This window comes from Halichoerus grypus, chromosome 4, assembly GCF_964656455.1.
Source record: "Halichoerus grypus chromosome 4, mHalGry1.hap1.1, whole genome shotgun sequence".
Taxonomy (NCBI): Eukaryota; Metazoa; Chordata; class Mammalia; order Carnivora; family Phocidae; genus Halichoerus; species Halichoerus grypus.
The window spans coordinates 71,891,778-72,010,924 of NC_135715.1; the positions used below are offsets into that span (position 1 = coordinate 71,891,778).

Below are 119,147 nucleotides of genomic sequence, written 5' to 3' on the forward strand. Positions count from 1 at the left end.
CTAACTTCTTAAATCTTCTAGTAGAGGCACATTAGCTCACTCAGTATAAAGCTCATTCGTAGTTGCCAGTTAAACTAAAACAATGTGGATTTTTTTAAAGAAATACTTGTTGGAGTCTGTAGAATTTATAAATAATGTTTGGTATATCTGCCATAGATATTTTCCAAAGATATTAATGCAACACTAACAGAAAATGCATCAGGCTTACAAATATCGATTTCAACCAAAGTATTCTTCTACATGATTTCAGTTCTCAAATTGGCATCCCCAGAAAATAACTGATAGAAATATAAGAATTAGGGACAAAAAACGTGTTTGGCTTAATATGTGGCAACACTTCCAACCTGAGAAAACAGTTATTTGTTTGTGGAGAAAGACTGCCTGACTTGAGAAGCTATTTTGAGTAATTTCAAACAGCATAGTACAAAATAATTAATTCTGGATGATTTGAGATTACTTCTCTGCTGGCATTTAACAGAGGTAGTGTTCATATTAGGTTTTTAGATTAATACTCTGCAGTAATAGTCTGGTGAAGTGTGGAAATTTAACTTCCCTATTAAGTGCTCATTATTTGCTTCTGCTGTTTTGTAATTTCTTGTAATCCATGGCTCTATACTCCATGCTTTTTCCATTGTGCTTCTGTAAAGCATTTAAAATCACTATATCAATATTAGCCTATTTCTGGACAAATTTATTTCCCTTATTATGGTCTTTATAGAAGCTAATACACCATGTTGGCTTTTCATTTCTGAGGGTGGGTCAAAGTGCCCAAAGTCAATCAATATCAACCTGTCATTAATACTGGCTTAGCCCTAATCACATACACCACTGACTTACCTTTAATGACTGTGTGTACACAATGTGTGGTTTGGTTACCGGCTATAGGGCAGCCATCTAGGCATACAGGAGCCTCATCAGCCAAAGAGCAATGTCCCCTCCTCAAAACCTAATCCCAGCTGCCTTTAGGCCACAGGGTTCTCTCCAGCTCAGTTTCACCTTAGAAGTTGCTCAAGGTCACTAAATGAGAAAAATACGCAGCCAAGAATACTATATCCAGCTAGGCTGTTATTGAAAATTGAAGGAGAGATAAAAAGCTTCCAGGACAAACAAAAACTAAAGGAATTTGCAAACATCAAACCAGCCCTACAAGAAATCTTGAAAGGGGTCCTCTAAGCAGAGAGAGAGCCTAAAAGCAACATAGACCAGAAAGGAACACAGACAATATGCAGAAACAGTCACCTTGCAGGCAATACAATGGCATTAAATTCCTATCTTTCAATAGTCACCCTGAATGTAAATGGGCTAAATGCCCCAATCAAAAGACACAGGCTATCAGATTGGATTAAAAAACAAGACCCATCGATATGCTGTCTGCAAGAGACTCATTTTAGAACCAAAGACACCCCCAGATTGAAAGTCAGAGGGTGGAAAACCATTTACCATGCTAATGGACACCAAAAGAAAGCTGGGGTGGCAATCCTTATATCAGACAAATTAGATTTTAAACCAAAGGCTGTAATAAGAGATGAGGAAGGACACTATATCCTACTTAAAGGGTCTATCCAACAAGAAGATATAACAATTGTAAATATCTATGCCCCTAACATGGGAGCAGCCAATTATATAAGGCAATTAATAACAAAAGCAAAGAAATACATCGACAACAATAGTGGGGGATTTTAACACCCCCCTCACTGAAATGGACAGATCGTCTAAGCAAAAGATCAACAAGGAAATAAAGACTTTAAATGACACACTGGACCTAATGGACTTCACAGACATATTCAGAACATTCCATCCCAAAGCAATGGAATACACATTCTTCTCTAGTGCCCATGGAACATTCTCCAGAATAGATCACATCCTAGGTCATAAATCAGGTCTCAACCGGTACCAAAAGATTGGGATCATTCCCTGCCTATTTTCAGACCACAATGCTTTGAAATTAGAACTCAATCACAAGAGGAAAGTCAGAAAGAACTCAAATACATGGAGGCTAAAGAGCATCCTACTGAAGAATGAATGCGTCAACCAGGAAATTAAAGAAGAATTAAAAAAATTCATGGAAACCAATGAAAATGAAAACACAAGTATTCAAAATCTTTGGGATGCAGCAAAGGCAGTCCTCAGAGGAAAGTATATAGCAATACAAGCCTTTCTCAAAACAAGAAAGGTCTCAAGTACACAACCTAACCCTACACCTAAAGGAGCTGGAGAAAGAACAGCAAATAAAGCCTAAACCCAGCAGGAGAAGAGAAATAATAAAGATCAGAGCAGAAATCAATGAAATAGAAACTAAAAGAACAGTAGAACAGATCAACGAAACTAGAAGCTGCTTCTTTGAAAGAATTAACAAGATTGATAAACCCCTGGCCAGACTTATCAAAAAGAAAAGAGAAATGACCCAAATCAACAAAATCATGAATGAAAGAGGAGAGATCACAACTTACACCAAAGAAATACAAACAATTATAAGAACATATTATGAGCAACTCTATGCCAGCAAATTCGATAACCTGGAAGAAATAGATGCATTCCTAGAGATGTATCAACTACCAAAACTGAACCAGGAAGAAACAGAAAGAAAACCTGAACAGACCTATAACCACTAAGGAAATTGAAGCAGTCATCAAAAATCTCCCAACAAACAAAAGCCCAGGGCCAGATGGCTTCCCAGGGGAATTCTACCAAACATTTAAAGAAGAATTAATACCTATTCTTCTGAAACTGTTCCAAAAAATAGAAATGGAAGGACAACTTCCAAACTCATTTTATGAGGCCACCATTACCTTGATCCCAAAACCAGACAAAGACCCCATCAAAAAGGAGAATTACAGACCAATATCCCTGATGAACATGGATGCAAAAATTCTCACCAAAATACTAGCCAGTAGGATCTAACAGGACATTAAAAGGATTATTCACCACGACCAAGTGGGATTTATCCCTGGGCTGCAAGGTTGGTTCAACATCCGCAAATCAACGTGATACAATACATTAACAAAAGAAAGAACAAGAATCATATGATCCTCTCAACAGATGCAGAAAAAGCATTCGACAAAGTACAGCATCCTTTCTTGATCAAAACTCTTCAGAGTATAGGGATAGAGGGTACATACCTCAATATCATAAAAGCCATCTATGAAAAACCTACAGCGAATATCATTCTCAATGGGGAAAAACGGAGAGCTTTCCCCCTAAGGTCAGGAACGCGGCAGGGATGTCCACTATCACCACTGCTATTCAACATAGTATTAGAAGTCCTAGCCACAGCAATCAGACAACAAAAAGAAATCAAAGGCATCCAAATCGGCAAAGAAGAAGTCAAACTCTCACTCTTTGCAGATGATATGATACTTTATGTGGAAAACCCAAAAGACTCCACCCCAAAACTGCTAGAACTCATACAGGAATTCAGTCAAGTGGCAGGATATAAAATCAATGCACAAAAGTCAGTGGCATTCCTATACACCAACAACAAGACAGAAGAAAGAGAAATTAAGGGGTCGATCCCATTTACAATTGCACCCAAAACCATAAGATACCTAGGAATAAATCTAACCAAAGAGGCAAAGGATCTGTACTCAGAAAACTATAAAATACTCATGAAAGAAATTGAGGAAGACACAAAGAAATGGAAAAACGTTCCATGCTCATGGATTGGAAGAACAAATATTGTGAAGATGGCAATGCTACCTAGAGCAATCTACACATTCAATGCAATCCCCATCAAAATACCATCCACTTTTTTCAAAGAAATGGAACAAATAATCCTAAAATTTGTATGGAACAAGAAAGACCCCGCATAGCCAGAGGAATGTTGAAAAAGAAAAGCAAAGCTGGCGGCATCACAATTCCGGACTTCCAGCTCTATTACAAAGCTGTCATCATCAAGACAGTATGGTACTGGCACAAAAACAGACACACAGATCAATGGAACAGAATAGAGAGCCCAGAAATGGACCCTCAACTCTATGGTCAACTGATCTTTGACAAAGCAGAAAAGAATGTCCAATGGAAAAAAGACAGTCTCTTCAACAAATGGTGTTGGGAAAATTGGACAGCCACATGCAGAAGAATGAAACTGGACCATTTCCTTACACCACACACAAAAATAGACTCCAAATGGTTGAAAGACCTCAATGTGAGACAGGAGTCCATCAAAATCCTAAAGGAGAACACTGGCAGCAACCTCTTTGACCTCAGCCGCAGCAACTTCTTCCTAGAAACATCGCCAAAGGCAAGGGAAGTAAGGGCAAAAATGAACTATTGGGACTTCATCAAGATAAAAAGCTTTTGCAAAGCAAAGGAAACAGTCCACAAAACCAAAAGACAACCGACAGAATGGGAGAAAATATTTGCAAATGACATATCAGATAAAGGGCTAGTATCCAAAATCTATAAAGAACTCATCAAACTCAACACCCAAAGAACAAAGAATCCAGTCAAGAAATGGGCAGAAGACATGAACAGACATTTTTCCAAAGAAGACATCCAAATGGCCAACAGACACATGAAAAAGTGCTCAATATCACTCGGCATCAGGGAAATCCAAATCAAAACCTCAATGAGATACCACCTCACACCAGTCAGAATGGCTAAAATTAACAAGTCAGGAAACGACAGATGTTGGTGGGGATGCAGAGAAAGGGGAACCCTCCTACACTGTTGGTGGGAATGCAAGCTGGTGCAGCCACTCTGGAAAACAGTATGGAGATTCCTCAAAAAGTTGAAAATAGAGCTACCATACGATCCAGCAATTGCACTACTGGGTATTTACCCCAAAGATACAAATGTAGGGATCCAAAGGGGTACGTGCACCCCGATGTTTATAGCAGCAATGTCCACAATAGCCAAAATGTGGAAAGAGCCAAGACGTCCATCGACAGATGAATGGGGATAAAGAAGATGTGGTATACAATGGAATATTATGCAGCCATCAAAAGGAATGAGATCTTGCCATTTGCAACGACGTGGATGGAACTGGAGGGTATTATGCTGAGCGAAATAAGTCAAACAGAGAAAGACATGTATCATATGACCTCACTGATACGAGGAATTCTTAATCTCAGGAAACAAACTGAGGGTTGCTGGAGCAGGGGGTGGGGTGGGAGGGATGGGGTGACTGGGTGATAGACACTGGGGAGGGTATGTGCTCTGGTAAGCGCTGTGAATTGTGCAAGACTGTTGAATCTCAGATCTGTACCTCTGAAACAAATAATGTAATATATGTTAAGAAAAAAAAAAAAGAAGGTAGCAGGAGGGGAAGAATGAAGGGGGGGAAATCGGAGGGGTAGACGAACCATGAGAGACGATGGACTCTGAAAAACGAACTGAGGATTCTAGAGGGGAGGGGAGTGGGAGGATGGGTTAGCCTGGTGATGGGTATTGAGGAGGGCACGTTCTGCATGGAGCGCTGGGTGTTATGCACAATGAATCATGGAACACTACATCTAAAACTAATGATGTAATGTATGGGGATTAACATAACAATAAAAACATTAAAAAAAAAAAAAAAAAGAAGTTGCTCAAGGTTCTCAGCATTTCCAGATTCCCTAAGAAAGAGTAGTGTGGTTCCCACTGTCAACATCCTTATTCAGTGCAGTTCTGTTTATTCCTAGGGGACTGCAGGGAACCTAGGCAGAAATGCGACTTTCCTGCTGGCCCCCTTCCTACAACAAGCCAATGGGAACCATCAATGAAGACAAACAACCTCCCTCCAACTCCCAGTTCATGTAATGGTGTAGACTGGATTCCACGTCCCTGAGAGGCCCTCAGCTGCAACCAGTCCCAAGCCACCACACCACCCAGAGTCCCCAGAGCAACACCCCCACTCGCCTGACACAGCCTCAGGGTGCTGCAGATAAGTGTCCAAGGGTAGGCCCGAGACACCACCACAACATAATTACAGAGGTGCGTGCTCTTGGGGGGAGGCACTGGCCATCAGCATTAGAGTCCCCCACAACTGCCTGCAGCACCAGACCTCCCTGCTCCTCCCACATGCCGGTGGAGCTCTGCTCTGAGGGCCCTACACTACCTGTTGCCCAATGAGCAAAATGCTCCTCCCCAGATAGCCATATGGCTCATTCTTCCATCTCCTTTAGGGCTCCACTGAACGTCCCCTCTCGGACACGCCTTCCCTGACCATCCTCCTTGGCACAGCAATTCCCTGCCCTATAGTCCTTCTAGGATTTACTTTTCTCTGTAGCGCTATCCCTACCTGATATACTGAGTATTTATTTGAATTTACCCATTACCCTGTAAGTTCCTCGGGGGCACGGTTCTCGTCTGTTTTGTTCACTGCTCTTTAGTACCTGTACCTACAACAGCACGAGGCACACACACACTCTAGAGCACGTGCTGGGTGCTGTTACGGAGAAACAAAACTGGACACTAAGGGCAGTAAAGACAGATTTTATTCAGTATATACTGCAAAAGGGGAAAGAAACTTCAGCACAGAACTGAGCTTTCCTTCCATCCATGTAGAGGTGACTGAGTGTTTTACAAGAATGGAGGAATAAGGAGGGGGAATAAGCAGCATATATAAGCAGAGTCAAGGAGGGGGATAGGGTGGTTGCTCAGTGTCAAGGCAATTAGGCCGTCTGTGCCTGCTCACTGGCACTTGTCCAAGTCAGGCTCCTACAGAGACTGGGAGGCAGAGGCCCTGTCCTCCCTAATGATTACAATTCAAAGGAATGGCTTTCAGGTCTTTGAGAAAGACAGTCCTGAGTTGTAGGAGATACACCTACATCTCGAAGGGGCAGAGAAAGGATTATGATTGTGTTTTTCTAATAAATACTCAATGAAAGGGAAGTCAGGGGCCCACAATAAAGTGTTGGCTGGTACAAAGGGTAAATTCTTTTGGCAGCCTTGGGCTTTTTCAAACAACAACTCAAGGGGGGCTGGGTCATCCCAGGGACATGTCTTAGGCTGCCAGAAGCCTGTTAGAGTTTTTCAAGTGTCTTAGTGTGTGAATTGGGGTGGAGTTGGGGGTGGGGGAAGAGTGCGCTAAAAGTTGCAGTTCTTACAGACCAAGGCTGGTGTCAAGAGGAGTCCTCGAAGGAGCCTCACTAAAGTTTGGTCAAGGAGAGAGTCTTTGTGCAGGGGAGTGGAGAATGGATGGATGGGGTATAAGAATTGGTGGGAAAGGGATCAAGATGATAAGATCTGAAGGCATCTGAATTCAGATAGGAAGTAGAAATCACGTCAGAGAAAAAGAGACAATCCTCCCCTCTTCTCAACAAGTCCCTTTCAAACATTCTGGCGGTGGACACAATCAGGCTGCTAATGGGGCAAGTCAAACACTTCATGCGAGTCCCTCCTGACATGCACTTGCTTCCCAGGGAATATTTTCCAGCCCTGAGTTTGCTCACCGTTTAAAATTCATATTAGAGATGGATGCTAAGGAGTTTACAATCATATCTCCTAATGTTGCCGATGTTATCTGTTCCTATTAACTTTTTATTAATGAAGCCTCTTTTGGTAGTTAATTTCTTCCTTCCCCCTTGGCAGCCCGCCTCTGAAATATGGAAAGGCTTTAACCCACTTTCCTCCCTTCCCCTCCCCCGTCTCAGCTTTTCTCCACCTCCAACTCACACCCAGACCCAAAAAAGCCCTGTTTGTGCAAAATCAACAAAGCAAAGAGTTGGTTCTCCAGATAACCAGCTGATTTCAGTAGCCCTAGGGAGCGTGCACTTTGCTCTTTTTCAGCAGGTCAACTACAACATTGGCCAGATTTCAGTTTTTGTCTTTTTATAAGACTGTAGATGTTAAAATAAGAAAAAGCATTTTTATAAGTTAACTTAACATCTCACATAATTGAGAGCCAGAACAGATTCCGAGTTTGCAGAGCATTACATTTATATGATGGGAGATGCGGGGGGGGGGGGTGGGGGAGAGTGTCATCCTTATTTAAAAAGAATCCAAAATGCAAATATAAAATTAGGTATGACCATGTGAACACACTACTTGCTAGTGGCCTTCCCAGGGGGCTCAGAAGAAGCCTTCGTGAGGGGCCCTGAAGCTTAAGATTCATTAGCTTCCCAGTAAATCCACCTCTGCTGGGAGAAATAAAAGACTACGGCGGTTTATACGGCAGCATTAAAATCTCTAGAAAACCGCTAAGCATAACAGCATTCTATTACATCAGTCCTCTAGATGCTATTCTTATCTCTCTTTCACAAACCTCCATCCCTGCCGTTCCCACTAATTTGGCAACAGCAATTCATTATAAAAGTACATGTGCTGGGCTGGGGTTGTGCATCCTTCCCCTATTTGGGCTCTAACCATCTAGTACTGTGTCAATTATGTAATAGCCAAAACAGGGAGTTTAACAGAGTACAAAAAGCATAGTCGTCGTTCTTACATAAGCCTTCATAAACCATCCATAAGAGCTGAATATCTGGAATTACATAAGATAGAAAACACTGAGTCAGCAGCCAGGTTTATTTCCAACCTTGAAAACAATGAAAAGCTTTTTGCACTTCATTTACTAGTCTACATTAAGTTTTTAATTAGATTTTTTAATAAGACTTGATTATCTTTTCGTGCACACAGAAGGAATAACCAGACACTACTCCTCAACTTCACTCTTACCTCGGCGCAAAGAAATGTCCCACTTAGGACTTCTCTATGTACTTTACAGGGAATTATGGGTCCCTGATAAACAACAACGATTTCTGCAGGCTTAAAAAAAATCATCGAGGAAGATCTTTGGATACAACACAAAAGTGTACACGCTGTAATTCTTCGACACATCTTTCCAATACCATTTTTCTCTCCCCCAATTTTCAACCACTTATTTTAACTTACCTTACACCCCTGTAGCCACACATTGGGCTACAAAGTGACTAACAGAAACAGTGCTATCCCCGGGGTCTCTGTGCAGCCCTGGCTGCACGTAAGAATCACCAAGAGAGATTTTAACATTACATATGCCTCAGCATCACCCCAAGCCATGATATATAAATTGAAAACAGAAAGGAATACCGAGGTGGGGGCACAAGAGGGGGTGCCTACACGTCAGAATTTCTGATGTTTTCTACTTTTATCTTCTTCTTACCTGAAAAAAAATAACCATAAATACGAGTAGCGGTTTTATTGAGGGCAGGGATCTTTAATAACTGATAGCTCATAATTACTAAGTTTCCATCAGATATAAAAAGAAAATCAGGGGCGCCTGGGTGGCTCAGTTGGTTGGGCGACTGCCTTCGGCTCAGGTCATGATCCTGGAGTCCTGGGATCGAGTCCCACATCGGGCTCCCTGCTCAGCGGGGAGTCTGCTTCTCCCTCTGACCCTCCCCCCTCTCATGCTCTCTGTATCTCATTCTCTCTCTCAAATAAATAAATAAAATCTTTAAAAAAAAAAAAAAAAAAAAGATATAAAAAGAAAATCATTCAATAGTTTGAAAGCCATAAAGGATATCTATGGGATCTTTTTTTATCTCTATCAATCAGTAGTCAAAAATTTCCACCAAGTTTCTTAATAGCCTTTACAGAATCTATTTTATTTTTTAATGTTTTGCAATTCTAATAAGTTCAGAGAAAGGGCCCTATATTATCTTAAAGGGTACCTCAAGCTAAGACCATGCTTCTCTTCAAATAAACTTTTGGTCTGAAAATACAGTTCTGACTTACCTTCAACCATTCTCCTCAGATACTCTTGTAATCACTTTTATAACTTTACCAATGAGCAAATATTTCTTAAAGCACTTATATAACAGAGAGTACAGGCGCCTTTGGTACCCTGCCAAGAGTACTTCTTTCCATGTTTGTATTTAAAATAGAATGGTAGTAACATCACTTGTGTGCCTGAAATTCCTTCTGTACACAGGCTCAGAATGAAAAAAAAAATGGATGTAGCAAACCGTTTCACTGCTTTACCATCATAAAGCTCAAAGGAAATAACACATTCCTACTAAATTAAGACGAAGACACAGAACAAATTATCCAAAGCTGGGGCGGGGGGGGGGGGGCGGGTGGAAGGATTCGACTCAACTAACCTACCACCCCTCCCGAAACAGAAGATGTTTAACCTAGCAGCAGCGAAGGCGCCAAATGAGCTGCAAAACCTCAGCCCAAGCAGGTGATGTGGGCAGGAAAGACTAAGTGCTATGATGACAGAAAAGCCAAATAAATACTTCGCTGCCCTGAGCCCGGCGGCAGTGACTCCCTAACTCCGTGCACCTGCCTGCGAGCGGGTTCCAGAAGGCAGGCTGCGGAACCCAGCCCGGCCCTGCTGGACCGCGCAGAAGAGGATTCGCTCACCTGGGTGGGAAAGAGCCAAGAAAGAGGTCCAAGAAGCCACCACTGCCCTCAGTGAGACTCTCATCCCGGACCAGGTTCCGACACGCTTCCTCTTCCTCTTCCTCCTCCTCCTTCAGCTCGAGTTTTCTATTTACCGACAGGTCTGGACTCTGCTGACCCGCCACGGAGGTCCGCAAAGGGGGGGCCCGACAAACTTGCCAAGAGAAGCCAGCGGAGGCGGCGCAGCCAGAGACGCCTCCGCACCTGCGGCGCTCTCCCCCGCGCCGTCACCTCGCCGCCCACGCCCGCCGCCGCGCCCGCAGCGCCCGCTCGGCGCCCCCGCACTCACCTCGCGCAGGCACCGCCCAGGCCGCCGCCCCCGCTCCGGGCCACCGGCGCCCGCGGCCGGGGCCCGCCGACAGCACGCCCGGGCGCGCCCCTGCTCGGCCGCCGCGGCCGCCGCTCCTCCGGCCGCCTCGCCCGGACAAAGACGAGCGGCGGGGCGCGCGGCGGCGAAGCCCGAGCGTCGGAGGGCGCCGCGCAACCCGGGCGCCTCGCTCGCGAGGTACGGTCGGCGGTGACAGCCGCCGGGCGGCGAGCGGGCCCGCACGGGAGGGCGGCGCGGGGCGGCAGAGGCGCGCACCCCCTCCCGGCCACCCTGAGACGCACACGCCGGGCCCGGGCACCTCCTCCCGGCCCGGCGCCCCGCAGACCGCAGCCGCGCCGCCGGGGAGCCGCAGCGCCCTCTGCCGGTCGCGGGGCCTCCGTGCGCGCGCCGTCCCGCTCCAGCTCCCGGCAGGCCCGTGGGCCCCGCACGGATGGTGGCCCCGCTGCGCCACCGGCGGTCCCCGGGGAAGGAAGGAATAAGACTGAGGGGCGGGGGCTGCCGGGGAGGGGGCTTCGAAGAGCGGGATCTGCTGTTTTTCTCTTAGGACGGAAGAGGGAGCGGCTTCGAATTCTGTGCAGCAGGAGGAATTTGGGGTCAGCAGTGGGAAAAACTTGGAGGGCAGTAGGATTCCTGATTCGCGAGAAGCCCAAAGTTCATCTTTGGAAATGGCTGCAAAAAAGGCAGGCGTTTCCTTCTAGAATCAGGTTTTCTGTGCCTAACACCGTTCGTAGGGTTCTAGAGAACTTGACCGCTCTTATGAATAAACACATTGACTTTTCACATTGACCCCTCCAGTCCTACCTGAAATGCTTCCAGTTTCCCTAAGTAATGCACCTAGAAGGTTAGAAAAGGCAATCGAGATCAGAGAACTCCCTCCGGTTCAACCGCAGTGGAATAAACGCTTACCAATATGAAAATGAAACGGTGATGCTGGCCTTGTACTATTGAGGTGCTAAGAGGGTGTCTTTTTCCAACTACCATGTTAAGCAGTGTTTTATACAAGTTAACTTCTTAAACAAGCTGAACTACTCGGTGAAGGGAAATCATGAACTAGCACCTTTTCTCCACACTGTCTTTTGAAATCATTCTATCAGATCTCCCTTCCCCTCTGGAAGAATCTAAGACAGTCACCATAGCTTTTCTTGCCACTGTTAGGTGTTAATAAACAGACTGATTCTCCAGTGTTAAAAAGTCCAGTCCAACCCAAATCAAAACTTAGTCTCACTCCACTTAAACCTTCCCCATTCCCCTCCCAGCAACCACCAGTTGGGTATGACCCAAACTGAGAAGCCTGCGTTGGGAAGGGAAACATCTTCTTTGTTCTACATCCTTCCAGCCAGCTCTGTGAAGGCTGGTTCCGCCAGGACAGCAAGGTGGGGAAACTCTCCAGGTCAGTTTCTGCTCTGGTCGTCCACCTCACACAGATCTTCTGTGGGATCACCATGCTCTGGCAGGCTGACCTAGCTAGCTAGCTTCCGCCATGCCCATGCTGACCCACAGAAAGCACCTGGCATTTTTGCCCACCAAGCTAGAAGTGCAGATCACTGCCACTGCAGTGTCTTTCTCTGGTCATAGTCTCTGATGAGTGTCTCTCCTTGAAGCTTCTAATGTAGGATGCAAGGAGTCATCTCTAGGTTCAGGCATGTTCCCAACCCCCAAGTGAAACATACCAATTTCTCCAAGTAGTTCTCCAGAAGCATGCCTTTCTTTGCATCAAGTGGCTGAGTACTCCCCCCACCACCACCTCACAGCACCCTGTAATTCTCATTGCCAACCTTCACCCTGGATCACTGTCCCCTTTCCTTAAATTTGGGCTGAAAACAGCAAAACCTATATTCAGTAACTCCTACAAGGATGGTCCAATGCTTCCATTTAAAATGTGGAGGGCGCCTGGGAGGCTCAGTCGGTTAAGCATCTGCCTTCAGCTCAGGTCATGATCCCAGGGTCCTGGAATTGAGCCCCGTGTGGGGCTCCCTGCTCAGCAGGGAGTCTGCTTCTCCCTCTCCCTCTGCCCCTCCCCCCATTTGTGAGTTTTCTGTCTTATTTTCTCTCTCTCTCAAATACATTTTTTTTTTAAATCTTTAAAATGTGGAGAGATCTCTCTGTCAGCCATGGAGGCGTGACACTCATATCTTCAGAGTCTAGCGGACAGCCTCCTGCTATTACACCTTCCGATCTACCACAGCGCTCACACCAAGGTCATACATCCCGCTGCATGGCTGGGCGTGGTGGCTGCACCAGCACCGGGCCATTTCTGCCTGATGGAGGACTGATCTACTGCGCAGCCTCTGTTCCAGAACTCCCCCTCCCCCTGCCAAGGCTCTCTCAGGACAGCACTACACTCTGAAGCCCCTCACACCTGTCTCCCCCCCTTGTCTCTCTCCTGCATCTCCTGCAGCAGTCTGAAGGCTGTCCTCACTTATATGCCAACCTCCTCCTCCCTCCTGCACCACCCTGGACAGGGGTTTCCTCAACAGCTCTTTGACTTCTAATCCTTCTTGGCACCTGTTCCTCACAGGTCCCAAACTGGGACAGGATGGGAGGGTAAGGGAGCTCTCTGGAATCTCTTTCATGAGGTCTCCCAGAATTCCTAAAAATGGAACAATATGCATGTGCAGGCTGGTACAAGCAGGCTCCAGCAGACCACGCTGTATGTGGTCCAGAGTTCTACCCTCATGACCTAATCACCTCCCACGGGCTCCACTTCCAAATACGATTACATTGGGGGTGAAGTTTTAACACATGAATTGGGGGGGACATGAACATTCAGACCACAGTAACCGGTTTGCCATACAGCAGAACATTATCAGGGTTCAGTGCCTGTGAAAAGGGAAGGGAACCAGGATTGGACAAAGAGAGTAATCAGATTGCGACTAAAGCCCAGCAAAGCCTCCATCAAACCCTGGGGGAGCTCTGGAGCACATACAGAGTGCGTGAGCCTGCTTGTACCAGCTCACGGGCTCAAACTGTTCCATTTCCAGGAATTCTGTGAACCAGTTGTTACAGCCATTATTAAAGATTAAATTATAGGGGCGCCTGTGTGGCTCAGTTGGTTAAGCCTCTGACTCTTAATTTCAGCTCAGGTCATGATCTCAGCATCCTGAGATCGAGCCCCGCAGCAGGCTCTGTGCTGAGCATGGAGCCTGCTTAGGATTCTCTCTCTCCTTCTCCCTCTGTTCCTCCCCACCCTGCCCTCTCTCTCCCTCTCTCTCAAAAAAAAAAAAAAGAAAAAGAAAAATTAAATTATATAAACTTACAAGGGCGCCTGGGTGGCTGAGTCAGTTAAGTGTCCACCTCTTGATTTCAGCTCAGGTCATGATCTCAGGGTTGCAAGATGGAGTCCCACATCATACGTCGTGCTCAGTGGGAATTCCGCTTGTCCCTCTCCCTCTCCTGCCCCCCACCCCCGCTCATGCTCTCTATCTCTAAAGTAAATAAATAAAATCTTTTTTTAAGAAAGATAAAATTATATAAACTTAAAATTTTATATATACTATATTAAAAACAAAGTTAATAAATGCTCATCACTTCCATGACTTTGCCACACGTATACATGTTCTTGAGTTTATTTACAGCTAGCATATCTGTAGGGTAGCAGTGCTATATGATAGTGTGCTATTGGGGATCTCTTTCCAACTCCCACATTTAGTGGTATCCCTTTGGAAGCTTGAAATCATCGAGGGTGACATTCACACCACAGAAATGGGCAAACAAATCAGGGTTTCCCACCTACCCTTGAGAAGCCAAACGTTAAACATTTAAGAGCACACCACTGCGTAAAGGACATGGTCAGAGTTGTCCCAGAGTAGGCTAAATGGCCAGACTTTCATGTCCCCACCTGTCTCAGTCACTGAAGAAGGTGTGCTCTTGGGCCAGAGGGCTCTCTGCAGGCGCTGAGGGAGCCAGCCAGAGGCAGCCGCTCACAGCCTCCCCAGCCACTGAGGCCCTTCGTGGAAGGCGAGCCGGGGCCACCCATCTCTGTAGCCTCCACAACTGACATAAGGTCAGTTAGCGTATTTTCTTACTAATTTTGAATACTTGCTACTTCCGTAGTTGTGTCCGTTTTGTTTCCAATATTGTGTAGATGTGCCTTTTTTTCTTAGTTCATTCTGCCTAAGGTCGGTCTCCATTTTGTCTTTTTCAAGACACCTTTTGACTTGGTTGATTCTACTGTATTTTACTTAAAAATTTTAAGTTCTGCTCTGATTATTATTATTTCCTCTCCTCTGTGCTCTTTGGGTTTATTCTATTGCTCTTTTCCTAACTTCTCAAGCTGAAAGCTTAGCTCATTGATATTTTCAGTCTTTCTTTTTTCAGATACATTGCCCACACATTTTTACCTGTCGTGCTTCTGATCAGGACCATTAAGTCGTTAAGTTCTTAATTTCCATTTGGATTACTTTCTTGACCCATGAGTTTTTGAGAAGTGTCGTTTTACTTTCCAAATATATGAAGCTTTTCTAGATAACTTTTTTCCTATTCATTTCTAATTTATTTGCATTGTGCCCAGAAAACATGTCCTCTTTGATACCAACTCTTGAAATTGATGTAGACCTAATGTGTAACCTTTCCATAAATACTCGATGTTCTTCAGAAGAATGCATATCTTCTAATTTTTAGGTTCAGGGTTCTATGTATGTTCACTGGGTCAAGCTTTTAAATTTTGGGTCCAAATATTTTATATCTTTTCCAATATTTCGTCTCCAAGAGCTCTCAGTCATTGAAGGGGAGTATTAAAATCCCCCACTATGATGCTGAGTTTGTCCATTTCCCTTTACAATCCCATCAGCTGCGGCTTTATGTATGCTGAAGCTACGTTATTAGAGGCAAATAAGTTTCAAAACATTAGACAGCCCTAGTAAATCATACATTTTAACAGTATATAGTGATTCTCTTTCTCCCTAATACTTTTTACCTTAAAATATATTTTCTTCTGATATAAACATTCTTCTGATATAAATATTGCTATAGAAGATTCCTCTGGGTTAATAATAGCCATATATCTTTTTCGGTGTTTTAACCTTTCTGTGTTGTCTTGGGTGTGTTCCCTATAAATTTGCAATTTCTGGTTATTTCTAGTCAATCTGACAACATCTGTCTTTTCAGAAATTGCAAATTATTATGCAATTATATCATTACTTATATAGTTGAAACTATTTCTGCCAAGAATCTGTGCTTTTCATTGATCTTGATTTTTTTTTTTTTTTTGCATCTTCTTTTTTCTGCCTCCCTTAGATTGATTGAGGGAAATTTTTCATTGTTTTATATTTCCTGTTATAGAAGTCATACACTCTATTTTTTTTCTTGTAACACATATAGATAACTGGAAATTCTAACTTTTTACATCTCTGTGCTTCTCCTGAACAATAAAGGACTTTTGAGCACTTAAACTCCATTTATTCCCTGCCCATATGATACCATGCAATATTTCAGTGGATTTTTTTACAATGCAGATTAGACAGTGTTGTTATTATTTTATAGTCAGTGTTTGCTAACCAGTCCTTCTCGAATCTCAAATCTTCCTTCTGGGATCAATTTCCTTCTTTCTGGAGTACATCATCAAGAATTCCTTTGTGAATGCTTATTGGCAATAAACACTTCGCAGTCTGGTTTCCAACAGACATCTTTATCTCATTTCCATCCTTGCACAGTTATTATTCACACCTACAATTCTAGGTTAACAGTTACTTTCTCTCCGGGTTTCTGTTGCTGCTATGGTGAAGCCAGCTACCACCCCAGTTGTTACTCCTTTGAACATGACCTCTCTCCTCTCCCTCTACTTTTAACACCTTCTCATTGTCTTTGTTGTTCTGCAGTTTGCTTCTTTATGTCTAGGTGTGGCTTTTGTTGTTTTCTCTTGTTTGTGGTTTACTGTATCTCCTGCATGTAAGAATTTTGTCTTTTACCAATTTTGGAAAATTCTGCAATACTATCTTCTAATATTGATTTGTCCCTATTCTGTCCTTCTGGAATTCCAATTGAATGCATGTTATACTTTCTTATTCTAGTGTCTCTTAGTCTGTTCTTCTTACTACCCATTTCTTTTCCTCTCTGCTCTCTCCTCTCAATCCTTTATAATTCCTTCACACCTCTACTCCAGCTCAGCAGTTTCTCATCAGTAGTGTCTGTTTACTAGTTTCATTCTTTAAACTTTTCTTAATATTCTCTTTGGTTCTTTTTCATTTCTTAATGTTTCTGTTTTTATTTCTTCAAATTCTAGTCAGTTCTTTTTCAAACGTGTGTGTCTATTTTTATAATCTTTTATTCTTTTCTCATATTTTCAATTCTCTGCTTATTTTTAGTAAACCTATTAAGAACACTTCAATATTTTTTACATTTGATTATTCTAATACCTGAAGCCCTCAGGGGTCTATAATATTATTTGCTTTTTCTGTTCACTCTCACTGACTGTGGGTGATTTCCTCCTATATTTGATAATTTTTTATTTAGAAATTGTATTTGGTTTCCTTCTGGATTTCTTTTATTGATGAGTGGGTCTTTTTACAATGAGGAAGCCCTTAGAGGCTTTATGCAGAGGTCTTAGTTCCAACATCTCCTGTCTGAACAAAACCTAACCTACCACTTCCAAAGGAGTCCAAACCCTAGTTTGCGGGCAGCCTACTCATTTGCTTACCATTGAGTACTTGCTTACCATTCTGGCTTTGGTCTGTCTTCTTCCCTTAGTCCCTGGTCTAGTTCTCTTATGCTCCTATGAGCTTAACTGTGCACTAAATTAGGTTATTATGGCCCAGGTTCTCCTAAATGCAAGACACAAGGGTCTTATGTGCAGGTAGTTTATTTGGGAGGTGATCCCAGGGGACAGCAACAAAGAGACCAAGGAAGGAAGAAAACCAACATTAAAGCCCATTATTAAACAACATAAATAATAACAAAATTGCTCATAGAACAGATTGTGGTTGCCAGGGGTGGGGGGTGGGGGGGTGGGGGAAATGGGAAAAACGGATCAAAAGGTACAAACTTCCAGTCATAAAATAAATAAGTCCTGGGCATGTAGTGTACAGCATGATGACTACAGTCAATAATACTGTGTTGTATATTTGAAAGCTGCTAAGAGAGTAGATCTTATAAGTTCTCATCACAAGAAAAATAAGTTGTGTAACTACGTGTGGTGATGAATGTATAATAACTAGATTTATTGTGGTGATCATTTCACAATATATACAAATATTGAATTTTAAAAGATTCATTATAGAGTTAGTCACTGCTCCAGAGGACTTACGCTCAATCTTTCTGGGTTCTTATAAAATGCATCTGAGCTATGTCTCATGGTACCACTCATCGCTCTCATGCTTTCCATTAAGTCCAGTCGATCACAGCATTCCCTTCATGGTGGTGGCCGGCAGTGATCTCTATGAAGATTTAAGACAAGTCAGTTAGTAGAACAAACTACGGTCTCTTCTGTTGCACCTGTTTCCTAGAAGGTCACCGATAATTAGCATCTTCCTCCTCTAATTCCCATTCCAGAGTTTCTTTACTTCTGCTAGGACTTTGACCAGGCTAGGTTGCTTACATGATAGGGTAACCCTGACTTTCCTCCCTAAGGGGCCTGACCCTTAGTTGCTTTGCCCATGTGAAGCCATGACTGCTAGAGTTGCCCCACTTGTTGTTACTGCTGGGCATGAATGCACCAAAAGATGCCCAGGGAATCCCCTGCATCCCAGGCATACTCCCTTGTGCCCGCACTGGGCAGCAATAGTTCTAGCTCCTTGTGATAACCATAATCAGCGTCTCCTGCCAGAACAATAACTCCTTCCCTTACCTGCTGGTCTATTGCCATGAGAATCTCAAAGTGACAAGATGATAGTTGTAGCTTCAAGTTCAGTGGCACCATTGCAGTGAATCAGGACCTCAAATCCCTCCAGGAAGCACAAATGATGAGTGGGTCACTGAAAGTGTTGGTAAGAGGGTCTAGTTCTACTTCTACCACATGGTTCCTGGACTGATGCACTCTGGCTATTGATCACGCAGTACCACCCATAAACCAATCACTTAGCACATGTACCGCTGTGAAAAACTACAAAATGAATGTATGTGTGAGTGTGTGTGAGTGTGAGTGTGTGTGTGTGTGAGTGTGTGTGTGTGTGTGTGTGTGTGTAAGCTATTTTTCTGTTCAGGCTGAGCTGAGAGCTGACTTTGGAAACCAGCCTGGGGGCAGCAGAAGGATGGTGTAAGTGGATCTTGAGGAGTCCAGCATAATTCTGTGAGGCATTTGCCCTAGGTGAAATTTTTACTGGCAATCAAGCAAGCAGAAACTTCTGTCCTCTAGCAAGAGGGAGAGGCTGCTTCTGCCAGTCCAGATGGTTCCAGGAAGTCTGGAGATTCAAAAGACTCAATCTTGCCCATGCAAATATCTCTATCTTAGATCCCAGACCCCACTTGTTTCACAACAGGGTCCGACCTGACATGAGAGACCAGTTGAGCCTATGCCTTCAGTCTCCTCTGTCGCTCTGCCACAATCCTCATAATTATTTTTGTTCCAAACTGCTAAGCACTAAACTTACCACATTTCCCATTCTTGTCCACTGCAGGTCAGAATCCTACTTATTTTGATGCTACTGCATGCCAAAATTGTCATTCTCAATTTAGACTAGCAATGGCGCCCTTATTGCTCTCTGATGAAATAGTGGCCCAGCCCAAATTCCATCCTAAGGATCTGCTCACTTCTAGAATTGCACAGAATCCCCTGAAAGCAAAGCCTGGAGAGGGGGTGGGAGGGAAACTTGTGTCCAGGGAGTTTATTGGGCAAGTGGGGTCCTAAGAATCAGTTATATGGAGAACTGCCAAACACGAAAGGAGAGAAAACTAATAATGAATGCATTACTGAGTTGGCCGCTGCTAAAGGTGAATGGTATTAGATCTTGCCAGGTCTTTCTAAAGAACCTTTTATGGAATGCATCTCAGAAATGTTCTCCTGGAAGAAGAAAGGGAGACTATTTATTTGTTGGCTTTCATTTCCTTTTGGCCAAAGGTGGTCCCATGAGTTTTAACTCACCTGCTCTTCCAGAGTGCACATGTGTGAGAGATGCGATGTTCCTATAGGTACCCCAGGCCATGATGCAAGATGTTCCTTCAGGGAGGAAAACAAGAGATGCCCAAGGCAGAATCAAGGTGAGGTGGTATCTGGTTATATAGAAGTAAAGCTGGCCTAAGCCTCGTGAAACTGGTTGCTGCAATAGCAGGAGCAAATGGTGAGACCAAGAGGATCCAGGAGGTCTACAAGCAGATATTAATTCTATATTTCACAGCAGTTTTAAATATCTGAGCCAGTCCTACCATATATCTGGAAGGGAAACAATCAAACGGGTCTCTGTGAATGCGCCTATCAGGGGGACTAAAGAATTCCCACAGTGTGATGGGAAAAGCACGGAATGTGTCAAAAATCAGAAGGTGTTGTATCCAGTCCGACGCTGGCTATACAACCTAAGCAGGTTACTTAGATTCTGGGAGCCATCTAAAAAGGGGAATAATAACAAATGCATAATCCCCCTTATAGCACAGGAATCAAAGAGATTATGAATATAAAAGCATTTTATACTTTGCAAAGTGCCGTAACAATATAATTTATGATGAGTGTAAATATTAAGGCTTATTCTTGGTGGCCCAGCTGATCTCAGCACCCATCCCCCAAAACCATAACTGTGCTGAGTCCTGGATTTTTGATAAGAAGAAAATGACATAGGATAAATGCTTGAGAGAAGGAAAGAAAAAATAATAAACCAGCTATGATGGTATTCTTTAAAACGAAGCAGATGCATTGCAGTGGTGTGCTCTGTCACGTAAAATGTAACCAGGGGCCAGGATGTGGAAAATTTGGAACCTTGTGCTCTGCTGGTGAGAATGTAAAATGGGGCAGTTGCTCTAGAAAACAGTACGGCAGTTCCTCAAAAAAAAAAAAAAAATAGAATTACCACATGATCATATGATTTAGCAATTCTATTTCCAGGTATATACCCAAAGAGTTGAAAGCAGGGACTGAAAGAGGTATTTGTACACCCTTGTTCATGGCAACAATATTCAAAATAACAAAAAGGTAGAAAGCCCCAAGTATGAATTGACAAATGAATAAACAAAATGTAGTACATACATATAATAGAATATTATTCAGGACTTTAAAAGGAAGGAAATTCTGACACATGCTATAGCATGGAAAAACCTGGAAAATGTTGTAAGTGAAATAAATTAGCCACAAAAGGACAAATACTGTATGGTTCCACCTATAGGAGGTACCTAGAGTAGTCAGATTCATAGGGACAGAGAGTAGAATGGTAGTGGCACCTTCTCTTCTTGTGTTTTCCCCCAAAGTCTGTTTGTCCTCCAATCTGACACTGCTCAAATGATACAAATGGGACAAAAATAATAATTTCTGTCCCTAGACCCAAGATAAATTCCCCCAGGCAATTATATTTGGAATGGCTAAAACAGCAGTAAAATAAGAATGGCTGCAATCCTCTTAATGCTATTTGAATTTCTAATACCTTATGAGTCTCTTGAGAATCTGGAGAGAATAAGCAACTTCATGATCTTGAGTACTCCTCTCCAAAAACATATCATTCCATTTTCGTGGGTGTTCTTTAACATCCTCCAATAAGATCTTATGATATTCTGAATATGGATCTCGAACATCTTTTGTTAGGGCTATTCCTCATGTGGCAGGTTGCCAATCGCCTCCAAAAAATTGCATCCTCCTCCTCATGGGCATAGAGCTGTCCAACAATTCTATTCATTCCAGGAGTAATGGTGCAGCTTCCAGGTAGCTCCTACTTAAGGAAACATTGCTTACCCCAGACTCAGCTTTTCCTCACATTGTATTGACCACAACACTTGATGTGGGAGTGGCCCAGCTTTGATCATTCAGGTGAGTACAAGGCTCTCTGGAAGGACCTGGCAACAAGGTGGAAGGACTGTAGATCTCTAGGTGACCTGTTGAATTAGAGCTGTCCCACCAGCCTAGACAAGCTGCACTTAAAAACCTCTCTCATTTAAGCCATGCTATTTGGGGGTATTTATTATGGTGTGCTATCTTTCTTATACACTGTTAGATTCTGTTTAGAATATTTTATTTAGGATTTTTTACATCTATGCTTAAAAATGAGAATGAACTGTAATTTCCCTTCATTCTAGTGTTCTTTTCTTGTTTTGATGCCATAAAATGCATTAAGAATGTTTCCACTCTTCCCATCCTCTGAAAGAATTTACATCAGATGGAATGATCTGTTTCTGGAAATTTAGTTGAACTCATCTATAAAACCATCTGACTCTCATGTTGCTCTTGTTGGGAAGAATTTTTACTATTGAGTAATTTGATTTCTTTAATATTTTCCTTGTTAATAAGTAATAAGTGCTATTTCAATGCAGTTTTAATTTCCATTTTTTATGTTACTGAAGAGGTTGATCATCTTCCCCTATTTTATTAATTGCAGGTTTCCTATTTTGTGGCTTACCAGTTTATTTCCTTTTCCCATTGTGATCATTTAGCTTAATTTTACTTTCCCTTTCACTGTGGGTAGAATACCATTCCTTACCCCAATGATGTTGTACTTGGCCATATGACTTGCTTTGCCCAACACAGTGTTAGCGGACAAGACATAAGCAAGAGGCTTTATGGCTCAGTTGAAAGAGTATGCAACTCCTGATCTCAGGATCATGAGTTTGAACCCCATGTTGGGTGTAGAGATTACAAAAAAATTAAATAAATAAACTTTCAAAAAATAAAAAAAAATTAAAGACAGGGAGAAACATAAAACTAAAAAGGGGGCTTGGTGTTAATAAAGACAGAAGATTTAAAAAAAAATAAGGACTCAACTTCAAAAGGTTTTAACTGTGCTTGCTCAGATTGGCTGATAATCTTGCACTTTTGTCATCACCATCAGAACCAGCCCTGGGAAATCATTGGTCTTAGAGTGATGACAGACACTTGGAATAGACTTGTACCCAAACTGCATCCTGGAGCTGAGCCCCATGAACTTACACCCTGAAGCAGAGTCACCCAGCCCAGTCCAACCTAAACCAGTCAAACCAGAGTCTGACTTATGCTCGTAGACTTATGTGAGAATAAATGCTATCATTAGCCACTGAGTTTTAAGGGGATTTGTTATGCACTGTTATTGCAGTAACAGCTGACTAACACATCTATTTATTGAGGTGTTAGAGAATGTCTTATCAATTTTTTGTAATTATTACCTTACATAATCTTTATATACAATTATAATTAATATTATACAATCACTAGTTTATTGCTGTAACTATTCCCCCTGTGTTTGTCTAGTATTTTGATGGTGTTTCTTTATTTTACAAAAGGAAACTCTCATTTTTAATTAAATTTTTCCATTTTTTCCTCTGCTAACTTATACTACTTTTGAACCTAAACAGTCTTTCCCAATTCCAAGATTTAATAATCAATTCCACTTTCTGTTTTTCTAAAACTTAAAAGATATGTAGTTCTGTAATCCATGAGTGAGGTATATTAATCATTCCTAGATCCTCTTATTTTTTTTCCTGAGTTCAATGTAATGTAATGTATCTGGGAGCCCTAAAATTAATCCTATTTCTAGTTGGAAAAAAATGTTTAAATTGAAAACTCATTAAGATTATATAATAGTCACCCTTTTAGCTAACATGTTTGTTTTTGCTTTAAATTTTTAATCAAATTAGCATACCAATTTAATGACTCCAATTACTCTGTGTTTAACCAAGCTGAAATTAAGCTTTCATTTGCTGTTCAGTCCCTCTAGACAATTTAAATTCACCACAATGTTCTAATAATCCACATCTCTGTTCCTTACTAACCAAAATAATTTAATGTCTTCCCCCCAAATTTCTGCTAGTTCCAGTTCCTGGCTTATCTTCGGATCCTCTTGTTTGTCCAAGTTGGAATGGAAGGATGCACATTTCATTGTTCGAAAGACCAGAAAAATGTTGTGTGAATAGCACTGCCATATTGAAGGTATCCTGGCGTGAGTGGATGCCTGTCCCTCAGTGATTCTGATTCTCCCAGGTAGGAATTGGTGCCCTTCTCTCTGTAATCCCATAGCAGCATGTTTGTAGGACTTACATTGCAGTGTATTTTCGTTTCCATGTTTATTCATCCCATTTGACTGTGAGTCCTCCATTGGCAGTTACTCACTGCTAGTTTTTCTAGCTCCTCTCTTGGTATGTGGCTCATAGAAGATGCTCAGTAAATGTTGGTTGATCGATCAATAGACTAGAAGGTTGCCCTGAGGGACACTAGCGGCGTGACAGTGGGCTGCCTATTTGGTTAGCTTCTTTTCTCTTTCCTTTCTCAGTTAGGCCATGACCAAGATTTAATTCATTCAAAATCTTGTACCAGGTCATTCTTTTGTATCTTTCACTCTAGGTAGTTTCTGGAGGGCGCAAATACCACCACCTAAGAGATGGGAAAGTGGGAATAAAATACATTATCCCCAGTTTCTAAACTAAGTTATTCCAGCAATGCGATAAGAAAGAGCATCGAACTGGGGCTAAGGGGACTCAGGGTCTAAGTCCAGTTCTTCTCCTGAACACCCAGCTTAGGGCAGGTCACTTCATTCCTCGGGTCTATAATTTTGCCATCTCTAACTTGTAACGTGCCATCGCATTACACAATCTGTTACATCCTTACTAGTAGTTCTCTGAAAAACTAATCAGGATTAGAGTCATTTCTTAGGGAGTCACATTGCATAGCAGAAGACACGGGGCTTTGGAGTTAGATAGCTCTGGCACGGACCCCAGATTGTCAGTTACTAGGTTGACAGTCTTGAGTAAGTTCTTTAACCCCAGTGAAGCTCAGTGTTCTGTGGGAAGTAGAATACCCCTCTTGCAAAGTGACTGTGAAATTTAAATGAGAGAAGTCAGACGAAGTTTGCGCCACAGTGCAATGTGGAGGAGTCTAGATGGGGCCCTCAGTTGTGTTGATGACATCCGGCCTTACACACAGGACACAGAGGGTGACCACCGTGCACTTATGCTCCACATACATCTCTCCCTCTCTCTCTCTCTCTCTCTCACACACACACATACACACAGAGTAAAATAGCTGAAGACAACAGGGGTCCACCAATTTTAACAGTGATCTTTCTTATGGTTTTGGTACCATCATTGCCAAAAAGAGAGTCTATCTTAGAAGCGGTGACTTAATGGCTAAATATTAAATTCTTGATGTATTGCAAACATTAAAGAAATATTCCCTAGGTAATTCTCCCTATGTCCAATGGAATGAAAAATTGCCAGATATGCAGAACTTGGAAATTGGAGTGATTAGGTTCTTTAAATTCTGAACAAAGGTACTATTAATGTGTAGGTCCATTCCAACAATTTTTTTAATTGTAAGGAATATTTCATACACAGTAAGTAATATTACATGATGGCACAATAAAATAGAATCACCCACTGTTCAAAATGTGATTTCTGCTGTACTTTACATCTCACACCCGGATACTAAGGTTTTGTGATAGCTGTTTTTCAAACAAAACTCACCCACCTATAAGGTAGTTCACTGGGCAATTGACTAAAACCCGCAACAGGCTTCAAAAGCCCAGAGGGAGAACATCAATGATTATTTTAACTATTGTTTCGAAGGGGTTTTTAATTTCTTGATTTAGAAGCGTTTTCTTCACAGATTTTGAGGTAGAGCTAATGCCTAGTTTGCCCAGCAGAGGGCAACAGGACACACAGGAACGCAGCAAGATGTTTACTGGGTTTTAAAACAAGGTCCTAGCATAGGGGGATGACACTCTGTTCCTGACCGAGAAGCGCACTAGGGGCCACTGCAAAATGAAAATAGGGATCCTTTGTTCAAAGACCAGGAAGAAAGCTTTTCCTTTCTTCTGCAGTCTCTCTACCTGTCCTCTTGTGTTTTTTTATTTAATATCAGCTCCCTCAGGCCCAGGGATACTGAGACCCTCCTCACCCCCACCTGTGACAGGCAGAGGGTGCAGCCTGGCCCCTACCGGCCCCTACCACCAGGCTAGGGCCCAGATGAGGGTCGCTGGGTGACCCACACCCAACCTAGAGTGGCAAGAGGCAGGACCGCTCCCAGCCCCCGGCGCAGGTACCACTGGCCCATGGACTTCACTCAAAGACCACAAACACAAACATAAAACTATTTAGCATTTCAAGAAGACTAGCACGGGTCCTGGTCACATACCTGTCTGGGGCACTGTCTACTCTCTGGGTCCAGCCAACGCTAACAACCTAGGGACCCCTAAATCTAGACTGTGCTGTTACCTGTGTGCTTTCCAGCAAAGGGGCAACAGCTCCCCCATGATCCTTCCACCATCAGAACAGAAACCGCCACTAATGCCCAATCTTTTTGCCTCCTCATTCCAGCCACATTGGTCTCCTTGATCTTTCTTGAAAACCCTAGCTTCCTCTCCCCTCGGGACCTTTGTCCTTAACTTCCACCCCCCACCACCCCCCATGGACTGCTCTTGCCCCAGACTGGGGACACCCTCCCCGCTTCATTCAGAACTCAGTTCAGATGTCACCTTATCAGGGAAGCCTTCCCCAGCTAAAAGAGCAACCCCCCTCCCCAGGTGGGTCTGATCTCTTAACCAACTTTATTTTTCCTCAGAGCACTATCACCAACACCTGATGTATTATATATTGTCTGACTAGAATTCCCCAGGAGCAGGATTTTTGTGGGGATTTTGGTCCATGACTGTGTCTCCAGCTGCCAGCATGGGTAAACAGTCAAATATTGAAATGAGAATAAATGTCTTGACAACCCCCTGTCTGGTGGCAGCAATGCCCACTGATGAGATGAAAGTAAAAACCAAACAGCAACCTGGGCAGGTCCTGCGGGATGTACCTGTCAGATCAGCAGATGGGATGGGAAAGAAGATCCCTTTACCTGTATGCAGATTTGCTCTGAAAGAATGCCGACTTTGCGTTGTACCTTTGTATTTTCCCATCGCCAAATCTGTGACATCTTTATGACACCCTTGGAGAGTAACTGCTTCATTCCATTTACAGGTGAAATAAATATGGCCCACAGAAGTAAAGAATCTTACCTAAAGTCACACAACTCCTAGTGGCAGAGCCAAATCTAGAAGACCAGAACCCAAGACTCTTGACTTTTATTCTTGGGCTCTTTTCCAACATCAAGCTGTTCTGAACATGTTCCCAACCTGAACTTGTCATTCTATCCCAGGGTCAGGAGGCTAGACCTACTGCCCCTAGGAACTCTACTTACAGCCCAAAGCACCTTGGGGATCTGACTCAGCTTGTTTGCAGAAAGTGGTCAGCTTGGCCTTGGATTCAGTTCAGGGTCAACATATCAACAATTCTTTATTAATAAGCCCAAGCATATGATGTTTCTAAGCAACTGCAAATCGAATGTCAAGAGAAAATACAGGGGAGTGCATTATGTGTTGTGAAATATTGCAATAGACAGGCATAGTCTAGATTTTGTGATTCTAAGTGTTTGCTTCCTAAATGATCACTGATCTCTGGCCGCTGGGGAGGTCATTGTCTGGCCCTGAGCGGGGACTTGTTCCAGCCCCATATACTTCAGCTAATTAACCACAACTACATTTCACATGAGGGTTCCCTTTGTGGTGAACTTTAATATTCAGCAGGAGAACAGACACTCTTTATTCCTTTAACTGTGTTTTCCTAATTAAATTGCAAATAGTAATTGCTTCTTATTCTTGAAGGAAGATCTTAGATTTCATTATTGAGTTCCTATGCTCACACTTTATCTTAACTATTTTTAAAACCTTGGCACAACTAAGTAACCAAATAGACCTTAGACCACAGACATATTTTGGATAAATATAAAATTTCCTGTTTGACAATAATCCTCACAATATGGTTATCTAATAGTGTTTGATGTATAATTATTATAAAAGGGACAAGAATAATACACTTCAGTGTAACGAGACAAAACGAAACGTACTGTACCCTTACCTATAAACCGCTGTTTTTTGTTTCCTAATCTTTAAAATGGAAGAAATTTCATCTACTCTTCTCTACTTAAAAAAAAGATGATGAAGATTAATTTAACACTCTTGGAATAAACAAAAATATCATAGAATAAATTCTGGCAAGTAAAGGTACCATATTAATATTATTATTTACAATGTAGCTCTCTCATAAGAGATGATGAGATTTGTAGAATGTAGAATTTTAAAACTGGAGGAGCCCCCAGAGGTGATCTGGCTCAAATTCATTTTATAGAAGGATAAACAAAAGTTCAGGGATAGCAGATTATATGTATTTTAAAGTTTTCCTTTGATAGACTAAGATTTTTTGTTTTATTGATTTTTTTTTTTTTTACATCTCAGGTTTTTATTTCAATTCTAGTTAATGTATAGTGTAATTTAGTTTCAGGTGTAAGATTTAGTGATTCATCACTTACAAGCAAAGCACAGTGCTCATCCTGCCAAGTGCCCTCCTTAATGCCCACCCCCATCTAGCCCATCCCCCACCCAACTCCCTCCATCAACCCTGTTTGTTCTCTATAGTTAAGAGTCTCTTATGGTTTGCCTCCCTTTCTTTCTTTTTTTTTTTTTTCACTTTCTTCTATGTTCATCTGTTTTGTTTCTTACATTCCACATATGAGTAAAATCAGACAGTATTTGTCTTTCTCTGATTGACTTATAGTGTGGTATATATATATATATATATATACCACAACTTCTTTATCCATTCATCAGTCGATGGACACGTGGGCTCTTTCCATAGTTTGGCTATTGTTGATAGTACCGCTATAAACATCGGAGTGCTTATGCCCCTTCAAATCAATATTTTTGTATCCTTTGGGTAAATATCTAGTAGTACAATTGCTGGGTCATAGGGTAATTATATGTCTAACTTTTGAGAACCCTCCATACTGTTTTCCAGAGTGGCTGCACCAGTTTTCATTCCCAACAGATTAAGATTTTATAATAAAGTATCATTAAAGAGGGAATGAACCTTGCTATTTAACTCATTTAGAACACATCACAAGGATGAGACAACTAACATCTCTTTTAGGGGCTCGAGACTATTACAGCAGCTTCTTTAATTATTCTTCATAGACCAGGCTTTCTAGATCCTTTGCCATCCTGATTGCCCTTGATACATTTTTAATTGTCAGTACCCTTCTCAAAATCCTAAATCCTCAGTCCCATTTTCACCCCATAGGGACTGTGGGGTTGGCAAACCCTTGACACCTAGGTGGATCTAACAATGCAAACCAAAAGCACATCCATTTTTGGAACCCCTGCATGAGCTAAAACCCCTAGGCCTCACCTAGGTAACCTGCTTTACAACCAGGCACATCTGTTCTTCTTGTCTGCTTGGTACCCATCTCTCCCACTTCTGCAACAGCACCCCAGTTTTCCTTGGGGGAGTTACCACTCTCCTCATTGGAGAGAACCCTGGAGAGACTGTCAATCCAGGTGGCCAGCCCTCCCCTGGCCAAGACGTGGGCATGTGACTCAAGCTGGACCGGCCAGCCACCTTCTCTCTGGCATTTTGACCCAGAACGAGACACCAGCAGGAGCTGATTGAGTTGAGTGGGGATGCGGGAAAGACACTTCTAGTTTCCTAGATCCTCCAAGTGATTCTGTTTGGGAGCTCCCAAACCTTGGTTCTTCAGCCTTTTCTTCTATTCTATGAGTAGCCCCATGTGTACCCGGTAAAATCCTTCTTTTGCCTTTGGTGAAAACAAAGTCGATTTCTGTTGCAATGAACCAAAATTTCTACCTGGTACACCTGGCCTCCGGGCTACTTTCTGCTTTGTTTCCCTGTGTGTTTTCTGCCCTTCATCCTCTTCTATCAGAGAAGGGATTGTGTCTGCCCTGCTCATTGCTGGAGCTCCAGAACCGAGAATTGTGTCCATAACATGGGACGCTCTCAAGAAATAGATGTTGGATGCATGACTGATACACAATTCCCTAAATAATCCAGTTGTCAAATCCAAGTATCTTGGGATGAGAAACCAAAGAAACAGGATTTTTTTCAGATAGTTTTTTTCTTTATAAACATGAATTCATAAAAGAAAGGGGGGAAAGAGTATTTAAGGGTCTGTAAGAGAGTACTTAAGAGCTGGTCCTCACCAACTAAATGCAAGTCCTGTTTTCTGCCAAGTTAGCCTCAGATCTGAGCGGCTGGGCAAAGGGTGGAGCAGACCTTGGGACTGAGTGGATGGTTCAGCTCATTGTGCCTTGGAGGAACTGGGCCCTGAGGGGGGCTGCAGCTGTTGTGGCCACAGGCCCCGCCCCTCCCATCCCCATAAGCCAGGGTGAAAGTGGCTCAGCAGAAATAATCCATATAGAAATGGCTTTGCATTTCTGAACTTGCTTTGTAACCCATGGTGATTTTACTATGGGCCTAGAGCCAGTCTTGTTTAAAATGAATGAGAAGAAACAGTAAGAAAGGAAAGGATTGTGGTGACCGGTGTTTGCAGACGAAGATAATTAGATAAATACGGAAGATACAGGCACAGTAAGGAGATGCTCACAGACTTCCTGCCTGCTGATATGATACACACAAAATGGGAATTGGTAGTGCATTGGAGGCCTTTAAAGGATTATAGAGAGGATATAGAGTAAAGCCCTATATTAAAGAAAAAGGGTCAATGGGCTCTTACATCTCGCAGAGGCCTTACCAGACATGCCCATTGATAATGGCCAATGTGAAGTGAATATCTGTTGTGCCCCAGACTTGGACTACGCTGGGTAATTTGCATGCATTTTCTTATGTGTCTGCACAATCTTCTGGGATGGATACTACCACAATCTCCCATTTTGCAAGTTGTGAAAGTGGAGTTTAGAGAGGTGCTCAAGGCCACACAGCTAGAAAGATTTTAACTGGATAGCAAGAGATGCTAGTCTGGAGAAAGGGATAAAGGAGAGAGGCTAGTGAGTCCATATATCAGCCCACATTATGGGTGTGAAGGAGAAGTTTCTGGAAAAGATTAGGCAAGGAGAAAACCAGCGTGGAGTCTAACCGGATTCAAACTGCCCAGCTTTAGTGGGGCCATGGATGTGTCCTGAGCCCTCCCAAGGGGCGGCTGCTGCTCATTTACCACCCCATTCCCTCTCTGTCGGTTGCTTCCAAACCATTCCCCATCCACCCTCAACCAATAACACCTGCCATCCCTCTGTAGTGGATTAATCTAAGAAACTGCCATGATTTCTATGGGTATTTCACTAAAAAAGAACAAGAAGTGTTTATTTCAACCTGTTCTCAGAAAGCAATCATGCCTCTGAGTCTTGGAAACTTGACTTTACTCTTGACCCAGAGAAGCAAGAACAGGTCTTTGGAGGAGCCCTAAGTTTTAAGGAAGAGGGGCATGACCCCTCCAGCCCCATGAAGAGCTAGATCCTCTAAAGAGAGAGTCTCAAAATGCTGTCCCCTAGAAAAAATCATTATTTTGACCCTTTCAGTAGTTCCAGAAGGTCAAATGTATTTTCATAATAATATGATGTTCTTTGTCTTTTTCACTTTCATGCTCTCAACATTGTACATGGAGCTGTCCAGAGGCTACCTTATGTGTGATATCACAACAGATCAAATGCAGAAGCAGACGTGAGAATCCAGATATTAACGTGATTTACAAAAATGTAAAAAAAAAAAAAAAGTATTCTTCTTATTAAGCTTTTATGCTTTGGAAAATATTAATTTTACACAAAACAACTGTGACTTATTTCCATGTATAATGGGCTTATTAATATTTTTAATAAATTAATAAAAATTTTGAAACTTTCTCAGTTTTAATTTCTGGCATAGTAAATATTGATCACTATAACCTCCACAAACAAAAGCTCTTTGGAGTGCTCCATAACCTGTAAAGCAGATGTGATGAATTCCAGGAGGGTAGGAAGGCTGAGCCCTGCTTCCACATGTCCTGGATATGGCTGGACCTACATCAAGGTGAGTGGATGTCTGTGGAGGCTGGAGACTAAATCCACAAGGCTCAGGATCACCAGGGAGGGTCTGCTGTGGTTGAACAGCCACCAGTGGACAGGCCCACTGGGCACCATGGGCACCACTCTAGCCCACCTGAGTAGCACAGCTAGGTTGGACATCCACATTGTGCAATCACAATGTGGAATATAATGGCAGCCAGTATCCTACACCCTGAGACCATGTAAACCTTGGAATTCTGTTAAAGAACTCAGTACAGGAGGGTATGATGAGCCCCAATAATTACCAACATCGACTATGCCACCAACCAGGAAGTGGGGACTTGGAGCCAGATTTGATTTGTCATAAAACAAAAAAGCCACGTTTTGTGTACCTGAACATCATGAAACAAATTCTTATCTACTGCACACTTTCTTTCCACATTGCTGTTATCTTCCAAACTTCCTGTCTTGCTTCATCATTTATTGAAGACTCCACAATCTGGCTCAGTCTTCCTTTCTGTTTCTAGGCTGAAGAAATGAAACATCTTTGAGAAGGACCATAAAAACCTATGTCTTTTAGTGCCTTGACCTCCTATCAGCAGCAAGCTTCTCCTCGGTGGCCCATCCACTCCCTCCCTCAGCCATGACCTGGACCTACCCGTCCCCTGGAATCCTAGCTCCAGCATCCATGTTATGACCACACCCTCATTCTCCCAGCTGGATCACCCAGTTACTTCCTCCTCGGCATCAGTTCTTCCCCTTTGTCCAGCCCTCTAGCACCTTCACCCTTCTCCCTCACCCCTATCTACCTCTCCTGTGAACACTCCCTACCTAGCTTAGACCCAACATTTCACCCTGTCAAACATCTCTTGGCATTCTCAACAGGCTCACCTCATCGTCCCTCCATCACACCTACCTGATAAAAACCAAGCCCTGGATGACTCCAACTATTGGCCTTCTTCATGCTTTTAAGCACCAAGGAAGAAAACCACACAACCTTACAGATTATACTAGAAAAATTCACAGTATCTGACCCAAACAAGGCTCACAGCCTTTCCAGCCAGTTCTGCCAAGTTGCTTTAGTGGATTCTCCTCTCATCTTCCACACTGGCTACTTCAAGCCCCCTCCTCTTTCCTCAAACCACTAACTCTACCACTGTCCTCTTCACTCTTGGGTGATGACCTGGCCTCTCACTTTTCAGAAAAAATAAAAGATACTAGAAAAGAATCTCATAAACTTTCTGCACCACTCCCACAGACTTAGTTCCAATCATATCCACCTATTTTCTTCAGTTATAGTAGAGAAGATCTTCTATTGTTTGAAATCCCATCTCTTCTTTCCTCACAGACACAACTCCATCAGTCACCCCCTCTCTGTGCTACATCTTCAGCCTCTACCTCCACCAACACATAAATCTCCTCAGTATCTGAAAATAAAGAGAAAGGAAACCTCTCCTAAGCCACACCTTCCTCCAGCCATTTTACCGTCTTTCTCTTTGTCACTTGTCTGTACTCCTCCTCCTTTATACTATACTCTTCAGTAAATCATAATCTGGCTGAAAGCCAACAGATGCCTATATCAATTACAAGTCTTTACGTTCAAGTAAGAGAAACCTAACTGCCTTAGGCAGACAAGGAATCATTAAGAAAGAAATAGAGCAGGAATCATCAGGATCTTGGATGACCAGGGTCAGAAGAAATGCAGAAACCAGGACAGCCCTAGGGGTTTGGTAGTAACAACTATTCAACAGCCTGGTCAGAGCCCCACTTTTGAAGTGAATGAACTTTGGACGCATTTCCCATTCTTGTACCTCTGCTTTAAGATCCCAAGTCCCAGGAGACTACACAGAATGCACACAATGGTGAAGGAAGTTCTCTAAAAGGAAATGAAGGTGTTATAATAAAAATAAGGGTGAAAGGATACTGGGTGGCAAAAACAAAAAACAAATGTCCACTACAACTATTTTCGAGATTTTTTAGTTGACATCTTTGCAGTAGTGAACACCGCTTGTTCATGGTTAGGAAACTCAAATGTGAGTTCCATGAGGACAGTATCTCCAGAATCTTGGACCGGACTTACTATATAGAATGCACTTAATAACTATTTGTTGAACGTTGACCACTCATCCTCTTGAAATCCTTTCTCCCTTGGCTTCCATGATATCATGCTTTCCTGATTTTTCTCTGAGTTAGTCTCCTAGGACTGATGTGACAAATTACAACAAACCAGGTGACTTTAAACAACAGAGATTTATTCTCTCACAGTCTAGAAGCCAAAAATCTGAAATTGAGGTGTCAGCAGGGCCATGCTCCCTCTGGGCTCTAGGGGAGAATTTTTCCTGGCCTCTTCCAGCTTCTGGTGGCTCCAGGCATTCCTTGGCTTGTGGCCACATCACTCCCCTCTCTGCCCCCATCTTCACATCATCTTCTCTGCATGTATATAATCTCCTTCTGCCTCTTTCTTATAAAGACACTTGCAATGGCATTTTGCACTCATGCAGAAAATCCAGAATAATCTCCTCAGCTCAATATTCTTAACACCCTCCTACCTCTCTGGCCATTCCTCAGCCTTGTATGCAAGCTCCTTTGCCTGAACCTGAAATTTTGGTTCTCCCAAGAATTCTGTTGAGCCCCATTTTTTCTCATTCCACACATTCTTTCTGGTAAATCTCATCCCCCCCCCCAAGATCTCGATTACCAACTACACATTGATGATTTTTAAATCAATATTCTTAGATCAGAAATTTTTCCTGAAAACTAAACCTATATAGCCAACTATTAGAAAATTCTGCTTAAAAGAGAGAGCCTAAAAGCAACATAGACCAGAAAGGAACACAGACAATATACGGTAACAGTCACCTTACAGTCAATACAATAGCACTAAATTCATCTTTCAATAGTTACCCTGAATATAAATGGGCTAAATGCCCCAATCAAAAGACACAGGCTATCAGATTGGATTAAAAAACAAGACCCATCGATATGCTGTCTGCAAGAGACTCATTTTAGACCCAAAGACACCCCCAGATTGAAAGTCAGAGGGTGGAAAACCATTTACCATGCTAATGGACACCAAAAGAAAGCTGGGGTGGCAATCCTTATATCAGACAAATTAGATTTTAAACCAAAGACTGTAATAACAGATGAGGAAGGACACTATATCCTACTTAAAGGGTCTATCCAACAAGAAGATCTAGCAATTGTAAATATCTATGGCCCTAACATGGGAGCAACCACTTATAGAAGCCAATTAATAACAAAAGCAAAGAAACACATTGACAACAATACAATAATAGTGGGGGACTTTAACACCCCCCTCACTGAAATGGACAGATCATCTAAGCAAAAGATCAACAAGGAAATAAAGACTTTAAATGACACACTGGACCTAATGGACTTCACAGATATATTCAGAACTTTCCATCCCAAAGCAACGGAATACACATTCTTCTCTAGTGCCCATGGAACATTCTCCAGAATTGATCACATCCTAGGTCATAAATCAGGTCTCAACCAGTACCAAAAGATTGGGATCATTCCCTGTCTATTTTCAGACCACAATGCTTTAAAATTAGAACTCAACCACAAGAGGAAAGTCAGAAAGAACTCAAATACATGGAGGCTAAAGAGCATCCTGCTAAAGAATGAATGGGTCAACCAGGAAATTAAAGAAGAATTAAAAAAATTCATGGAAACCAATGAAAATGAAAACACAAGTATTCAAAATCTTTGGGATGCAGCAAAGGCAGTCCTAAGAGGAAAGTATATAGCAATACAAGCCTTTCTCAAGAAACAAGAAAGGTCTCAAATACATAACCTAACTCTACACCTAAAGGAGCTAGAGAAAAAACAGCAAATAAAGCCTAAACCCAGCAGGAGAAGAGAAGTAATAAAGATCAGAGCAGAAATCAATGAAATAGAAACCAAAAGAACACTAGAACAGATCAACGAAACTAGGAGCTGCTTCTTTGAAAGAATTAACAAGATTGATAAACCCCTGGCCAGACTTATCAAAAAGAAAAGAGAAATGACCCAAATCAACAAAATCATGAATGAAAGAGGAGAGATCACAACCAACACCAAAGAAATACAAACAATTATAAGAACATATTATGAGCAACTCTATGCCAGCAAATTAGATAACCTGGAAGAAATGGATGCATTCCTAGAGATGTATCAACTACCAAAACTGAACCAGGAAGAAATAGAAAGAAAACCTGAACAGACCTATAACCACTAAGGAAATTGAAGCAGTCATCAAAAATCTCCCAACAAACAAAAGCCCAGGGCCAGATGGCTTCCCAGGGGAATTCTACCAAACATTTAAAGAAGAATTAATACCTATTCTTCTGAAACTGTTCCAAAAAATAGAAATGGAAGGAAAACTTCCCAACTCGTTTTATGAGGCCACCACTACCTTGATCCCCAAACCAGACAAAGACCCCATCAAAAAGGAGAATTACAGACCAATATCCTTGATGAACATGGATGCAAAAATTCTCACCAAAATACTAGCCAGTAGGATCCAACAGGACATTAAAAGGATTATTCACCACAACCAAGTGGGATTTATCCCTGGGCTGCAAGGTTGGTTCAACATCCGCAAATCAATCAATGTGATACAATACATTAACAAAAGAAAGAACAAGAATCATATGATCCTCTCAATAGATGCAGAAAAAGCATTTGACAAATTACAGCATCCTTTCTTGATCAAAACTCTTCAGAGTATAGGGATAGAGGGTACATACCTCAATATCATAAAAGCCATCTATGAAAAACCTATAGCGACTATCATTCTCAATGGGGAAAAACTGAGAGCTTTCCCCCTAAGGTCAGGAACGCGGCAGGGATGTTCACTATCACCACTGCTATTCAACATAGTATTAGAAGTCCTAGCCACAGCAATCAGACAACAAAAAGAAATAAAAGGCATCCAAATCAGCAAAGAAGAAGTCAAACTCTCACTGTTTGCAGATGATATGATACTTTATGTGGAAAACCCAAAAGACTCCACCCCAAAACTGCTAGAACTCATACAGGAATTCAGTAAGTGGCAGGACATAAAATCAATGCACAGAAATCAGTGCCATTCCTATACACCAACAACAAGACAGAAGAAAGAGAAATTAAGGAGTCGATCCCATTTACAATTGCACCCAAAACCATAAGATACCTAGGAATAAATCTAACCAATGAGGCAAAGGATCTGTACTCAGAAAACTATAAAATACTCATGAAAGAAATTGAGGAAGACACAAAGAAATGGAAAAACGTTCCATGCTCATGGATTGGAAGAACAAATATTGTGAAGATGTCAATGCTACCTAGAGCAATCTACACGTTCAATGCAATCCCCATCAAAATACCATCCACTTTTTTCAAAGAAATGGAACAAATAATCCTAAAATTTGTATGGAACCAGAAAAGACCCCGCATAGCCAGAGGAATGTTGAAAAAGAAAAGCAAAGCTGGCGGCATCACAATTCCGGACTTCCAGCTCTATTACAAAGCTGTCATCATCAAGACAGTATGGTACTGGCACAAAAACAGACACATAGATCAATGGAACAGAATAGAGAGCCCAGAAATGGACCCTCAACTCTATGGTCAACTAATCTTTGACAAAGCAGAAAAGAATGTCCAATGGAAAAAAGACAGTCTCTTCAACAAATGGTGTTGGGAAAATTGGACAGCCACATGCAGAAGAATGAAACTGGACCATTTCCTTACACCACACACAAAAATAAACTCAAAATGGTTGAAAGACCTCAATGTGAGACAGGAGTCCATCAAAATCCTAACAGAGAACACAGGCAGCAACCTCTTCGACCTCAGCCGCAGCAACTTCTTCCTAGAAACATCGCCAAAGGCAAGGGAAGTAAGGGCAAAAATGAACTATTGGGACTTCATCAAGATAAAAAGCTTTTGTACAGCAAAAGAAACAGTCAACAAAACCAAAAGACAACCAACACAATGGGAGAAGATATTTGCAAATGACATATCAGATAAAGGGCTAGTATCCAAAATCTATAAAGAACTTATCAAACTCAACACCCAAAGAACAAATGATCCAATCAAGAAATGGGCAGAAGACATGAACAGACATTTTTCCAAAGAAGACATCCAAATGGCCAACAGACACATGCAAAAGTGCTCAACATCACTCGGCATCAAGGAAATCCAAATCAAAACCTCAATGAGATACCACCTCACACCAGTCAGAGTGGCTAAAATTAACAAGTCAGGAAACAACAGATGTTGGCGGGGATGCAGAGAAAGGGGAACCCTCCTACACTGTTGGTGGGAATGCAAGCTGGTGCAACCACTCTGGAAAACAGTATGGAGATTCCTCAAAAAGTTGAAAACAGAGCTACCATATGATCCAGCAATTGCACTACTGGGTATTTACCCCAAAGATACAAATGTAGGGATCCGAAGGAGTACGTGCACCCCAATGTTTATAGCAGCAATATCCATAATAGCCAAACTGTGGAAAGAGCCAAGATATCCATTGATAGATGAATGGATAAAGAAGATGTGGTATGTATGTAAATGGAATATTATGCAGCCATCAAAAGGAATGAGATCTTGCCATTTGCAACGATGTGGATGGAACTGGAGGGTGTTATACTGAGCGAAATAAGTCAATCAGAGAAAGACATGTATCATATGACCTCACTGATATGAGGAATTCTTAATCTCAGGAAACAAACTGAGGGTTGCTGGAGTGGGGGGTGGGGTGGGAGGGATGGGGTGACTGGGTGATAGACACTGGGGAGGGTATGTGCTCTGGTAAGCGCTGTGAATTGTGCAAGACTGTTGAATCACAGATCTGTACCTCTGAAACAAATAATGCAATATATGTTAAGAAAAAAAAAAGAAGAAGATAGCAGGAGGGGAAGAATGAAGGGGGGGAAATCAGAGGGGGAGATGAACCATGAGAGACAATGGACTCTGAAAAACAAACTGAGGGTTCTAGAGGGGAGGGGTGGGAGGATGGGTTAGCCTGGTGATGGGTATTGAGGAGGGCACATTCTGCATGGAGCACTGGGTGTTATGCACAAACAATGAATCATGGAACACTACCTCAAAAACCAATGATGTAATGTATGGTGATTAACACAACAATAAAAAAATTTAAAAAAAAAAGAAATTCTGCTTAGCTCTTGGATGTCTCATGGAAACCCCAAATATAAACACCCAAAAATGAGCCCATTGTCTTCCCCCCAAATCTATCCTGCTCCTGTGTGCCTGTGTCAGTTGATGGGACCAGTTACCAGTTACTTAAGCTTTGATGTCTCCCTCACCTTCAAATCTCTCATACAGTCAGTCCTAACTCTTAGTAATTGCACCTATAAAATATCTTTCCAATCTGTCCAGATTCCACACTACCATCTTCATTCAGGACAACCTCCTACCAATCTCTCTGGTTCTAGTCTTAGCCTATTCCAACTAATTCTCTCACTACGGCCAGAATGATCTTTCCAAACCAACAGTCTGATCTATTACTCCCCTTGCTTAAAAGCTTTCAGTGATCTCCCAGGGCAGACTGTATTTTCCAAATATGTCTATAATATCTTCCATCCCACATGGCCATTAGTAATGTCACTGTGCCTCTCCCTCATCAAGAGGTAGAAGCTAGTTCCTCTCCACCTGGAACTGGGTTGGTCTGAGTGACTTGCTGAGTGACAGCAGAAGGGATGCCCCAAAGCTAGGGTAGAAGGAGCTTGCAGCCACTCTGCCTGTCAGAACTCCTGACTCACAGAATCTGTGCACATAACAAAATAGTCATTGTTCTAAGCCACTAAATTTAGGGTGTTTTGTTACACAGCAATAGATAACTGGGACAACCTCCAATATCTCCAAGGTAAAATCCAAACTTATTAATCTGTCCTCATGACTCCCCACCTGCTCCAGCTCCAGCTCTTGCCATTTCCCCACTGCAGTGCACCCTCCAACTCTACTGACCCCCGTGAATCCGTGAATTCTCTGAACAAGCCACATGCCCCCACCCCCGAGCTTTGTATGTTTACGGCCACCTTGATTGGCTGACGCAACCACTCGCAGCCTCCATCTCTCTTCCACTTCCGCTACAGAAGCCAGTGTAGAAAACACCTTCACCTAGCCTTCTTTGCAGCCAGGTGTGGTCATTTGTGACCCTGTCTGACTCATGGAAGATGAGCCATAGTCTGCTGGGAGCTTCTAGGAAAGTTTTTGCTTTCCTGACTGAAAGGATAGACATTGCTAACAACACTTCCTCATTTGTTGTGCCTTCAACACAGAAATGATGCGAGGATGGCCACAGTGATCTTGTGACTGTGAGGGAATGCCAAGAGAATAGCAGAGACGCCCAGACATCCTCAAGATGCAGAACCAATGCCAGCAGCCACCTACTTCAACTCCTTGTGATGTGACAAGAAATAAACTCCTGCTGCTTCAAGCCAGCTTTAATCAGCACCTCTTCCTTGAAACCAAAATCATTCCTAACTGACACCATGTGATTCCTTCTGCCTGGACACTCTGCCCCTTCCCTCTATGTCCTTTGGATGCTTTGTGTCCAAGCTGAGGTTTTGGCTCCTCCAGGCAGTCTTCCCTGACTGACTCACCCACACCTGATCACTGTTCCAGGACCTTCCCCACAGCATCTTGTGTTTCCCTTGCTCTAGCATATCATATTTTTTTTCTTTTTTTTGGTGCATCCCACTATGTTATGGGCTGAATTGTGTCTTCCCTCCCCAACCCAAATTCATATGTTGAAATCCTAACCCCTAGGACCCTAGAATGTGACTGTATTTGGAGATAGGTCCTCTAAAGAGGTAATTAAGGTTAAATGAAGTCATGTGGGTGGGCCCTAATCCAATATGACTGGCGTCCTTAAAGAAGGAGAAATTTGGACACAGACACAGAAAGAGAAAAGAGGTTGTGAAAATGCCTTAAGAAAATGGCCGTCTATGAGCAGAAGAAACCAACCCTGCTGACACCTTGATCTTGGACTTCAAAATCCAGAATGGGGAGGAAATTAATTTTTGTTATTTAAGCCACTTAGTCTGTGATACTTTGTTATGGCAATCCTAGTAAACTAATAGACTGGCCAATATGGCCAAGTTGTTGGGACATCACTGCCTTGATTCAGTTATGCTCTATAAGACTCCATCTGAGCTGCACAGAGTCTCCTGGCTTCTAAGACACAAACAGCCATGTTGTGGACTGTCTATGGAGAAAACTATGTGGCAGGGAACTGCAAGCACCTCTAGCAACTGAAGGTAGTCTCCAACCAAAAGCAAGAAGCCAGAAACCTCAGCTCTATAACCATTAGGAAGTGAATTCCAACCAACAGCCATGAAAGCCTGGAATAGAACTTTGAGCTCCAGATGAGAACAATGCCTGGCTGATTCTATGATTAAAACCTTGGAGAAAAGAAGACCCTGCTAAGCCATGCCTGGACTCCTGACCCATGAAGAAGGTGAGATAATAAATGAGCGTTACTTACGTGGCACCTGGGTGGCTCAGTTGGTTAGGCATCTGACTCTTGATTTTGGCTCAAGTCATCTCAGGGTCATGAGATTGAGCCCTGCATGAGGTTCTGCAATCAGTGGGGCGTCTGCTAGAGATTCTCTCTCCCTCTCCCTCTGCCCCTCCCCCTACTCACACACACTCTCTCTCTCTCAAATAAATAAATAAATCTTTAAAAATAAATGTTACTTTAAGTTGCTAAGTTTGTGGTAATTTGTTATGCAGCATAGAAAACTAATACATGTCTGATGATGAGATTTCCATTTCCTGGTAGGGGAAATGAGCAGATGATATCCAGATGACTCCATGCTAGGAATGTTCATTGGAAAATCAGGAATCACATCAAGCCCGAGAGGAGAAAGGAGAATGAGAAATATAATGCAACTCTCTACCACCCCCAAAATGTTTTCCTCTCAAGTATTGATGAGGTAAATAACCAGTATAGTATAGTTTGAGGAATACTAACAAGCTGTCAGTCCAAAAATTTTTGCCCCCACCTACCTGTCCTGACAGCTAAGATATCCATCTGCAAGGGGAGGGAATCTTTATGCAATAAGAAGCATTTGGAGTCCTTGTTTAAAATGCACAAGCCTGAGCCCCAGCCCACCTCCAAATCTAAGTCTACATTTTTACCAAGCATATCATCTGATGGTACCTCTAATATTTGCATCTGGGAACTATCCTTTGAGGAACACTGCCTTACACACCTTCAGGAGACATGCACATTGCAACTGGAATGATGTGGTCAGTCTCTTGGACATGCATTTTTTTAAAAGATTTTATTTATTTATTTGAGAGAGAAAGAGAGAGCGAGCATGGGGCAGGGGGAGGGCCAGAGGGAGAGGAAGAGAGAGAATCTCAAGCAGAATCTGCACTGAGCACAGAGCCCAACTCCAGGCTCCATCCCAGGACCCTAAGATCATGACCTGAGCTCAACTGACTGAGTCACCCAGGCGCCCCTCTTGGACATGTAATTTATTTGAACCGTTTTGAGGAGAAAGCTGCCCTCCCCACTCTGTCTCAGAGCTCATCTGGGAGCTGCATCTGGCTCTATGTCCCCGGTTGGGACTTACTGCCAGGCTTTCAGGCTGCTGCTCAGCCTACTGCAAACCTCTGCCCAGCCCCGGGAGGATGGACATGTTGCATCCAGAGTTCCACTGGTACTCCTTTCAGCCAGTGCTCGGTCTCCTCACTGGATTCCTTGTGCCTGGGAGCACCACGTCTGACACACACACATCAGCCCCCTCCAGCCCTGTGAGCAGAAGCCTTGAGCCCCAGGCTGCAGCTCTCCAGGTTCTAGAACCTGAGACATTGCCCCATAGAAGGCCTGGGTGTCGGCCAGCATGGAGAGTCTGTGAGTGCCAGGCATTGGGATAAGCTCTCTGACTTGTCAAGTTTGCCTCTGACAGCCCTGGCCCTTGGCTGACCTCCTTTATCACAGCCCCTCCCAGGGATTTACAATACCACACCCCTGGGAAGTCCTAAGCAGCAGGTGCTGCCTGCCCTGAAGGGAACACCCCAGGATGCCAAGGACTTCAGAGGAGTTAGTGATTCATCCCGTCCAGACTCCACCTCCTCTTGCCCTCACCTTCCCTGCTGTACCCGTATTTCAGGTGTCTGACCAGTGTTCCCTGGAGCGATAGGACTTCCAAAGGACAACTGTCCCTAGCGTTTCAAACTAAACATGCAAGAAATACCATCAACGCCCTCTGGCAAATTAAACCAGACTGGGCTGAGAATAGTGTAGGCACCTGCTCACAAGTTTGTTCTGTTTTTCACCCAGAAAACTGGAAACTGCTTCCCCCAAATATCATGACTTGGGATTAATCAGCATTTTGGGGAGAGTCCAGATTTCTAACTGAAACATTTTTTTTCCCCTTGGTTGAGCTATTTTGTGTAATAATAGATGTAGAGTCTCAGGGAAAACGGTGTTTGAATACAGTGGTTGTGAGGGGCGCCTGGGGGGCTCAGTCCGTTAAGTATCTGCCTTCGGGCTCAGGTCCTAATCCCAGGGTCCTGGGATCGAGTTCTATGTTGGGCTCCCTGCTCAGTGGGGAGTCTGCTTCTCCCTCTCCCTCTGCCCCTCCCCCTGTTTGTGCTCTCTCTCTTGCTCACTCTCTCTCTCTCAAAAAACAAAAACAAAAACAAAAAACCATGGGGCGCCTGCGTGGCTCAGTCTGTTAAGCGGCTGCCCTCGGCTCAGGTCATGATCCCCAGGTCCTGGAATTGAGCCCCAGGTCCGGCTCCCTGCTCAGTGGAGAGCCTGCTTCTCCTCTCCCTCTGCCTGCAGCTCTGCCTACTTGTGCTTTTTCTCTTCTGTGTCAAATAAATAAATAAAATCTTTTTTTTTAAGTTTTATTTATTTATTTGACAGAGAGAGACAGCACAAGAAGGGGAGCGGCAGGCAGAGGGAGAGGGAGAAGCAGGCTTCCCGCGGAGCAGGGAGCACGATGTGGGGCTCGATCCCAGGACCCCGGGATCATGACCTGAGCCGAAGGCAGACATTTAAACGACTGAGCCACCCAGGCGCCCCAATAAAGAAAATCTTTAAAAAAACAAAAACAAAAAAAAACAGTGCTATGAGGTGGGGGTATAGACTCAATTTGGTCTCTCCCTGACCCCAAAGGATAGAATTAATTGTGTGCTAAGAGGAAAGGAAGTTTTTTGCTTCTGAAAATTAATTTACATCTTGGACAAGTATTAATTTTGCCAATTATGAGACTAAACCATATGGAAAACTTTGTGCTTCTGTCAGTGACTTAAGAAAAAAAAAATCACTTAAACCTTTGCATTTTATTATTAGAACCAGAGAGGTTTTTCTATATAAAATCACCACTGAAATCATAAATTACATGTGACATGTAATTCTCATTTATTGCAAAATCCAGGTCTAAAGAATATTCTGTACTAACAATAAAAGCAATGGCCATCTTACATTTTAGCTCAACTTTACAGTTCACAAACCCATTTTATGTATCCTCATGGTAATCCAGTGAGGCAGAGAATATTTGACAAACAAAGAAGAGAACAAGTGAAAAAGAGCCTCAAATTTAGACCTCTCTCCTTGCCCCACGTACTTCCACTCTTTTATATCTATTCTTAGGCTCCTGGAAATGACCCTAAGGATACTTATATCTGGCCCTAACTTCATTTTGTTACAGGAAGAGATAACAATTCTGAGACAAATCAACACATTAACCTTCAGAAGGAGAATTATTTTCATTCGTGTCTTTTTCCAAAAAGGCATATAATTTATGACTAAGTTACCCTGTTTGTGTTGTTGCTGCTTTGTTTTGCTTTGGTCTCTTTTCCTTCCTTCTGAGCCTTCCCAACCCTGCAATCCACGGTACTCTGGAACAGAATGAGCCAGTGACATAGGTGTCGGGCCACCAGTGAGCAGCTGTAGTTAACAACTGCCCCCAAGTCATGAACCTTATTAATTAGTAAGGGTTAACAGTATGTTTTATCTTCAAGTATCTAAAAGATCACTGCCCATCCACTTCATGGTTTATGTAGATTACCTGGTGTCTGGTTATATTCTTCCACATTGAGAGCTGTTTATAGGTAAGGTCCATGGCTTATTCGGCCTTTGGCTCCACAAGGCCTAGTGAAGTACCTGGCCACTCGATTAATGTGTGGTAAATCTGATTGGGTTGGATTGCAAAATCCTAGGCCCTGCTAATCCAGGAATAACCAAGGAGACTAGATGAGGTATGACATATTGCTAAGTCAACCAAGCATCCCCAGCTGGTACTCCAACTTCAGCTGGTTCTCCTCACAGACCCCCAGTCAATTCCTTTGCCTATGGTACTCCTGCAACTGCATTGCCCTACTCACCTCCCTCTTCCCCTGACCAGACTGTGAGAAAAAAAAGATAGGGGGCCAGAGGGGGGATGAGAATACCCAAAGAGACTTCCACCAACATTAAAGTGGCTCATCCTGGCCTGTTTGTATCCAGAACTGGCCTTCTGGTATCCATAACTGAATATTCTTGCAGTGATTGTCTATCATTTTATACATATCAGGTGCATACAACCGCTTTACAGAAAAACAATCTACACAACTAAAATGTTTCTATTTCTGGTCAATGTTGAAACCTGAATTTTTTATATAGCTATAACCAATGATTTATACTATACACTATGAGTGGGCTCATTTTTTACTGACTGTAATCTGTATACTTGTGACATTCATGGTTACATAGGCTTTTATTATATTGAAGTACTATTGTTGACTTCACATTTGCTATGCACTGCTTAGTTAGTTTGCTCCAATTTTTCACTAGCATGAGTTGTGCTATGATTAACATATTTGTGTAAACTGCCTTCTTTGTATTTTAGTATTCCTTAGGATCTATTTCTGCAGACTATATTCCTAGTAATAAGATTAACAGGGCCAAAGAATGAATGGGCATGCACACACATACATATAGCCATGTTGTTTTACAGAAGGATGAGGACAAATTTTTGGTTTGTATTTGGCACCTTTTTTTAGGCAAGACTTTTAAAAATCTTACTTTAAAAAAGTTGAGGTCATGCAAACTGGTGCAGCCACTCTGGACACCAGTATGGAGATTCCTCAAAAAGTTAAAAATAGAACTGCCCTATGACCCAGCAATTGCACTACTAGGTATTTATCCAAAGGATACAAACATAGTGATTTGAAGGGGCACCTGCACCCCGATGTTTTAGCAGCAATGTCCACAATAGCCAAACTATGGAAAGAGCCCAGATGTCCATCAACAGATGAATGGATAAAGATGTGGTATATATACACAATGGAATATTACTCAGCCATCAAAAAGAATGAAATCTTGCCATCTGCAATGACGTGGATGGAACTAGAGGGTATTATGCTAAGTAAAATAAGTCAGTCAGAGAAAGGCAAATACCATATGATTTCACCCATATGTGGAATTTAAGAAACAAAACAGATGAACATAGGGGAAGGGCAGGAAAAATAAGATAAGATAAAAATAGAGAGGGAAACACCATAAGAGACTCTTAATCATAGGAAACAAACTGAGGGTTCCTGGAGGGGAGGTGGGTCGGGGATGGGGTAACTGGGTGATGGGCATTAAGGAGGACACATGATGTAATGAGCACTGGGTGTTATATGCAACTGATGCATCACTAAATTCTACCCCTGAAACTAATAATATGCTGTATGTTAACTAAATTGAATTTAAATTTTAAAAAATTTTTAATTAAATAATTAAAAAGTTGAGGTCTTAGGGGTCCCTGGGTGGCTCAGTCTGTGGAGCATCCAACTCTTGATCTCAGTTGAGGTCTTGATCTCAGGGTTGTGGATTCAAGCCCTGCATTGAGCTCCATGCTGGGTGTGGAGACTACTTTAAAAAAAAAAAAAAAAATTGAGGTCTTAGAATTTAAGGATTGGAATGGAAGACTTTTAAGAGGTCATTTAGACCAGCTCCCCAAAGAATGCAAAAAGATGCCTTCTTCATCACAATTTTTTGTTGTCACAATCTCTTGTTATATGTAGTTTTGGTTGATATACTTCAAGAAAATCCAAACTCACACAAATATGTAGTTATAAAAATATAAGTATTTTAATCATCTTTTCAGACAATTGTTGGTGTTTTCTTCGATACTACAACAGATCATGACAAATGATTAGTTGAAATGTAGAGTTTGAAACTATATCAGTGAAATTTTCATACTCTGTTACATTAAAATTAATTGGTCTGTCTTGCACTTTGAATGACACTTTTACTCAAGCATGATTTTGTAACATCATGCATAGGTCAACTGGAAAATTTTGGTTCACTAGTAATAAGAGATCCTTCAAATGTAGACATATTTGTTATATAATTTAAAAATCACATTGACCCAGGGCCAGACGGCTTCACTGGAGAATTCTATCACACATTTAAAGAAAAATTAACATCAATCCTTCTCAAACTCTTCAAAAAAAGGAAGAGGAGAGAACACTTCTGAAACTAAGTTTATGAGGCCAGCATTACCATGATAACAAGATCTGACAAAGATGATACTACAATAAAAGGAAACTACAGATCAATATCTATGATGAATATTGATGCAAAAATCCTCAACAAAATACTAGCAAAGCATATTCAACACACATTCAAAAGATCATACACTGTGACCAAATGGGATTTATTCCTGGAATGCAAGGACAGTAAAATCAATCACTGTAACACAACACATTAACAGAATGAAGGAGAAAACCACACAATCATCTCAATTGATGCAGAAAAATCATATGACAAAATTTAACAGCCTTTCATCATAAAAACAATCAACAAATTAGGAAGAGAGGAAATTATCCCAACATAATAAAGGCCACGGAAAAATCCCATAGGTAATGTCATACTCAATGGTGAAAAACTGAAAGCTTTTTCTCTAAGATCAAGAACAAGGCAAGGATGTCCACTCTTGCCACTTCTATACAACACAGTACTAAATGTCCTTGCCAGAGCAATTAGACCAGAAAAAGAAGTAAAGTCATCTAAATTAGAAAGGAAGAAGTAAATCATCTGTGTTTGCAGATAATATGACCTTAGGAAACCCTAAAGATTACACATACACACGTAAAACTAATAAACAGATTCAGCAAAGTTGCAGGATACAAAATTAGCATACAAAAATCAGTTGTATTTCTATATATTTGTATACACTAATAAACAACTAAAAGGAAATTAAGAAAGCAACCCATTTACAATAGCATCAAAAAGAATTAAATATATAGGAGTAAATTTAACCAAGGAGGTAAAAGACTTCTACACTAAAAACTAAAGACAAAATACTGAAATTTAAATTTAAGAAGAAATTTAAAAAGACACAAATAAATGGAAGGACATTGCATGTTCCTGGATTGGACAACTTAATATTGTTAAAATGTCTGTGCCACTGAAAGCAATCTACAGCTCAATGCAATCCTTATCAATATCTAAATAGTATTTTTTTGCAGAAATAGGAAAAACCATCCCAAAAGTCATATGGAATCTCAAAGGACTCAAATAGCAAAAACAATCTTGAGGGAAAAAAAAAAGAGCAGGAGGCCGCACACTTCCTGATTTCAAAATATTACAAAGATATGGGAATCAAAAGAGTATGGTATTGACATAAAGACGGACATATAGACCAATGGGATTCAATAGAGAGCCCAGAAACAAACCCTCACATATCTGATCTTCAACAATGGGGAAAGGGTAGTCTCTTCAACAAAAGGTGTTGAGAAAACTGGACACCGCCATGCAAAAAAAAAAAAAAAAATGAAGTTGGATCCTTACCTTATACCATCCACAAAAACTAACTCAAGATTGATTAAAGAGCTAAATGTAAGAGTAGAAACTATAAAACTCCTAGAAGAAAACATAGGAGGAAAACCTCATGACAATGGACTTGGCTAGGAAACCAAAAGCATTGGCAATAAAAGCAAAAAGTAGGTAAATAGGACTACATCAAACTTTGAAACTTTTGTGTGTCCAAGGTAACAATCTATAATCAATACAGTGGAAAGACAACCTGTTGAGTGGGAGAAAATATTTGCAAACCATATACCTGATAAGGGGTTAACAACCAGAATACATAAAGAACTCCTACAACCCAACAACAGAAAAACAAAAAACTAAATTTTAAAATGTACAGAAGACTTGATTAGACATTTCTCCAAAGACGATATACAAATGGCCAACAAGCATATGAAAAAATACTCAACATCACTAATAAACAGGGAAACGCAAATCAAAACTACAATGAGATATTATCTCACATCCAGTAGGATGGCTACTATCAAAAGAATAAATGGAAAATAAGTGTTGGCAAGAATGTGAAGACACTGGAACACTCATGCACTCTGGCAGGATTGCAAAATGGTGCAACCGTTATGGAAAACAGTACAGTGGCTCCTCAAGAAGTTAAAAATAGAATTACCATGGGATCCAGCACTTCATTTCTAGGTATATAGCCAAAAGAACTGAAAACAAGATTTTGAAAGATATGTGTTCATCGCAACACCATTCACACTACAAATACTGTCAGTTGTTTGCTTTGAAATGACAGGCTCAAGCCATTCCTTTTCAAGAATGTGAAATACTCAGGTATTCAATTTAACTGTTAAGCATTCTTTAAATAAAACTGGCACCCCACAGGAAAAAAAATTGGCTGGCGGAGCTCACATCGCAAACATCTGAAGCACTTAACCATCATACGTCAGTGTACAGTAGGAGTGCTTTCAATGTGCTTCCATTTCAGCACAGAAAATATTAAAAAGACAGGTAGTCAAGGGTTGATGTTAAATAAACTCAATTTTTACTGCTTCATCGAGGACATTCTTAAGTGCAACAGGCATTTTTTTTGTACCAGGAGTACACGGTAGTGAAGAATACAATGGCTACTAGTATGGCTTGGTGCCACTGCTTCATTTCAGAGAGTGAGCTGGTTAATCATTGCTGTTCCACAATAGCATCGCCATAGCCCTTTAGAATTTACAAAGTCAATTTTTCTGAGTCCCATTTAATACTGACCACAATGCTTATCAGATTCATCATTAACAGACCAGAGATACAGAGCCTGAGAAACGTCCCCTGAAGTCTTCAAGGTTATCGACTGGCAGAGCCAGCTCTTCTGACATAAAATCCCACCCTGTTCGCACTAGGAAACGTCACCTCTCACCACCCCTGACTTGGCCCCTCAGGGCCAGACACGGTGCAAATTTGTGAAGGAAGGTAGTCTGTCTCAGGGCCTCTTCAGTTCTTTTTCCACCTTTCTTGAGACCGGGGATGCTCCCGCGTCCAGACGTTTACCCCATCCCTCTGCCCGTCTGCATTCTCCTCTCCTGCAGCCTTCTTTCCTCTGCCTACCATAATAGTGCTTTACATCTGTTTCATGCATGTGAGCTTGATAAAGCATGTCTCATTTATCATCTCCTTTGAATTTTTTAAAGTTGTATTAAGTTTTTTATTTGAATTCCAGGGGAGTTAATATATTTTTTTTAACTCCTTTGGATTTTGATCTTCAAACTACTCGGTGAAATAGTCTCTCGTTCCGACTTTCCTCAAGGAAAATGAGACTCTGAAGTGGACATTTGCCCAAGTTCTTATAGCTCATCTTTGTGGGGTCTCCTTTCCTTAAGATCGTTCCAATCTCTAATAGACTAATTTATAAGGAGCTTTCAGTGACGGATAACTCCTTTACATGTTCCTTCCAAGAACATATATTAGCTCTACAAAAGAGAGTTTCTTTGAAAAAAAAAACAACATTTGTGTCTAAGATATAACTTTCTAATCTTAAGACTCTTGCACATCCTTATCATTTGTGCCTCTCCAGGAGAATAACTACACGGACACCTGAGGCTGGGCCATGGAGAAATAGAAATGATCATAAATTTGCAAGTAAAGGTGTCATGGGTATACATTTTTGCAAATTTAAATAAAGAAATCTAAATATTTACACTTAAAAGTGACAATATCATCTACTGTGTACCTTTCACCACAAGATGACACCTGAACGAGGCAAGTGTCTGAGGCTCCAACCCCGAAGAATAATATGTTTGGTTGGATACCCGCGAGAGTGTGAACAGAAATTGGTTGAGTAGAATTTAATAATCATGTTCCTTTAATAGCCGCAGACCATTCTGGAGGATAACTAAATGCCCAAACGAAACCAAATTAAACCAAGAAGAGTTCAAAGAAAAAAGCCGATGAGCCTAAACCTGGAAGGCCAGAGCCTTTGAAGTTCTTTTACAAGGCTGTGGCCAGGGGAAGGAGTCCTTTAAACTGAGGAAACAGGAAGTACCTAGATAAAAAGTTTGTGACATTTCCTAGGGGGGTGGTCTTTCTAGAAGCGCTCTTCCAGGAAACCAGTCCTTTCCCACCTAGATGCTGAGGTTTCCTGAGAAAAAATAAATAACCTCTCCTTGCCACCGTGTGGAGGATCAGCCAGTCAGTAAAAAGCTGAAATAGAGTTTGCCCCCTCTAGATGTTATCAGCACAAAGGAAGGGGAGGGGCGACTTTGAAGGAAGGGCATGGGGAGAGAAGGGCAGCAGGAGGAAGGTGGGAGTGCAGCCAGCCATTCGGAGACCACAGAAGCGGAGGGCTGAAACCGGGCAAGTAGCTGAGGGTATTTCCTGGAACGTGTGTGCGCTTCGGGGCTGGGCTCCACTCTCCTGGGAAGAGCCTAACTGGGCCCTGCACACACTGCAGGAGATGCCGGACCCCCCACCCCCCCACCCCCGCCGAGCCTGGGACAAGACATCCAGTTAAGACACCAGGCACTGTGGGACTGAGCCCTTGAAATTAAGCCATTCTCACATAACTCCACCTGGTTCCTAGCTGCACCGGAAGTACCCTGGCCAGAGTGCAGCGATTTTGCGTGGACCACAGTGTCCCCTGGTGGACGTGTGCTTGAACAGCAACCCCTTGGGCGGTGGGCTGGGCGAGGGGGAGTATACCTCCAAGGCAGTTGCAAAGAAATGCGACTTCCTTTACATGTAGCATTTCTCCATCTTCCCAAGTATCAGATTACTTAGTTAAAATATGCTAACTACAACTATATATACTCTCTGCTTCCTTTTTAGGATTACTTCCCCCACTCCCTCATGTTCAGCTAAAGCCGACTTCCCATGGCATTTAACTAGCCCCACCCTTGCCCTGGATGCAGATCACTCAGAGGGTTCTCTTTCTCCGTATTTTACCCTTATGCTCCTTAGATACCCCTTCCCCAGCTTCATCTGTCCCCCTGAATCCCCAGCATGCATCTCCTATTCTGATCCGGATATAAACCCAGCTTGCCTGCTACCTCCTCTTCCCTGGCCCCCTTCTGATGAATCCTGCCAGGCCTGGGACAGAGGCAATGTCATGCGGGGAACCCATCAAGCTTTCTTAGTGATGTTTATATTTGTCCAAAGCTTCAGATCCATTGCCGGTATTGCAAAGGAGTCCTGTCCAGTCACAGCTGAGGTGGGGAATGGCCAGAGGGTCCATGCTGATCTTTTGGAGCACATGGCTCTCTTATAAACTCTAGGTATATACGAGTACAGCCAGTCAATGGCTCAGCCTTCCCTAAAAGCGGAAAAGCCCTGATGAGAATGATGGAGCTAAACAAGTTCCCATGTAGGGTGTTTGTTTCTGAATATATGTGAGATTCAGCATTTTTCCTGAATAAACTTAGTGCTAGTATTTTGAGAGAGGCAAAATTAGTACTTGCCTTAAACCAAGAAGTTTGATTTTACGTTTGTAATAGTTAAGAGATAAAAAGAGACGCTATTTTCCCTCATAGTTATTTTATTTCCATACCTATAGTTATTTTTAGAGACCTTTTCCCTAGAGGAACTGAGACGAATGTGGAGTTTCTCAGAAGTGTGAAGAACAGTTAATAATGTCTGCCGAATCCTGAAACATTTGGAGGTCTCACAAAAGAAGCCTTGCAATGTTCTTTTGATAATTGGAAAAGAAAGTAGGAAACAGAACTGAATGTATATAGGATAGGAAAACAAGTCACTGTAGTCTAAATATAAGATACAAGGTAATTCTTTAAACTTCCAGTGTAAAATATACCTCAGACCCCCCCCCCCAAAAAAGTACTGAATTAACCCAAACAATTCTCATCTTAGATATCAGAGCCATGCACCTTCTGGCAGAGGGTCAGGGCACACAAGAAAATCTGAGCATCTGAAAGATGGGTTATAAGGTGTGTTAAAGAACTAATGCAAGCCTCAAATTTATTTTGCCCCCAAAAAAATGTTTGTTTCTTGGAGAATTTCTGGGAAATGACATTAGATCATTCTAAAAAATAATCCCTGGGCGTTGCCCTGTTGACAGCCAGCATAAACACTGCATCCCCCTGGATCAAAGCAACTACCCCATCAAAGAAAAATTAGGCAACACCAGGAATTCAATCTTTCAAGCGATTAGATAAATGCCACCAAAAGAAGAGGCAAGCATAGGATGTCTGAGAAGGGGGTGGCAAATTTGTTTCTAGTGCTGAGAATTAAAAAGAATTTTTTTAACAATCATAAAAGTAGTGGTAAACTCTTCTTTATTGAGCATTTTGGAGGTCCCAGCACTATCAGCTAAGACCGTCACACGTACTATTTCATTTTTGCCTCACGAAAGTCCCATACGGCAGGTACTAACGTTATCCCCACTTGATAGTTGAGGACGCTGACGCACAGGGAGGTCACCCCCTTGCCGAAGGCCACAGAGGCGGTCTGCTCTGCAGCCTGGCACTCGGCTGGGCTATGTTTCCTCCTTTTTGGGCTGCTGAGGATGCTAACACTTTCAAGCACCTGCAAAGAAGCACTCTTCCCAGTATTTTCCAGGTGTTAACTCACTGAATGCTCACAGAAGCCAACGAAAGATACACTGTTGTAACCCCGTATTACAGATGGGACATGAGGGCACAGAGAGGCCCAGGAAGCTGCCCAAGACCACCCAGCGAGTTAAGTGCCACAGTAGAATTCAGACCCAGGCAATCTGAGCTCAGAAGCCAAAATCTCAATCACTTCCTAATACCACCTCTCAGGTAGAACAACAAACTGTTTTCAGCATTCGTGATTTGGTTTCTGAATTGCATCCTACAGAAATAAGTCAACAATTGAAAGCAACAGGAAGAATGTTTTCTTTATGCATATTAATTTCAAACCCGGGAAGGACTGGAGAAAAACGCGGCAGGGAAGGCCCACAAGATGACTAGGTTTTTCACTGTCAGCTTCTGGTGATGTCAGCAGAAGTGACATGGTGAGTTAGAAGATTCTGGAGTGGGGTTTGGCCATGGAGGTGAAGACGTGGTAGGCCACGACAAATAGGAGGCAAAGCAGGACGGGAGCTTCTGTGCCGACCAGGGCTCCAAAATTAATTACTGAATGGGACAGAAACAATAAAATAACCAAGTTGTTGTACTACCTAATTCCTCTCACCACAAAAGGAAAAAATGCTTACTTCAGTGCACTTGAGTTAATCCTCCTTCTAAAGAAGAGTGTATCTGACCCTATGATTTACTACATGTGTTTATCTTTTAAGAGCTGCATCCAGTATAGATGTGACCTTGAGAGAGGTGTTGGAAGCATGAACAGGAATGTATTACGGACATTTAAAGTTAATTTTCTTAATAAATATTTATGAAGTCCTTATAATGTACAAGAACTGATTTCAGCTCTTAGCTGAACTATGAGCCAGCTCTTTGAGATGAGGAAGTGATCCTGGTGGTGGTTATAATAACTGCTTCCTTCAACTTGAAAGAACTTGCCCCTCCTTCCCACCCCCTACCTCACAACAGAAAACGAAGACTATACCAAAAAGTTGTTTTCCTAGCAGTTCTGTACTTGTGGGTGATGGATTACACCATCAGCTGGATGCCAGTCGATCCGTCAGGATAGAATAGGTTAGGCCTCGGGACCAATCACCGCCCCCCCAACAACACACACACACACACACACACACACACACACACACCCTCAATGGCTTAACACAGCAAAGGTTTATTTGTAGCTCATACTACATGTGCAGTGTGGATTACAGGATGTGGTGATGGGGGCGCTCTTCTTATTACCCTCCAGGGGCCCAGGCTGCTGGCTACTGGAGGACCCCTCTAGGGAAATGTTTCCATGATCCTAGAAGGATGGGAACAGAACTGTGCACGAGCCCTTCCTCCTGGAAAAGTAGCATATAACTCCCACCCACATTTCATTGGCCAACACAAGTCACATGAGATGCCTAACTTTAAAAGAGATAGCAAACTACAAACTTAGCATGTGCCCAGAAAGGGAGATAACTGGACTGTTAATTTAGGTACAGCCCAAATGACTATGACGTTGAGTAAAGGCAATTTGATGTCAGAATCAGGACCCTGTGATTACCAGAAAGGGCCCCTTTACCTCTGTGGATCTCAAACTAAAAGCCTGTATAAAAAGTAATTTGAGAAATAGGTAATGTTTCAGTAGGTTAGTGTCTACACAGGGAATGGACCAGAGGGAGCTGGTAGTCTCCAATGAACAGAGAGATGAGAACAACAGAAACGCACTGTTGAAGGACTTGCAACTGAATCCTGAGGTTACCAGATGCACGTGAGCCCTCAGGTCTCAGAAAGAGTGGCATATGTGGATGTTAGGTAGAGGAGAAATTTGAATATATTTTGCAAACAACCCTGTGACACTTAATAAAATATGATTCTTAAAAAAATTAAAAAATAAATAAAACATGAGTCTTAATGAAAGCAACCAGGTAAAAGGCAAAAACTCAGCCCTGGCAGAATTTGGCATTTGGCTGCAACCTCTCCACCCAGGACTTTATAACTTTGGCCTTGACCTTCGACTCACTGAATTTCCAAAATCCCTGGTGTTCTCTATGCCAGAAGACTGGGGCAAGATGAACTTTCATTCCTGATAAAATTTAACCAACAACTTTTTGTGATATACAAAATTCCTGGCAGGACCAGGAATATGGGAAGAAAAATGAGAGCTCATCATGAGAGGGACCTATTCATGGAGCCACCCATCCCCCAAAAGGAGGTTGTCATCCTGTCATCCGTAAGGCCTGGATTTCTCTGTAATTTGGGAACACTGTTGTCTTAGATGAAGCTGTTGAGTTATCCACCATCTACACCAATCTCATTTGCTTTCTATAACCCCACTAGAAAGCATAAAGCACACTTTTAGATCTCAAAACAAGGACTCCGTTTGATTGATAACAGAGCCAAACAGGTTGCCGGCTGAGAGGGTAAGGTTATTAGCTTGGGCTGTCCTCCTGTGGTGCAGGGCTTTCTGCTCTGCCTCTCACGCTCTAATCTCCGACTAGTCCACGCCCTCCTCCACCCTGCAGGATCAGTCTCACCTCTGAGTTTCTGCGACGTAGAGTCTCAGGCTCCGCCCCAGACATGCTAAACCACAATGTGCATATTAACAAAGTCCCCAGGTGATATGTAAGCACTCTGAAGTTCAAGAAGCTTTGTTCTCCAGAGTTTCAAGCCGAAGCCTTTGCTTCTTTCTGTTCTCTATTGAACAGAAGAAAGAAGAGGGGCCAACTTTTCCTGGCCCTGCCTCCTTTCCCATCTTGTTGTCAAACAGCCAAATTAACACCAAACACCCAGTTAATAATTCTGCTGCCTCGGAGCTTTAAAAACCAGTGAAAGACAAATACCATATGATTTCACTTATATGTGGAATCTAAAAAACAAAACAAATGAATAAATAAACAAACAAAAAGCAAAATTAGACCTATAAATACAGAGAACAAATAGATGGTTACCAAAGGGAGAGGGGGATGGGCAAAACTGCTGAAGAAGATACAGGCTTCCAGTTATCGAAGGAATAAGTCACCGGGATAAAGGGCACAGCACAGGGAACGTAGTTAATGATATTGTAATAGTGTTACATGGTGACAGATGGGAGCTATACTTGTGAACACAGCATAATGTATACAGCTGTTGAATGCCTGAAACCAATGTAAACTCATGTGTCAATTGTACTCAAATTAAAAAAAAAAAAAAGCCTATATTGGCATGAATGGAACTACACTTACCATAGACAATTCCATTTTAGTATGTCCCTGTAGAAACTAAAGTACGATCTTTTCTTTAAAAAATCAGTTTTAAATACTTGCCTCCATACACATAAAGTTACTTCTCCCAGGCTATTCATTAGGCACACACATCTGACCATCTTATTTCTAGCTTTATTCTGTCCCTCCACCACCGTTTGCCAAGTACAAACAAGGATAAGTGACAGTTTACATAACATGTATTTCTACTTACAGGGATTCAATGGAATGTTGTCTTTTTTTATTGCTTTGTTTATTTTGCTTGCGACTAGCTGGGCAGTCTGGACTATGTCCTGCTTTACTGTACCCATCTGGTCTGGTCTCATGTCCGTGTGTGAACGCCGAGAGACACCACTGGGGAAGAAAGCTCAGGTGACCTATTCTCCATTTTTAAAAAGTTATGGGCTGTCACACTTAACTTTAAAATTTTAGTGCTCAATGTCAGAGCAGTTTCATTTGAAAATAAGGTTTTATTGTGCTAAGGAAAATGTTATCATGAGGTACGTATCAATTACACCTCCACCTGCTTTGGGAATTTAAATGAAGCAAGAAAGTAGATGTTGTACTCAAACTCAAGGAGCCTATGTTTAAAAAGATATTTTCAGGGCGCCTGGGTGGCTCAGTCCTTAAGCGTCTGCCTTCGGCTCAGGTCATGATCCCAGGGTCCTGGGATCGAGTCCCGCCTCAGGCTCCTTGCTCAGCGGGAGTCTGCTTCTCCCTCTTGTGTTACCTCTCTCTCTGTCAAATAAATAAATAAAATCTTAAAAAAAAAAAGATATTTTCATTTCACTACCATTTGCTTCTAAATGCAAAACTCCATTTTCTGCCTTCAAAAGCTGAAGCTGGTACAGTCAATGCAGCAGATGTGTGTTTCAGCATTATTGGTGGCAACCCAGAAACTATGTTCTCTGGAGGATTTCCATGACATACTGTTCTCAAAAGCCTTTAAATAATCCCCAGTAAAACCAAGAGACTACTTCCAGGTGACAATAGGACTGGAAGTGATATGACGTTTGTACGTGATGAGCTACTCATTTTTCTGAAATAAAGAATCTTGTGAAAAGAGGAATTATGACTCGTATTTACAACAACTTTTCGTAAACATCCCCAAATTCCAGGCACAAGACAAAAGGCATGACTCATATCACAGTAGGCATTACAGCTGGGGAAGTGGCCCTTGTGAAGATTGCTTCCCTAATGCCTGAGAAAGGCTCTGAGGAGATCTGTAGGAAGCTGATAATAGGTACTTCATCGAGGATCACCAGTCGAAATCTGGTTTTTGATCAAGAGCATTTCCTTAGCTAAAAATGTCCTGTTTCCAGACCTTAATTTGATTTTTTAGTGGGTCATGATTGAGCAGACTGAAACCTTGAAAAAAAAAACTGTATGAATGATTATAATTCTTCAACTTGTGCTGTCATTTGAATCCTTGTGAAGAGATGATCTTGACGGGTGTAGCTTGAGTTCTCCCACTTGCTGTGGTTTTTCAGGGGGCTGGAGGGTGCTCTCCCTCTCGAATCTCCTCAAAGGCTCGTCAGCTGGCCTACGACCTCACCTGCAGGAGGCATTCCTATGAGTGAAGGTGGCAGCTTACACAGCAGTTGGCTTAAAAGGTCACATTCAGAGGGCCCACTCTGTCTGAGCGGCGTGAGGGGTCTGCATTTTTACAGACATTCCGGATGATTCTGAGGAGGTGATCCTCCTTTAAGTTTAGAGAAACACAGGCTACAATCTAGTTAATTCCTCGTCTTTTAAAAAACTTGATACCAAAACCCAGAAAATAAGTGTTGATGAGAATGTAGAGAAATTGGAACCCTTGTTTGCTGCTGGTGAACATTTAAAACAGTGCAACTGCTATGGAAAACAGTACAATGGTTCCTCAAAAAGTGGAACATAAAATCACCATATGACCCAGCAATCCCACTTCTGGGTACAGGCCTGAAGAACTGAAAGCAGGGTCTCCAAGAGATATTTGTACACCCATGTTCATAGCATTATTTGCAATAGCCAAGAGAAGGACGCAACCCAACTGTCCATGGACAGACGAATGAATAAACAAAATGTCACACACACAGGCACACTGGAATTTTATTCAGCTTTAAAAATTTAGGCAATTCTGATCCATGTGATACCACAGATGAACCTTGAGGGCATTATGCTAAATGAAATAAGCCAGACACAAGAGGACAAATATAGGATTCTACTCATATAGGTCCCTGGAGTAGTCAAATTCAGAGACAGAAAGTAGAATGGTGGTGGCCATTGGCCAATGGTGGGAGGGTAGAAATCGGGAATTATTGTTTAATGAGTACAGAGTTTCAGTTTTACCAAATGGATGGTGGTGATGGTTGCACAACAATGTGGATGTACTTATTACCACTGAACTGTACACTTGCCATGGTTAAGATGACAAGCTTAATGGTGTGTGTGTTTTACCACAATTAAATATTATAATTAAAAATATTCCAAGCCCCTGAAAGAGAAAGAACATTACGCAAATAATAAATGACGGGCTCTGTGAGTTTGTATTTCAGGTAGGTCAAAGTGCACTTAAGGAATCCAGGATCCATAGAGCACTAAGAAATTTGCTCCAGGTCAGGGGCGCCTGCGTCGCCAGTCATTAAGCATCTGCCTTCGGCTCAGGTCATGATCCCGGGGTCCTGGGATCGATCCCCACATCAGGCTCCCTGCTCGGCGGGAAGTTTGCTTCTCCCTCTCCCACTCCCCCATGCTTGTGTTCCCTCTCTCGCTGTGTCTCTCTCTGTCAAATAAATAAATAAAATCTTTAAAAAAAAAAAAAAAAAGAAAAGAAATTTGCTCCAGGTCAGACAACTAGTACATGGTACAGCCAGGATCTGAATCCAGAGTCAGCTGAGACTGAAGCCCCCATGTCCATCCCCTCTGCCCCCTCTGGCTCATTTCTGTTTGGATGCGAAGGAGGATAAGATGAGAGTCATCTTTGGGGCCTATGTCTGAGGCTTGTGCTTGGGCTACTGAAAGACAAGGCAGAAGTTGCAAAAGTGGGAAAGGAGGAGGAGGATGTTATGGGGAAGAGGGTTGTTGGAAATGTTGGAAATGTCGGCCTGGCATTGGAGAGGGTGGATTTGGAAACTGTTGTTGGGCTAATTAGTAAAAGTGGAAACAGAAAATAGATAAGCTCAGCAGAGAGAGAGAGAGAGAGGAAGGAAAAAGGCAGAAGCAGGGAGAGTGAGAAAAGCCAAGAGTCAGAACCACAGCCTGTGGAAACGCCTGCTCTGTGTTTAGGGAGCAGACAAGGAAGCAGGGTCCAGTGATGGGGAGAGAAGAAAGGTAGGGGGAGCCTCTCGGCCAGGCTCTTCATGACAAACCACAACCCAGGGGCTAGTCATGCAAATTCATATTTGTACAGGTATCACAGGCTCCAATGTATGAAATCTTCATAACAGCTATGTGAGGCCAAGTAGAGGAGTGGTGGTGTTTTCAATTTATAGACAAGCAAAGTGAACCACAACGATATTGGCCAGTTTCTCAAGGCCATACGCCAACACTCAAGTCCAAGTCTTCTAAGTTCAGACGCCCTTTCAGGGAGCAACAACCAGGTGCTGGCAATAAGGGGATGCATCATTGGTAGGGATAAAAATGTTCATACATAAAACAAACTACAGGTCAATCTGCTTTTTACATCAACACGCACTGACATTTCTACAGATGATGCACCTCTGTAAAAAATCTTCCCGTGGGATAGGCTCCAAACAACTGCTGTGGTTATTGGTGAATTTTACTAATACAAGTAAGCTTCACACAAGCACACCTCAATTACTTCTCCTTCCATAATGACTGTATTCTACATGGAAGTTAATTTGGAGAATCCCCAATGATCCTGACTTACATGGACTCATCTACAAGCAGTCACTTTGACAATACATTGATAACGGTGTGGCCTCACTTAAAGTTCGCTTTGGGCCCATTTTTTTGCCTGCAACCCTGTAATACAGCATGCTACTGTGTTTCAACAGCAGATTCAAAATAAACAATGATAGGACAGTGATGATACAAATGAAAACACAGAACCTGCATTCCTGCAATGTTGTTATTTTATACAACCATGCAGAATTTTTGTGTGTGTTTGAAATGTAGGAGTGATACAGTGCAATGAAGTGTAATATTTTTGTCCGATATATGCAAATTTTAGTTCATAACCAAAATAGCTTACTATAAATTTGGACCGCCTTCCCACCCTCCCAATCCCCCCGCTGCCCAGGGCCTGTGCCTCGAGGAGGGTCAGGGGGATGCCTGGCTGCACAGAAAGGTCCCACCATCAGGCTCCACCCCTTTTCTCTCTGCCCCTCTCTTCAGCCTGCAGAGACCCCCAGCAAGGAGGGCCTCCAGCTGCCAGAGCTCCCAGGCATCTGCTCCTGGCTTGTCAGGATTTTCTCTGTCATCTCTCCCCCCTCTACCTGAAGAACAAAGTGCAGAAGGCTTTGGGAAGTGCAAAACAGCTTCTCCTCTCAAACAGGCAAGAGATCCATATTCTGGGATGGTTAAAAATAATCTCAAGGTCTAGGCGGAGAAGAAGATCCCACAGAAGTGTTTGTCCTAGGAAGTTCACACAAATAGCAGTCCATTTCCTCAAATGTAGCTTAAAATAGTAATTGAGCAAGCTAAGCATTTTAAATTCATCATTAAAAGATTTCCATATTCTGTCACAAACACATTTTTTTGGTCTTGGACAAAATTGACATGTATGTTCCTATACTATACTTAGCTTAAATTTTATGATTACGTATAACACACAAACACCCTTATGTATACCCACTGATGTACATATATACATCCACATATACAATATTAATACTATATCATTCACATATATACACATGTATTTAATAACTCTATCTTTATATGTGCATATTAATCTGGCCTCATGTGTATCTATATACATACGTGTCTATTTATATCTACAAAATCAAACAGATGATGGTTGGGAGTAGCCTTTGGAAGAAAATCTGACATAGGAATGAAATGTATTTTCATTACATATCATTAGATGAATAGATTGTACTCATTCTTCCTCACAGAACTTACTGCAAAATGCAGAAAAGTGTTCACTTTCCCCTAGAGGTTAAAAAAAAAAGGTTTACTTTCCCAAAAAAATTAAAAGAAAATTATTCCTAATAACAGAAGACTTACAGATGAATGTAAGTCATGAAAAAGAACTGAATGTATTTTGACATCATCTCCAACTGAGTATTAAACTGTCAAAGGTCTGGGGAAGTACAGTTAAGCAAAGATCCAAACATTACCACCCAGGGAATGCTCTAGTAGTGCACGTGGACCAAAAGCCTCTAGGTAAGTTCTGCATGCCCACGGAGGGTTCTGAACCTGGTAACAGATGACCAATCAGCAAGTCTTGGGGTTGCAGGACAAATCTAGTTCAGACTTTGAATCCCAAACCAGGATTAGAGTTGCTTTAGAGAATCCTCGAAAGAGGGCAATTTAGTTTCTGTGGAATCTCTTTATGTTTTTAAACTGATTTCTTAGCATAAATCCCAACTCAGCCCAAATCTGCCCTGGTCCCCATCAGAAGACCCTGGTGGACTTCTACAACCTCCCCATGTCCCAAAGCCTTGAACCTTGATCAAAGCCAGAGAATATGGTAGTGGGTCTAGGCAGCCTGGTCCTGCCTAGTGAGAGTTCCAGAGCATTGGTTTCAGAGCTATCTCAGAATTCATGTCAAGGCTCCCTGCCTTGGACTTAGTACCAAGCTCTGCAGGATGCTTCATTCTTCCATGACATCTTCCTGCAGATAACACTCCCAGCGAGGGTGGGGAAAATGCACACTGCTCTGCTGGGGCTCCACTGTGAGGCGACAGAAGACAGGGGATGGATCTAATAGTGAACTTCTGCCGCTTTGTCCCCAATTCTGAAAAGGTTTTCTTCTAAATCTTTGAGAGTTTCCTGTGCCTGTTACGTAGGTTACGTATTTGGCTCAATGTGATTTTTTTTCTTAGGCACATATATAGGACTTCTAGAGGAAACAGGACAGACATAAATATACTAACTTCTTGTTGAGGCTATAGGTTCTGTGAACAATAGAAGCTGCTAGTATGAACAGAACAACTGAGAAATGTTACTCTTTTTGTATTAATATTACAAACATAATCGTTATGTTTACTCCATAGCTGTTTCCAAAGAGTTCAAAAGACTTTTCAGATAATTTGCAAGAGGTTCTCAACCTGCTGGCTGTACCAAGATCGGTTTGGGAAACCTTCGTCCAGGGCAACTGGAGATTTCGTCTTCCCCTACATCTGCCTCCAAGGTCACTATCTTGTAGAATAAGAACAATTAAGCATAAATCTTTAACTGGTGCCTGTTGAAGGGCACGCTGCGTTTAATGACCAGATAAACAGAGATAAACAGATTCCCATGGCTGGGGTTACCCTTGGTAGCTGGACCTAGATTTTCCTTGATTTCCGGGAGCAAGGCCTCCCATCATCAGGTCCTCCCTAACATGACCAATGGCCTCCTTTCTGGACACATCTCCCATGACAATGATAACTTTCAGTCTGAATATAACTCACCTCTTCATCTGCTTTGTAACAACTTTGGAGCCAGATTTTTTTTCCTTTACTTCTTTCCTATTCCCTGTGGTAGAATGCTCTGTTTAGAACAGATGCTCAACAAAGAGTAAATTCTCAATTAAATGCACTCCTTTGTAATTTTTCATTTCTGTGATTTTGATGACCTGAAATCCTTTCTTAGTTTGTACAAGAGTAGACAGAGAGAAAGTGAAACTGTTTTGGGTCTCTGGGAGCTGGGGCAAGGAGTTAAGTGTGGCCTACAAACAGCAAAATCAGGCACATGATGTATAACTTTCACTTTTATTTGAGCCCCTGCACCCTTTGACTATTTAAGGAAGAGCTGTCAGGTGAAAATGAATTAGTACAGGCAAGTCCTATAAAAGGGACCTCAGAGACCACCTAGTGAAACTATTTACCTACACTGAATCTCCTCCAGCAGTAGTCCCTGTTAATTGTAGAAATCTATGCATTTTGAGAAAGCTTTACTTAAAGGTCACATGTTAGGCCACAAAACAAGTCTCAACAAATTCAGGAAAATTAAAATCCTATCAAGCATCTTTTCTGACCACAATGGTATGAAACTAGAAATTAATTTTAAGAAGAAAACTGGAAAAAACACAAATATGTGGCGACCAAACAACATGCTGCTAAACAACCAATGGGTAAATGAAGAAATTAAATAGGAAATCAAAAAATAACTTGAGACAAATGAAAATGGAAACACAACTTTCCAAAATCTATGGGACATGACAAAAGCAGTTCTAAGAGGAAAGTTCAAAGTGGTACAGGCCTACCTCAAAAAACAAGAAAAATCCAAATAAACAATTTAAACTTTGCACCTAAAGGAACTACAAAAAGAACAAATAAAGCCCAAAGTTAGTAGAAGGAAGGAAATAATAAAGATAAGAGCGGAAATAAATGAAATAGAAACCAAAAACAAAACAAAAAAAACCCTAACAATAGAAAAGATCAATGAATCTAAAAGCTGGTTCTTAAAAAGATAAACAAAATTGATAAACCTCTGCCCAGACTCATAAAAAGAGACAGAGCCCAAATAAATAAAATCAGAAATGAAAGGAAGAAGTTATAACTGAAACCACAGAAATACAAAGGATCTTAAGAGACTGTTATGAACAATGTATACCAAAAAGTTGGAAAACCTAGAAGGGACAAATTCCTAGAAAATACAACCTTCCAAGACTGAGTCATGAAGAAATAGAAAATTTAAAGAGACTGATTATAAGTAATGAAATTGAATTCATTTTAATTTTTAAATTCCCCAAATACAAAAGTCCAGGACCAGACAGCTTCACAGGTAAACTCTTCCAAACATTTAAAGAAGAGTTAATACCTATCCTTTCTCAAATTATTCCAAAAAATTGAAGAGGGAGGGACACTTTGAAACTCACTTTATAAGGCCAGCATTACCCTGATACCAAAACCAGACAGACATCACACAGAAAAAAAAATTATAGGCCAAAATTGTTGATAAATGGAGATGCAAAAATCCTCAACAAAATATTAGTTAACCAAATTTAACAATACATTAAAAGGATCATACACTGTGATCAAGTGGGATTTGTTCCAGAGAAGCAAAAATGGTTCAACATCTGCAAATCAATCAACATGATACACCACATTAACAAAATGAAGGACAAAAATAGTATGATCAACTCAGTAGATGCAGAAAAAGCATTTGACAAAATTCAACATCCATTTATGATAAAAACTCTCAACAAAGTAGATATAGAAGGAAATACCTCAACATAATGAAGGCCAGATGTGACAAGCCCACAGCTAACATCATACTCAATAGTAAAAAGCTGAAATCTTTTCCTCTAAGATCAGTAACAGACAAGGATTTCCACTCTCACCACTTTTATTTAACATAGTATTGGAAGTCCTAGCCACAGCAATTAGGCAAGAAAAAGAAATAGAAGTCATTCAAATTGGAAAAGAAGAAGTAAAACTGTCACTATTTGCAGATGGCATAATATTATATATAGAAAACACTAAGGACTTCACCAAAGAACTGTTAGAACTAATAAATGAATTCAATAAAGTCACAATATACAAAAGTAACATACAGAAATAGTTATTTTTCTGTACATTCATAATGAGCTATCAGAAATAAATATCAAGGCAATAATCCCATTTACAATTGCATCAAAAAGAATAAAATACCTAGGAATAATGTTAACCAAGATGAAAGACCTGTACTCTGAAAACTATAAGACACTGATGAAAGAAATTGACAATGACACAAACAAATGGAAAAATATTCCATACTTATGGATTGGAAGAATTAATATTGTTAAAATGTCCATACTACCCAAAGAAATCTACAGATTCAGGGCAATCCTCAATCAAAATTCCAATGGTATTTTTCACAGAACTAGAACAAAGAATCCTAAAATTTGTACAGAAACACAAAAGACCCCAAATAACCGAAACAATCTTGAAAAAGAAGAACAAAGCTGGAGGTATCACTCTCCTGGATTTCAAACTATGCTACAGAGCTACAGTAATCAAAACTGTATGGTACTGGCATGAAAACAGACATATAGATCAATGGAATAGAATAGAGAGACCAGATATAAACCCATATATATATGGCCAATTAATCTATAACAAGAGACAAAAATATACAGTGGAGAAAGACAGTCTTTTCAATAAATGTTTTGGGGAAAACTGGACAGCTACATGCAAAAGAATGAAACTGAACCAATATCTTATACAATATACAAAAATAAATTCAAAGTGGATTAAAGACTTGATGTAAGACCTGAAACCATAAAACTCCAGAAGAAAACATAAGCTCTTTGACATCTGTCTTAGTATTTTCTTGGACCAGTTTCCTCAGGCAAGGGCAACAAAAGCTAAAATAAAGGAATGACATTACATCAAACTAAAAAGTTTTGCACAGCAAAGGAAACCATCAACAAATTGAAAAGGCACAATACTAAATGGGAGAAGATATTTGCAATTATATATCTGATAAAGGGTTAATGTACCGAATATATAAAAAAATACTTACACAACTCTTATCATGATGAGCACTGAGTAATGTAGAGTTGTTGAATCACTATATTGTACACCTGAAACTAACGTAACACTGTATGTTAACCATATTGGAATTAAAATTAAAAACTTAATTAAAGAAAAAAAACACTAAGCTGAGAAATCCATGGCCAATTATTGTGACATTTCTCTTCAGCCAAGTAACCAAGTGACTAATAAGAGAATGAACGAGCACCTAGGGGAAATGATGTCTAATAATTAACAAGCTACACTACCATATTAAATTATGGCAACTGATTAAAAATGCTATCAATTTGTAAAATTAAACAAAACTAAGGCAAACATATTTGGGATTTTCAAAATTGCCATAAAATAAACAAATAATTCTGACCAAAAAAAACTTATACAACTTAATACCAAAAAAGCAAACAACCTGATTATAAAATGGTCAGCAGATTTGAATAGATATTTTTTCCAAAGAAGACATACAGATCACCAACAGGCACATGAAAAGATGCTCAACATTACTAATCGTCAGGGGAATGCACATCAAAACCACAATAAGGTATCACCTCACACCAGGCAGATGGGCTAGTATCAAAAAGACAAAATAACAAGTGTTGGTGAGCATGAGGAGAAAAGGAAACTTGTGCACTGCTGGTGGGAATGCAAACTGGTTCGGCTACTGTGGAGAACAGTATGGAGGTTCCTCAAAAAATTAAAAATAGAACTGCCAGCAATTTCACTTCTGGGTATTTATCCAAAAAACCCAAAAACACCAATTTGAAGAGATCTATGCACACCTATGTTCATTGCAGCATTATTTACAAGATTTATAGCCAAGATCTGGAAGCAACCTAAGTGTTTATCTATAGGTGAGTGGATAAAGAAGATGTGATATATATATCTTACTTAGCCACTAAAATAAATGAAATCTTTCCATTTGCAACAACATGGATGGACCTAGAGGGTGTTATGCTAAGTTCAATAAGTCAGACAGAGAAAGACAAATACCATATGATTTTGCTTATATGTGGAGTTTAAAAAACAAAACAAATGAATAAACAAAACAAAACAGAAGTAGATTCACAGATACAGGAAACAAACTATTGATTACAGAAGGGGAAGTGGTTGGGGACAGGCAAAATAAGTGAAGCTGATTAAGAGGTACAAACTTCCAGTTATAAAATAAGTTAAGTCATTGGGATGTAATGTACAGCATGGAGAACATACTCAATAACATTGTAATAACTGTATGGTGATACATGGTAGCTAGATTTATTGTGGGGATCATTTTATAATGTATAAAAATATCAAATCACTATGATATTTACCTGAAATTAATAGGATATTGTATGTCAATTATACTCCACAGGGTGCCTGCCTGGCTCAGTGGGTAGAGCACACAACTCCCGATCTCAGGGTCATGAGTTCAGGCCCCACGTTGGGCGTGGAGCCTACTTAATAAAAAAAAAAAAAATTATACTCCAATTTAAAAAAAAATAATTCCTTACAAAACTAGAAGAGGACTTCAACTATCTCCATTTTGACCTCTGTCTGTATTTCCTAACTGATTAAGTTCTTCTTTCCAGTTTATCTCTTAACTCAGGCAAAGCCTCCCGTGATGGGAACTGAAACTAGCCCCTCAAGCAGTAAGGACGGCCCTGAGCCGGCAAGGCCCTGCATGACTGACTCCAGGACAAAGACTGACCCAAACTTTCCTGCCCACCTGCACGCACCCACTGCCCTTTGTCCCACACTTTCCTTATAAACCTGGAAGCATTGTCAGCACTTTGGAGACAGTCTTTGAGATGCTAGTCCACTGCCTTCCCTGTGTTGGCCTCACTGAGATAAATTCCTTTCTTGTGTCACCACCACTAGACTCTCCGCCTCTGGATTTTGTCAGCAGTGACTGGCTGAACCTGGCCTGTTTGGGCCCCCCATAGCCAGGGGTTCTTGCTCCCCTGCACCCTGGTTATAAAACAACAACTGGAACAGAAGCTCCTGAGAGCCTGGCCCTTGTCACTGCTGCGTCCCTAAGACCTGGCACAGTGCTCGGCACAGAGTAGGGGCTCAATAAATACCTAAAAAAACAAACAAACAGAGAAAGAGACACCAGGGAGGGGCAATTAGAGAAAAGGCCATGTGAGGACACAGGGAGAAGGCATCTATCTACAAGCCATAAAAATAGGTCTCAGAAGGGGTGCCTGGGTGGCTCAGTCATTAAGCGTCTGCCTCCGGCTCAGGTCATGGTGCCAGGGTCCTGTGATCGAGCCCCGCATCGGGCTCCCTGCTCAGCGGGAAGCCTGCTTCTCTCTCTCCCACTCCCCCTGCTTGTGTTCCCTCTCTCACTGTGTCTCTTTCTGTCAAATAAATAAAGAAAATCTTTAAAAAAAAAAAAAAAATAGGTCTCAGAAGAAACCAACCCTACTGGCACCTTGATCTTGGACTTCCAGCCTCCAACCTGTGAGAAAATAAATGTGTGTTGTTTAAGCCCCTCAGTTTGTGGTACTTTGTTGGGGCCACTGAACAGACTGTACACACCCTCTCGGCCAGTGTTTGGATGTGTGAGCTGTCCTCTGGGAAGGGACATCCTGGCGGGTGAGGCAGCTCCCCTCACCTAAGGCACTGATTTCCCAGGCAGGGTGTGAGCTAGTAGCCGAGCACCCCGGGCTGGGTCCTGCGGGCTCTGGGCCGTACCCTCTGCAGCAAAGCCCCCTTGACAGTGTGATGAGCCATGAGGACTTCAATGGTTATACGGAAAATACAGCAAGGATGAGGACAGTATTATAGGAATCAACTCAGTGATTTGCCGTCAAATCCAGGCTTTAAAATCTTAAATGGATTTGCATTCACAAAGCAGCACATCAGAATCTGAAGGAATCTTAAAGATCATCTCATCAAACCCCTTATTTAAAAGCTGGGGGCAAAGAGGCTCAGAGAAGTCGATATTCTCTCAAGACCTAAAGGCAACATGAAAACCAAGGTGGACCCAAGATCCTGGCTTCCTAGGATTCTCTCTAAGATATCCTGTCTAGCTAAAACTGATTTGGCAGTCACCACACCACACCACACTGCCTCTAAATGCAGTTTTAAAGCTTCCGGCTTAAAAACAAAGCTAAATATAAATTGCACTGTGTGTAAATTTGGCAGAGTTAGTCATAGCTATGATTCTGTCCCAGTGAGGAAGATTCACGAAAGCTCAGTACTCATTGCACAATATGCTCTGACTGACCCAAAACAGCAGATAACATGGAGTGAACCATTATTTGTGAATTTGTTCCAGTGGGAAACAAGATAGAGCAGATCTCTCTCTCCCTTCTCGCCCCTTATTTCCTCCCCCTTCCTATCCTCCCCCTCTCCTCCTCCTTCCCTTTGCTCTCCCTCTCTATTCTGTCACATTATCTGGACCTCTTAAGTAACAGAATCTCATGTTTAATATAAGGGACAAGAGTTTCAGTCCAGAGGTGATAAAGCTAAAGAGCCGAATATCTACTGGCCCTCAATAAATGTTAATTTTCTTTTTTGCTGTAATATTTGTGCAACATCTCCTTTATCAATTTTTTTTCTCTTATACAGATTTCCCCAGAATAACTAAGAAGTCCTTACTGAATCAGTGCATCCCAAATCCTGCTATTAAAGGCTTCGGACTTCTTTCAGACGTCCTGACAGAATTCTCTCCAGAATGTGATAGGGTGTCAAGAGCTGACTCAGTTGCCTGAAAGTTGCAGAAACTCCAGACACAAGTGACTCAAACAGTAATGAATGCATTTTCTCACATAAAAATAACTGCAGAGGGAGAGTAACCCTCTCAATGAAAGGAGCATTTTTTTTTTTAAAGATTTTATTTATTTATTTGACAGAGAGAGAGAGACAGTGAGAGAGGGAACACAAGCAGGGGGAGTGGGAGAGGGAGAAGCAGGCTTCCCGCGGAGCAGGGAGCCCGATGCGGGGCTCGATCCCAGCCCTCTGGGATCACGACCTGAGCCGAAGGCAGACGCCCAACGACTCAGCCACCCAGGCGCCCCGAAAAGAGCATTTTGCTAGATGAAATATGAAGGGGATCGCCTGAAAAATGAAAGAACGGATAAGCTGGCAGCAACTGCTCAGATGAAGTTGAGAGAAAGTCTGAATCCAGAAAGAGAAGGGAATGCTCAGCCAGTTTGCTCCGGGAACTGCGCTGCTTCAAGCACAACAAGGACTTTTCAGACTTGTGTCCTGACGCCTTCCTTCTTTGAGGGAGAAAGCAATGCCCAGGCGGCAGTCTTATTGGAGGGGCTCCTACAGGCTGATATTCCAAAAGCCCCCTGTCAAGGTAAGTGTGAACCAGAAACAAACCTTCCCTTTCCCCCAAGATCCTAGGGGACCTAGCAGAAGGTTGCTGGGTGCGGACTACAACTGGGAGAAAGAGAAGAAAGTGAAAAAGAACTGTCCTGCCTGGAGGGGTCTTGACTGCAGCCCCACCCTTGTTGCCTTGGGCAGATTTGCAGGCCTAGTTTCTTTCTGGAATTTCAAGCCAGGTATTGGGTTTAAGGTGTCACTGACCAGTAGAGCCCCCAGGCATCTGGCAGAGGCAAATACAAATCCTTTGTGGAGGAAGCACCTCTATCCTGACTTCCCAGAAGCCCTTAGATATTTTTCTAGGGCCATGGCCTCTGCACAAAGGTAAATGTCAAATGAGGAAACAAGGCTCCTTGAGAAAAAGCCAGGAAAAACAAGAAAGAGCAGGGATGCCTGGGTGGCTCAGATGGTTAAGCATCTCCCTTTGGCTCAGGTCATGATCTCCGGGTCCTGGCATGGAGCCCCGCATCATTGGGCTCCCTGCTCAGCGGGGAGTCTGCTTCTCCCTCTCCCTCTGCCTCTCCCCTCTGCTCGTGCTCTCTCTCTCTGTCTCAAATGAAAAAATAAAATCTTAAAAAAAAAAAAAAAAAGAAAAGAAAAGAAACAAGAAAGAGCAGAAATAAACCTACACAAACTTTTAGAAATGTATCAGATACAAATTGTAAACCAACTATAGTGCTGTGTTTCAATAAATAAGCAAAGTCCATAGGAAAGTTTGCTCCACTGTTGCACAGTTCAGCAACTCAACAATTCATTCAGGGGTCTAAATACTTCGTATCTTTCTACGTTGGCCACCATCCTCAGCCACTTGTTTTTCCTCTACTAGCTCTCCTTATGGTCACAAAATGGCTGCAGCTGCTCCAGGTTTCACAACCACACAACTTCCAGAAGCGAAGAAGAGAGGATGTGTTTCCACATAGCCTCTTTTACCAGTGAAGCATCCCAGCTGACTGGGAACACTTCATGGGCCAGGATTATATCACACACCCATGACTAAGGTAATTACAGGGGAGGGAAGTGATTGAATGAGATCAATAATGATTCAGTTGCTGGGACTAGAGATGGTAGGCCTACCCTAGGGCTGTTGTGGAGGAGATAAATATATAAACAAAACTCAAGCTCTAACAGCAAGGTTAAAAAAAAATGTGTATGTGGTGGGGATGGGTGGGGACTGAAAGAGGAACCCATCTGCAGCAGCCTCCCTTGTTCCAGGTTTTCAAAATGTGCAGTTTGCTGATAACATGTTCTAACACTATGACCTTTGGCCTCCCATCATCTGACAGTTGCTCCCAGTTGAGTTTTACCTCTGTTCTCCCCTGCCAAGGAAGCTATTTCAGCACATGTAGGATTAGCATGTGGCTTTTGCCACCCTTGTGCTGATTATTAACAGTTAATATGAGGGGCGCCTGGCTGGCTCAGTCAGCCAAGCGTGTGACTCTTGATCTCAGGGTCATGAGTTCGAGCCCCATGATGGGTGTAGAGATTACTTCTAAAAAAATTGTTAAACATCTATTTTTTTAAAGATTTTGTTTATTTATTTGACACAGAGAGAGAGCACAAGCGGGGGGTGGGGGGGCAGCAGGCAGACGGAGAGGGAGAAGCAGGGTCCCGGCCGAGCAAGGAGCCCGGTGTAGGGCTCGATTCCAGCACCTTGGGATCATGACCTGAGCCGAAGGCAGACACTTAACCAACTAAGCCACCTAAGCACCCCTTGTTAAACATTTAATATGATATTCTACTAGTTCTGTTTTCTAGATTCTATGTTATATCTTGAGAGGAATGACACTTTGCATAATCTACCACCAAGGCACAGAATTTGATGACAAGTTTCAATTCTATTTGAATCAATAATAAGCCTGAATTCTGACTGTTGAATGGTTAAAATATACATCTGAAAGCTCAGGAAGAATTAAAACTCAATGTGCGAAGTTGAAGGAGGGGGACGGGTACTGGTGGCCTTTCTGGGGTTGCCAGAATAATACAGAGACTGACATTTCAAAGGTGTATCTCATTAATTTCCTCTCCCTTGGGCCCCAGCTTGGCCCAGGAGAACGGTTGTGGAATCCCATGTAGAATGTCACTTCTCAGAGGTCAGGGAGGATCATACAGCCCCAGGGCCCACTCCCAGGCTTATCCACTGAGCCATCCCTGGCAATAACCCCATAACCATCAGAGTGACCATACATCCTGGCTTCCTGGTGTGCACCTGTTGTCTTGGCACATTTACTACTAGCATCCTTGTCACTCTAAGAATTGCCCATGTTTGGAAGAGAAAATATATGGTCACCTTCCTCAGAATTGTGACATTTTCCATATCCTATAACTCTGCTTGCACATTCTATTCCTCCACATCTCAGCTACAGAATTACCCCACACCCTTCCTGGGGGTGGTCAGCACCTCCCCAGGGAAGCCAGGGTATGGACTTTAGATGACCCCGGGATCCTTGCCCCAAACTCAGGGCTATGCTTACCTTTCTGGGCTCTGCTTTTAATGTGTTATCATTTCTATTTTTATTATCAATGCTTCTTCCTATAGACTCCTTTTATTACTACAGATAAATTTTGCCTTGGAATTTAATATTCTTGCCTAAACAGCACCCCCCCCAACTCCTCTCCCTGTACTTTTATCTGGTATACATTATTAATCGTATATATCAAACTTGCCAACCAGAAAAGTTCAGTTCCCCAGTCAATTAATAACTGTTTGCCAGGGATTCTGACTTGAGGGAAAATTAAATTTGAATACTTAAATAACCCATTTAACTCCAAAATGTTATGGCATTAAACGCCTAAAAGAATATAAGGAAATATGATAGCTAGGGCCTGAATTGTGTTCCCCCAAAATTTATACAGTGAAGCCCAACCCCAAATGTGACTACTGGGCAATAGGGCCTTTAAGGGGGTATTTAAAGTTAAGCAAGGTCATAAGGATGGGACCCTAATCCAGTATGACTGGTGTCCTTGTAAGAAGAGTTAGAGACACTAGCAATGTTGCCACTCAGAGGAAAGACCATGTGAGGACACAGTGAAAAGACAGTGTCTACAAGCCACGGAGGGGGGTCTCAGCAGAAACCAAGCCCACTGACACCTTAATCTTGGACTTGCAGCCTTCAGAACTGTGGGAAAATAAATGTCTGCTGTGTAAGCCTCCCAGTTTGTAGTATTTTGTGATGGCAGCCCGAGTAGACTAATATACACACAAAACAAGTATAAGATCCACTTCTTTCTCACTAATAGCTTACTATCCACTCATGGTTCTCAGACACAGGAAAAAAAAAAAAAGTAGCCAGGAAATACTTCAGGCCTTTTGTAGTTTCCTTGGTGCATGACTTTTACCTTCTTTAACGTCATCTTTAGTCCCTATCTTGGGCTGATCTATGCAAAACTGTTGTATGTCAATGTTGTGTCTTTGCATTCTGTTGCTATTGGTCAACTAAGAGCATTGGGATTACATGGACAGCTCCCAATATGCTAACCTGGATTCCCCTTTAATTCCCTGTCCATATGAAATCACTCAAGCCCGGTAAATCCCCACCCTGTGGGGGCTGCCGGGAGTCCTGCCCAGAACCCCTGCAGGCCTGAAGTCCTCGTTCCCCAGCTGTGGCATGTTGGCAGTTCAGGCTTTCTCCTTCACAAGAGAGCTGCCTCACTCAAGGTACACCCCACCCCAGGGGCAGCCCCTGCTTTTTCCTTCTGCTCGCACAGCCTCCATGTCTCCCCTGAAATAGGCTAGGGACACAGCCACACAGTGCCTTGCTTAGCTGGGCCCTTTGTGGGAATGTTCTCCAGCTACCCGCATGGCAAACTTCTGCCCTTCCTCCAAGTCTCTGCTCCTGTCTCTCTTCTCAGTGAGACCTGTCCCCATCCACTTGCACAATCCTCCAACCTGCCCCACTCCACTTCACCCCAGTGCACCTGGCTCTCCATCCTGCCCTATTGTTTCCCCCCCAAACCTACTGTATACTTTTCATATTTGCTGTCTCCCTCCACTAGCAAGGCAAGAGTCTGTTTTGTTCACAGATGTATTCCAAGCACACAGTGGGTACACAAGAAACCTTTGTTGAATTTGTCTGACAAATTTTCATCAGCTTAAGTAGGGATATGACTTCACTCTTCATAGGATCTAACTCCCTAACATCAGAAAAAGCCATGATGAAGAATATGCTGTCTTCTTTACACATTGGAGACCTTATGCTGCCTCAGAAAATTCTGAGTCTCAAGGTCAAATGCCATAAAAGCAGTGCCATAATACCTAGCATATTTGACAACTATGACAAGTCATTTTTTCATTTTCCCTTAACTATAAACAACAAAATTATTTTCAGTAATTACCAAAACTAATTTTATGTTTATACTTAATCTTATATTTGTCTGCTTGATTCCTTCTTTAGTTTTAAAACAACTAACAAAAAAACAAGAATAAATTTCCATTTAAAAATAGAATTCAATGGGTGCCTGGGAGGCTCAGTCGGTTAAGCGTCTGCCTTTGGCTCAGGTCATGATCCTGGGGTCCTGGGATGGAGCCCCGCATCAGGCTCCCTGCTCAGCGGGGAGTCTCCTTCTCTCTCTGCCTCTCCCCCTGCTTGTGCTCTCTCTCTTTCAAATAAATAAATAAAATCTTTAAAAAAAAATAGAATTCAAACTCTGTAAACACATCATGTATGAGCCAAACAAAAACATTAAGCACAGCCTACACTCAGGAGAGAGAAAGTGGGCTCCACACATTGAAGGGAGGAATACTGAAGAATTTGTGAACATATCTTTGCCACATATGGAAATTACTTAGAGCCAACACATAGATTTTGGGGAGAAAATTATTTTATCACTGATGTTGTTTAGAACTGCTGGCCAAAGTGGATAACAAAAGGCAACCATCTTTTAGTCATTTTTATTATGTCTTCACATCCTTCACAATGTGCCCCTTGTCTATACTTGGGGCAGAAGACTCCCCCTTCATTGCTCTTGGTAAACCATGGAACAGAAGGAAAACATTGATGTAGAAGATGTAGGATGTTATGGGTTGAACTGTGTCCTCCAAAAAGGCATGTTGAAGTTCTAACACCCAGTACCTCAGAATGTAACCTTATTTGGAAAAAGGGTCATTGCAGAGGTAATTAGTTAAGATGAGGTCATGTTGGATTAGGTGGCCCCCTAACCCAATATGACTGGTATCCGTATATAAGAAGAGGAGACACAGAAACACAGACACGCAGGGAGAACACTGCTTGATGTTCTTACAGTAGTGCATATGGAGGCCAAATGTTGCCAAGAATTGCCAGTAACCACCAGAAACTAAGAGAAAGGCACTCTCTGGAAGAAACCAACCCTGCCAACACCTTGATTTCCGACTTCTAGCCTCTAGAATTGTGAGGACATAAATTTCTGCTGGTGTAAGTCATCGAGTTTGTAGTCCCTTGTTATGACAGCCCGAGGAAACTGACACATAGCTCTTCAGGAAAATCTGCACGGTCGCCATTTTGTCACTCGGGCTACTCAGCATGTGAACAGCATTCTTATGAAACTGAAGAGAAGCTATTCCCTTTGCCCACCCCCAACAACTACATCACGGACACCTCACCCAAGTGTGGCAAGTCAGATTCTCCCTCTGAGACTCTGAATCTTGAAAAAGGGACTAAGTCACCAATTTGTGACTGTCGGCAGTGGCTGTGGCAGTGACAATGCAGACGATGCACTGCAGCCAACGTGCCAAGACAGCTGCCCAGCCTCGGTTCTCAGCGGACCATTCCTGTGCCAAGTTCTTGGCTAGGTCTTTTCCATGACTCTCCAGGCTTCCTACTGATTCTGTGAGCTCACACCCCTCTAGGAAATTCCATCTCTGCTTAAGTGAACCAGAGTCGACTTGTGTTATTTGTACCCATAAATCCTGACTAATACTGGAACTTGTTCTTAAGCCAAATGCCTATTGTAGCTTGGTTTCTTGTATTTACCTATTTCTTTTCTGCTGTAAACCTTCTGCATTCATCTGTTCATTCATTCATCCATCAAACATTTACTCATTGCTTTTATATCCCAAAATACTAGGTGTTTGGAAAACATGGCCTATTAAGACATGACCCCTATCCTTAAAGAACCACAGCCTAGTCCAGGGTAGAACCATCAAGGAAACAGATGATTACAATACAGAGTGGTAAGTGCTATGATAAACAGAAAAGGTACCTAACTGATATGTTGGAAGAGGAAGGAAGGCTTCCTTGCGGCCACTGATTCCTGAACTGGGTCTTGAAGGATAAATGAGATGCCCTGGCAAGGCAGAAAAGGGAAGAGGAGAGACATTCCATTAAGTGGAGGGAACTTAGCAGATCAGAACATTAAGTTACTTCAGTGTGTCTATACATGAAACTCTAGGTGTGGAGTGGTAGAAGTTGAAGCTATATTTGGACTTTATCCCAACAGCAACCTAGAACCACTAAAGTAGAGAGAAAGCAGCCAGTTTTACATTTGAGATTGATTTTTTACAGGCAACAGGGCCAAGAATTAATTGGAATGGAGCAGGACTGAAAGGTAAGAAGACCAAATGTGAAAGTGTAAGTCATCTGGGAGATTTCAAAAAGGCAAAGGCCAGGATGGGGAGGGTAGTAGATGGCAAAGATGGGAAGGACAGGACAGACTTGAGATGAATGGATGTATTCTGAATTCTCAGCTTACAGTAAGTGAGGCACCTCTAGAAGGACGTGGCCACTTGTCTTCTTCCTCACTGCCCAAAACAGTGTCTGGCACACAGAGGCACTCGGTACATTTTGATCTGTCTTCAAGTGCAGTGGTTCTTTTCTTGGCCATGTCCAATCTATGGAGCCCATCAAAGGCACTCTTCATTTCTGTTACAGTGGTTTTGATTTCTAGCATTTCCTTTTTTTTTTTTTTTTTTTAATTTGACAGAGAGAGACACAGCGAGAGAGGGAACACAAGCAGGGGGAGTGGGAGAGGGAGAAGCAGGCTTCCCGCTGAGCAGGGAGCCTGATGTGGGACTTGATCCCAGGACCCTGGGGCCATGACATGAGCTGAAGGCAGACGCTTAACGACTGATCCACCCAGGCGCCCTCTACAATTTTCTTTCAAGGCTTTCTTAGAGTTTCCATCTTGCTGCTTACCTGACTCAACTGTTCTCGCAAGTTGTCTACTTTTCCCAAAATAGCTCCTAAAATATTTATCATAGGTATTTTAAATTGCCCGCCCAACAATTCCAAAATCTCCGCCATACTTGCCTCTGGTTGTGATGCGCTTCAGATTGTGTTTTTGCTTGCCTTTTAGCATGCTTTGCAATTTTTTTTTGCTGAAACTCATACATGACGTGTCAGGTAATAGGAACTGACATAAGCAGGCCTTTACTATGAGCTTTTCTGTTAATCTAGCTAGGGTTTTAGGCTGTCTTTAATCTCTGTTGTAGTTGCAGGTGCCAAAGGCTTCAAAGTAAATAGGGTCTGTGCCTTACAGCTCTTTCAGTTGGGATCCACTGCTATTCTACTGGAGCTCTGCTGGTGCTGGTCAAGTGTGGGCAAGGGAAAGTGTTCTTATGTGATCTTACAATTAAATATCAGTCTTTTAGTGGACCTGTGTTCCTGGGCTGTGACTGTCACAAATATTTATTAACTTTTTTTTTCCTTCCCTCAGGTGAGACAGGAAGGCTAGAAGGGGCTGGAGGCAGGGAAATGTCCTTCCCCAGGTAGGACAGTCCCTTCCCTTATAAAGCAGACCTTTGTTGTAAGAATGCTCAAGGCATATATTTTTTTCTTTTATTTATATATTTGAGAGAGAGAGCACTAGTGGAGGGAGGGGCAAAGGGAGAGGGAGAGGGAGAAGCAGACTCCCTGCTGAGTGTGGAATCGGATGCAGGGCTCTGATCCCAGGACCCTGAGATCATGACCTGAGCCGCAGTCAGGCACTTAACTGACTGAGCCAACCAGGTGCCCCTAGGCATATTTTTAAAAGATAAATATTCCCCTTCCTCTGCCAGAGCCATATGGGGATCATTCTTGGCTCTTCAGCCTGAAAACCTGGTGAGGTTTTTAGAGACAAAACCCCAAAAAAGGTGGCAGACACCAGGAATTTCTTACTCTCAGGCTAGTCCAAACTGGGCCTCCAGGAATTTATCAAAACTGTCAACTAAGTGTTCCCACCAGCTTATGGTTCTAGTGTCTTCCTTACAGATAAGATCTTGGTTGTGACTCTGGATTGGCCTGTCTCTCCAGACTGTGGGATGTAGCTCTGCCCTGTGACCTCCGTCTCTGCTGGGTTTAAGAGAAGGTATTGATTTTCAGCTTGTTCAGCTGTTTTGCTCTAAGGATGGAGTGATGACGTGCAAGCTCTTTACACATTGGAGCTGAAACCAGAACTCCCTCAGTACATTTCTGTTGAATGAATAAAGCACAGTAAAAGGTCTGAATGAACACTTGTGAAGGGAATGTATTAGAGGAGTCAAGGATGAAGCCAGGGTCTGGCTGGGGTGAGAAGTAGAACACTAGATAGGGAATACAGTGGGATAGCAGATATTTGGGGAAGGGAAATTAAAAAGAAAAAAAAAACCCTTAACAGAGAGTTCTGCGGGACTCCTGGGTGGCTCAGTGGGTTAAGCATCTGCCTTCGGCTCAGGTCAAGATCCTGGGAGTCCTGGGATCAAGCCCAGCTGCGGGTTGGGCTTCCTGCTCAGTGGGGAGTCTGCTTCTCCCTCTCCCTCTGCTCCTCCCCACCCTCGTGCTCTCTCTCTCCCTCCCCCTCTCTAATAAATAAATAAAATCATTAAAAACAACAACAACAACAGAGAGTTCTGCTTAGTTATGTTTTGCATACTTGGAAATTTTGCTCCGATTACCTGAAGGTTTGCATTTTACAAATCTATTATCAGAGTTACGGGGGGGAAGAAATAAACTAAACCATAATCCAGGGGTTCAGGATTGGTGTGAATGCCGGCAAGACATCTCCTTTTGTTGGAGATACCCACGGGTGTGGGCCCTGCCCCATCAGTGTCTGCCAAGGTGGTGTGACTGCCCTGTTTTCATAACCTCCGGAGTGCAGTCGTATGACCTGAGGGCACAGAGTATGACCTGAGGGACCTGGGAGCAGCCTTGGGGTGGAAAGATAAGATAGTACACTTTACCTCCTGGGGCACAGGCATGGGCAGGGAGCCTCTTCTGCTGAAAGCTCCTTCTTAAACTTCTTAACTGCCTTCTTACACTCCTCCTTAAAGACTCCATTCATTTTCTGTTTAAAACAATAATGGAGGAAGGACCGTCGGCAGCTGGGTGGGAACTCCCAGGAGGAGCATTTCCACCTCTCTGTGAGCACAGCACTATCGAACAGCAAAAACAGTGTGGGAAGAATAACACAGTTACTCACTTTCGCTTCAGTTGTCTTATGGGTAGAGTTAAAGGCTTGGACTAGAGCGTTTCATGTTCTTTGAGTCTCCACTGTTGTGTGCTTCTGGTTTTCAAGAGGTTGGCCCAGGCAACCCAAAAGTTCACCCTGGTTCCTCCATTCATTCCACAACAGTTAGTTATTTCTCCTTCTCAAGGAACTTTTCCGGAGAAAGAACTCTTGATTATCTGTCAGGAGTTGGCTTCCATCCTGTCTTATCTTGGACCACATGCGACAGGCCCAGGATGTCAGTTTGCCATGTGGTTGCTGATTCAACTGTGAAGCTTGTAGCACTGCTTGGAAAAGAATCAACTTTTGAGAAGTCCTGAGGGTTTTTTTCCTAAAGCTTTGTAACAAATATAGGTGATTTTGCATGGGTTTTTTTTTTTTTTTTTAAATCATTTCCCTCTCTTGTTTCTTTTTCAGTAAACTCTTAAAAAAATAAAAATAAACTTTTTCTGATTATAAATTAATACGTGTTCATTGTTGAAAATGTGGAGAATACAGAAAATTATACTGTCTGTGGTATTTAATACGCAATAAAAATTGTTAGTAATCCCATCATTCAGAGATAATTGCTATTAGTACTTGGTATGTTATGTTATGGGCCTTTTTCTCTGCATTCACATGTATACTTACACTTTTTAAACAAAATTGCAATATACTCCTTTTAATTTCCTTTTTGTCTCAATGCCATAGTATGAAAAATTTTCATTAAATTTTCAGTATAATAGCCTTTCTAAATACACCATTATATATATGCACTATTCCTCTATTATTTTATTTATACAACATAGCTATAGTTACATAGTGTTATATATTTAGGACTTTTCAAATTATAAACAACCTTGTAAAAATCCAAGTAGCTCAATTTCTCTATCAATTCATTATTATTTTACCAATAGAACTTGCTGGGCAGACAATGTGGATCCAAAACATTAATGATTTTAGTGCATATTGTTACATTATTTTTCTGAAAAAAGCTTTACCCACTGACTTTTCACCAACAGTGTATGACAGTGTGTTCATTTTGCCTCAGACTGGTCAAATAAATTTTATCTTAAAAATAAAATCTTTGCCTATTTTGAATGTGGAAGATGACATTTTAATTTTATCCTATATGAGTTTATTTGATTACTAGTGGGAATGAACATTTTTTCCCTCTTTTTCTGGTAAAGAATAACATTTCAGATAGAATTACAATTAGTTTTGAAGTTACACATTTTAGACTGGTTTTATGAATAAAACCTTTTCATTTCCATCATTATTACATAATATATTTGAATATTGTTTATAACCACAGTTTGCTGAATACTCTGGTACATATTTCTTTTAAGTGATTCAGCAAGAATGCATGTAGTCATAAACTCAGTCCCTTAGAAAAATCAATATATCAGATAATCATTCTCTGTGGTTCACAAGGGCAGATTTTGTGTACAATTCCATAACTTGGGAGCACTGAACAAAATCATCTCATTTCATTCATCTGACAAAGATTTACTGAGTTCCAACCACTGCTGTAGATGTGGACAGTCTTGCATGAGTCAGTCATGGTTCTGTGCTTACAATTCTAGTGCAAGGAATCGATGACAAAAAAGGGAAACATGCAAATAAATAATATAGAATGTGAAGTCTTAAACAAGAAGCCATTGAGCTAGAGCATAGCAGAAGAGAACACACTTTGCTAGTTTGGCAGGATGATCAGAGAAGACTTCTCCAGGGTGACATTCAAGTTAACACCTAAAGGAAAAGTGTAATAACCCTGATGGTAGGAAGGAGTTCAGGGGCACAGAGATGGATAGTGGCCAGATAATTTGGGGCCTTTCAGGCTACAGCAAGGAGGCTGAGCTTTATTCAGAATTCAATAGGGAAGCTATTGAACGGTTTCAGGCAAGAGAATGATGTGCTCCTACATCTATGTAAAGATGATCATGCTTTGTTGCTGTGTGCAGATAAAGAGGAGAGGTGGAGTGCCCAAAGTGAGAAACTGTTGCAGCAATGCAGATGAGAGAAGATGGTGGCCTGGGGTAAGGAGCTGGACACAGGAGGAGGACTAATCCTAGAAACATGGAATCACACGTGCATGAATTTAACTGACTCTGCTAACTCCAAATCCTTCCCATATCCAACCCCATTAAAAATGGGACTGACTCCTCTTAAGAGAAGAAGATGACAGTTGCTCTGTGGGGTCACAGAAGGAAATGTCAACTTGAAGCAGTGGCCAGGTTCTTCCCTGTAATTTATCAAACACAGCAGGATGTGTGTCTTATTAAACAAGATTTAGATTCAAATCCAAACATCATTGAATACCCACCAAGTGTGAGACTGTGTTCTAGAAGCTTTCACATATATCCTATTTCACCTGCTGTGGTTGAAAAATAAAGCCATACGTAAGTTACTACATAAATAAAGCAAATTTTATTTATGAGAAGCCCATTCATCATTCTCTGAGCTCTCCCTTCCTTGGAAAGTAAGACCTCTCGGGTGCATACTTTGTCCAAATGAGTCAGTCTTGTTTACTTCTGTTATGCAGGAAAAAAAAATTGAGAAGTCTGATCTGACTGCCTATGTTTCTCACTTCTGCTTTTGTGAGGCTGATACAGAAAACAGTACATCCAGCTCTCACACCTGAGGGCTGGAGGCCTAGCCACTGCACAGACCCAACTACAACTCTAGTGACAAACATTTTCATGGACAGATAATCAACCATTTCTCTTGAGGAACCCCAAGGTCCAAGATGGTGGGTCAGGACAGGATGTAACATCATTACTTTGTTCCCACCTGACCTCCCCCTAAGACCAGACAGGCCCTGGCATTGGCCTGGCTTACCAGCCCAGCCCTTTCCCTCCACCTCCACTACCACCACCACCACCATCATTTTGGTGGATTTCTTCTTGAGGGCCATTATTGTCCATTCTGACACTTAGCTCATTTAGAACCATCCCAGCACATCGGAAGGGTTACCATAACTTGAAACTCCAAAGGGAAAGAGCCGGGATTTCTGATTTACTAGGGAAATCCTTAGTCCCTTTGCAAGATTTATAAGAAGAGAATATCTGTTTTGGACATTTAAAACTATGCAGTGGTCTTTAAAAATACTCAGGTGGAAACTCTGGGTGTCAAGTTCAAGAGTAGTGGGTGAGATTTGGGAGTGAGGGCTGTATTAGTAGTTGAGTCACAAGTGAGGATGTGATTGCGAACATGAGGATGTGAAATGGAACCTGAGGAATAGTACGGTTTGAGAAGCAAGCCCACCAAGGAAGCTGAGAAGGAGCTCTTAGGGTAGTAGAAAGATACAGCCATGTCATAGACCCCAAAGGGAGAAAACATTTCAAAAAGGAATTTGTTCAACAGTGTCCAAGGTAACAGTGAAAAAGCCAAGGACTGAAGTCAGGTTATGAATTTCTCGGATAGATAAAACTTATTCAGGTCTGTTTTGGCATATTATCGATCAAGGTCATATGATCGGATTACATTCCCTTTCAACAATTTGTGCTCAGAGTTGTATAATTAGACTCTTATCAGCGCAGTACTGACAATCACCTGCTAAGTAGTATTTGGTATAATGAAGGTCATTTCATCACATCTGACTCTACTGATTTTATCAAAAGTGAAAAAGCCACTTTCCTCTTGAAATCAACAAAATCTAGTAACTACTATATTCTGTTTTGGCTCTGCCACTTGACAAGGGCACTGCCCTGTACAGCATGGGTTCTTCCGAGTTCGGTATATCTATTCACGTGTCAGGTAATGACTCAATTCTCCCACACTTTCTCCTGGAATACTATCAAAACATTTTGAACAATGTGATAGAATGTGGTCTGGTCTCCACTTAGCTTGGGCATCTCATTTATATATTTAGTCCACTTATTTTCTCTTTAGTCTGACATTATTAAAGTACTTCTACTTGGAGCCAATGTGATCATAAGCAGAAATATAAATACAGGTAATATCAAGCGTCAATACAATTTCAGAATATGCTTACATTAAAATTTCTAGGTTCACTGAACTGAAAACATAAAAATTCAAAATCCTCCTGGAGACCTGGTGACTCATGTTTCAGAAACACGGTCAGGGAGATTATGCCCAATCGGTGGGCACTCCTCCTTTCCTGCCTAGACTTTATTTTTGATTTCTGTCTTTAAGGGAAGAAGGCTTGAGTGGGAACCCATGAGCAGCAACAACAGCAGTAGGTGAATGACAATTACTGGTCTGTGATGATATCCATAGACTTTGTTTTGAATCATTTTTACTCCTTTCATATATTTTCATCTTTTCCTAAAAAATAAATGGGCATTTCTTTGATAATTAACTGTGGTATGTTAACTTTTTTTGTTTCATCCACAGCACCTAGTAGAGTGACAGATTCCAATTGATGGTTGGTTAAGGCTTCTTTAGCTTAATACATACTCAAGCACTTAATATTATTTGGAGGGAAAAAAGGAAAAAGGCTTGCATAACAATTTTTATCACATAGAGATATGCAGCCGAGAGTAAATTAAGAAGGCCTGGCTCTCTCCATGTGTAAGAGCAGGGACAGCAAAGCCTGGATATATATTGGCTACTAATTGTTTCTGCCCATAGACAGAGCATCTCTTAAATGCCTTTTCCCTTCTCTTGATTTTCATGAGAAATCATGGCCTTGGGGACAAGGATGTCATTAGAGGTATTTGCTGATATTACTTCCTCTTTCTGAGTACATGATAGGATTTCACTTTTTCACATGGCCTTGTGGCTTGTTTGCACCAATCAAATGTGAGCAGAAGTGGTATGTATCTTTTCTAGGGGGAAATCTTTAAAAGCTGGTATCAGATTCACCATATTCTATTTTCTCTGCCTTGATGCCAGTGATGATATTAAGGTGATGGCTCCATCAATCTGTGTCCATGAGTAAAAATGACAGGGAGTAAAGCTTTCCAGTGACCTAAGACGGGCAGGAGATCAAGAGATAAACCTTTGCCATTTTAAGATACTGAGATTTGGGGCATGACCTTGACCTGCTTGATTTTACAGGGGCCAATCACCTGAAGTGGTCATTTTCCTCCTATCTCAACAAGAGGGTCTGAGCTGGCTAAAACAGTTAGAAAGTGGATGCAGCTAGGAAAAAAATAGATATTATTTTAGTGAGAATAAGACTATGCCGTGCTTGGGCGCCTGGGTGGCTCAGTTGGTTGGGCGACTGCCTTCGGCTCAGGTCATGATCCTGGAGTCCCTGGATCGAGTCCCGCATCGGGCTCCCTGCTCGGCGGGGAGTCTGCTTCTCCCTCTGACCCTCCCCCCTCTCATGTGCTCTCTCTCTCTCTCTCTCTCTCTCTCAAATAAATGAATAAATAAAATCTTTAAAAAAAAAAAAAAAAAGACTATGCCGTGCTTTACAATTCTCAAAAGCATTTTTGCATAGATTATTTCATTTCTTCTCCCTTGTGATCTTGGGAAGTGGTCAGGTCTCTACCTCTCCCTTCCAGACCAACATTCCTTGGTCAGTCGGCTGTTCTCACTGCCCATCCCATTTCTAATGTGCCCCTAATTTAGCCCTTAGTACAGTATACTACAATTTTAAAATATGATCTGTCCTCCTAGGCGACTGTGTCCTGTTCAATTTTGTATACCTTCTTTCCAACCAACATCCATGCTCCACTGTTTCATACTCATATCAAGTGCTTCATAAATGCTCATTTGAAGAAGCTGAGAAGTTAAGTGGCAAGTCGTAGGTTACAAGTAGCAATTAGGATTCAAATCTAAGACTTCCGACTCAACGTTCTAGTGACTTAACTATCATTTACTGAGCACGGAGAAAGAGAAAGCAGCTCTGACATCTGGGTACTGTCCTTGATGTTGCTATGAGCTCGTCGGGACCACATTCTGTGGACTAAAAACAATTTCACAGAATAACATCAGACAAAGCCATTCTATGACCATGATCAAGACAAAAACAAGACCACTCCACAGTCTTGTCTGAACACAGATCAGGAACATTGTTGAAACCACAAAAATGACCAAAAATGTCTACTACAAGCTGCTGCTTTATCAGTAATGGCTTTAACCTCCATCTAGCGTTCACTCCTTCTTACTAAGAATTAAGATACCCAATCATAGAATTACCCCCACTTCCTGACAGCAACCAATACAGTGCCTGGCCTTGCTTTCTTGAACGCTTCCCACAATTGCACAAACCCAAATCCGGTAACAAATTCTAATGCCTCTACTGAGATACCCCATTGTTCCTCATGTATGCATTCCCCCTCCTCACCAAAACTAATAAATCCAACTTCGGGTGTGTTGCTGGTAGGCTTGTTGGAAGGCATGTACTGTCCCTCCTTTGCTCCAGGGCTACGGTGTACACACACATGTTGAGGGTTTCATTAGAAACCCTCATTAGGTGTGGGATTGTGACGTCCACTTGACAAAGAAATGGAGGGTCATAGAGATGAAATAATTTGCCCCAGGTCACACTCCCAGGAAGAGCCAGAGACCACAAATCAGGCCCTTTGCCAGGAGCACTCTCTTTCCCGCACCCTCCACGGGAGCTCCCTACTCTGTCCCCATCTTCTGCGTTCCTTAGGGCACTTGCCCTGTGACCCGGATGCTACGGAGAGCTGCATCCCAAATATGTTCCTTTTGCAACTGATCTCCTGTGTACTTCTGTGAAAAACGGTATCCGGGCCTAGAAACGTTTTCTCACTGCAGAGCCCTGGAGCGGGCCCACGGAGCTGCCCAGCGGCCGGGAGCCGGCAACCCGGCAATGTGGGATCAGCCTGGGCCTCTGGGGGCGGGCTCACGAGAGTGACGTCAAGCGGACCAATCCCCGCGAGGTCGCCGGCCACGGGGCCCAATGGCAGGAGAGCCTGGCAGGACAGTGAGAGCAACGCCCGCGGCAACACCCGCACCCCAGCGGCCCTACCTTCTCCGCGGGCGGTGGTGCTCGGCGGGCGGGGGCCAGTGTCGCCCGAGCACCGGACGGGCCGCGGACCCACAGACCCACCCACCGACCCCCGGACAGACTGCCGACCGCGCAGGGAGTAGCCGCCCGTTGCGCCGGCAACTCCCGCAGCTCCCTGGGACCGAGTCCGCAGGGCCGCCGAGGAGCCGAGCGAGGGCTGCGCAGCGAACTGTCGCCGTCGTGACTCTGGACGCAGGAGTCGTTTGCTTTAAAATGGGAGCTTGAGTTTCCCCGACAGGTGCATTTGGTCGAATTCAACGGAAATTCCCCTCCCCGTCCCAGCGCGGCGGTGCAGACCCGGCCCCCGACCCAGACGGCGGCCAGTGTCCCCGGGAGCATTTGCTGCTGGGCACGTGCCCAGGAAGCGCAGGGCACCCCCCCCAAAGAGAAGACAGCCCCCAGAGATTCCGGGCCCCGAAAATGATCGGACCCGCGCCTAGCCTGGCAGGAAGACTGTAACCGTGGGGTGAGTTTAAACGAGAAAAAAAAAAATCCCTTTACGATTGGGAGCTGCTTTTTGAAGGCCTCCTTCCTGTCCTATTAACAAGCAGCAAAATAACAATAACAAACAATTGCGCAACTGTCCTGTTCTCAGAGGAACCTCACTGTTTCCCTTATGAAAACCGGTTGGCAGTATACAAGGTGGGGACTGTAGTGAGATTATTCCAAATGAAAATGGGTGACAACTTATAAAACTATTTTAAGGCGGCGTGAGTCCTAAAAGGTCGTAACTTTTAAAAATAGGAAGTACGACAGTCTCGGGTTTACTGCGTACCCTATTCCAAAGTAAAAATTAATCTCTTAGGAAGTGCTTACTGCTTTCTGTTCCCTAGTTTGCCTGTTTACTCCACAAAATTCCTCTAACTTCCCCGTTCTTTTTCATAGAATTCAGCTACCTACCCAGGCAATATGAAGATTTTCTTTGTAGAACCTGCCATTTGCCTTAGTGCATTTGCTATGACTTTGGCTACCCCACTGACAACCCAGTATGTGTATAGGAGAATATGGGAAGAAACGAGCAACTACAGTTTTGTATCTGATAGCAATACTTCTGAGTGTGGAAAAAACAAAAGCAGCCCCATTTTTGCATTCCAGGAGGTAAGAAATTAAAATATCCCTAAAATGTAATAAAAGGGGAATGTATAATGGGGTTTTCAATGAAAGAGGGCCTTGCACTCATCATCCCTTGATCCCTCAAGGGTCACCTTAAAACTCTTAAATCCCAAATCAAGAGCCTTTATTCAGTTCTCCTGTTTGAAGTTTCCTGACACCTCTAATCTGCTTCTTCTAAGTAAAATCCCCTTCTTCTTCTGTGACACTGGCTGTTCTCTTTTCTGAGAAAATTTCAGCCTAATCTCATCTCCTGAGTGGCTGTGCCCTTCCTCCTTCCCACACAAAAGCCTGAAGGTTTGACCAAGGCCAGCTGGAATGAGTACTGGGTGACCTCAGTGGGGTCAAACAGGGTGCTTCTGCCTTTCCCTTCCCTCCCCTCTGGCCTTACCCATCCCCCCTTCTACGGCATGTACATGACCCAGTTTTCAGTGACCCCCAGAACGTAGCCCATCACTGAACACGATGGGCCCCGGGGTCCGTCATCGGCTGATGGAGAAGCAGTGTGTCATTCCTCATTTGCTGTTCTCAGATCAGCTCTGACTCTCAAATGCTGAGGAGCTACTGTGTGAGCTTACGTGCGGAGGAGAGCACTCACTTTGGTGCTGAGGGCACTGAAAATGTTTAGCCAGATATTACAGATTACTTCTGCCTCTCCAACCTCCTCCCCCAATTTTTTGTTTAAAACAGGAGGTACATCGCCATTCTCCTGCTCCCTCAGTTTTGTTTTGTTTTTTAAATCAAAGTCTGCCAATGTCCAGATGCAAAGGAGATGCATTCAGATTTGGAATTTTTCCCCCCAGAAAGCCTTAAAAACAGACCACACTTAGAAACATTGACCTATTTCCCTAGAGGATATTTAGTGATGGCAAAAGAGTGGGACTGCCTCCCCAAAGGACAAGAAGAGTTTAAGGGAATTCGAATCACCTGCTGGCTGGCTCTAAGATTTTTCTCCTCAGTAGAAGAGAATTCAGGTGTGACTGGAAGATGAGTCTGAGGCCTGGAAGAAATGGCAAAGGGCCGAGAAGGAAGGCTCTAGCATTTCCGGAGATGTTCCCCGAGGTGTCAGGTATAACCTTGCTAGGCTGAGGCCTGGCTGTTTGGCACAGCTTCTGCTGTTCCTCATTTTCTCATTTCCATGGGAGAAATTATCTTGGAACTGATAATTACTGGGAACACATACAGACATCAAGGTTCCGGCCTAAAGTGAGGTCATAAAAATAGAAGGGCCAAGGGTCTCACCTTGTGGTTTTGTCTCCTGATTTCAAGAATGTTTCCTTTTATATATATATGTCATTCCCAGGGAGTGAAAAGGTTCAAAAGGCTCATCAGTTTCTATATTGGATTCTGTGCTTTCCTTTACCAGACACCTGGGAGCAATGGGAGGGACAGAGGGGAAGAGGACTTGAATGTCTGGAAAAATCTGCTGCCCTTGCCCTCCTAGAGTAAAGGGAGACAGGCTGTGGTTCAGTCACCTTGGTGGCCTCTGTGACTGTGCAGGTGATGACTGTTGGCCCCCTCTGGCCTTACCTAGTTGCTGAGAGCCCCCCACTGCCCAGAGCAGTGGTCTCATTTTGAAGATTTTTGCCGAATGTTTAAGTTGATTGTTGTTTCATTGTTTTTTAATTAGATTAACATTCAAGAGGACATACTGCCCTAGATCCCTTCCCTTAAAGTTGGTGCACTAGAGCTACAGGTGCTTTTTCTCAGACTGGGGAGCTAGAAAGCACCTCTGTCTCCACCCATAACCGAGACAGGTCAGGTGGGCCACTCACCTTTAGCTCCTTTGGAAGGAGGAACACTTTTGCTTCCCAGGAGGCACCACCATCACCTTCAGCACTTCCCTCTGGCCCCTTTTCTGGACACTGTTCCTGCTCAGTATAAGAATATTCTCTTACCTGGGGCACCTGGGTGACTTAGTCGGTTAAGCATCTGCCTTGGGCTCAGGTCCTGGGATCGAGTCTCACATCAGGCTCCCTGCTCAGCGGGGAGTCTGCTTCTCCCTCTCCCTCTGCCCCCCACTTGTGTTCTCTCTCTCTCTCTCAAATAAATAAATAAAATCTTAAAAAAGAAAGAATATCCTTTTACCTTTAAATCCAAGGACAAATGTTGCCTGTTTTATGAGCTTCCTTCTCAATTCCCAGCTTTGCTTGGTGGGTGCTGACCACTTGCTGACTAAAAGAAGTTTAGGAGTTTGAGAACTGTTCTTATAACCCTAAAAACAAAATTTCATAGCACAGGGTCAGTCCCTAATAAAATAAATAAATGATTTTTTTTTTCAGTTCAGGTTGTTCTTTCCCACTCCCCCAAAAGACCAATTACTTATAAGAAAAGTGCATGACACAATAATGTATTGAACTTCTTACTGTTATACCATATTTATTTATCCTTCTATAAAACAAATACACACGTGGACACATGTATTGGAATGCAAGATAATATGAATTTCAGGGTTCAGATATAAGAATAAACTGAGCTATTTGACTTACACTTACCATTTTGAAAGTCTATATGAATAAAAGTCTTATTTTTCAAATCCACTGGGATTAATATGTATATCCATATAAATAAATATTGATCTAACCTATTTTTCAAATCTTTGAGTTTGACTATAAGGTACACCCACATACTTCTCTTGGGCAAGATTAGTCTCTAAAGGACGTCTTAACAAAATGGCAAGGCTGTGGGAAGGAAGGTCTTGGCTGAGGGAGAAGAGGTAGGGAATTCTAGGCATGTTTGTTGACTTTTGCAGAGGAAGGAATTTTTAAGCCCCTTGTCACCCCCTCCTTCCCACCCATTACTTCCCAGGTTAACTGACTGGTTTTGAGGTATTAAATTGGCCATTGTGGTCTGTTCTCTTCAGGTACTTTCAAGATAGGGATGCTGCTATTTGAGGGGACAAGTTGGCATTAACCAGATCATGAAGTTGTTCTTATTCAGTAATTTATTTATAAACCTTTTAATAACTAACACAATCCCTTATTACCAGCAGATAGAGAATATTTTCTGCTCAATTGTAATTATACATTTTAGCCTATGAAATTGTGACTTTTTAAAAATTGATATTCCTTTCCTTAAGTTATATCTCTCTCTACATTGTCATTCTGTTCAAACTTGCACAGGGAATAGCACTTTTTACTCTGATTTCTCCCATCTCCTTACCTAATATATAATTATAATTCTCCAGAGTTTAAAAGGTATAGGTTGCAGATGAGGAGAGTAGTCTGTGTAAAAGGCTGGGTTAGGAATGACGGTAGACAGAAGACAGGATATGGGGGAGGGGTGGAAATGGGAGGAGGAATCTCAAACTGGAACATCTTGTTGACAAGTTGATTAAAAGATAATTGTTTCATTTACTTCTTTATTCAGTAAATATTTACTTGATGGCTTTTATATCCCTAGAGATACAGAGATGTGCTCAGGAAGCCTGACCTAGTAAAAATGAAAACAGCCGAAGTTGATTAAGCACTAATCCGTAATAGGATCTGTGCGGTGTGCCTTATATTGACATACTGACTTTAAATGCAACTCTCACGACAGCCTGCAAGATAGGGACTCGGGTTACCCCCTCTTGTCAGATGAAGCTATAGGGATAAATGATTTGGTGATCACACACAGCTAGCAAGTTACAAGGCCCATTTTACTTGCTTATTCATCCATGCAACCAGGCGCGGATGAATATCTAGGGCGCGCCCTGTGAAGCACTGTTGTTGGAACTGGTGATACTGTGGTGGAGAAGACAGGGTTCCAGCCCTTCTGGAGCTTATGCTGTAGTGGAGAGGGCACACCTGAGCAGTTCAATGAAAGGAACCCGTCCTGTCGAGGGGTGGCAAGTATCTAAAGAAAATACAGCCAGACAAGCTCATAGAGCGCTGGGTGAGGGTTAGTGGGGTTGCTTTGGATTGTGTGATGAGTCGCAGAAGCCTTCTGAGGAGGTGGCATTTGAATTGAGGAAGTGAGCTGCAGGAGGGAGGCAGAGGGAATAGCAAGTACAAAGGCGAATGAGCACAGAATGTTTGAGGAATGGCTTGCAGCTGAGGGGAGTGAGGAAGTGGACATGAAATCAGAGAAGTCATGATGTCTGGCCACCCATGCCATGGCAAGGAATTCGGATTTATTCCAGCGTAAGGAAAGCCACTGTGGGATTTTTTTTTTAAGTATTTATTTATTTGAGAGAGAGAGCGCGAGAGATTGAGAGAACGAGTGGGGGGAGGGACAGAGGGAGAAGCAGACTCCCCCCAGAGCAGGGAGCTCTACGAACGGACATGGGACTGATCCTAGGACTCTGGGATCATGACCTGAGCCGAAGGCAGGTAGAAGCTTAACCGACTGAGCCACCCAGGCACCCGCCACTGAGGGATTTTGAGCAGAGGAGTGACGTGAGCTGATTGTTTTTAAAGATCACTCTAACTGCTGTGTAAAGAACTGACTACATTATGGGGCACCTGGGTGGCTCAGTTGGTTAAGCGACTGCCTTCAGCTCAGGTCATGATCCTGGAGTCCCTGGATCGAGTCCCGCGTAGGGCGCCCTGCTCAGCAGGGAGTCTGCTTCTCCCTCTGACCCTCCCCCCTCTCATGCTCTCTCTCTGTCTCATTCTTTCTCTCTCAAATATATAAATAAATTAAATCTTAAAAAAAAAAAAACTGACTACATCTGAATCTAGATTGATCTGACTCCAGAGCTCTTAATCATTACACCAAAGAATGTAACTGGGGAATGATAATTGCCATATGAGAAGTTTCAATAGAAGGAGAGATTACATCTGTTTGGGCATTTCAGGGAAATCCAAGTGGGACTTGACTATGGACTGTGCCTGTAACAGAGTATTGGGGGGGGAGTGAGTGGAGATAATGCAGAAGAGTGGGGTTGGACCGCATCTCGGTGGCCTTACACAACAGACTAGGAGTGTGAGCTTTCTCTAGCAGGCAGTGGGCTGAGCAGGTGAGAGACATGCTGCTAGTGTGTTTTGGTAAGATGCTGCCACCATTAGCGTGTATGATCTGCAAAGTGAGGGGGCTGGCATCACAGACTGCATTGAGGAGAGAGCCAGCTAGATGCCAGGGCAGTCCAGGTGAAAACTCTGAGCCCTGTCCTTCCAGGGGCAGCTCAGGGACTATAAAGAGGTAAAGGATGCGAGAAGCACTAGGTGTAGGTGGGCATGGATGAAGGGAAATGCCAGAAACAAAGATGACTGAAGGTTTGAGTCTGAGGGACTAGAACATTTCCTGATAACCTGAAATTGCTTGCATTATTTGAATATATAAAAATAAACATAGGCTCACTCTTTAAAAAAATTAATTTCAGAAATTGGTATTTTTGTGGTTCATCAGTTGTTTTAGGGTCTTCCTAAATATTACATGAATCTATTTTTAAAAATGAGTTTAGTAATCCCTAGTATAAAAATGACATACTCTTTATATAAAATTTGGAAAATACAGAGAGAAGTGGCAAACAGAAAATGCTTTTAAATCACCCAAAATTCTTCCCATCAAATAACTAGCGTAATGATTGTAACATCTTCCAATGTGTGTGTGTACCTGGTGATTATGGTCCTCCGGAGTTGGGTTTATCTTACTCCTCAGTTCATGGCATGCTACCATCTTTAGTCAGTGCAAAGCTGCTCTTTGGGTTTTATCTTATTTTTTAGTAAGTAAAGAAATAGATTAGAAGAAACTTATTTGTGGAGACACATGTGAACAAAGCAACTGAGTGCTTCCTAAATAAAGGCCTATCAAATATGACATTTACATGTGACACTCATTCCCCTTTAAGTAGACAGAAAGATCTATCACAGGAAAGGGTATTGCTCTTGCTTTACAACAGTGGGCATGATCTCAGTGCTAAACTGTTGATAGAAGAAAGAAAAATCATTATATGACCAGTCCCAGATGTCTTGGGGTCTGTGGATCTTCTATATAAGACACACACGCACCAATACACAATTGTCTGTTTATGAGTTCAAGTCCCCACCACGGTACTTGCATATTATGCCTGAGCTTCAATTACTATATTGCCTCTTGATACTTGCTTTATGAACTGAATGAAGATTCAGGCTGTATCAAACCCATGCACCAGAGATTCCTTGTTGGTGACCTACTGGAAATGTAAAGAAAAGTATGCATTGTGATTATTTCTGTGCATGTTGTCTATATCTCTGTAAACACATTGTCTTCTTTTTGTCTCTTTGCAGGAAGTTCAGAAGAAAGTGTCTCTTTTCAATCTGCAGATGGACATAAGTGGGTTAATTCCTGGTCTGGTGTCTACATTCATACTTCTATCTCATAGTGATCATCGAGGACGAAAATTCCCTTTGATTTTGTCTTCTGTTGGTGCTCTTGCAACCAGTATTTGGCTCTGTTTGCTTTCCTATTTTGCTTTTCCATTCCAGCTTTTGATTGCATCTACCTTCATCGGTGCACTTTGTGGCAATTACACCACATTTTTAGGAGCCTGTTTTGCCTACATAGTTGATCAATGTACAGAACAGAAACAAAGAACAATTCGAATAGCTATAATCGACTTCATACTTGGACTTGTCACTGGATTAACAGGACTGTCTTCTGGCTATTTTATCAGAGAATTAGGTTTTGTGTGGTCTTTTTTAATTATTGCTATGGCTCTTACTGTTAATTTGATTTATATTTCATTTTTTCTTGGTGATTCAGTGACAGAATCTTCATCTCAGAATGTTTCCATGTCATGTAGTGAAGGCTTTAAAAACCTATTGTACCGAACTTCCATGCTTTTTAAAAATACTTCTGGTAAGCGACGGTATTATCTCTGTTTGTTACTTTTTACAATGATCACTTACTTTTTTGTGATAGTTGGCGTTTCCCCCATCTTTATCCTTTATGAATTGGATTCACCACTCTGCTGGAATGAAGTTTTTATAGGTTATGGATCAGCTCTGGGTAGTGTCACCTTTTTTAGTAGTTTCCTAGGAATATGGCTTTTTTCTTACTGTATGGAAGACATTCATATGGCCTTCATTGGAATCTCTACCACCATGGCAGGAATGGTTATGATTGCTTTTGCCAAAACAACATTGATGATGTTTTTAGGTAAGTTACAAATGTAGCCTTAGAACTAACCATGTATTTATGTTTATATCAAATGAATTTAGTCTGTTGGGTGATAAACTTTTAATATATAATTCTCTATTTAATGCATTCTAGTTCAAGTAAGGCACTTTGTTAAAAGCCAGTTTGCCAGAAACTGAAAGCCAATTTGCTTTAAAAAAAGCAATTCACTGAATAAGCACAATTTTCCAAATTTGCATACTTGACAAAAAATTGTTTTGAGGAACATTCTTCTTGTGAGTCAATTCTTCAAAACAACTTTTGCCAACTTGCATATTTCTTAAATGCTGAAGGTTGGGGCACTGGGCACTGGGGTGGCTCAGTCGGTTGAGCATCCAACTCCTGGTTTTGGCTTAGGTCATGATCTCAGGGTCATGAGATGGAGCCCCACTCAGGCTCCCTGCTCAGCAGGGAGTCTGCTTGAGATTCTCTCTTTGCCTCTCCCTCTGCCCCATAAATGTGCTGCTAAGAAGGCTACTTTCCATAAAAATTTTAAAGAGCATTATATAAAGTAGACTCAAAAGATTTATAAAATTCATATTTATTGAATATATTCAAAAAGAAAATTCTTTAAGATAGGCTTTTGCAAATTGGTCATTTCATTAATTGGCTTTTGATAAATCACTTTTTGCCAAACTAGACTGCTTCCTTAACTACCTACCCCATAAGTGGTTTCAGTAGGGCTTGAGTGAGATGCTGCCTTTGAAAGAGCTAAGGGATCTGTAAAGTGGGACCTTGAGAAAGGTCTAATTTCATCTTTTTTACAAAGGCACTGTCAACCTCTTGCTCCCTTGCAGGGAAGCAGGATGACCAAATAGAATTGGGCTTAATGTCCATCTATAGTACCAGGTGATCTTGGGCAAGTTACTTAACTACTCTGGGCCCTCATTTACTCATCCATAAAATGGGCACAGTAGCACCGAATTCACTGGGTTATAATGAATATTAGAAGAAATCACTGTAAAGCACTTAGCACAATGCCTCGTATTCAGTAAATGTCAGTTCTCCCTGTCTCCCTTAGAGTTGCCAAGGCCAAGTGAGTTAATATATGTGAAATCACACTGAAAACTTTAGAGTCATCTGCAAAAATAATATATTGCTATTTTATCATATATAACTAGAAATGCTACTATTAGGGGTCCATAATTTAAGAGGAGAGGCAATCTGTGTTCATGAAATTATTCCACACAAAGATGAAGAAGCATAAAGATAAAGAATCAATTTATCAATACGTGCATCAATATGATAAAAGAATGCAGACACTAAGAATGCCATGTCTGAAAAAGCAAAAACAGAAAACAAATGTGGAAAGCTAAGTCACACCTTGCTAAATGAGAGGTTTCTACAATAATCAGGGAAATAGCAGATCAGTCCCAATTGGCAGAATATATAGATCTGGACCTCAAACCTCCCTGAACTCTTGTTCTTAGCACTGGAATAAGAGGGCAAACGAACCTTGAGCTGGCCTGTCTGCAGTGTATCTGTGTATTCATTAAACAGAAGTCTATAATTAATTACTTCAGTCCTTAGGTGCAATGAGTTAGGATGCTTAGAGAGAAAACATTTCACATCAAAAACTGACCACTGGTTTTCTGATTTAGCCCATGATTTCCCACCATTTCTCTTACAGTCAGGCTGCCGTTCCTTTTCACTGTTGTGCCACTCTCTGTTCTACGCTCCATGGTATCCAAAGTGGTTCGTTCTACTGAACAAGGTGAGTTTAATTTGCTGAAGGGAAATAATGAATCTACAATCTGTATCAACTCAAATCTATGTACAACCAATGTTTGATTCTTCAGAATATTCTACAACCGTTTTTCTGCTCAGAACTCCCTTTTGAATTAAGTGGTAAGTTCTGTGTTCAGAAGAGGCTTATATTCAGGCAGGGGTGCCCCTGCCCAGGGTCTCCTGCTTTAGAAGCTTGCTCTGGCCAGACCCCGCCCCAAGAGGAGAGCAGTGCTCAGAGCTAGGCAGATGCCCACTGGGAGCCCACCACACCTACCCCTTCTAGACTACACTCTGGTTACCTGGACCCCCGTAATTCCCCACCAGACAGCTCTGGGTTCACATCCATGAGTGCCTGGATGGTACTCTTCCTCAGACCCTTTAGCCTGAGGGTGGACTGTGACCCCAGTGTGCTCCCCTCTAGATCAAAGGGGTAGCCAAGCCATGACTCTTTATAGGAGATCTGGCCCAACCTTAGAATTGCAGAGTGGGGTGTCTACAGCCATGTGTAAATGATCCTTTCTGAGCAGGATGGAGCAAGAGGTAGAACACAACATGGGTGGGCTGCACCCTACAGCTGGGGACTGAGGGCCAAGGGCTAGCTAGCTCTGCCAGTGCTGTCATTTTCCTACACAGAACTCTAAAATGTCTGAGAATTCTAAGTTTGTTCCTGACCCTCCAAATCATCGTGACGGTATATAATATAGTATATTTCTCAGAGAGAGGAGACAGAATATATCTTAGTTAAGTTTGTTTATTCGAACTGTAACTTTTAAATACTTAGAATATAATATATAGGCCTCTCATTGTATTCTTACACTGGACCCCACAAATGTTAGAGCTGGGCCTGAATTAGAGTCCTAGCATAAACAGGATCCCACTCAGCTGGTTCAGTAGAAGGGCAGCAGTATGGGGGGTGGGCATTGGTGAAGGCACCCAGAAAAGATGGCCCAGTAAGAAGGGAGCAGAGACAGAACACCACAACCTTTCTCTCCACCTTTATCCCATTGACCAAGCACAACAGAAAGTCAGGCTAGCAAGGAAATCCACGTCATATGATCCGAAGGGTCAGCCCCCCAAGCACAGAGCAGGATACAGGAGATCAAACAGTTTGAAAGGGAAGGCAAAGAATGACCAATACAAAGGACAACAAAATTAAATTTCTGGTTGGAACTAGTTACTAGTTAGATATTAGGCATATGGGGTTGCCCTTCTTCCTCCCTGTATCATATGAATACTGTTAGACTTTGAAGCTTTCTTTTGTTTCATGTCTTAGCCTGGTGCAAATATTCATATTAATTATTGATGGATCATTCATAATTATGCTATTGTATTTATGGCAGTTTAGTCAACACTGGGCAAGACTGCATAATTCACTACATTTAAAATATATTTCTTGGTTCTCTTCTACTCATAAGATGCAGCCGTATATGCACACAGCTGTTTATAGATTATGTAATGATGACCAACTGGAAAACCACTTTGGGATATAAAAATGTGTAACTATAGTATGTAAAATCCTACCTGCTTCCTTGGGTTATGCAATGGTTTCTTAGATATGACACCAAAAGCATGACAACAAAAGAAGAAATAGATAAATTAGAACTTATCCAAATTAAAAACTTTTGTGCTTCAAAGGACACCATCAAGAAAGTGAAAAGACAACCTACAGAATGTGAGAATACATTTGTAAATCAAATGTCTAATAAGGAACTTGGGAGGTGGGTGGGGGGATGGAGGAAATAAGCGGAGGACATTAAGAATACACTTAGCGCGATGGGCACTGACTAATATATGGAAGTGTTGAATCACTGTATTGTATACCTGAAACTAATATAACACTGTATGTTAACTACACTGGAATTAAAAAAAAAACCTCAACAACAAAAAGAAAACCCAATTATTTGGCAAAGGATTTGAATAGACTTTTCTCTAAAAAGGTGTACAGATGGCCAATAAGCACATGAAGAAATGTTCAACATCATTAGCCATCAGGGAAATGCAAATCAAAACCACAATGAGACCCACTAGGATGGCTAAAATGAAAAAAGACAGACCAAGATGTGAAGAAATTGGAACCCTCTTACATTGCTGGCCGAACATAAAATGATGTGCCCATTTTGCAAGAACAGTTTGGTAGCTCCTCAGAAAGTTAAATAGAGTGATCTTATGACTCAGCAATTCTATTCCTAGAAATAGAATGGAATTGAAATCCCAATAGAAATGAAAACATATACCCACACAAAATCTTATATACAAATGTTCATAGCAGCATTATTTATAATAGCCAAAAAGTATAAAAAAATGGAAATGCCCATGAACTGGCGAACAGATAGACACATGTATATCTGCCCAATGGAATATTATTTGGCAATAAAAATTAAGTCCTGATGGTACTTGCTACACTGTGGGGGAACCTTGAAAGCATGACGCTAAATGAAAAAAGCCAGACACAAAAGGCCACATACTATCATATAAATATGGTTCCATCTAGATGACATGTTCAGAAAAGGCAAACCCATAGAGACAGAAATCAGAGAAGTGCTGTCCCGGGCTGGGGAGATAGGGGGTGACTGGGAATGGATACAGTTTCTTCTGGGGTGATGGCTGCACAATTCTGTGAACTGTGCAGTTTAAAGGGGTGGGTTTTAAGGTATGTGAATTATATCTCAATAAAGCTGTTCAGCGAAAATAGAAAAATCTACCTGCTTTAACTTGGAACATAGACTTGTCGGGGTGTATAGTTTGTTTCTGTTTATATTTGGTTTAGTTTATTTATAAAATGGCTTTTTAAAAGTCATTTCATACTGTTAAATATAGTGACATTTCAAAATGTTTTGTTTACTTTTTGGCATTCCATATTCTGAATTATAACTTCGTGAATCGTGATTCCATTTTTCTAGGATAGGATAATTACTTTGTTTTTAACTGCAAACTACAAAATCCTTTTGGTGATGTCAGAATTTCCATATTAAATATATTCCCATCCTTCATTACTTTTTAAAAATGGGATATTTTTGTGAAAATGTTATACACTTTAATCAGAGAAGGGAAACACTGCATAATGTCTCACTAGCCTCTCACTATCCCTATTATCTTGAATAAGAGAGGAGACAAAACTAGATTTGGGTAATTATTTTGGAATTTCTGTGCTCCATACAGCTGTGAAGCTCACAGCTAAAGCCACCCCAGATGACCTCTTACCTGATCACTACCTGCATACTCCTTCTGATTACAAATCGGAACACTGTAAAAACAGACTTGACTTTTGAGGTCTATTGAATTAAAAAAAGTATAGGAAGTAAATTAACCTGCACTTGTTATTTACTCCAGTTTATCTCTGGTAACTATTAAACAAGTTGAACTGCTTGGGGAAGTTAAGCAACAAGCGAACCCTACTTTGTAATAGTATGGCTGTTTATGCCAGACAGACATACCGCCTGACCAACTTGCCATCAAGAATGGATTTAAGCCATTGCATAAAAGGACTAGAACAATCCAGTCTGTCTTCCATGGCACTGTGCCTAGCTGTGGCAAGGGATCAGAAATAGAAGAAAATAATAGCTTAGTTAGATAGTGAGGAGTACTTCCAATTAAACTGACTTCATGTCTTATCATAAAACATGGAAGCAGTAGGTCTTTATGCTACTTGCTGATTGATAACTGGGCTCTTGAATTAAGCTTTTATTCATTCATTTGACAAATAAGGATTAAACATATCTACCATGTGCCAGGACAGATAGGCCCTGGGACACAGCAGTAAACAAAGTAGATGTGCACTCGACATGAACAGAGCTTTTGTTTTAGTTAAAAGAAGACATATACGTGAAAATACAATATTCTTCAGAGCTATGTTTATGTTTTATGAATATGTGACCTGTCATTCAATGAAGAATGAGAAGCAACATACGAGAATATATATACTAGGGCAAAAAGCTTAAATAGATAAAAATCAACACACAACACAGTCTACTAGACCAAGACCATGGGAAAAATTAAAACACAGACATGTAAACCATAATCCAGTTATGAAAGGTGACCCTCAAGCTCGCCTTTTCCTTCTTATCAGTCCAATCAAATACAATTATTTACATGATTTGCATTGTCTGTAAGACAAATACATTATCATTTACCATGGAAAGGTAAACTTGGCAAAGTAAGGAAGAAGCACAATGGCTTAATGCGAGAGTCTGCAGAAGCTCCATAGGAACGTATACTGGGGACGTCATGGAAAGTGGAAAACTGTCACAGAACTTTGGTGATGCAAAATTTGACAAAGAGGAAGAAAAGTACATCCTGTCTAGAGGTTTAACTGCTTGGTCAATGTGATCTTGGATTCCAGACAAAACTAAAAATCAGTAGACTTAATGAGCCCTTTTCTCTGATCATGAGCTTGGACTAGCCACGTAGCCACTTTGTGTTTCTCGAACAATGCTCCAGGGCCTACTGCCCTCTCCCAAACGTGGTGTGGAGCAAGTGTAGCGGACAGCAGCGGGATCCCCACTCACTCAGTCTTGCAAGCCACCTCACAGTGGAGGCGGTTTCCAGTAGGGGAGGCAGAAAAGAATCACTCAACATCAAATCATGGCATAACGAGAGCACAGAGAGTTACTTAAGAGTCACACGGAGGAAGCGTGTGGACTGAATTTGTTCACTTTGAAGGGAGGGCTCAAATTCAAACTGCGGAACCCATATGCGATCGTCTTTGTCTGCCGCTGTCACTTTTGCCAGAGCTGAGAAGCAGATGAAAAGGATTGCTTTAACTTTCAAAAGGCCCCCGGGATAGGACCTTTGCTGGAGGGAGCCACTGGCACATACACTTACGGGTGTGTCACAGATGTCCCCAGCTTAGGGACCGAGTGGGAGATAATCTGGAACGACAGTGGTAGTTGTGGCTATGTGTGCGGCTGTGCAGGGAGAGGAGACTGTGGATTTCGAATGTGTCAGCTGCTGGAGCCTCTTACCTTTGCCCGACTGACATCCAAACTGTTGTGTTTTCAGCTTCCCTCACATCAGGTCAGGGAGAACCGGTGACCTCAGTTTCTTCACCTGCAAAATGGGTTACTGGCTTCTCAGGGATTTAGAGGCAATAGCTTCTGTTCACCAAGCAGTGCCCCACGTTTGCTTTTTTCAGCGAGGAACAATTTTCTCCCTTTGTTTTGTCTATTGTTTTGTTACTCAGCCATTTCTTTTTCTCCCTGCACACCCTGACCCCAAACAGGCACCTTGTTTGCTTGCATTGCTTTCTTGGAAACACTTGGCGGAGTTGCTGCAGTTTCTACTTTTAATGGAATTTATTCAGCGACCGTTGCTTGGTACCCAGGCTTCACCTTTCTGCTGTCTGCTGTTCTATTACTAATTCCAGCCATCAGTCTATGGTATGTAATTATTTTTAATCATTTTATCAAAGGATAGCTGGATTAAATGAATTCCCTAACCTCACCGGTAAAATTACATAGACTGCTAAAGTTGTTGAAGAAATTCAACTGGGTAACTTTTTTTTTTTAATTTATTTTTGTTTTAGAGAGAGAGCAAGTGGGTGGGGAGGGGCAGAGGGAGAGAGAATCTTAAGCAGGCTCCATGCTCAGCATGGAGCTGGATGTGGGGCTCGATCTCACAACCCTGAGATCATGACCTGAGCCAGAATCAAGAGTTGGATGCTTAACCGACTGAGCCAGCCAGGCACTCCTCAACTGAGTAACTTTTAAAGATCTAATTGGCTTTAACTAATTGATTCATGAATTAGGCAGCATCCCATCTAACAAGTAGAGGGGAGCTCTGAGGAGCTGTGCTGAGTGGAAGGTTTTCACGGGATGGAGGGTGGATCAAGAAGCAAAAGAGAAGAAATAATTATTTCAGGCAAAGTCACCTTCCCTTAAGGAGAAGGGCAGGGGGTCTTATCAGGTAGATGATCCCATCTTCCTTTGCGGGATGGAGGGTGCCCGTGGGGCAGACTCATTGGTGCTGATCAGAAAACTCTTGCCTGACTAGTGAAGATTCTGTCTCTGGGGAAGGCTGGAACTGCAGTTAAGTTACATATTCAGTCCAGGTTTGATAACTTGGCCTACCTGATGCCATTTTGGGCCTGTGGTTTTCTTTTTAACAAAGTTTTGCCTCAGAATGTACTTTTCTCAATAAATTTTAAGATTTTATTTATTTATTTGACAGAGAGAGAGAGAGAGTGTGTGTGCACAAGCAGGGGGAGCAGCAGAGGGAGAGAGAGAAGCAGGCTCTCTGCTGAGCAGGGCATCCCATGCAGGGCTCGATCCCAGAACCCTGGGATCATGACCCAAGCCAAAGGCAGATACTCAACCAACTGAGCCACTCAGGTGCCCCTTTCAATAAAGTTTAGACATGAAGACATCTATTGATAATGTTGAAAACCTAAGAAGAAAGAGACAATGACAAGGCTGACCAAAACTAGGAGAAAGAAAGATTGGGTCAGACTCTGAATAGCTACCCCCTGTCTCTTTAAATGTGAACAACTGATTAAATTAGCATCCAAGAATAGATAGATAGATAGATAGATAGATAGATAGATAGATAGATAGATAGATAAAAACTATGATTTCCTAGAGTATAATATCCTCTGAGGGTCAGATTATATAAGAAGATAGACTTTAATATGGAGTCTTGGGTTGATGACAAGAGCAAATAGTGAACACTGAATATCAGGAATGTTCTTTCCAGAGAGTTGGCTTATTTAATGATTCCTGTTTTAAAGGTAAATACCCAAATAAACACAAAGTACTAAATTCTATTTGTGAATAGTACGTAGAGTATAAAGACCAGAGTCAGACATGTAAGAGAAATATTTATTTCTCCCTTTGCCTTTTGGTTAATGAAAAGTATGATCTAACTAGGTAAGTGTTTGCTAAAATGCCCAGGCAAACAGGGTCAACACATTCTATGGGGCCAGCACACTGAGCTGAGGGCGCACTGCCCTTTCTTTGCTGGGCTTTGCCCATTCCACATGGCTAAGAGCATAGCGCGGTGATGGGGATCAGTAGAAGGTGGGGCACAAAAGGCATCTCTGCTTTCTCCTGAGCACTGGGCTGGGGTGCGGTGAGTAAGGGTGAAAAGTACCGATGTACCCAGGCTTTACGCATTCTGCCAAGACTGTGAACTCCTTAAAGGACTGCCCTACATTTATTCATAGTAGGACCTCAGTACATATTGTCTCTACTGAATTTTGATACCTAGATCTGTGTAAGAGTATAACAATATTTGCAGTTCCTCTGTAATTTTGATGAAAAGTTATTTTTACTAGATAGCTTTTTAAAAAGAGACCATTCACCTATTGAACTGGCAAAATTAAAAATATACGCTGTGCTAATGAGTACACGATGAGACAATCAATCTTATACGTTGCTGGTAGTAGTATTATTTGGCACTATCATTTTTGGAAGGCAATTCATAAACATGTATCAAAAGCTTTTTTAAGAAGTTCATAGTATTTGACCCAGTGATTCCTTTTACAAACATATCCTAAGGGAATGGTCAGTAATGTAAAAAATTTATATACAGTTGACCCTTGAACAACAACACAGGTCTGAACTGCATGGATTCACTTAACATGCAGATTTTTTTTCAATATATACAGTACTATAATGGATTTTCTCTTATGATTTTCTTAGTAACATTTCTCTAGTTTTATTATAAAAATACAGTATTATATATATATAAAACATACCACATACATGTTAATAGACTGCTTTATATTACTGGTAAAGCTCCTGGTCAATAGTAGGGTATTAGTAGTTAAGTTTTTAGGGAGTCAACAGTGATATGAACATTTCCAACGACATGGATGCCCCAACTCCTGCATTGTGCAAAGGTCCACTGGTATAAAGACGTTCATTAAGACAAAAAATTTTTTTTAAATGACCAAAATGTCCAACAAGAGAATGATTAAATAAATGATGGTGCATCCATAGCATGAAACATAATGTTAATAAGAATTGGGGAAGGGGGCGCCTGAGTGGCTCAGTCGTTAACTGTCTGCCTTCGGCTCGGGTCATGATCCCAGGGTCCTGGGATTTGAGTCCCCCATGCATGGAGCTCCGCAGGCATGGAGCCCCACATCAGGCTCCCTGCTCCGTGGGAAGCCTGCTTCTCCCTCTCACACTACCCCTGCTTGTGTTCCCTCTCTCGCTGTCTCTGTCAAGTAAATAAATAAAATCTTAAAAAAAAAAAGAATTGGGGAGTAGATTAATGGGTAATTTTAATTTTATTCTTCATATATTTATACATACCTATTATGAACACATATGCAGCTAGCTAAAAGATAGTTATCCTTTTAATAATGTTTCTAATGTAAATATAGATGGTCTTCTGAGATTTTTTTAACCCTATACTGTTCAATATTTTAAAAAATAAAATTACATGCAGGGTGCCTGGGTGGCTTAGTCAGTTGGGCGTCTGCCTTTGGCTCAGGTCATGATTTCAGGGTCCTGGGATCGAGCCCTGCCTCAGGCTCCCTGCTCCGCGGGGAGTCTCCTTGTCCCTCTGCCCCTCCTGCCCCCTGCTTGTGCTTTCTCTCTCTCAAATAAAGAAAATCTTTAAAATATAATTACATGCTTTTTTTTTTTTTTAAGATTTTATTTATTTACTTGAGGTGGGGGAAAGTAGAGGGACAGGGGGAGAGAGTCCTAAGCAGACTCTGTGCTGAGCACCAAGCCCCAGCACTGGGCTCCATCTCACCACCCTGAGATCATAACCCTGAGATCACGACCTAAGCCGAAACCAAGAGTCACCCAGGTGCCCCCCATTACTGCTTTTTAAATTCTAGATGTCTTCTTGTCCCAGCTTCAGTTATAGGTATTGAACATGAACTTCAGCCATATCTATAGTCACAGCTACTTTTTGTGGACTACAGAATAAACAGTGGGACAGATGGACACTGTAGGTACCTGGAAGAGAAAAAAACTAGATTTTTTATTATTTTCAGAATGCTATGCACAGTGAGTCAATTGTATTCAAAATGCTACTATATTCCTTCTACATATAATTTGCATAATTTATTGGAAGCCATATAGTCAGGGGAAAGATAGAATACAGGTTATTTATGTATTGCCTTCATCACAATTTTAAAATATCTTGTTTGCTTTTGCAGTGTGGTCAAGTGCACCAACTGGAATGAAGGAAGCTATGTACTTCTTACACAAGAGGAATCCAGTGAAGACACTTCAGACAGATGATTAATTGTGATTAAAAAAAAAACAAAAAAACTGAAAGCACATATCATATACTCTGACTTCTGAGGAATGTAAACTAGTTCCATAATCAATATTTCATGAATAATCAATGCTACATGTCCTTTCTTTTAAACTGAACAGTGAGAGAACTAGCTCCTCGCTCTAGCTTCTTACAGTATCATGCACTTCGAGCACTTTATGAATATCATGTGATAGATTTCCATAGACAGAAGAACAAATCTCAAAACATTTCCCACTTTTGGATTTAGGACAGAAACTGAAACTTCACAGTATAAACAGGGATTAAGAAATTTGACAAAATCAAAAGCAATAATCCGGTAATCCAATAATCCTAACATACTCCAGTCTCACTGCAACTAAGGAAGGAGAACTAACTCTATACCTAAGTTTCTTCATCTGCAAAATGGGTTTCTGCCCTCTTGAAGATTTTGAAGGCCTAACTGTTCAAAATTATGATGAATCATTCACTGATAGGAAAATGATAGAAGTTTCAAATATTTCTAGTACAATAGTACCTCTGCCTGGATAATGCTTTGTTTTATAGAGCCCAACAGGGTGCTATTGACAGTGAAAGCTTTTAATAGATGCAAAAACCTGAAAATGGAATCACTTTAAATGATATATATTTTTACTTTTCCTAATATAATTAGATAGGTAAACCGGCTGATTGGAAAAAAAATACCATAAAAAATTGTTTATAAAGAAATGTAAAAACTGAGTAAGCAGGGGCGCCTGGGTGGCTCATTCGTTAAGCGTCTGCCTTCGGCTCAGGTCACGATCCCAGGGTCCTGGGATCGAGCCCCACATCAGGCTCCCTGCTCGGTGGGGAGCCTGCTTCTCCCTCTCCCACTTCCCCTGCTTGTGTTCCCTCTCTCGCTGTGTCTCTCTCTGTCAAATAAATAAAATCTTTAAAAAAAAAAAAAAAAAAAAAAACTGAGTAAGCAGCCAATCAGGAAGTAATATTATAGAGCCAATATTCATTCCTTATTTTTATCAAGGGATAGCCATTTCTTACTGCCTTAAACTCATCCTGAGACCCACCCTGGTCCCTGAAAACACACTCTTTCATGCCGCCTGTCTTTCTATACACTGTTCCATTTGCTCTTCTTCCCTCGGGACAATGAAACTTCAGAGTCTCAGCCAAAACACTGCTTCCTCTGTATAGTCTTGGCATTTCTTCCCCACTCCTATACTTCCCCCCACCCCTGCAGGGTGCCCATAGCACTTTCCTTATACTTCCATCCTAGCATTTTCCATTGTCTCATCATGTTTGTTTTCCCTACTTGACAATAAGCACCTTGAGGACAGGGACAATCTTTGATTCCTCATTTTATCCTCAATAAACATTTGTTGAACTAAATACAAAATTTTGTTTTTACTTGTAAAAAGAATTTAAATCTACATATTTAATGCGTTATGAGAGTAACCACTGATATTGATGCCACAGCCATTAAGCCAGCCTTGAAAAATATGCTAGCCTATACACTTTTTAAATTGGTTTACAGCATTTTTACCGGTCCTTCAATATCTTTGATTTTCTAAGTTACCATATGTAATAACGCAAATGCCTTGAAGTACAACTAGATGATTCTTCATAATTTCTTGAACACAGAGTTTTCCATTTGACAGGACTGCTTACAACTTTTTTCTGTAGGGTAATCAATGATTGCTGGACTAGCCAAGAGCACTCAATGTAAAATATTGCAAATTTTATTTCCAAGACTATTCCTTTTAAGTCTATCTAATGTCTTCTGGGCTGGAAGCCCATGTAAGAACTGAGTGATGTCCATATTTATTTATTTGTCTTCCTGTTCAATGCTCTTTCCACACCAAAAAATACTTTATGGTTTACAAAGTGTTCCTCTATATCAACTTATTGTATACTCTCTTAATAACTCTGACAAAGTAGATATTCATTTTCCTCATTTTACAGACAAGGAAGTTAAGTCTCAGAGAGACCTGACCATGGTTATTCAACTATCACTAAGCAGTAGCATCACACAGAGATGGTCTTGGCACTGCTGAGATTCTTCATAGCTAAGGTGTACATGTTACAGATTGTAAATCCGATAACAATAATTGTGTAAGGTGAAGTGCACCCCAACAAAACACATTAGCACTACTGTATCCAACTAAACTGCCTACAATATTGCCTTTTTTTATGGTTAGACATGATGGTCTATAAAGTCCCTTTCAGCTCAACCTTCCACGATTTTACACTCTTCATCTAAACTGAAGAGAGCACAGATGGTATAATTTCATACAGTTAAGAGATAAATAGATGGTTTTGTATTTGAGCAAAAACTATTTGAGCTGTAGTATATCAGGGCACTGGATTGAGATGGCCCAGAGTAAAAATAGAGCATAAAGGAGTTTAGCCATCTCCAAAATATATATCCTAAGATACGTTTAGTAAATGTGATGAAGACTAGAGAAACTTGTAAGCTGATCGGGGTATAGAGTCAAGACAGAAATGAAAAAGAAAAAAATGCTGTCACCTAATCTCCCATAATGTGACCTAATTACCTGAAGGAAGAATTAATGAAATGATTTGTCTCTGTGGAGTCCATTTGAAGGGAACAAAGAGGAAAGTCAAGTTCCTTTTTATCCAGCACTGTACAAGGGGGGTTAGATATATCATATCTAATAGAAAGGAATACTCTTATCACTACAGAGGGGATATTTCTATGAGGCTAGACTATTCAATAGGATTATTTATACCCTGCATTGCACAGCCTCAAGAAATCCCTTTTCTCTTAAGGAATCGATCCCATTTACAATTGCACCAAAAACCATAAGATAACTAGGAATAAACCTAACCAAAGAGCTAAGGGATCTGTACTCTAAAAACTACAGAACAGTTATGAAAGAAATTGAGGAAGACACAGAGAAATGGAAAAACATTACATGCTCCTGGATTGGAAGAAGAAATATTGTTAAAATGTCTATACTACCTAGAGCAATCTATACATTCAATGCAATCCCTATCAAAATACCATAGACATTTTTCACAGAGCTGGAACAAATAATCCTAAAATTTATATGGAACCAGGAAAAACCCCGAATAGCCAGAGGAATGTTGAAAAAGAAAACCAAAGCTGGTGGCACCACAATTCCAGACCTCAAGCTCTATTACAAAGCTGTAATCATCAAGACAGTATGGTACTGGCACAAAAACAGACACACAGATCAATGGAACAGAATAGAAAACCCAGAAATGGACCCTCAACTCTATGGTCAAATAATCTTTGACAAAACAGGAAAGAATATCCAATGGAAAAAAAGACAGTCTCTTCAACAAATGGTGTTGGGAAAATTGGATAGCCACATGTAAAAGAATGAAACTGGACCATTCTCTCATACCATACACAAAGATAAACGCAAAATGGGTGGAAAAAAAAAAACCTAAATGTGAGATAGGAATCCATCAAAATCCTAGAGGAGAACACAGGCAGAAACCTCTGTGACCTTGGCTGCATGAACTTACTAGACACGTCTACAAAGACAACGGAAACAAAAGCAAAAATGAACTACTGGGACTTCATCAAGATAAAAAGTTTTTGCACAGCAAAGGAAACAGTCAACAAAACTAAAAGGCAACCTACAAAATGGGAGAAGATATTTGCAAATGACATATCAGATAAAGGGCTAGTATCCAAGATCTATAAAGAACTTATCAAACTCAACACCCAAAAAACAAATAATCCAGTCAAGAAATGGGCAGAAGACATGAACAGACATTTCCCCAAAGACATACAAATGGCCAACAGACACATGAAAAAATGCTCAACCATCATTAGCCATCAGGGAAATTCAAATCAAAACCACATTGAGATACCACCTCACATCAATCAGAATGGCTAAAATTAACAAGTCAGGAAACAACAAATGTTGGCAGGGATGCAGAGAAAGGGGAACCCTTTTACACTGTTGGTGGGAATGCAAGCTGGTAAAGCCACTCTGGAAAACGATATGGACGTTCCTCAAAAAGTTGAAAACAGAGCTACCCTACAACCCAGCAATTGCACTACTGGGTATTTACCCCAAAGATACAAATGTAGTGATCTGAAGGGGTATGTGCACCCCGATGTTTTAGCAGCAAAGTCCACAATAGCCAAACTATGGAAAGAGCCCAGATGTCCATCGACAAATGGATAAAGAAGATGTGGCATATATAGATACATAAAATGTATATGTGCATATATATATATATATATAAAATGAAATATTACTCAGCCATCAAAAAAATGAAATCTTGCCATTTACAGTTAACGTGGATGGAACTGGAGGGTATTATGCTGAGCAAAATAAGTCAATCAAAGAAAGACAATTATCATATAGTTTCATTCATATGTGGAATATAAGAAATAGTGCAGAGAACAAAGGGGAAGGGAGGGAAAACTGAATGGGAAGAAATCAGAAAGGGAGACAAACCATGAGAGACTCTTAACTATAGGAAACAAACTGAGGGTTCCTGGAGGGGTGGTGGATGGGGGATGGGGTACTGGGTAATGCACATTAAGGAGGGCAAGTGATGTGATAAGCAATGGGTGTTACATGCAACTGATGACTTACTAAACTCTACATCTGAAACTAATGATGTACTATATGTTGGCTAATTGAATTTAAATTTAATCCTCTGATTATTCAATGTCCCCAAATCCTGCTGATGAGAATAGGGTATTCTAGGTTCAGTTCTCTTTTAATGAAATGCCTGCATATCAGAACCACCCAAGCATTTTTTTTTTTTTAAAAAATCCCTGGAAATTCTGATCTAGTCAGTCTGGAGTGGGGTCTTAGAATCTATTTTTTAAACTTTCCAGGTGTCTGATACACATCCAGATCTGGAAACTACTGGCTTCCAGTAGTTCCAGAAGCACTACTGAGGTGCTTCTCAGCCCTATTCTAAATGCACATTAGAATAACAAATGTGGGGTGGGCAGTAAAGTAAATACAAATAACAAGCCTTTTCATGGGCCAATGGTTTTCGGTCTTGGCTGCCACAGAAAATCACCTAGGGAGCTTTAAATACTGCCAATGCCCAGGTCCCAGTCCAGGGCAACTAACCTGGAATTTCTAGGAGGGGAGGGAAGACATCAGTATTTTTTCAAATGTTATCCAGGTGATTTTAAGATGTGGCCAGGGTTGAGAATGATAGCTCTGGATGAGGGGTCAGCACACTTTTCCTGTAAATGGCCAGAGAATAAGTATTTTAGGTTTTATTGGTTATATAATCTGTCACAATGACCTACCTGCCATTGTGGCACAAAGCAACCATAGACCATACATTAATGAATGTGCAGAGCTGTACCCCAATAAACAGAACAAGCAACCAGCTGCATTTGGCAGTAGTGTGCAGAATCCCTGTTCTGCATATTCCGGTTACTGGAAACTGGAGAGCCATGTCCTTCATTGTAAATATTGGCATTTGAAATCAGAGAATGAATAAAATAATATAAATATATAACTCTTGGTACAGTTCCTGACTCAGTGGGGGCTTAAAAGAGCAGTCTCATTTGATTAGCTCAAGACAGTCCCATGAGCCAGATGGATTCTGGTTGTGCTGACAGAAGTAAGTTTGTGGATGTACATAGCCTCAAATCATTACTTAGGGACTGCTTTCTTGGGGGATGATATGTAGCTAGAATATGATCAAGATGGGACCTAGCCCAAGTGGTTTCATTGCCAAACATGTAAGGAATAAACAAAGCAATTCTACACAAGCATTTCCAGAAAACAGATGCAAGGAACACTTCCCAACTCATTTTATGAGGTCAGCATTATCCTGATGCAAAACCAGACAAAGAAATTACAGAACTTCCTTGACTTACGATGGGGTTATATCCCAAGAAAGCCATCGTAAGTTGAAAATACCCTAAGTTGAAAATGCATTTAATACACCTAACCTAAAATTATAGTTTAGCCTAGCCTACTTAACTGTTCTCAGAACTGCTATATTAGCCTAGATTTGGGCAAAATTATCTAACATAAAGCCTATTTTATAATAAAGTGTCGAATATCTCATGTCATGTATTGAATACTGTACTGAAAGTGAAAAACAGAATGGTTGTCACTGTGTTGGTTGTTTACTCTCATAGTCACGTGGCTGACTGGGAGCTACCGCCCAGCATGGCGACAGGATCCTACTGTGTATCGGTAGCCTGGGAAAAGATCAAAATTCAAAATTCTAAGTGCAGTTTCTACTGAATGCATATCCCTTTTGCATTACCATAAAGTCAAAAAATCCTAAGTCTAACATCCTAAGTCAGGGACTGTCTGTACATGAAAAGTGAACTACCGTTAAAAAAATAAAGAAGTCAGTGGGGTGCCTGGGTGGCTCAGTCGGTTAAGCGGCTGCCTTTGGCTCAGGTCATGATCTCGGGGTCCTGGAATCGAGCCCTGCATTGGGCTCCCTGCTCAGCGGGAAGCCTGCCTCTCCCTCTGCCGCTCCCCCTGCTTGTGCTCTCTCTCACGCTCTCTCTCAAATAAATAAAATCTTTAAAAAAAAAAAAAAGTCAAGTTAGATGACACACACTTTAACACTTCATGAAGATAGGTCTCCAACTGGAGAGTGGCAAAATGGGGTGGAAGGCAGAAAGCTTTTATAGAAAAAGGAGTACAGAACAAGAAGTAAATAGAGAGTCCAGAGTTAGCTTGCCTGGATATACTGTGTTTCTGGTCAAGAAGGGCATTTACAGAGATACATTTCAACCCTACAGACTAATATTTCCCATGAACATAAAAAATTCACAACAAAATATTAACAGATCAAGCAATACATGAAAAAGATAACACATCTGTCCAAGTGGAATTTATTCAGAAAATGCAAGGCTGGCTCAACATTTGAAAATCATTTAATGCACCATACTAACAGACTAAAGGAAATTTTTAAAAACCCCATAACTATATCAATAGATGCAAAAGAAAAATTTAACAAAATCCAAAATCCCATTCATGATAAAAATTCTCAAGAAACTAGGATCAAGCTGATAGAGGGCATTAATAGTAAAAAGACTGTATGCTTCTCCCACAAGATTGGGAATAAGGCAAGGATATCCATCAATTTTATGTAAGTTATACCTCAATAACCTTAAAAAGCCTAAATTGATGCTTTGAAGCCAGCACTAATATATGTCTGAGGCCCTTGGTAAAGGTATCATTACCTAGCTTATCTTGGGAAAGCCAGTTAGATGGCCAGTGAATAGGGGATTTACATAAGAAACCAAAAAATCCAAAGTTCCTGTCTCTCAAAGTCTTTGATTTCCTCCTTCTATACCAGCTGTTCTCAGAGTCTGGTCCCTGGATTAGCAGCATCACCATCACCTAAGCAACTTGTTAGAGATGCAAATTCTCAGGCTTCAACTCAAACCTCCTGAGTTTTGGGGGTGGGGGGCTCAGTCTGTGTTTTTAAAAGCCCTCCCATGATCCTGATGCACGGAAAAAGTTTTGAGAACCACTGCTCTACACAATACTAAGGACCTCTGGCATCTCAGCTTTATTTAGTGTGGGCCTGTGTTGAATCTAATTTTGCAAACTATTAAAACCACATGCATCCTCTTGAGTTAAATGTATCTAAAATTTTCTTGTATAAGGGGATCGTATTGATATTCGAAAAGCACATTCAAAATCCATTCTTTCACATGTTCCTGAAATTCTTGAAGGTATAAATTAGCAGTCTCCAAATTCTTCCTACAGGCTAGGTTTCTTTGGATTTGGCCTCCAGGGGGCATGCTGGGCTCTTAACATTAGCTATGGGTTTGGGAATAGAGTGCAGTGGCAAGAGAGTGTTTTTTTCTGGTAAACTGACCCCCTCAGGTGAAAATGTCTTAAGAAAAAAACACCCTTCTTCTAAGTGAAGAAATTGCTTCCTTCCTCAATCATATACCCACTTAATTCTCAGGGTCCTAATCAGTGCTCCAACTTTCATACATCAGATCCCGTAAGGCAGTGACTTCAACAGCTGTGCTAATTCTGGAGCCTCAGATTTGTTTTGGCTAAGCACTATACCTGTAAGAAATGGCATTCTTTAGGCTTCTGTAGGTTGGTTCGTGGATTTGAAATTGTTATTTACTTACTTTAAACTTTCCAATACAGCCAGAAGCAGCCACTCCACCATCCTGGCGTTTTCACATTCTTGTTGCCCAGAACCTTGCTGTAAATTGGGCATATGATTTCATGTGACCAGACAGAATAACTATTTTACAACTGCCAGCAGAAGCCAGCTAGATTTCCCACTTAGATTCACTGCCTAATCTAGCTCAGATAACTAATTCCTACTTCCCAAAATTCTCTGGGGTTGTGCTCCCCATAACACCAACTATCTGATGCCAATTACTGTAGCATTCAGAGATCCTGACCAGAAGCAACAAAATGTACTTTTTATCTTAAGCACACTGGATTTACTGGAATGCTCGTAGAGGTTCACAGCTTCAATAAAAAGCCAAAGAACAGGTAAGAAGACAATCAGGAGCCAAAGGAAGCTACAGAGATAAAGCAATAGCAACACAGCAATAATCATGCAGCACAAAAGGGCACTGCTTCTGCCAGTGATGACTCACCTCACTGTCTTCCTCATGCCCTTGTGAATTGGAGTCCAAGTCCAGGAAAGAAGTTTAATTGGCCGACTCAGGTCACATACCTGGCCCACGAGGCACCAGGAGCAGAGAGGCATGCCCTCTTAGAATTCTAGAGAGGCACTCAGGATCTTCCCTCAAGACAACGCTCAATGGAGGAACGGTGATTCGCCTCAAGGACTCAGATATACCCAACTAATGAATCACTGAACCCTACATCAAAGACTAATGATGTACTATATGCTAACTGAACATAATAAAAAAAAATAAAAACAAAACCAAAAACCAAAAACCAAACCAAAAAAACAAAAACTGAGAGTGTTCAGAAAGTCAGAGTGGATGCCAGACAGCCAAAATAAGACAAATGAATTCTACAAACTGGAAGATGAAATAAAGGGTAATGGAATGCGGAATAAAGCTAGCCTGGCCTATCTTTCCCCAAAGCCAAACCCTGTTATAGAATATTTAAAAAACAAACCAAAAAAGTCATTTATTTTCAAAATGACTAAAAGCATTATTTTTCCTGTCTTTCTTTGTCCTGAGTATCAACTCAACCCCTGGGTAACCAAATGGTAGGTGGTAGTAAGTTTCCTTCTAAGGAAATATTCTGGCTAAAAAAGTGAAGAGGGAATGACAGATTTAGAATCACCATTTTGCAACCCATAATAAAGAAATGGATGTATGCACTAGGCATGGCTGCCCTTGCCTGTCTGGGTCTCATGACTTTCTCATGTGATCAGACAAAACATCAGTAGTAATTAAGTCCAGCAGTGTTTCCCCTATGACTAACATATTTCTTTGGTCATAACTTCTTTGATAACTATGATTATGGTAACTATGATAACTAAAGTATCTTAAGTATATTTAATACTCTGTGAAATAACAAATTAGGAATGCTAAAAATTAAATCTAGTACTGTAACCCCTGTATAATTTTCTTTTCATATTAAAGGTCTATGTATTCATTAAAATGGTTAGGTTTAGGGGCACCTGGGTGGCACAGTCGGTTAAGTGTCTGACTGTTGGTTTCGCCTCAGGTCATGATCTTGGTGTCCTGAGATTGAGCCCCGCACAGAGCTCTGTACTGAGTGCGGAGTCTGCTCAAGTTTCTCTTTCCCTCTCCCTCTGCCCCTCCCCACCTCACGTGCTCTCTCTCTTTAAAATAAATAAAATCTTAAAAAAAATGGTTTGGTTTAGGGCATCAAAGAGTAATGACAGGTAAGGATCATAAAACTTTAAGAATCTCATCCATAAGGATACCTCAGAAAGATAAATGGGGAGAAACTTGGTTTTAAAAAAATTTGTCAGTTGATAAATGTAGATGAAATAATGACACGGTTTTTCAGTCCTCCCGTCCCCAAAAACCAGATTAAGTAATTGAGACAAAGATTTTTCATGGATGCTCGAACCCTAGATGAAAGATTCTTGGGGAACAAGGCATACACAAGGTCTCAAATTACTACTTCAGATTATTTAATTATGAAAGGAAAACTGTACTTTTACAATGGAGAGTTCTGGCAGCCACCACCTGTTAACCAAGCGATCATACTTAGCAACACCAGTAAATGAGACAACCTAACATTTTATGGCTCCTGATGTGATACAGTTAAGTACATATCACTACATTTGTAGACTTCTTGCCAAAAATGTTCATCCTGAATCTACCCAAGAGAAACCAAGGCAATCTGATAATTGGTGAACCTACATGAAGGTTATGTTGGGTGTTTTTGTATTGTTTGTTCAGTTTTTCTCTAAGTTTGAAAGTTTTCAAAATAAAAAGTTGGTGAGAATATAACTTATGTTTGTAACATTTCCATATAATACAGAAAACAAACAAATAAAAAGGGTCGTTTAAGTCTTGGGTTAAAATCAATCCATCTCTCCAAAAGTAAAAAAGCCCAGGCAAAGTTGAAGCAGAATTCCGCCTGGTCCTTCATTGACCCAAAGCCATATCCTCTGTGACCTCTATTTTGTCACAGAGATGAACAATATAGCTTTTTCCTGTCTCCGCTAGGTCAAGACACTGAAGAGAAGCAAAAAGACAAAGTACAACTGACAAAGCACGTCCACTGGCTCCAGAAATAAATTCGAGATCTGGAAGCAAACTCTAACTTTTCAAAACTTGATTTATCTTTAAAAGAAAAAACATGTTAAAGTCCCTTTTACTTTTTCAATCAGGAAATAAAACAAACCCTGCTGAAATTAGATTCAAAAACTAATGAATGGTATGTTATTCTTTAATATGACTTAAGGATCTACAATATAACAAACTAAAAGTATAGGTTCTTAAGTAAGCATGTATTGTACATGAAGGAATCTAAATTTCAGTTTTGAAATCATGAGCTAAATGATAAGTCCCATGAAGTGTCACACCATTTTTGGCTTTGCTTTATTGAAATAGCAAGTCAAAATTTAGTTAATATATACTTAGATTTTATGTGTTTAATAAAAAAAAATTAACCAATTATAAATTCCAGTGGAAGATTATACACAACACAGTCTGTTTTTCAAAAATAATCTACTTGTTCAAATCATCTTTTACATTCTTGAATGTATGCACTCAAAGGAGTAACAAAATACAGGGGAGCTCTGGGTTATACTTATGTGTACTCCTGAAAAAGGGATAATACTGCAAAGGACAAAACTATGAAAAACGGTAACCGTTTCACCTATATTTTGCACAGAGGGTAGGAGTGAAAAGGTGTGTTTGTTGTTGTTGTTGTTGTTTTAAAAGATTTTATTTATTTATTTGACAGAGACAGAGATAGCGAGAGCAGGAACACAAGCAGGGGGAGTGGGAGAGGAAGAAGCAGGCTTCCCGCTGAGCAGGGAGCCCGATGTGGGACTCGATCCCAGGACTCTGGGATCATGACCTGAGCTGAAGGCAGCCACTTAACGACTGAGCCACCCAGGTGCCCCAAAAGGTGTGTTTTTAGTGAAAGCCATCCCACGGTGTGTGCCAAATAGTGCTTACTTTTTTGCCAACCCCCCAACACTTCCAGACAGTAAAACCCATAAATTCCTTTATTCTCATACCTACTGAAAGGCTTAATACAGAATTAGACTGCACCCTCATTAGGTATGTTTCTATCCTTTATTGTGAACTTTATCATTTTAATCTTAATAAAATGAATTTTAATCAGCCACCAACCTAGGAAGCTCCCCTTGAACCCAAAGCTGTTTCGCAAGCAAAACAGAAACAAGGGAAATAGTAAACTAATTCTTCAATAAAGCCACAGCATCTGAAAGAAAAAACGCCTAGAGTTTGACACCTAGGCAAGTAACTCAGATCTGTATCTCTTATGAAGGAACCCAAGTAACACCAACTTCAAGCACACACTAAAGACCGCAGAGATTAAGAAACAGCAAACTCTTCAGCACAGACATAGGCCAGACAAATTAACTGATGCTAATGACTGTTGCTAATACAAAGACAAAAGCAAGCCAAGAAGAAAGCAAGCATAGGAATCAAAGATTCTCAAGCCTGGAGAGCTTTTCAAACGTACACTTCCTGGGATCCACCCCAAACTAGTCCTATTGGAATTTCTGAGATTCAGACCCAATACCAAAATTTCTTCACAAGATTCCCAGGTGATTTTTTTGTGAATCCAGCAGTGAGGATCACTGGTATAAATACAAAGAAGGTATAAAAGGGAGGCAAAAAGACCTTCAGAAAGCGCTAATCACAATTACCAACTTCTGTTTAAAGGATCAGCTTTTCCATTTAAATCATGCTCATTAATTTCACAGTACCCTCTACTGGTCAGGAAGGATATATATTATTCTTAGAACTATGGTACAGAAGAAATCTCCCATTTTATTAATTAGTTGAAAGAATATGTCTAGAAGCAATTAGCGAACCTTCATTATTTATTTTCTTATAACAAGTATAAAATGATTTGGCAAATACTGTAGTGGCAAAAATGTTTTAAACTTAATCTCAACACTTTGGAGCAATTTTAAAAAATGTATCACATTGTTTATTTCAAGGTTTGTCATCCTTGACACTACTGACATTTTAAACCAAAGGATTTTTGGTTGCATGGAGCAAACTCTGAATGTAAGCAGTTTTTACACTATTCAGTAATAACTTTTTTGACAGAAAAGGCTGTTTCAATATAAATTATGAATTTTTCAAATCATCTTCCTTTAGTACTTTTGTCACATGACCATAACTCTTTGTCTTTCTGTTTCAGGATGTTTTGCAGCATCCCTGGCCTCTACTAGATGTGAGCAGCAGCCCTTCCTCAAAGTTGTGAAAACCAAAAACATCTCTACATATTGTTAAATGCCGCCCTCCCTGGCCCCCAAAAGGGGAGGGACAATATGGCATTCAGCTGCAAATCAGTGAACTATCCAATTCAGATGTTCCCGAAAAATTGATAAAAAATATTTTTTACTTAGTGAAAGATGACCCACTTACTAATTAAATCTAAAGTTCACGAATTTTTGTATACCAGGTTCATAAAAAATATCTCATAAGAATTATAGTGAAGATTTATTTTTAAATAACTATGGAATTTGTGCGTACATGAATATTCTAATTTCTTTTCAATCTAATCATCTTGTGATATATACATCTATGCAGTACAACAGTTTAATCAACATATGCTGGTTGCTTTATTTAATTTTTTACTTTAAAGATAAGACCAAAATCAAAACCTTTGAACTTATTATACTTTTCAACCT

The 119,147-nt window shown here is 41.5% G+C and overlaps 2 protein-coding genes and 1 long non-coding RNA gene across 15 annotated transcripts in view; 1 reads left to right on the forward strand and 2 right to left on the reverse strand.

Annotated features, from left to right (window-relative positions):
- MTUS2 (microtubule associated scaffold protein 2) overlaps positions 1 to 10,905 on the reverse strand; it is a 584,469-nt gene extending 573,564 nt beyond the window's left edge. For 6 of the 11 annotated variants that reach the window (XM_078070522.1, XM_078070516.1, XM_078070521.1 and 3 more), the window contains exon 1: positions 10,595 to 10,904. The gene's annotated coding sequence lies outside the window, so the exon portion shown is untranslated. Of the gene's footprint in view, positions 1 to 10,266; positions 10,566 to 10,594 lie in introns of those variants that run through there. The other 5 variants (XM_078070523.1, XM_078070520.1, XM_078070518.1 and 2 more) reach the window with 2 other exon arrangements.
- Positions 10,906 to 19,652: 8,747 nt separating this feature from the next.
- Positions 19,653 to 86,329, reverse strand: LOC144381485 (uncharacterized). Its single transcript, XR_013446735.1, has 4 exons — positions 86,064 to 86,329; positions 79,796 to 80,106; positions 79,557 to 79,660; positions 19,653 to 19,821 (listed from the first exon to the last, which is right to left on the reverse strand). It is a non-coding gene; the product is annotated as an uncharacterized LOC144381485 (long non-coding RNA).
- A 314-nt stretch (positions 86,330 to 86,643) lies between these two features.
- SLC46A3 (solute carrier family 46 member 3) lies at positions 86,644 to 107,253 on the forward strand. Of its 3 annotated transcripts, none has more exons than XM_078070525.1 (6): positions 86,644 to 86,991; positions 87,639 to 87,851; positions 94,055 to 94,925; positions 96,574 to 96,657; positions 101,890 to 102,046; positions 105,784 to 107,253. In XM_078070525.1, the coding sequence occupies exons 2-6, from the start codon at positions 87,663 to 87,665 to the stop codon at positions 105,866 to 105,868; spliced, it is 1,386 nt and encodes a 461-aa protein (XP_077926651.1). In that variant the 5' UTR covers positions 86,644 to 86,991; positions 87,639 to 87,662; the 3' UTR covers positions 105,869 to 107,253. The 3 variants fall into 3 exon arrangements, with proteins under 3 accessions (XP_077926651.1, XP_035932951.1, XP_077926652.1); XM_036077058.2 differs by having other exon boundaries at positions 86,645 to 87,219; XM_078070526.1 differs by lacking the exon at positions 87,639 to 87,851 and having other exon boundaries at positions 86,650 to 87,219.
- Positions 107,254 to 119,147: the final 11,894 nt, after the last annotated feature.

What these genes read in the sequence shown, in the direction of transcription:
- SLC46A3 (XM_078070525.1), top strand. Translation starts at nt 87,663, where the DNA reads ATGAAGATTTTCTTTGTAGAACCTGCCATTTGCCTTAGTGCATTTGCT. An exon ending in AACATTGATGATGTTTTTAG is followed by an intron (nt 94,926 to 96,573) that starts GTAAGTTACAAA and finishes TTTCTCTTACAG; the next exon opens with TCAGGCTGCCGTTCCTTTTC. An exon ending in ATTCCAGCCATCAGTCTATG is followed by an intron (nt 102,047 to 105,783) that starts GTATGTAATTAT and finishes TTGCTTTTGCAG; the next exon opens with TGTGGTCAAGTGCACCAACT.